At 40.1% G+C, this 144,179-nt stretch overlaps 1 protein-coding gene across 1 annotated transcript; it reads left to right on the top strand.

The window, feature by feature from the left end:
- Positions 1-26,903: 26,903 nt before the first annotated feature.
- On the top strand, positions 26,904-109,447 carry LOC149303330 (sodium/potassium/calcium exchanger 3-like). The gene is made up of 15 exons (XM_089481525.1): positions 26,904-26,975; positions 49,013-49,087; positions 56,101-56,185; positions 63,529-63,632; positions 85,770-85,844; positions 95,096-95,121; positions 95,543-95,596; positions 96,279-96,412; positions 96,627-96,787; positions 97,774-98,044; positions 99,292-99,458; positions 102,045-102,159; positions 102,750-102,862; positions 107,769-107,834; positions 109,295-109,447. The coding sequence occupies exons 2-15, from the start codon at positions 49,016-49,018 to the stop codon at positions 109,445-109,447; spliced, it is 1,596 nt and encodes a 531-aa protein (XP_089337651.1). The 5' UTR covers positions 26,904-26,975; positions 49,013-49,015.
- The last annotated feature ends 34,732 nt before the right edge of the window (positions 109,448-144,179 follow it).

Below are 144,179 nucleotides of genomic sequence, written 5' to 3'. Positions count from 1 at the left end.
TACCTACTTTTTTTGAGACCAAGTCAAGGAAGAAGACCTGCGCTTTGCCGGTCATCCAAGATGGAGAGGAGGACTCAGACGCCTCGCAAGGCTTGGATGTTGTTCCTCCTCGGCGATCTTCTTCACCCTTAGCGGAAGATTCAGACCATCAAGCCCTAACCATCTCCGCTATGAAATTGGTACTCGACGAGATGTGCCTAAAATTCAGACATTATATGACAGACGCTCTCTCTGAGATTCAGAAAGACATCCGTGAGCTTGGAGGCCGCACTGCGCATCTTGAAGACAAGATGGAGGAATTCACGTCGGCACACAACTCTGTGGTCGACACGTGTAATTCTTTACAGGATGAAGTGGACTCTCTGCGTCTGAAGCTTAGCGATTTAGAGGACCGCTCTCGTCGAAATAATTTGCGAATCCGCGGTATACCCGAAGATGTTGTCTCAGAGGATTTACTTACCTATGCCCCCACGTTGTTCCGCTCGGTGTTGAAGCTTCCCGCGTCTGAGGAGGTCAAAATCGACCGTATCCATATGTTGCCTCGTCCTAAAACGCTGCAAGGATCACCCCCATGAGATGTCATCCTTCGGATCCATTTCTACGAGCTCAAAGACAAATTTATGCAGAAGGCAAGACACAAGACTGCTCTCCCGGAGCAATATCGTGATCTGCAGTTTTTTCAGGACCTCTCCCAGTACACTCTGCAACAACGTAAGGCTTTTCTGGCTGTTACTGCTGCGCTCAGGGCTCACAAAATTCCCTACCGATGGGGGTATCCCACTCGTCTACTCATCAACAGAGATGGCACCACGCACCTGGTTAAAACACCGGCCGCAGGCTCTCAATTACTCTCTGATTGGGGCCTGCTTGAAGCTCCTTCGAAATTCTCCTCTGCACGGGATCCGCTCCCACCCACCAGGTCTCCCCCCAAACGGCTCGCCCGAGAATGGGATGTAGTGCACTCCAAACGCTCTCCTACGCACACGTGAACTGCTCGGATACATCTCATGCCTATATGCAGGCTATGGTCTAGAGTCGCCCGGGACGTTGTATTCACCATGTACCACCTTTTATTTTTATTTTCTTCGATATAGTTTTTTTTTCTCTCTTATTTTCAGCTTCTCTTGGTTTCGATATGCTTCCATCGTGACTTCAATGTCGACGCTTCATCCCACCTGGAGAGTTAGTTCCGCTGTTTCATCCCTTCTGCTCTACACCACACTTGTGGATGCTGTACCCTTGTGTTCTGGACGTTCCCCACCATCCGACGACATCTGTGGACTGTTCCAGGCCTCTACTGTTGGTCCTTTCATGTCATCGGACAGAATAGACTCTCGCTTACTCCTCTGCTTGGATTTTGTTTTTTGCGTGCGCTTCAATCGAGTCCTTCCACGGTTTTGGAGAACTATTCCTGGGCTGCAGTGGTGAGACCCGCTGCTTTCTATTATACTTTAACCCGATTTTTTTTTTTTTTGATTTTTTTTTATTATTTACTTTTGTTCTTTATTTTTCAATTGTTTCATAATCTGCTTTTTACACCACACTGGACACAACGTTACATAGGTTTTCCCGGAGGCCTGTGGCTCGGACCTTATGTAGCCCCATCGGGCTTACATACCACCCTGCACGACATCTTCACTTTTCCCTCATACATTTTGCGCTGTTTCGTTTACATGTGGCTTTACGTCTCTGTGTATTCGATTAAGTTTTGAGTTTCATACCAGTTTTGTGTTTTCTTTGATTTTTCTTTTTACTCTGCGAGCGTTCACATTATATTGCTACATCTTTGATGTTTGTTTCCATGTAATTGCTGACCTGTCAATTGTTTTATTTTCTTTTAAATGCACCACACATGTCAACATATTATTTTTTCTTTTGTTCTGGGCGTGGCTCGTCTCACTGTATACCTTGGGATTTTCTTCCTTGGGGGTCTCTGTTGAATTTCTTTTCCACTACCGTATTTGGTCCCTTATCTTTTAATTTTTACCACTATGGCGTCCCTTAACCTTTTGTCAGTAAATGTAAATGGCCTGAATACTCCACATAAGCAGAGACTGCTCCATTCTGAGGCCAAGAAACACCACGCTCACATTCTCTGTGTGCAGGAAACTCATTTTAAGCAACCTTCTCCTCCACATTTCTTTTTAAAGGATTTCCTGTGGCACTTTCATTCCATGGCAAAATCGTGTAAAGTGGGAGTCTCTATTTTTATTTCGAAACACCTTTTTTTCAGTTAATTAAAAAGACAGCAGACCCCCAGGGTAGATATCTGATCAATAATTGCGTCATAAATTCTATTGATTATACCCTGGTTTCCTTTTATGCACCTAACACCTCTCAAACACATTATTTTAAGAAATTGTTATCCAAAGTAGACTCCCTTAAAAAAGACCATCTCATTCTGTGCGGTGATCTCAATGCATTTTTTGACCCCCTCTTAGATACCTCCTCTGCCCTAACTGGCACATACGGCAGACAAACGAGATCTCTTGCTAACGCTCTATCCACCACTTTACATTTGTTTCAACTTTATGATGTTTGGCGCCTTCGTCACCCCTCTGAACGGGACTATTCTTTCTTTTCTGCACCACACAATTCTTACACTAGAATAGATTGCATTTTATTTGATAAAATTACACTTCAGGCAATCCGGGACTGCTCTATCGGCGTTATTAACTGGTCTGATCACGCTCCCTTACGCTTAAAGTTACGTGTCACACATCCTTTCCAAGGCAAAGGCTCCTGGCGCCTTAATGACTCTCTCCTTTCTGACGATTCCTTCACATCACAAATTCACTCGCACTTAGATATGTTTTTTCAGGAGAACATAGATTCTGTGGACTCGGTTGAAACCTTGTGGAATGCCCATAAGGCTGTGATTCGGGGTCGATTTATTAGTATGGCTTCATACCTTAAAAAACAAAGGGAGAAAGAAGATGATAAAGACTCTTTACTTCTCCAACTATATGACCTAGAGGCCTTGAATAAATGTTCTCTGTCTCCCCGGCATGCTGCTGAGATTCGACGCATTAGACTCAAATTAGATGAAATTCAATCTCTCCACACAGCTTTGATGATGTTGAATATCAGACAACGTTTTTATTCCAAAGGAAATAAGGCAGATACGATGCTAGCTCACAAACTTCGAAATTTTTCAGCCCTGGTGCCTCCCTCCTCTCTTCGCTCCTCGCAGGGAATGGTTTTACAAGATCTGTCCCATATTGCTAGCGAGTTTGCTAATTACTATTCCTCTCTCTATAATCTTTCTACTGATACTTCTACTCCTCAGCCTGCAGCCGACTCTATTGACGGTTATCTTAACTCTGTTTCCTTGCCCTCTCTCACGGATGATATGAGACTTAGTCTCGACGCTCCCATAGTTTTAGATGAAATACAAATCATCACATGCCAACTTAAAAACAATTCTGCCCCTGGCCCGGATGGATTGACAGGTCTATACTACAAAACTTTCTTCCCAATTCTTGGCCCTCACCTTCTTTCTCTCTTCCAATCTTTCATGTCCAAGGGGTGCATCCCAACTTAAAACCTTCGTGCACATATAGTTACCCTTCCTAAGCCAGGCAAAACCCCAGATAGATGTGAGAATTTTCGTCCTATCTCGTTGTTGAACAACGATATTAAGATATATGCCAAGCTATTAGCAAATAGGCTTTCCACGATTCTCCCTTTCCTTCTCAACTCTGACCAGGTAGGTTTGTTAGACACAGACAAACGAATGATAATACCCGCAAGTTTATTGACCTTTCCTGGGAGGCCTCACGACGCAAAACCCCATGTCTCTTCATCTCATTCGATGCGGAAAAGGCCTTTGACAGGCTGCATTGGCTTTTTTTTTCATCTGTCCTCAAGAAGTTTGCTTTTTCACCTTCCACGGTTCGCTCCATTATGGCCCTCCACTCTTCTCCTTCTGCGTCTGTCCTTTTCTCAGGATTTCTAATGGGACGCGTCAGGGTTGCCCACTATCCCCTCTGTTGTACACATTGGCCCTGGAACCACTGGCCCAGTCTATTCGCTCTGACCCGTTGATACAGGGTTTCACGCATGCTGGTGGACACAAATCTATTCTTGGTCTCTTTGCAGACGACATCTTAGCAGCTATCACGAATCTCTCGGTTTCCTTACCTGCTCTGACCCAATTCACACAATACTCAGCGGTGTTTTACTATAAACTAAACATACACAAGACACAGGCTATGCACATACACCTCCCGGCTCACTTATTCGCCCCGCTTCAGGCCACATATAATTTTGAGTGGCGGCGAGATTACCTCTCTTATTTAGGAATTAAGCTTCCTAAATCCCTGTCCAAATTGAATGATTTTAATATCATCTCTATGTGGAAACATATACTCAACAGAATACAAGGTTGGCGGTCGTTCGACTTTTCCTGGCTCAGGCGCATCGCGTCAGTCAAAATGATGGTCCTTCCAAAATTGTATGTTTTTAGAGCAGTCCCGGTTGCTATCCCTTCTCAGATTCTATCGCGCATACAAACCTCGCTTAATGACTTTATTGATCTGAGTGGCTGCTCAAGGATCTCCAAACAGTCCTTTTTCTCTCCTAGGTTCAAGGGGGGTATGGGTGCACCGGACATTGTGGCATACTACAAGGCCGCAATCCTCTCACAAGCGGCTGCTTTTCATTACCGCAATTACATCCCTCGTTGGGTGTTATTGGAGAATTCCTATTTGCACCCTTATTCAGCAGCGCAGCTCCTATGGCTCCCGCCACGCTATATTCCACCTCTCCCTCCTCTCCCACCCACTACACTTTGTACATTTCGGATATGGTCTCGGGTTGCTAAACGACTTCCTCCATTACAACACCTCACCAGGGCTACACAGCTATGCTCCTTGAAATTGTTAATCCCGCACTTACACATACATGCTTGGGAGTCTCACTCCCCCCTTCGTTTAGGTGACCTTTTCCACCGCCGTTTTCTGATTTGTGTGCCACATTTTTGTTTCCACCACGAGACTTTTACAAATATTTACAAATTAGACACTTACTTCAGTCTCGCAACCCTTTTCTGCCTATTAATATTTCCTCCTCGCACCCAATCGTTCTTTTATGTTTATCTTCTGCTCCCCGTAAAGGTGCAATTTCAGTGTGCTATGCCTCTCTCCTATCTGATCTCTGGGAGAATAAACTCCCTCATATGTTGGCGTGGGAAAAGGAGTTGGACACTACATTTCCGCTTGAGATGTGGCTCGAGTCCGAGGAGGCGATGAGAGGTGTGACGCATTGTACCAACCATGTTGAATTACAAAAAAAGCTAGCATGTAGATGGTATTTGACACCAAAACGTCTATCACACATGTTTCCCTCCTGTTCCTCCCTATGCTGGAAGGGCTGCCACTCTGAGGGTACGATGTTGCATGTCTGGTGGTTGTGCCCACCTATATTAGCAGTATGGCAGAAGTTGTTTCATTTTCTTGAGTCCTCCCTGGAGGTTCGCCTCCCTTTTTCACCACAGCTTGCGCTTCTACACATGTTTTCCGACCATCTCCCTCACCTAGTAGGAAATTGATTATACATTTTTTTCTGGCGGTTAAACTACTCATCGCCCGCCACTGGAAATCGATAGAGATACTCCGTATATCGTCTATACGACAACACTTAGATCGTATCCATGTATTGGAAAAACTTTCTTTCAGGAATGACCACCAAATGATTCAATACGAAAAAGTTTGGGCTCCTTGGCTTGTCATGCGTGAAGCCACGTTTTGGGAGGGTGACTAGTCCCAGGTGTTGACGAGCTGCGCCCAGGTGTTATTGTCGTTTCTTATCAGTTTTCTTTTTGTTAATGTTCTCTCCTGCCTAAGGCTGTGGTTTACAGGATGTCCTATTCCCCATCCAGGAGGGCCTGCTTATGTCATGTTATTTATAATTTTTTTGTACATGATAATAATCATTATTCCGTATAACCTCTACAGATCTACATTACCTCAGGTCAATACGTCTAAGGTGCTTCGCTCCCAGGGTCAAGTGTTGGTTTATGTTTTTGTTTATAAATCCTTCCAGGCGCCCCGTTGTCCTGGTTGGCTTCACAAAGGCACTTTTTTATGCGGCTTTCAGGCTGTTAGTGTAACGATCTTCATTTATAATTACTGTCACCGACTTAACATTGTCATGATGCTATGTGTTCTTTAACAACTCTCTTATATATATACTTTATATAATTGCTATTCTCGCCTTGGTGACTATGTATCATGATGGGGCTCTTGTTCGATGCTCCTTCTCCTGTTTATTTCCTCATCCTGTGGTGTGATGCTATGTATTCGCCATTGTACGTCCTGAGAGTCTGTTCATGTATCATTTGACTATTGTGCCTTTTTCAAAGAAACGAAAATAATAAAAAAATTTCAATTCAGAAAAAAAAAAAAGGCATATCATGGGGCACAGTGGCATATAGGGTTAAAAGGCATATCATGGGGCACAGTGGCATATAGGGGGTATAAGGCATTTCTGGGGCAGATGTGCATAACTGGGGGGCAGGTTGGAAAATAGAAGGAAATAAAACCAAAATATTTTTCTCAATCATAGCTTTTTAAAAAAAAATAGTTTAAATGAATTAACATTTACTGGTAAAACTTTTTTCCTATAGGATCGTCTTATATTCAGGCTTTTTCTTTTTTTCCTAAATTAATATTAAGATTTGGGGGGTCGTCTTTTAATCAGGGTCGTCTTATAATCGAGCAAATACAGTATTTCTAATGCAAAGGACAATTTCAGCTTTACACGAGATATATTCCGTTAAAAAAGAAGAAAATTGCACGTACAATAGCCAAATAAAAACAAGAATATATCCATCTGATGATTGGCTAACCTCTCACCATTAAAAAAGAATTAATGAAGAGAGTAAGCTGTGTAAAACTGTAAGAGCTAGAAATTTCTCGCCAATGTGTCCCCCACCTGGCAAAATTGACTGAAGGTGAAAGTGGGATGAGCATACCTATAGACCATGTAACTAAATATGTAGATAATAAAAATTATATAAAATGTAAAGGGGAATGTTTATATGTTATGGTAACCCTTGATGTAATTGTCATATAAAGGAATGTATTAATATACCACAATCGGAACTCAATACATGATGTCATAATATGGATACACCAAAAAATAATTAATTGTTATGTCCTGTCTACCCCTTCTACAGCACTGCAGAATCTGATGGCACTATAAAAACAATAAATAATAATAATAATAAAAGTATATCTGTTCCAACCAGAGTTAAATAGTAGTATCGCCAATATGGATAAACAAAAGATGGATCCAACTGTAAAGTCTAGTGAACTGTAGTCCACAATATTGATAAACTGGATATTCTTCCCGTGAAGATGTACTATTTAAGGATTCAAGATCCCGAGACCAAAAATTTCCATGTGTATCCGGCTTTATGATCTTAATCTTTGGTGGTATAGTGGAATTTCCCAGTTGAAAAACCTCCACAATAAAACCGATTTGGGCGTTTTGTAGGATAACCCCTTCAGAATGGCCTGTAGTGTGAATAAGACTGTAGAGATCTTTCGCGTAATAACGCCGCAAAACTTTATTGACAAAAAACATTCACCATTGTCAATTCTTTTTTTAACTTACCTGCTGATGCTTATTTCCTCCTGCACTTCTTCACATTACTGCTCACTGCAGAGCTGGACTTCGACACTGTAGGATTTGTCTTTGTTATGTTAAAGTTATGTTAAAATATATAATTGAAGCAGCCAATCAGTGTCAGGAAAGCTCTCCCAATAGAAACCAGTGGGAGATTTGCCTGTACATGCGCATGGGGGTCTAACACCTGCAGCGTCGTCTGACCAAGTGCTGGAGCTGAGCGTCAGTTTATATATCACATGCAATAAGAGGAGCGGGCAAAGGGAGCAAAACAAAAATTGGATGGAATCTCTCAGCTGCCATATTTATTAAAGGCCATATGAAGGCTGGAGTGACCTTTTAAAAACATTTAAATATTTGCATGCCCTACTTGTTCATTTAAGTTAAACTTGAAAATATAAAAAATATAAATACTCAGATTTATTGTGATCATTGGTTAATTTGTAGCCTTCCTGAAATGAATGTTCTTTTTCAACGAGAAAAGCCAGTAGGAGGTACAGGTTGAAGGATTAAACTCCCAAAATAGCTTGCCGTAGGTAGTGAGTTGCGTATAATTATGCTTATCATCATTTTTTTTCTTCCTACTTAACGATAAACACAGGTAATATATACAACACTCTGTTGTTGAGTAGCGATATCTGTATTACAACAGAAATGTTATATGCCGCAAAAAATACTTTTGAGTATTCGCCTTCAAATTAATTATGCAAATTTCAAACACTCCATGCAAAGGCCTCCTGTAGTGCACTCAAAGCACACATGCATAATTATATCAACCCATTTTAATTATTTTTCCGATCACTTCAAAATCTGCATAGTAATAAGGAAAAGCAGGAATAATAAAATGTTCAGATTTGTTAAAAAAAAAAAACCAGGCAAACTTGTAAACATGTCAACTAATCTGATCATTAATAATGCATGGTATGCATTTCTGTGCATATAAATGTATATTTAATAGTATTATATATTGCTCCCAAAGAGAGTGGCAACCGTTCTATTTTGTCAAAAGATCACATTGAATAAAAACAAAAGTCATTATTTCAAAAAATAGTCATTTTTATTCAAGCTTTACATAATAATAATAATAATTTTGGATTTGGCTTGTATCAGATCTAGACATCTGAGTTCAAATCGAGACATTGAATAACATACCTCTTACATAAACATTCCCAGTCCATTGTTGCCCTCAAATCAGGCCCGGACTAAACATTGTGCAAATGCAGCTGGATATACCGACTGCGCGCTACATGAGCATAAAAACATATTGTATGGCCACACATATCTAGCCATCTGTGGTCTTAAAGTGCCAGGGCCGCCTCACCAATGCCAATCCGGCACTGCTTCAAATGCTCTCGTATGACACGCCCCGCTCCCCGCCCATTCTTCCATTAAATAGGAGTGTTTCCTGCTGCCGTCAGCAGGGATGCCCCCGACGTCATGGGGAACGCCCATTAACGTCAGCAGGACCGCCCACCGACGTCAGTGTGCATTCCTTGCCGCGTCCCGCAAGGGAAGGCTCCGGGTAGCTGGAGCCCAGAGTTCCCAGGTATGCCTATATTTTGTTGGTAGAATAAAATAGTTCCTCTGTTTGCCTTGGCCCGCAGGAATAATTTATCAATAAAACTAAGGCAACAGGCAATAAACATGTATCCATCAAGCAATTTACTTTACGTACATCTTCAATGTCCTACATAATGGGATCACCTCCATGCAGTCCATGGCTTTCATTGACAATGCTTTTTAGATGACCAAGTATATGTTTCCTGGCACAGGTTCTATCAGTAAGTTATTTCCAGTCAAAAACCACACAGTGTAATTAATGGGGAATAAGTTGATGGAAATGACTCTGGTGACATTAAACAGCTTGTGTGTTGTGAGATGGTTTTATTTACAAGAATATCAGTGCTTCATTTAATAAATACTTGGTATCAGTTCATATAATTGATGTTGCATATACTTATGGAAAGGTTTTCAATAATGCAAGAAAATGTGCGTTTTCCATTCAAAAGATAGTGAATGACTAATGTGCATTTTTTCCCTTGAGATGAGTAGGGAATCCATGTGTAGAGAGCACGTTGAATCTCTGCACATCACACTTTATTAAAGTCAACGGGGTGCAAAAATAATTGGAATGGATGGAGCTGTCATCTCATGCATGTTCCCAGCTACTCAGAAACACTGGATGCAGCTGTCAGCACTTGTAGATGGCAGGACCCTCCTCTGCAAATTTTAAGGAACGGCACGGCAAAGCATACTGCTCCAACAGATTCATGCAGAAAATTGGAGTTTTGTTTCTAGTTTAGGCATGTATGGGTCTACAAAACAATATGTATATGTATCCATCTCTTCAGTCTTATGCATTGTGATTCATCTTCTCATGGATCAGTACAACTATATCCATTTTCCTTAGTACCAGACACATGTTGGAGCTGTGCATAAAAAGTGATTGTGGTCCAATGTGTTAAAAGCAGATTACCACCATAGCAGCCAATGGATTTTATTTTATATACATTTTAAAAAAAAATGAAATATACTATATGCTACACATTTCAACAGTTTTTTCCCCCTTCTTGAGTAGCAGACCGTACATTCAACTTACATTGATCATATTAATCAATTGTGTACATGGATCATCCCACCTAATAAAATAGAGCACTACAGTCCTTATATTAGTTAATACAATGAGCACATTGTCCACCTGGCTGCACTCCCTTTGCGTCGCGTAATGACAGTGACAGGCTAAAGAATCAGAGAGTCATGGCGAATGTTCCTCACGCTCCAAAATATACAAGCTATACCTGTTCATATATATGTTTCATTTACATTATTATTATAAAACATATACTAAACTAAATACTAATGTCATGTACTACAATCCTTTTTTTCTTTAAATTCCAAATTGTACTTCAAAAAATACCATTTTGAAACTGTCCCTCAAGGAAACGTTTGCTATTAGATTGTCATGTCAAAGATGCACTTGAGTGCAGTAGTTTACACAAAGACTGCCAAGGACTTGATTAATCAGAAGCATCCAATTTAGCTAACTTATGAGGTCCTAACATGATTTGCATGTTAATTTTCAAAAAATGTAGAGATGAGTTCTCCTCCGCTAGTTACACTCTGGTACTCTTAATGAGATAAGCAGTTAAGGTGATTGCATATAATGTCACAAGTTACTCATCTTGAAAAAACTACATTTTGCTTTTTTCCCAGTCCATTGCAGTGAACAGCGAAAGGCAGGAAATATTCAGCCTGCCAAAGAATAAAACATATTTGGCAGATATGTGCTACGCAATCCAGTATAAAAAAGTTTTATAGAAAAGAAATGTATATAAAATGCTGAATGGCTCGGTGAGATACTTCTCCTCTTTTAAACACCTTGCCTGTCATTGGTGGTAGGTCTAAACTGTGGTCTAGATAATATACAAACACACATTTTATCTATAAACAAGCAACTACAATAATTTGGAACCCAACGTTTTATAGTGACTTAATGCATCTCAACTGGACTACCTATGTAAGAAGTAGGCATATTCTAGCAATCTTGCCTCTGTTGATAACATTATCTATTACTTTAGAACAGTGGACCTTGTGGTACCCACACTGTCATGCATAACTTTCATTACTTCCACTAAGTTAAAAGAAACACCAGTGCTGTAATTGTAGTGGGGTGAAAAGGTAAAGTTGCCTGGCAATGCCATTTCTCATTACTATTTATTTTCATAATGTTGTGTAATAAAGTATTTAATTCTAACCATTGTACAGAAGTTCACCTTTTATAGATAGGGAGCAAATTAAAACTACAAACTGAGTAAGTATTTGTTATAGTAACTACTCTACTGCATGCAGCACCTATGCTTGATCCATGGAATAAATGGACTAGACTTCAAAATAAAAAATAAAATACAATGAAATTCAAAATTTAGTTAGGAATCCTCAGGGATCTCCAAAGGCAGAAGATGGAGAATAATGATAAGCTTAGGTTTGGCTTATCATTTTCCTCTCTGCTTGGTAATCATGGCCAGCTGCAAAAGTCCAATATACATAATAAATTACAGACACTCCAATCATAGTAACAGATTATGCATATTATTAATATTATGTCCCTGGATAATTTCATTACTAGCTAATATGATGACACTTTTGAAATGTGTAATGTCCAGCCTAACCCAACACACTTATGAGTTCAGTAGTGCAACTACAGTGGGACTACCTGATTTATTTCTAAAATAAATTATTATTTTTAGTATCTTGGTGATGGAGATAACCATGCCAGTCAGAATACCTTAATGATAGAGCTTTTCCTGTCAATGACTTTACCTCAGTGATGGAGTTAGCCCTGTCTGTGGGAATAGTTCAGTGATAGAACTAGTCTTGTCGGTGAGATTTCCTCCATGGCCTAGCTAGCCCTGCCAGTGGGAATACCTCTGTGATGGAACTAGCCCTGAAAGTGAGAATACCTCTATGGCAGAGCTGCCCTGCAAGTTGGAATACCCCTGTGGTGGTGCAAGCCCTGTCAGTGGGAATACCTCAGAGATGAAGCTAGTCCTGTCACTGAGAATACCTCTGTGATGGAGCTAGTCCTGTCAGTGGGAATACCTCAGAGATGAAGCTAGTCCTGTCACTGTGAATACCTCTGTGATGGAGCTAGTCCTGTCAGTGGGAATACCTCTGTGATGAAGCTAGTCCTGTCAGTGGGAATACCTCAGGGATGAAGCTAGTCCTGTCACTGAGAATACCTCTGTGATGGAGCTAGTCCTGCCAGTGGGAATACCTCTGTGATGGAGCTAGTCCTGCCAGTGGGAATACCTCTGTGATGGAGCTAGTCCTGCCAGTGGGAATACCTCTGTGATGGAGCTAGTCCTGCCAGTGGGAATACCTCTGTGATGGAGCTAGTCCTGCCAGTGGGAATACCTTTGTGATGGAGCTAGTCCTGTTGGTGGGAATACCTCAGTGATGGAACTAGCCCTGCCAGTGGGAATACCTCAGTGATGGAACTAGCCCTGCCAGTGGGAATACCTCAGTGATGGAACTAGCCCTGTTGGTGGGAATACCTTTGTGGTGGAGCTAGCACTGTTAGTGAGAATACCTCTGTAAAGGAGCTAGTCCTTTTTGTGGGAAGTGATGGAGGCAGACCTTCACCTATTTTCCTTACAACAAAGTTATCCTTCTTTATCCCAACAAAGCATGCATTTTGACTGCTGTAGTCCACTTTTTATGTTACAGGTGACCTTTGTGAAGAAACATGAAATCTTTTTTGGGTTACGTATTTAACTATAGGCATTTATTGAAAAACAATTAAACATAACAAAGCTTATCTTGAATTTTAAGTACCGAGAAATAGGGAGAGCTTAAAAAGGATCGAATTCTGACTGTTTGACAAAAAGCGTAATGAAACGAAGATAATGGTTCAGAAACTGCAAAAATTACCATGATTATCTCTCCATTGAATAAATGATTTACATGAAACATATTTTGTTTTCTTATGGGCTTCAAAGAAAATGAAAATTTCTGGCAGATTTTAATGTGCATACTTATTTTATTCCTAGAGGTATTGTTTATTCTCTGTTAAGCTGCTTAGCATTTAAATATGTGCTATAAATTATTTCCTTATTTTATATATCAAAATTCCAAATATGAGAATGATCAAATATGAATTGCAATGTAACTCCTAAGACAGAATTAGGCTGGGTCCCCAGCTGTTCTTCGATCCTTCTTGTAGCTACAATCATGCTGTCAGTTAATATATAAGAGTCCTGGTACATGGCATCCAATAATGGCGTCAAAACAAGGTTGGTCATAAAAGAAACGTAGTCTAGGTCTGCATTTGCCAAAGCATTATATATTTGAATAGTCATTGACATTGCATCGTATGAGTGGTCCAGCAGCTTTAAGGGTAACACATTCTTTCCTTATCTTCAACATCTTTAATTTAATGCTGGGTTGGAATGTGATTGAATTTTTAGTGCATAGTATTATTGTCTTAAATAACAGAAAATGACAGAAAAATCTGTGCATGATTTGAGCAGACTAAATTTGTCTTTTTGGGGGGGCCAGTTTAGCATTTTCAGAAATTGCAGAATTTTCTCTTTGGATCTGTCTACTATGGTATGGCTCTTCTTGGCGCAGATACAATATTGGATTCACTGTTCACTGTAATATATATATATATATATATATATGTAATTCTAATTGATAAAGTACATATGCTTCTAAGCCTGACTGTGTTCAAGGATGATATAGCAATGAGTATAATGTATATCTGCATCAGGCACAATCCTCTTTAGATATTATAAATTCAAGCTGGCAATACGGTTGTTATTTATGTTGCTATTTGCTGTGCCCTGTGGAGTCTGTTAGATCAGAGTTGTACTTATTAATAGCTAAAACTGACTGATAAAAAGTGAAAAAGGACACTGGAGGCAACTTGATAATTCCAGATTCTGGAAAGCAGAAAAAAATGCCATTGTTTAGAAGCTGAAATTCAAAGCAGCTGTTCTGCAAACATAGTCCTTAATGTTATCATTTATGTGTGGATTTTTAAATAGCCTTTCAATTACTTGATGATTTTTCTTGTTTGTTTTTGCTTCTGAAATTGAAAGAGCTTAATTTTCTAAACTCGTATTAAAAAAAAAAATACTTGTTATGCCAGTCTGATTCTGTAATGGCATACGTGTACATAATACAATTATTTTCAATTGTTAAGCCCTTTGGAAAGTAGCATGGGGAAAAAATCTCCAAGTTCCATTGTGCCGATTTATCAACCAGATATTAGGATGAACTGGTTAAAGAGAGAGTTGACATGATAATTCCAACATAAATCTGGCCATTGTTCAGCAGTAGGGTCTTTAGGTTATCAAAACCCCCGTCCTGAAGGGGTTAACTAAAAAAATTAAATTAATTGGAGTATTGATAAAGTTTAATGTAGCCATGATTTAATTGTACACTCCTATTTCATCCATTCCTATTTCCTTCATTCCATGCTGACACTACCCAAGTTTTCTTCATTCTCGCCTCATCCCATGCTTTTCCTTTGAAGGATCGGCAGCCCACTAGAGTATCCAGACTGGTTTATTAAATGATAGAAATAATCAGGGAATGAAAGGCAGCTCATCGGACAGACCCAACACACACCAAGCTGTTTGACCTGGAATCTGGAACAGCGCTTAAAATAATCTACCAATAACATAAAAGGTAGCTTCTTTTTGAAATGCTGATTCAATCAAGTATAATTGTTAATGGGATCCCTAATGTAAAATAACAAAGAGAGTTTAATAGCCTTAAGCTTTTGGATTTCTGTGTAGCTTAAAGGGTATTAGATTTTTCAATGTAAGTACACCGATAAGCTTGCCAGTTAAAATGTCTGCCGTCAATCTACATCACCGCAGCCTTGTGAAAAACAATGATGTTTGATTTTTTTTGGAAATCTGGTTTGTATAGTATTCTACCTGTAAAATCTTTAACGTGTAGGCTTATCGGATCAGAGTTGGTTAGAAGCAGGCTGCAAATAAATCAGTTTCCCTGTGATAACATAACTAATGACCTTTAATGTTGGAAGCTATGCCAGATGTTTAGTTTGTGTCATTTTAAACCCACAATAAGTATGTGCGAGCATTTCTTTAATAAGAAATTGACATCTCCATTAGATATATTAGTTTCTTTAAAAACACCCCCGGAAGAAATGACCTCTTGGGATTATGAGCAACTCTCATCAATTTCAAATGCAGAGCTGAATCTGCTGTTGTCCGACGCTCGCTAAGCTGCATCATATCACATCTACTATCAGAATATTCATATTCTGCAAGAGAAGACCTCAAAGACACACTGCATCGTCACATACTTGAGTCATTTACCAAAGAACCTAATTACTCAAACTACAAAAATTGCTAGAAACCTGATACTTTATGGAATCTGGAATCACCATATAAATGAAATGTAACTTGAACACAAGATAGACAGTATACTGTATTCCTCCTCAGAACTTGTCTGACAAATAGTGAAATAATTGAGTATAAAGCAATTGTAGTTACACCCCTACTTTACAGTACAGGGTAAGTCATAGGGCACATGAAATAATTACCAAAGGGCTTCCCTCTCAAGTGCACTCAGTGGTTAATGAAATAAGGTGAACGTGCGAGATAAGTGATATAGCGCTAACTGTGTACAGACTTGCAGGTGTCATTGCACACATACTTGTAGAGATAATAGTGCTAACACTAAGTAAATTAATAGGACATAATGTGTTAACACTGTACCGATTAACAGGTGAGGTATGCAGGCTGACAATATACAGTATATAGCGTTAACACAGTACAGGCTCACTGAGACGGTGTTAACATTGTACAGAAATACAGGTAACGTATAGGCAAAACCATGTTAACACTATACTGACAGGTGATACGTTAACACTGCACCACTACCAACTAACACGCAGCATAGTGTTACCATTGTACTAACTGACTGGTGATATAGTGTTAACATTCTGACAGCAATACCTTATGTTAACACTTTACTGACCATTGATATTGTGCTAACACTACTCATTGACTGACAGGAGATATGTTATGCTGACTGATAGGCAATATGGTGTTAACATTGTACTAACTGACAGGTGATATCATAAGTCTGTACTACAAGATTGATAGATTATATCATGTTAAAGAGCTGCAGGTGATACTTCATCATTTGTAGCCATTTAGCATTAACACTATACAGAGTGAAAGCTGATACAGTGTAATGTATATCGTGATTGACAGTTGAGATACAGTAATGGAGATATAATGTTAACACTGTAAACATTGGAGACAACCAGTGATTGTTTGCAAATAAAGCATTGTAAACAGGCAAAAAAAATGTTTAATTTAACTATATGGCTCATATTCCTGCAATCTGACCACCCCACCCAGATTGATGACACTCAAATGCCATCTGCTCGAAAAATAAATCCATAAAAAAATGGTTCCAGGTTCAATGTACCTGCGTAATGAGAGAAGCATCTATATTCCACAGACTCATTATGTACCAAATGAAACATGCCGGTACTTTATAAATTATTATTAATGGAGCATGTGCTGCTTATTGTAAGCATCATCTGTCTTAAAATGAATGTTGTGAATTACTAATGCTACAGTAATTAGCATCCTTAATATACTTGGCTACATCGTCCCCATACAACACAAATGGATTATATGAAAATGTGACCCTTGGTTAAAATTATACTGCTTGACAAATCTATGCCACTGATTCAGTGTGGCACAGAGATGCAAATTTATGTTGCTATGATGTTTCCCTTGGCATAATTAACATCAAACATAGTATTGTTAAAAACAAGAACCGTAATGAGTATACAACGAATAAGAAGACTGTTTTATCTGGTTTTATAACAACTATTAACATTACTGACCATTTACTTCGTTTTTTAGCAGCAGCTGTTTTCATGAAATAGGATATTTTTAACTCCTACAATTACCCTTTATTCTCTGTGCTTAAAAATGAGAATCTTGGCTTCTCTGCTGTTTTTAAGATTCTGGCAGCATACCCATTGTTCAGCGCTGTGGGATATGATGTCACTATACAAATCAATAAATAATTATTATTATTATTATTTGCAAACATGGTGTGAGGCACTGCATTTGTATGTCTGTTGTATACTAACTCTTTTCTACACCAAACCGATATGTTAAGCAGCCGCTTATGCAGCCTGTAGATGTAATGTGATTAGGCAGATGTCCATTGAGCTTTTGATCTTCTCTTCAGGTGTTCTTCCCATTAAAGGTAATAGTGAAAAATCAAAGCTTGATCACAAGTGACACAATCATCACTTTAATGTCCTAATTTGGAATGGAATATATTTACTTGAAAGTAATTGTTGTCCTGCTGTATGAGTTTTCATGAAGTTTGGGAACAGTGCATTTTGAAAATTCACAAATATTAATGACCAGGCTTACGTGGCACGAGTTAGATCAAATACACATGTATATATATACTGTATATACAGAGGGGAACCCACAACCTAAAAAAGCATAAAAAAGGCATATACATTCAGATTCCCGGGTTTCTGCAGGAATAATAATTCGAGAATACCATTCAAAAGACACCTATCTGAGGCATAAATATTGTCACACTAGATAACCACATATTGGGGTCAAATTACTCCAAGTTTGGCAAATCCAATCTAATTTTTCATGGCTATGAATCGGTGGGACTGCATTTTTAGCCCAAAGAAAGCAATCCAAAGCCTTCTCTGGACACCATGGATGAGGGATCTGTCTGGCAGGAGGGGCTGCTCAACCCTGAGGTTGGGTCAAAACCAGCAAATATGCACACATTTACTTAACGTTTAATATAAGTAAGGTTTGCATTATCTTTTTTTTTTTAAAGGTAAAAAAACCCATTAATGACACTTTAGGCTTATATTTTTAAACTGCACAGGAGTCTCATTGGGTTAAAACATAAAACATGGCCCAGGTGTTATTACCTACCAGATATTTACTTAATGTCATGACTGTCTAAGCACTGCCTGTACATCGTTCATTCCCAGCTATTGTGTTACATTATTGTACAGTCCTGTACAGTCCTGTGGAATACAACATCACAATATAAGTAAATTAATCCGAACACATAATACAGGAACACACAAGACATTAAATTTAGCTTCACAGCTGCAAAAAGCAACACATGTACCAATAATCTGTAACATCTTGTGTGGCGAGAGTACGGCGTTAAGGAATGTTTGCACTAACATAATTCTGTTTTTTTAGATTTGGATTTTAAGCGATTAGATGATTTTGATGCAGTCCGTTTTCTTCTCTTTATAGCAACTGTTTAATCCTAGTCTTCGATTTGTTTCCTAATGCCTGTATAAAAAGTATCACTGGCTTAATCTCCTAATCCTCATATAGACTCGAATAGAAGGTTTTGAAATAAAAAGCTTGTGGCCACTATCCTCTAAAAGAATAGAATTACACCCTATGATAATATACCCCTACAGATTATCTGCCCTAGTAAAATGCGTATTTATGATAGTCACAAGCACTTTTTGCCTACCCAGCTGTGTAATTGCTTTTAGGTTTCTTCAAGGAGACACCTATTGATATTCTATTCTCAACCTTCTGTTATTAAAAATGTTAGTAATTACTTCTAAGGAAAGCTGCATATAAACAAAAGATACAAAAAAGGGGGATGATTTTAATGAGATTTATTGCATGATTTATTTAATTGTTTAAGTGTGAAATCTGTCTAATCATTTGGAAATGAATGCCAATGACTGTTATGTTGATTTGTAATTTATTTTCATGTGCAGATGGGCAATTAGTGCTTTGGTATTTGAGTGGAGTATTACATTTGCTGGTTATCGTGTCTTTAAAATAGCTATAAGCTATATAATGCCACAGCATGTGAACGTCAATGCTCTGGGTACCCCTGCAACTGTTCCAGGAGTTACCTTGTTACCTAAAAGAAACCCCGTATGATATCATGGTAAAACCACTTGGGTTTTTATTGTTTTTATTTTTTTTCTATTTGTAATTTTTTTTTGTTTACAATTTTTGTTCTTCTTTTAAGAGAGTCAGTTGAAAACAGGGATCCACAATACTGATTGTTGTTACTATGATCAGCCTGCAGAGGGGTCATAGGTGATCACATTTGGAACTTGAGCAGGATGCTGGTACACTTCATCTGAAATGAAATAGTATATGTAGCACAAAACACATTCTAACCATCTTAAAATCATCAGTGCTGCGTATTCACATGTTAAGGAATATATTATGGTAATCAGAAAAAAAACATTATAATAGTATTTTGAGCCCTCATTAATTAGACTAGTATGATGTTGACAGTTTCAATCTAAATATAATTTCCATAGCATTTCTTTCTCGGAGAGCTCATTAAAATATTAGTGTACCAATACAAAATGCCTCATGAAAACTGCATATAAAGGTGAATTGTACTAGAATTTTCTGTGTGTATGTCAAAGTGATCTGTTTGGGCTGATTAAGAAAAGAACATTTGAGTATAAATTTGCCATACTAATCATACACTTCTTTTGCAGCCACACTAATGATGTATTTATAGGAACACGATGTATTTATAGGAACAACTTTAGTAAATGACTCATAGTTTTTTCCTTGGGTCAAAATGAAAATACTGATGGTTCTGAATCTGCAATGTTCTATCTTGTAAGGTCTTTACTTTCTGATCAATGCCTAAAATATTTTATAACATAAGTTATGGTGGGTAAAGGTGATGGAAAGCCCTTCCATTTAAATTTAAGGGGTAGTAGAAGTATTATTAAACCCTCATCTACAGACACCAGACAAGCAAGAAGGCTTGTTTTTCCCTCAGAAATCTCATGGTGCTGCCACAACCAGGGATTCTGGGTAGGCGCATGCAAATAAGGCTAACAATTATCACCTTTGCCTCTATATCCACTTTACACGTGGATCCCTTGAAAGTAATTGCCCGCTGTACAAGACAGCCTTTAGACAAAACTCGGGTAAGAGGTGCAATAGCCAGATCACTACTCATGGACAGCTGTTTCGTCCTTCATGGGACTCATCAGCATGAGGTTGTGATATATATATTGTAAAATATTTTAAGATTAATTTATATGATCACTTTTTCCTGACATATGAGCGATAAAATGTGAGATGGTGTTTGTTCTGCACATGAAGACAGGAAGAGCATGAGCTGGAGTTGAATGGTCTCAGCAGAATGTTGTGATGTCCTGACTCCTGTCGCTTAATGTGGGCTGCATCTAGTGTCCTTGCATGTTACATTGACATCTTTGTTAGTATGGTCTTTGGTTTAGCATATGCTCATAGCTGAGAATAGCAGGATCATATTGAGAGCTAAAAGTTCATACTTAAGCGGAGAAGAACTTTACTTTACAGATATAACAGCATGTTTATTGCACTTTATTGTCTAAAGTCTTTCTTATTAAGGTATGGGTTGTGAAAGTAGAAAAACATGATTTGGGGAAACTTGTTTATAGCTTCCAGTAGGACAATCCAAAAAACCCACCTTTGGGATTCCTGAAACATGGCCAACACATGGACATCAACTGGCAGAAAGAAGTGTTGGCCACCCAAAAAGCTTGTAGAATCTTGAAGAATTGGCTTGTCCTGTGGTGTTCTTTGTAGCAATCTGGGGAGGGGATTGCAGTGAATGGCCCCTATATCTTCTTTCCGGTTCTATTTAGTTCTTACTTCCTTGAAGGCCAAAAACATTAATGAACATGGTATTGGGTGAACTGGCTAGATCAAAATACGAATATTATATCATTTGAAATCACACAAAAATATATAAATTAGTTTCAGCAGAAAAAAATCAGTTTTTTTTTTTACTGTTTCTTGGTGTGTAGAAAGGCATTTTGGATTGTTCCTTTCTAAATCAGACGTGGGTTCAGCCCTTCTCAGCATCTACAATTGGGTTAATAAGACAGAAAATCTTGGCAGGTTAAATGGAAACATTACGATAGAACTGAATAAACTGGCAGAGCGTAACATGGTGACTAAGTTCACATAATGAACATCTGAGGAAAGTTTGTGATTACCACCAAGCTTATATAGCTGATCCTTTGGCTACAATTTATCATTCTACAGTGTTACAATTATAGAAAAATGTCTTAAGTTTTGGTCCATATTTAGTAAATAGTGTGAAGTTACAAGATGTCCTGTCATATTACTGTATTGTAAATAATATCTCTTTGAAGTCTGGGGAGAAGACAATGGATATAATAAATATGCCAAAATATTATTTACTTGCTTAATAATTCAATAGAGGATTTAGAGAACACAAAAGTGAAAATATAAATAATAGCATGTTGTTGAGTTAACCCTTTATGTACCAAAGGGATGTGTGTAAAAAAAAGTGTACTTGCAAGATGCATACAAAACATATGTGATATAAGGGAAAACAAAATGAATCACTAGAAAATATGGGTCGCAAATAATGGTAAGAAGTATATATAACCATCCATTAACAGAGTACAGGTGTATACTGTACTATATACGGAAACTATAATATTATGGGTAGCATAAACAGATTGATTTTGGCTCCATTTATCTCCTGTATTTTGATTAGATTTAAATAACTTATAGATATAGTACTACTCCCTTAGATTTTAAGCTCACTAGAAGGGCCCAGTGTTAAATGGTGGGCATAAGGCATTTCTGTAGGCAGAGTGCTGTATGATATGCCTTTTAACCCCCTTAAATGCCAGAGTGGCATATAGGGGTATAAGGCCTTTCAGGAGGCAGATTGGCACATAGGGGGTCAAAAGGCATATCATGGGGCACAGTGGCACATAAGGGGTCAAAAGGCATATCATGGGGCACAGTGGCATATAGAGGGTTAAAAGGCATATCATGGGGCACAGTAGCATTTAGAGGGTTAAAAGGCATATCATGGGGCACAGTGGCATATAGGGGGGTATCAGGCATTTCTGGGGCAGAGTAGCCTGGGGGCAGATGTGCATAACTGGGGGGCAGGTTGGAAAATAAAAGGAAATAAAAACAAAAAAAATATGTTTCTCAATCATAGCTTTTATTAAAAAAATAGTTTACATGAATTATCATTTACTGGTAAAACTTTTTTTCCTATAGGGTCGTCTTATATTCAGGCTTTTTCTTTTTTTCTTAAATTAATATTAAGATTTTTGGGGGTTGTCTTATAATCATATAATGTATATATATATATATATATATATATATATATATATCAACAGCATGTGTTCATGTTAATGAAAAAGGAAAATGCCCCATTCAGTGATACCGTATCAATTTAGTTTTTTATTCCACTGAAGGTGTTTCCATGGAAACAGTGATGTCATTGGCCGTCATCACCTAGGACAACGTAGGTAGCACCAGAAAAAAACATGTATGTGATGTCTAGCAGGGAGAATTGTTCATTTGCAGTGACTGATACAAAAACGAATGGACTAAGCATTTTGGAGAATCACCAGCTTGATATCAGAAAGCTAATCATAATATTATTGGGGCCTGTCACTATTTTACATGTGGTATAAAAGCCAACAACACAGCTGATTGGCACATGTAGCATAGTCTATATAATACATTTTCACTTTCCTGCTCGTAAGGTGCCATTAAACATTTTTTAACCTCCTTACTTATGGTAATTTAAGCTTTGCAAAATCATCCCCTTAAGAGTTTAAAGCCAATACCAACGTAATAAAATATATATTTGGATGAAATATGTGAAAATTATTAGGCAAAGTCTCTTTTAACAAGAAGTCTCCAGCTGGAGCTCTGTTTCTCTCGGCCTCCAGGTCAGTTTTTTACTTCTCTGGTTAGGTGAGCTGCTTGCGGCCACGCCCACTTTACACCCATGCCCCGCCCATTCCCTGTTCATTTTTCCCTATTCCTGGCCCAGTTCCCTGCCGCTAAAGGCTCTCCAGAGAAAGCCCTGTCCCTACACAGTCCCCCAGGAGCACAGCTCTGGGTAGCCTATCCTGGAAAGCTCCTAGGTATGCTTACTCGGCAGTTCTCATGCTTTCGTGTGCAGCTGACGGCTGGATACACACGGCCGCATGCACTGAACGTATAAAAGTGTAACATGCAGCCACACGTATCAAGCAGGTGGCCGCACGTGCCACGTTTTCTCTGCCTCTGTCCTTAAGGTGCCAATTACCAGTCTGTCACTGGCACTGCTCATGTACTTTCACAATCTGAAAGCATAAATAGATTTTAGCCAAGACGTTGCAGTATAAGCAGCTACAGTATGTTACTGTACAAATATTACACAGACTTTGAGAAACAGCTGTCTTTAATGTTACTCGGATGAGTCACTGCTGTTTGAAACTTTTGACAGACGGCAACAATGTTGTGTTGGAAGTATCCTAAAATGTTCAATTCATACGCAAAAGAGCTTTCCTTTTTAATTGGTTTTCCGCTCTCTGATTTAATTCTACATATTGATTATGTAAACAAACAAGCCATATCGGAATCACTGGCTAAGAAGTTATGCTCTTGCCCCTGCAAGCATTTTTTTTCAAAAGATTAACTCATATAAAATAGCAATAAGTAGGATGTTTAGTGCTGGGAATAGCCAAAGAGAAATGGCAAGATAGAGACAATATTTGTGAATAGAAAGAACTGCATATCATGTAAAAAATGTGATCATTCCAAATGAAAGCAAGGTATTGATCTACAGACGTGATGTTCTCTGTATACGCATTTATGAAATGGTATGGTCCATGTTTGTGCAATTCTGTAACAATATGTTCTATACATTAAGAATTTTTAAGGACCACTTTGGAGTTGGTGGGCTCATACAAGATCTGGTGATGAAGATCTTACTTGCGTAAACAGAAACATATTACCATACCTGGGAACTTCTACTCTCAGAGTGGCTTCACACGTGAAGAGAATAGGGCAGGGCGTTGCGTTGGCATGGCTAAAGAACGCTCCCATGGCCCAGAGATTTAGTGATGTGAGCCTGAAAACCCCAAGCTGATAATCAGAGCTGTAGAGAACTATGGAAGAAATGGCACATTTGAAATCAAAGCTTCATTCTGATCTGGATGAATAAAATCTTGCTCATTGATCAATGAATACCAAGATGATAATAAATCAAATGTAGCCCCCTGCCTGGTATGAAATGTAAAGTTACTGAAACAATATAAGTAAAGATAGGAAAGGTCCAGACCTGTACATTTTATTTTTCTTCACGTCCTTTAGTGTAAATTGCATTTGTCTCATAACACAATGATCAGTGTCAAAACAGAAACAGAAGCTCACAACAGGGTCTGCACCCATCACAAAAAAATCCCCTCCAATGACAAAGGAGAGTACGTCTCTAAAATGCATAGTGTCCCATACAGCCTTACCAACAAAGGCAAATTTGTGGGTATTTTATTATGCATTATTTAACCTGTTAAACATAAAGTAACTCACCTTTAAGAGAAGCTGTAGCTCCAGACCTCAATGCCGTCTCTGTAGTCTTGTTATGTGCAACTGAATAGATACAGGAGTGTATCATTAAGCTTTGTCCCATTTTAGTAGTGACAGACCATGTGGTTTTATGCTGCGAAAACCTATACATTTTGCCTGTTCCAGATTTGTGGAAGTCTTTAGATTTTTCAATTTAATTGGAGGGTCATTTGTCTGGTAATAAACTGGGGGCTACAATATTTTTCATATTTTTTTGTGCCTTTTCCAATATTATGTGGGCTTGTCTGGTACAAACTCTTCTAAAACATTACCATCGTTGTATTGATGACCTGTAGGTCAGCTTTACAGACACAAACATCCATATATTATTATTATTATTTATTGTTTTATATAGCACCATCAAATTCCGTAGCACTGTACAATGGGTGGACAGGACATAACAAGTAGTATGTAACATAACAATTTAACTTACAGAGACAACAGGTGAGGAGGGTACTGCTCAAACCAGTTTACAATCTAGAGGGAAATATATCATTTTCATCAATATTGCTTGTGTGTTATACTTTGTTAGAAAATCATAGTGGCATTCTGCAGAATAGTTTCCTTGTATAAATGAATCCTTTAAAATCTAGCATAATCCTTCTTTATGGTACAATTATGTCAGTCTTTCATATAGATTTTTTAAAACATCCTTTTAACCAATTTGTATAGCGACAATAAGAATACAGTATGTAGCTATTACCATCAGTTGGTTTAAAAAAGGCTTTAAAATAAATGGGATTGCCCCGTACAAATATAGATCTTAAAAGCTAATCCCACCTATACAAGGGACAAATTAAATTTTAAAGAATTTGTATTTATATATTAAATAAATGTATGTAAATGCATCTGCGTACCTTTTTTAAATTATAAGATCATCTAAATGTATCTAGAGGTCTTGCATTGAATGGATTTTTAGGTTAAATACATCTAGATTCCCATTCAGACATATATAGATTGTAAAAATTCAGCGTGAACTCGGTTCCCATTGCAGTGCCGTACATACCAAAAATGGAGAAAAAATTGTTCATTAAAGTTAAAAATTTGCTCTAGACCATTGGTGTTTTGTAACAATGGTATAAAGGGTCAAAACATCTACCACGGTCTATATACAATCTACATATCATTTTATCTCTTTTTTAATATTTCTAAAATATGTGCAGATTTTTTCTTTTAGTTGGCTAACATATATAAATATATGTACTCTTCTTCATAATATTTTCTAGACGCAATGACTATAGATGCCTCTTTTTTTTTTAACAATATCAGGTTTATCCTTCAGATTCTTTAATTATTTTGATGAAATAATATAATATGATTTTTTTAGGTGAATAGGAAACACAGCTTCCTATTAGCTTTTGGTCCATCAGTTCTCTCGTGCCAGCAAGTGTTCTGTTTCTGTAATACAGAGCTTACCATATGGAAACTTCGAGTATAATACCTGCTTACCCTTCGTGCTAGCTTGAGGGGGTGTCAGCGGGGTCGTGATTTGACCGAGTACTCTTGCATGAAGTAGTGGTTAGAATCTGCTTATGACTCATCATGTCATGTTAGATGACCCAAGCCAAGTGTTAAACACTAGTGACATTAGCAAGCTAAATCATAGGAATATCTTGTAGAGCAGAAGCCCAGAGCTACGAGAGTGAGTCATTGATTTACCTTTGTTCTATAAGGAGATATGCTAAAAGTCTAGCCTGTTAACAGTATTCAATGCATCTTTTTATGTGAACAAATAGAAGATGTTCCTTGTTAAATTGGTAAAAAAAAATAATTTGTAAATCAAACCATAGTATCTAGAACCAGGCCCTCATACACAGGACACAAGAACTTGTCACTCACACCTACACAATAAATGTACCTGAGGGCTTCCCGAGACTGTCCCGTGGAGTCCTCCCCCATCTTGCTCATTATAGGAGGAGGTATGGATAGATGCACACAGAGGTTTGCAACATAACAGAAATAGGGCTGAAAATAGGTGAATATGGGGATCAAGGGTGACAGCCACAAACCATACATGGTTGTTTAAGAATACAGGAGACAAATAATGCATGTTGTGTAGTGCTAAATACAGAACTTGACAGTGTGGGATCACAATAACTTCTGAAGGATAATCTGGAGGAAATGTACTGTGGTATTATAATATAACAGTGTTATAATTATAGGAGTTCTAAGATCACAATTGCTGAAGGTCCACTTCACGCTCGTTGGTGCAATAACATTGCAAGTAGAAGTGTCGTGTATTTTCGTACTTACTGAGTTTATTAACTATTGTTAAACTATTGTTTATTTAACTGTTGATTTTTTTTCTGACTTGCAGCCCTTCATGAATTCCCCAGTGATATCTTCTCAAATGAGGACAGAAAGCACGGGGCAATCTTTCTACATGTTTTCTGTGTAAGTGACCATTTTATTAAACTTTTCAAGGCATATCATCTAATCTTAACAAACCACAGGAACCAGGGATCCATTTCTACTAAACATTTTCTGGCCTGTGTCTGACTTTTCTGAGCTTTCTTACATAGACACTGCCTCGCTCACTTTATATGATGCCAAGGAACACTTATTGTGGTGTGGGAGGTGCTCTGTGCTGTGGGTGAGGTACAACTTCAAGAGGGGACATTTTAGGAAGGGACATGAGGGCCCCTGCAAAATGGTTTGCAACAGCGCCTCAATGTGTTTGATATGCCAGGGTAGAATGGTTTTACCACCAAGTAGTTAAGTGTTGTGTCTCTGTACATTATACTTTGTAATCAGAAAATGCCTTTGTTGTTTGTCCGTATGCAGTTTGAATTCTGCATTAAGCCCTTAATATGTGAGGGGTCTTAAAAAAAAATCAAAGCCACAGACAGATATCCAGATATTGATTATGGAATTTTACCCTTGAATAATTTTTCTGAAACAGACATATCCAAAACTCCAGGTCTATTTTTGAGACATGAAGTTACGGGCATCAGACATCTCAACATACTTCTGTCTTATTATGTACTTCGTCCTTGTGCCTCTGTTGTTCAATATACCCTTATCCTTGCCTATTTATACTTAGTTGCACATTGTTGCTCTTGTATTTCTCTTCAGCAGCTTTTTTACCCCATTCTCGTGTCTGCATTCTGCCTTTATACTTGTATGTGGGCCCTTTCTCTTATTTTCTTTCTGGTGTTTTTCTCTAGGCTAAGCCCAGCCCCAGCTGCCTCCTTTGCACCCAGAAGGGCGGTAGTCCTCTGGACCTTAACACATTTTATGATGTACTGGTACACAAAGAGCAGAGAGCCCCAGTCTTACAAGATGAGACAGAGAGGGACTGCTAGGGTGGGGATGATTTGATTGTAGTGAGGGTGATATGTAGACAGGCCCGGACTGGGACAAAAAATAGGCCCGGGCATTTAAGCCTGAGCAGCCCATATTTATTTATTTATTTATTGTTAAAGCCCACCCTTCATGTACCATCTTTGCATTTAATCATTCACACAAATCATTAACACATTCATTAATGCAGTCTCACAAATCATTCAAGCAATTCATCCACACATGAATTCATTAATTGTCATACGCATTCACACAATTCATCCACACATTTATTCATTCATTCTCATACGCATTCACACTACCCCCTCTCATCATCTTATCTGCCCCTTCTCACTATGTTCCCCCTTTTCACTATGTAACCCCCTTCCCCACTTCTCAATATGTACCGCCTCTATCTATCCCCTCTCCCCCTTTCTCACTACCTAACCCCCCTCTGCCCCTTCTCACTGCAGCCCCTTCCCTCACCCTACTTACCTTGTTGCCAGAGCAAGCAGCAACTGCGACCACGCCTGTGGCAGGGCAGGATTGACTTAGGGGCTGATGGAGCTGCAGCTCCAGGCTCCTACCTTAAAATAGGCCCAGTCAGGACCGGACTGACTGGGCCTATATGGCCGCATTAAGGCAGAGCCCCTTAAGCCCGCCGCAACTGCAACCGGGTCCGCCACTCTAAGGCAGAGCCGGCCTTAGGTGTTCTGGCGCCCTGTGCGGACTACTCCTCTGGTGCCCCCCCATCCCCAAAAACGAAAAGAAATAAAAACTTGTAACAAAACTCCCCTTTCTCACTATCTATCCCCCTGTATCACTATCTACCACCTCTGCCTCTTCTCACTGTTATCATTATATACTGAGGCAGACATTGACGGTGGTACAGCATAATACTTATCACTATATACTGAGGCAGAAATTGACGGTGGTACAGCATAACACCTACCACTATATACTGAGGCAGACAATGACGGTGGTACAGCATAACACCTATCACTATATACTGAGGCACACATTGACAGTGGTACAGCGTAATCCCTATCACTATACATTGAGCCAGACATTGACAATAGTGCAGCATAACCCCAATCACTATATACTACGCCAAACATTGTTGTGGTGTAGGCCTACCACTTCATTGTCTGGCTTAGTAGTAGGGATGCACCGAAACGAATTTTGGACTGAAACCGAAAATGCAGCATTTACCTGTCCGAAACCGAATATGACCTCCCCACACCATAAAAAAACCCTTTTATTTTAAGTAAGTAACACACCAAAATAGGACAAAACAATTAAAAAACAATATTATATGTATATATATATATGATTGTTAACAGCAATCACATTCCTATCATGCCCAGGCATACCCAGATTCCAGGATGTACTCGCAGACTTGGCATGATAGGAGTATGATTGCCCTATCTACCCCTTCTCACTCCCTTCTGCCCCATCTACCCCTTCTCACTCCCTTCTCCCCTATCTACCCCCTTTCCCCCTATCTACCCCCTTTCCCCCGTCTCACGCCCTTCTCCCTATCTACCCCCTCCTAACTATCTACCCTCTCCCTCTTTGAAGTTCACTTACCTTTCAGGAGTCCTGCGGTGAGGGTGCAAGGCCTCTGCCTCCCAGCTCTGCCACTGTATGGAACAGTATAGAGTGATGGGAGTTATGATGTACTTTTAGAGCATAATTAGATCATGAAAAAGACATTGGAAATGGTACAGCATAACACCCATCACTCTCACACACTTACCAATCCACACATATATACCAATCCACACATATATACCAATCCACACCTATACCAATCCACACCTATATACCAATCCACACGTATATACCAATCCACACGTATATACCAATCCACACGTATATACCAATCTACACATACACCAATCCACACATATATACCAATCCACACATATATACTAATCCACTCTCACTGAATATTTTCCTACCTTTCCTCTTTTCTCCTTACAGCTCCTTTTCCTCCTCTTCGCTCCTCTTCTTCAGTTCTTCTGTCTTCTCTGTCTTCTTCCGGTTCAGAGGGCACGGACAGCGGTGGGCGCGGCTTCAGTGTTGTGCGCCGGGATCTAACAACAAACCCCGGCGCACAGCAGCTGTTGCCGCGCGGATCACAAGGGAGCGGTATCGGAGGTCTTTAGCAGACCTCCGGCTCCCTTGAGTGATTTTAAGCCGGGTTGAACCCGGCTTAAAATCACTCAAGGGAACCGGAGGTCTGTTAAAGACCTCCGATACCGCTCCCTTGCGAGCCTGCTCCTCCAGCGGCGGACATTACTGTCCGTCTCTGGAGGGGTGCCGGGTGCCGCAAGTTGGCACCCCCTGATGAGCGGCACCCGGTGCGGACCGCCCCTAGAGTGTGACGCCCTGTGCGGTCGCACACCCCAAAGGCCGGTCCTGCTCTAAGGGGCCGGGAAGCCCCCACCAGTGCCGGCCTTAGGGGTTTGCGGCCGCACAGGGTTTAAATTAAAACATCGGGGTTTTTTTTCAACTTTATTTAACATCCTCCATGTTAAATAAAGTTAAAAAAAACTTTATTTAACATGGAGGATGTTAAATAAAGTTAAAAAAACCCCGATGTTTTTGACAGCCCTTAAGTCAATGCGGCCCTGCCGTGGCCCGGCCCACCGGGCAAACGCCCGGTGTGCCCGATGGCCAGTCCGGGCCTGTATGTAGAAGTCAATGTCATGAAAATCACAAATGTGGGAAGAACAGATGGTTTCTTGCAGGATGCAGATATTAGCTATTAAGCTTCTCATAATCATTTAAGGTTAGAAGGAAGCATGTGACAGAACAGGGTAGATAATTCCATAGAATAGGAATAGCATGGGTAAAACAATGGATATGCCAGTTGGAAGAAGTGATACTTGTTAAAAAGAGAGATTTTGTGAGTCATGGGAAGAGCAAAGAGGGTGGTTAGGAGATTAATTGGAGATCTATGGAGGGAGTGTTGTTAAGGTCACTGTAGGTAGTGGTCAGGAGTTTTTTATTTGGAAGGGTATGGAGAGCCATGACTAGTTGGACAGCTGATGAAGAATGATATAAGAAAAATGTGTTAGGAATGGAATCCTAAGCAGTGAACGGAGGGTAAGAGTGAAAGTTACTAAGACCAATTAAAAGTGAGGGTGAAAGATCAGGGGAGGAAAGCTAAATTAGCATGTCCGCACAAGGGTGGTACGGGAAAGGAGAAGAAAAGATAGATGGGGATAAGGCAGGGCTTGACAAATTTGTTATAAATCTAGGAGCCAGCTAAAAAAGTTAGGAGCCAGGACTTTTTTTGCCCCTGCACCCGCACTTTGCCCCAGCACTTTGCCCTGCACCCACACTTTGCCCCAGCACCCACACTTTTCCCCAGCACCCACACTTTGCCCAGCTCTCAGTCTCACACTTTGCCCCAGCACTCACACTTTGCCCCAGCACTTTGCACTGCACCCACACTTTGCCCTGCACCCACACTTTGCCCAGCACTCAGTCTCACACTTTGCCCCAGCACTAACACTTTGCCCCAGCACTCACTCTCACACTTTGCCCCAGCACTCAGTCTCACACTTTTCCCCAGCACTCAGTCTCACACTTTGCCCCAGCACTCAATCTCGAGTTATTGATTGTTAACACCAATCACAGTCCGGCCCAGACATACCCAGGTTCCAGCATGTACTGGCTGACTTGGCATGATAGGAGTACATGCTGAAACCTGGCTTGCTGCCTCCCTTGTGTATTGATGCTGCACATCACTTAAGTCCCATGTGCCATGTTCCTCCCCCCACTTACACAACCATGCTATCAAACACACACTCATTCATCCTCCTTCACCCCCTTACCTGCACTGCAGATCTCTCACACGCAGACTTCCATAGGGGCCCTGCTGCTTCTATCGCTGTCTCTCTGCACGAACTTCTCTTGTCCCGCCCACTGGGAGGAGGAACAGAGCAGTCATGTGACTCCTCTGGTTTCCTGCTTCCTGTGGCCACTCCAGCACAAGAGACGCTGCTTCCACATTAAGAGCAACGCACAGCTAAGCAGTGCGGCCCCTGCGGGGATTATTTTCAGCCGTTTTTTTTTTAATTTCGCCATTTTGCCGAATGTGTGTTTCGGCCACTGGTTTGGCTCACAAACACCTAGGCGCCAGGACAAAATTATCAGTCGCCATGGCGACCTGGCGCCTGGGATTTGTCGAGCCCTGGGATAAGGGATCGAAAGAAGGTTTATTTTAAATGTGAGAGATGAGAGTATGTTTAAAGAAGGATAGGAATACACCAGAGAGAGGAAATAAAATAGCACCAATCCCTCTCTCTCTTTCTCGTCTTTCGAAGTTCACTCTGTCCGCCTTTTCTCCCCGATTGCTCTTTGCGTTGCAGTGATCTTGTCAGGACTCGGGTGATCAGGTCAGGTAGGAGCCCATGCGCAGGGGATACTTGGGGTTCAGTATGTAACCCACGGTGCATGATTATGCAAACAAAGACACCACAAACAGAAATCCAGGTAATGCAGTGTATTTCATGTATATAACAGGACCAGCAAATAAGGGTAATATAGTCTAAGCAAGTAACCGGACGTATGGCAAAATAAAATACAGGTAATAAGTCTTTTGGCAGGGAGCCCGCTTGGAAGGGCGCGACAGACAGAGAGCCCGCTTGGAAGGGTACGAAAGGCACACAGCCCGCTTGGAAGGGTACGAAAGGCACACAGCCCGCTTGGAAGGGTACGAAAGGCACACAGCCCGCTTGGAAGGGTACGAAAGGCACACAGCCCGCTTGGAAGGGTACGAAAGGCACACAGCCCGCTTGGAAGGACACGAAAGGCACACAGCCCGCTTGGAAGGACACAAAGCAGGGAGTCCGCTTGGAAGGACACAAAGCAGGGAGTCCGCTTGGAAGGACACAAAGCAGGGAGTCCGCTTGGAAGGACACAAAGCAGGGAACCAGGAACAGTACAGGTGCAGAGCCACAGCAGGAAGGTCCATAGACTTCAATACAAAGGCCCTGACTGAAGCGCAGGGCAGGTTCATAAAGGCAGGGCAATCCAGGTAACAAGGCCCAGCTGGATGTAGACTAGGGCTCAACCCAGGTAACAAGGCACACCTGAGTTCCTAGTGCTCCAGAGGGCGGAGGGTGGCCACTAGTGGTCGCAGATGTAAACGCCACAGGTATAAAAAAGCCATGGTTCAGGTAGCGAAATATTGGTTCCTGACAGTACCCCCTCCCTAAGGAGCGGTCACAGAACGCAAACAGTCTGAACAAAATCTGTACACCTTTAAAAAACTGAGCAGGAGGGTGTACTTAAAGTGATTTCTTCTTCTTCTTCCTTTTTTTCGGTAAAGCTTGTTCGCAGATCTCTAGGTCTTCCTTTCTGATTATATTGCCATTAGAGGTAATAACACAATCAAAGGAAAGGTTATCTGTGGTGCAATCGTAGGTCAAATTAGGACTGGATGCTGAAGAAGTTGATGAGAAGGTATGATTCAGTGCTTTCTCTTTCCATGTACCAGGGGTCACATAGCTGCCCTGTACCCAGGGCACTACTGGGGGCAGGGGGGGTAGTACCAGAACTGCAATGGTTCAAAACGGGAGAAGCAGACTTGGTATGTGAAGCACTGATGGAAAGCCCCTTCTTCCTCAGAGATGGAATAGGGTCATGTATCTTTGCTATCAGTCCAGAGGAGATATTAGGGGCTATGGTAGTCTCTGGTGTATCACACTTTGCTGAGGTAGCAGTGATAGGAGTTGCAATCACAGCTGAACAGAAAGCAATAGGAAGTTCATCCATATGGGAGCAACCCACACTGCCACAGACTGTAGGATCACAGACGCTGCATTCCATCACAGAACAATCATCAGGCTTCAGCTGGACATCCACCGGAGTTTGAGAAGCACCAGGAATCACCAGGGTTGGTATATACTCCATGGGTTCACTATGCTGGGGAATAAAGCTACTTCCCCTTTTAGCAGAGCTCTGTGGTTGTGACGTAGACTGCTCAATCGGTACAGAGGGTTTAGGAGGTTTCAGAGGACATTGGGTGATCCAGTGTCCCTTTTTGCCACAGTAAAAGCAAGATTCCTCATCACGCCTTTGTTGTAATTCGGTTGTGGTAAGGGGTTCACGTTTCCTAGATTTCCTAGGAGATTCCTTTTTAATACTGGTAACAGGCTTGTTGGATTTCTCAGGTGATGTAGCAGGTGTAGGTGAATGGTCTTCATGAGAGTGATTGGAGTTGGAGTCCCAGATTTGCATTAATGATTTGCACAGTTCAAGCAAGCATTCTCCTATGACTTTGAAGACTGAAAGTAACCCCACAGACTCCTTGTAATGGCCTTTGTATTCTGTCAGGACTCGGGTGATCAGGTCAGGTAGGAGCCCATGCGCAGGGGATACTTGGGGTTCAGTATGTAACCCACGGTGCATGATTATGCAAACAAAGACACCACAAACAGAAATCCAGGTAATGCAGTGTATTTCATGTATATAACAGGACCAGCAAATAAGGGTAATATAGTCTAAGCAAGTAACCGGACGTATGGCAAAATAAAATACAGGTAATAAGTCTTTTGGCAGGGAGCCCGCTTGGAAGGGCGCGACAGACAGAGAGCCCGCTTGGAAGGGTACGAAAGGCACACAGCCCGCTTGGAAGGGTACGAAAGGCACACAGCCCGCTTGGAAGGGTACGAAAGGCACACAGCCCGCTTGGAAGGGTACGAAAGGCACACAGCCCGCTTGGAAGGACACAAAGCAGGGAGTCCGCTTGGAAGGACACAAAGCAGGGAGTCCGCTTGGAAGGACACAAAGCAGGGAACCAGGAACAGTACAGGTGCAGAGCCACAGCAGGAAGGTCCATAGACTTCAATACAAAGGTCCTGACTGAAGCGCAGGGCAGGTTCATAAAGGCAGGGCAATCCAGGTAACAAGGCCCAGCTGGATGTAGACTAGGGCTCAACCCAGGTAACAAGGCACACCTGAGTTCCTAGTGCTCCAGAGGGCGGAGGGTGGCCACTAGTGGTCGCAGATGTAAACGCCACAGGTATAAAAAAGCCATGGTTCAGGTAGCGAAATATTGGTTCCTGACAGATCTACTGGCCTCCTGACCCCACCTCACATTTCTTTGATCACTTTGCTGCTTGGCCTACCTCAGCCATGGCATTCCACACAGACACACCTCCTTCAAAGGTGTTCACGCACGCTAAGCGCCTGTGGAGGAAGTCTCGTTCACCTGAAGACTTCATTAACTACAAACTCATGCTCTGTTCCTACACATCGGCCCTCCATCTCTCTAAACAAACATATTTAATTTCATTAATCACCTCACTTTCCCATAATCCTAAATGTTTATTCTCCACTTTTAACACCCTTCTCAGGCCCACAGCACCTCCCTTGCCCTCCAACTTCTCTGCCCAAGAGCTTGCCACCTGCTTCAAAAGCAAAATTGACACCATCAGGGATAACATCTACCCACATAACGTCAATTATATGGTACCTCAACCTCCCTCCTCACCTCAATCTATCCTCACCTGCTTTAGCCCAGTTACACCCTCTGAGGTTTCCAAGGTCCCACATCTTTAATCTCTCCTTTTTTTCTGGTGTATTCCCATCCTGATTCAAACATGCCATCATCTCCCGCATCCTAACTTTCTCTCTTCAAACTCTGTACTTGACCCTCTACAATCCGGTTTCCGTCCACAGCATTCAACAGAGACTGCACTAAAATGAAAGGCCAATTCTCACTGGTTATTCTCTTGGACTTCTCAGCAGCCTTTGACACAGTCGACCACCCCCTCCTTCTACAAACCCTCTGTCACAGAGCTGGCTAGTCCGACCGACTACCTCCGCTGTCTTGTGCTCCCTTAGCCTGGGACAACACACTTTCCCCGGTTCCCCAGTCACTAGCCGAAACTCAGTGTAGGGTAAAACCAAACGAAGACTGATTTATTTTAGACACAAAGAGCTGGATATATCCAGCAAAACACACATTAACATAAAACAAGATATTGGGACACAAACCTCCCCCTTAATCTGCCTCTCAGAGACAACAGGGGCAGTAACGGGATTAACAATACAATAGGGGGGAGACTGATTTATACAACATTAAACATCAAAGAATGGTGGTCACTCCCTGGTGGCAGATCCTGGCTGTCTGCCGGAGATAATCCCCTCAACCAGTGATGAGATGATACTGCTGGGGGTAGCCACAGAAGTCTCTACAAACCCAGGGCCCATAGTCAATAGGGAGGAGGCTGGCAGTCAGGCTTCTCCAGTGGCCCCAGTGATGGAGGCTTCCGTCACAATTCTCCCCCCTTCGAATTGGACTGACATAGGATGAGACCCCAAACGGGTTGACTCCGTAGTCAGTCAGTTTATTTGGCCCATTAATTCTCTCCCAAAATTGGTGCTCCTGCTGCTGCTGGGGAGATGGGCCGGCTGCGCCATCTCCCGGGTACCGCTGGGGAGTGATGCCGCCTGCATCCCCTCCCTGGTGCTCCTGTTGCCGTTGAGGAGAGAGTTCCGGTTGATCCGGTCCTGGAATTAGGTTCTGCTGCTGGGGGGGCGGGTCGGCCGCTGTATCTCCCTGAACTCCTGCAGCTTTGGTAGGTGCTGGGCAGAGGCCAGCGATGCTCTGCCTGGTTGCCAGCACTTCAGCTGGGGTTAGGGAATCTTGTGGGTCGGCCTGCCGCTGGGGAGGGAGGGCCGGTTCCTCTGCTCCCGGACATGTGAGCTGCCGCTGGGAAGATGGACCTGCTGTCACATCTCTCGGTTCCTCCCACTGCCGCTGGGGAGGAAAAACAAGTTCCTCCGCTCCCGGACATGTGAGCTGCCGCTGGGGAGAAGGGCCGGCTGCCACATCTCCCTGGATCCCTGTAGTCATTGCAGATGTGGGGCAGAAGCCAGCAGCGCTCTGCCCTGTTGCCAGCTCTTCAGCTGGGACTAAGAGATCTGGGCAGACTGCCCAGCATTCTGAGGCCCCCGGTGTGGAGACCGCAGTGTTATCCACCCCTCTTGGGTTAACATCCTCAGATGTAAAATCAGTTAGATCCACAATCTCTGGATCTGGTTGTGGAGCACAGTCGCACAGCTCCAGTATCGGATCTGGATTAGCTGCCCAGTATCCCTCTGACTCAGGGGTGGAGACCGCAGTCCCATCCACCCCGCCTGGGTCAACACCCTCAGCTGACCACTCAATCACATCCACAAAATCCACACAATCCCTGGACACTGGGGCATTCTGTTGAACGCGGTCAAACAGTTTTTTATACGCCTTCTCCAGTTCCCACTCCTGCGTAATGAAAAAGTCTAAATCACCTTTAAGTCCTAGTGCATCTGGGAGGTCCCACTCCCTGAAATCCCGGATGTCCTCAATCCGCCACTCCGCTGTACTGCCGAAGTCCGGATCCTCCTGAAGACTATCCCATAATAATCCAGGGCCACCAAAGTCATAGCCCTCTGGAGAACAATCTTTCGCAGTTCCCCAATATGCTTGCTCTGTATACCACTGCAGAGCCCTATAGTGATCTTCCAGCTCTACCTCCTGTTGGACCAGCTTGTCCAATTCGGATACCCATTGCTCCTGGGGTTGCTGCCCCAGGAAAGACATCCGTAGTTCCCGCTGGTCTCTAATCTTTTGTTCGGAGCTTGGAAGACACCGACCCCGGCGTATAACAGCCCTCTGCCATACTGACCGTCGAACCACTTGCCTCAGGTTCTGGTATTGTTCTGTAGGCAAAGCAGTGGTGTAGCAGGAGAGGATGACCCGCAGCAGTCCCTGGAATTCGGATACCACATCCATGTCCTTGTCAAGGCGACCGAAGTCTGCCGTCCTGTCGGTCAATCCCGGTAGAAAGTAAGTGTCCCTCAGACTAAGAAGAAATCCCACCGCTTGCCACCAATGTCACGGAGCTGGCTAGTCCGACCGACTACCTCCGCTGTCTTGTGCTCCCTTAGCCTGGGACAACACACTTTCCCCGGTTCCCCAGTCACTAGCCGAAACTCAGTGTAGGGTAAAACCAAACGAAGACTGATTTATTTTAGACACACAGAGCTGGATATATCCAGCAAAACACACATTAACATAAAACAAGATATTGGGACACAAACCTCCCCCTTAATCTGCCTCTCAGAGACAACAGGGGCAGTAACGGGATTAACAATACAATAGGGGGGAGACTGATTTATACAACATTAAACATCAAAGAATGGTGGTCACTCCCTGGTGGCAGATCCTGGCTGTCTGCCGGAGATAATCCCCTCAGACAGTGATGAGATGATACTGCTGGGCGTAGCCACAGAAGTCTCTACAAACCCAGGGCCCATAGTCAATAGGGAGGAGGCTGGCAGTCAGGCTTCTCCAGTGGCCCCAGTAATGGAGGCTTCCGTCACACCCTCCATTCTCATGGCATCCGTGACACAGCTCTTTCATGGCTTAAACCCTACCTTTCTAACCGTACTTTTAGTGTCTCATATACTGGAGCTTGCTCCTCTCCCCTACTGCTATCTATTGGTGTTCTTCAAGGCTATTCTCCATCTACACTTTGTTAGAAAAATGCTTATGTTATCAACCAACACACTTCTTCCCTCGGACAACTTATTTCTTCCTTTTGTTTCAAGTACCACCTATATGCAGATAATTTATATTTCTGCTTCTGACCTTTCCCCCTCTCTTCTAATTCGCCTCACTGACTGTCTATCAGGAATTGCATTATGGATGGCATTCCGTTACCTAAAGCTCAACATCTCTAGGACCGAACTCATGGTAATCCCGCCATCTGCTCTGTCCAAGTTACCTGACATCTCTATTACCGTTGACAACTCCACTATCCAACCAACAGACCACGTTCGCTGCCTTGGTGTCACCCTTGACTCTGCTCTCTCCTTCATGCCTCACATCCAGTCCCTCACCAAATCCTGCCGCCTCCACCTGACATCTCCCGAATCCGCCCTTTCCTCACACAAGAAACCATCAAGTTACTAATCCTCTCCCTTGTGATATCCCGTCTGGATTATTGCAACTCGCTACTAACCGGTCTCCCCTTCTCCCATCTTTCAACTCTTCAATCCATCCTCAACTCTGCAGCCAGATTAATTTTTCTCTATTGCCGTAACTCATCAGCTGCTTCACTATGCCAATCACTTCATTGGCTCCCCATACCCTCCAGAATCAAATTTAAACTTCTGACCTATAGAGCCCTCAACAACTCTGCACCACCTTACATCTCTATCCTCCTATCCAAATACACCCCTACCCTCCCCATTCGCTCCTCTTCTACTGTTGTTACCTCTTTCCACTCCCGTATTCAGGATTTCACCCATCCCGGACCCCGACTGTGGAATTCCCTTCTCCGTTCCATTCAGACTTTCTCTGAAAACCCATCTGTTCAGGGAAGCGTACAACATTTCTTCCCATAACTCCCAACCATCATCATAATCAAGTCATCTGAACAATCAACAGCTTCAACACATCATCGGAACCTGATCAACTCATCCCCATCCAAGCAGTCCTCTCCTATTGTCTCACTTTCCCCTCAACCACCGACTAGATTGTAAACTCACAAGAGCAGGGCCCTCTTCTCCTTTGCACCAGTTTGTTATTGTATGTGTTATTGTATGCATCTCTAAATTGTTCTTCTGACTGTAACAGCACTGCGGAATCTGCCGGAACAATAAATGTAATGTAATTAAATAGATGGGTTAGTGAAGGTGTGAGGAAACCAAGTAAACTCCTGGAATGTTTACCATTTTAACGTCTTCTTAATGAAATCAGTATTGAACACTCTCTTCCCTCTTGCATGGCTATGCTCTGCTGTCTGTCTTCCCTTTCCCAGATGTCACTCTGGCCCCTGACCAAAAAATTATGAGAATATTATAACATAGGCTGTATGACATGGATTATAACTTCAACATAATAGCTCTGTCCCCTTTATTGACAATTTGTTGTACAGTTATCCAGCCTGTATACATATGAAAACCTTTAAAAAATTAAGACCACTTTCAAAATTTTTATACATAAACTCCATTGTTTTATCATACTTTCTCTTTCTAGTTACAAAAAGAACCACATCATTATTACAAATCAGAAATTGAAGTTTGTCCCAACTGATACTTTAGTTTTTCATTAAATATAAAACATTAAATGAACTGAACAGGTTCCTTTTGGGTCATAACAACCAATGCCCTGTGTCTGTAAACTTGCTGTGAATAGTATTGATCTTTGCAGCAGGCGTGTTGACACTTGAAGTAATTGTAATCATTTTGATTGAAGCTGAATGCTGCTCTGAAAGACAACCTGAAGTAGAAGTACTTGAACCATCATTTGTCCTGAAACTGTATTGATGACTAAATCCACAGTGAAGGTCTGGTGCGGCACTATGAGAAATAAATTAAATAGATTGTCAGCTTTCGGCACACAGCTTTCTGATAAAAAGAAAGTATGTTGGCCATTAAATAACATTTCCTTAATCAAACTATATGGAATTTGCACACTTAGACTCTGACTGATCAAAGTACATAAGCAAGTGTTACACGCTGACTGGTCATAATTTTTGGGTCTCTGGAAGGGTCAGAGGAAGGGTGAGGCGATATCCATACTCACCTCAGGTGCAGCCACGGGGGGCGCACAGCCTGCAGACTAGCTGAGAGATTGCGCTCTCCCTCAGATCAACATTAGGGAGCGCGAGGTCTGTCACTTCAATCCGCTGTACTGCTCCCTAATCACTACCCGCCGGGAAAAATAATGCCGAGCGTGGGGATATGACGTCATCCCTGAGCTCTGCATCAATAGTGACTGAAGTGACAGACCTCACCCTCCCACCACATGAAGCAGGATACAGGATGGAGGCTGGAGGAAGAAGGATGGTGGAAGATAGAGATAGGGAGAAAGGGGTGTAAGGGCAGTGTATGTGTATGTATGTGTTTGTAAGCTTGTGTGTGTGTGTGTGTGTATGGGCCGGTGTGTAAGGCCATTATAGGTATTTGTTAGCTGGTGTGTAAGGGCATTGTATGTGTATATATGTGTGTGAGGGCAGTGTATATGTGTGTGTTTAAGGGCAGTGTGCATGTATATGTGTGTGTAAGGCGAGTGTATGTCTATATATGTGTGTGTTTAAGGGCAGTGTACATGTATATGTGTGTGTAAGAGCAGTATACATGTATATGTGTGTGTGTGTAAGGACAGTGTACATGTATATGTATGAAAGGGCAGTGTATTTGTATATGTGTGTATAAGGGCAGTGTTTGTGTATATGTGTGTTCAAGGGCAGTGTACGTGTATATGTGTGTAAAAGTGATATAACTTTTTTATTCCTGCAAAAAAATAAGTGAGGGAGCCATTGTTTTAATGTTGGAAATAAATAGCTTGATTAGACGAAGCTCTTTTAAGGTTTTGTTGGAAGAAATAACGCTAAAGTTGAGATTTTAAAGAGATTTTACGTTATGTGTCAACATCTTCCTACTGCTTTTTACTGTGTTGTGAAAAAAATCTGTTCTTGTGGGGTTTTTTTTACTTTTAAAAGCTAAAGTGAGTAGCTTTATTGATGAAGTAACCGCGGGGCTTTTATGGCACTTTCTATCAATTATAACAATCCTTTCTTCCAAAATACCAACACCACAGGGATTTTCGCACAACTTTGTGTTGTGATTTCTCAGTAGGAAATCTATTTAAAAAGCAATGGACAAAAGATGTGTGATCCATTGTACGCAGAGTTGGTGGATTTGACTGCATATGAATCATACTTTGCAATACATTGCAATAGTGAAGTACACTGAGATCTTTCTTATTCTCACATTGAGGTAGCTATCAAGGGACTCTGGATACTGCAGGTTTGGGAGATGGAAAGAAGTAAAATATTGGGTGGAAAAGTAAAATATACAGTAAGCGTAGACGTAATGGCTTTGCTTTAAATGCAGATTGATAGGGCATGCGTGTAGCTGCACTAAACAAAGTTTTTGTTTAATTTATCATTTTGTCTTTCATAAATGGAAACACATTTTTTTTAACAATCTCAAAAATTGATTATTTTAATAATAAAAAAATGTATAATATTTTTAAAAATCTTTATTTTACTATTTAAGACCACCACAAAAAGCTGGGTAGCGTGCTGTATATGAATGAGACGAAAAGGTTCTATTCATTTAGTGTCAAGTTGTTTCAAGTACACTGGACTGCCGACTGAGTTGGCTGGAAAAAAAAATCAATTAACCCACTCCCAAAAGTCAACTCAACATCTAACTTAACTACAATTCAATTTACTTGAGTTTTCAGAAGGAGAGAGGAGACCTGTCCTTAAACTCTTTAAACTTCCTTACACTAACAGACTCAAACTTCACTTCCGGCTTGACTAACATACTTAACTTCTCTCTCCCAGCCAGAAATGATAGATCTCCCATGGCTGGGCTCTTGGCAATAAGCTGCTGTAGCCTAAACAACCACAGTAGATATAGAATGTCCCCTGCTGTGATGGGACTGGGCAGGCAAGCAAAACGTCAAGAACTGAGGTCTTCTTCAGGTGTCATACTATCTGAGCATTATGTGGAATGTAGTTTACAGAAACTCATAGAACTTTGCCCATCTTGGCAAAGGGAGGCAGCACAAAGTATTGACTAAAAGGTTGCCAATAATTATGCCACACATATATTTCACAATTGTGTTTTTTTTTTGTTGTGCTTGTAATTGTTTGAAAAGATCAAAAGGTTAAACAATAAAGACAAATTTTCACAGCGTTCTTTGTTCATATTTACCAAGGATGTCAATATTTGTGGAAGGCAATATATATATATATATATATATATATATATATAAAACATCCAAAAATAGTTACCGGCACTCCAGGGACTTCTTTAAATAATCACTCCAGAAACTGCAGTTTTCCAATCAACGTTTCAGTCTATTTATTAGACTTTCATCAGGACATAAGTCTAATAAATAGACTGAAACGTTGATTAGAAAACTGCAGTTTCTGGAGTGATTATTTAAAGAAGTCCCTGGAGTGCCGGTAACTATTTTTGGATGTTTTATGATTTGCTGTTGCAGCTACTTGGCACCGGGCTAAAAAGGTGGTGATTGGTGTGCAATTGTTAATTGTTGACATTGTATATATATATATATATATTAGCAAGCTTATACAGATTATATGCGTATGCCTCAGCACACAAAGCATATCCATTTGCGTTTGTATCACTAATGTCTTGAAATTCCCTAACCTTGTTTAAATGTGACCTAAATATAGCAAATCTATTTCTGCATGCTCCATTATATGATCCCCAGTGCCTTCCTCAGCAGTGCTTTGACAAACTAATCAATCATGAGCTTTTTCTTGCAAGGTGCCCTTATCAGAAAGGCAAAAAAAATGTATGCCACTTACCTTCTGAAACACAGAGCTGATTCTCCATGTATTACCTTTATTTGTGTATTTCCTACGAGCTGAGTTTAGTCGCTTTTGGAACACAGTTATATTCATTCATGTCACTGTTCCAAAGTTTATTCATGCTTGTCTTTCTATGAAAATGCTGAACTCTAATTGTCTGCCACATTAGAGCAAAATGTTTAGGTGTAGATAAAGTACAGTAAAACCAAGAGGATTTTAAGTCCAGAAAACAATACAATCCCATTTTGTTAATGGTAGCACCTTAGCTACAAGTATAACGTTGAAGTTTAGAGGGGCACTCCAGCCATCATATGGTCCATTTGCAGAATCCCTCCAAATGCATTTGTCCCTTTCCCCAACCTCTGGCTAAATGCACTGAAGGAGATGGGTTTGGATGAACACATCCCCACGCACATGAGATACTCACCCCCAATCACATAAAACACTGGCTCTATTGAATAGTGCATTCAGTGTGTGTGTGCAAAGTCCACCCATTGATTTCAGTGGGAGCAGTTTCCTGCTACTGATTGACAGCTTTGAGCAGCTTTTGCAGCAGAGGAAAGCTTTTGCAGCTGGATTTTTTTTTTATCTCCAGTGTCAGTTGAGTGTGGTAGTATGTGTTGTATTCTTTTTAAGCAATGTAAGCATTGGTCTTTGTTCATACAAATCACAAGAACAGTATTTGCTATTAATGATGGGAAATCACGGAGGGTCTGGGACGTCAGGTCTGTTTCAGCTCTAAATTTAGATAACGTTATGCAGACATCGCTCCTTAGACACAGGTTGTCCATATGGAAGTAACAGTAAATTGTCGAACGGACATGCAAGAGCACATTCTAATATGTTTATAGGAGGATTTTGTGTTCCTGTATTGTTATAACCTATATAGAGCATTTTCCCACTGTCAGGCTGATGGATCACAGTATGATTACAAAGTTAGGTTACATACTTTAAATGGTATATACAAAGATCCAGGCATATATGTAGTACACCTAACAGGGCCACTATTCACCCCAATCAATGAGGCTGAATTACCTAGACAATTGTTCTTTTTTTCTGCAGGTAACGTTTGATGTAAACCGTTTTAATTATTTAAAAAGTCTAATGGCCTTGATGCCCCTACCATAGTAGAATTTATGTTAAAGGACTCTGTAGGTAACTCTAATGCTCTGTGAGAGCTTTAATATACAGTCTTCCCCAATGAAAAATATAAAAAAACTAAACACATGCCAACACAGACATTATAGTAATGCTGCAAAATCATCTTTCTTCCACCATGATGCAAAATGATGATGTCCCCACGCAGCGCTGCAGGGGACCTGGATTCTCCTCTCTGGCAGCCAGTGAACGTCTGCATGATGCGCGTAGACAACCTTTGCTGCTGCCCACCACTTTCGCTGGAGCTTTTATGATGGAGCACCAGAAGGTAAGGTCATGCCGCCACTCCGTCATAGAAGCGCATCGCACAGACGTTCACTGGCTGCCAGAGAGGAGGATCCAGGTCCTCTGCAGCGCTGAGTGGGATCCTCCTCTCTGGCAGCCGGTGAACATCTGCGTGATGCGCGCAGACAACCTCAACTGCTGCTGGCCGGCATTTCCCCTGGAGATTCTATGATGGAGCACCGGAAGGTCATGTCACGCAAGTGCTCCATCATAGAAGTCCCAACAGAAGTGGCGGGCAGTAGTGGAGGTAGTCTGCGAGAATCGCCACCGGCTGCCAGAGATGATCCAGGTCCTCTTCAGCGCTGCGGGGGATCTGGATCTTAGTTTTATAATGTGACTTCTATTTGAGGTCGGATTATAAAATGAGGGGTATTTTTTAGAGCATTTACTCTGAAAATACCCTCATCTTATATTCAATAAAATCGATTCAACTAATCGATAATGCAAATCGTTGACAATTATCAGTTTTCATTATGGATTATTGTCAATTTTATCGATTAGTTGTTGCAGCCCTAAACTATGCTCAAGGGTCTTACTATCAGCTGAAGTAATAAATCATTTTTTTACTATCAAACAGATATGTATTTGTGGAAGTACATAGGCTTTTAAGTTATTACATTTTAACCCTATGAATGCCACATGGGTAAGCTACCTTGCACCTCTAGCTCTCAGAAGGTTAATGCACTGTCAATTTGATTTGTTCATCATTTTCCTAATATCCACATACTCTTCTCACATTGCTTAAATTATATTCCAAGTACGAAGAAATGAGCTATTTTGTCTCCTGTCAATGACATGATTTATTATGACAGGAAAAAAGCATGCAGACCTGAAAAGAGGTTGTTGGCAGTGATAGCAGGAGTGTGTGAATGCTGGAAATGGAATTTAATTGTGTGCTGTTAGATGATCCTAAATAGCAAAAATCAACCAGGGGCTGTGGTTTAGAAATGCTAACTGTGAGGCTAGAGACGTGCAGACATCTGTCTGTTCATCTGCAGCTGGTAGCACAGAATAACTAAGTGCCCCTAAGCTGCACTTATTCACTGCATCTGAATGCCGGGCGTCACTGGCAGCCAAGTTCTAGAGATAATTAAAATGTTCGTTTCGACTCAAGCATAAGGTTTCTTATTGGGATGTTAAACATACCTTTTAATTATAACACTTTCCAAAAATGTTAAGCATGTTTCATTGCTATTTGTTCATAAGGCCCTGTATGATGGAATTTTTTTATATTTATTTTAGTTCCTGTGATGTGATTGATTTACATGCATCGTGGACACTGCCTATCCATACTAATAACATACTTCCCAATCATCCTAGACTATCATACCTCCCAGGACATTCCAGTTTTTGGACCTACAACTTATATATATATATACACACGCACACACACACACACACGGTTCCCATTTTTAGGGGGATGCCAACCGCCCACACCACTACAGATTAAATGTAAACACATTTAAATTAAAGGAGGGTTGCACATGAATATCAATGAATTACTTTTGAGTAATAATATGAATTATTTTTGTGTAGGATTGGCACTTTGTATTTATTAGCTGAATTATTTTTATTTATTTTATAAATTATTAACTTTATTTGATGGGATAGTTTTAACATAAAACAACAACCTACCTTGGTACCCATCTCTAAGCATCAGTATTTTTAAAGGGACATTTTACAATCCCTGACACCATATATTAATGGAATCTCTGTGTATATTAATATGCATCCTTCCAAAATGGAACAAAAATGTAAAATTAAAGTACATGCAGGAAAATATGTTTGGCAGAACACATCTAAAAAGAGTAGTGGGTAAAGGCAAATGCATATGGTGGACTATACAGCTATCATTTGCAGTCAAGTGCATGTGATGGCTGGAATGTCCCCTTAAAAAACAACATATAAAACTGAGTCTTAAATATAAAAAGAAAAAATCTATTTCATTGATAGATGGACACATTCCTCACTTAATAGACTTTCTAGAGGCAACAAACACTTTTATTTAGTACAAAGTGAAGCAATGGATCATCTCTTCCTTTTCTCTCTATCAATTGTACATGCTGGACACAAAATATAAAAAATACCAAAAAAATGAAAATCATCTGAAAGGAGGGATTTTCATTGTCCATTTGCTTTTCTGTAATCTTTTCTGTGACTTTAAAGAACAAGGACATTTATCAGTTTCTAGCAATACAGAACTCACATAACACAATATGAAACAATTGAAAAATGTACCGTAACATTATAAGATTAATACAGATATTCTATAGTTGATAATAGAAAATGACAAAGCATGAGAGTAGCTGTGTAGTGTAATTCATTTGACGCCACAGTATGGGTTAACTACAAAGAATGGGCTTCATAAAAAATTTGAAGTTGAGTCCAGCTGTAGTGTACTAACGGTATATGCTTACATTTGCTGTACTAAATATTATTTTCCTGTTAAGTTACTAGATATTTTTCTACACAAAGACATTCTACTCCAAAAAAAATGTACTAATGTCCTGCTCATGTGATCTGGTGGAGCAGGTACCGCCTATCTGCAACTTTTGATTTAGATGGAGTTTTTTTACGCTTTTTAGTTCTACGACCCATTGCATTTTTGTCCCTTGTAAAGGTCCTGTATGTTCAGACACAATCGAAACACTAAACCTATAAGGGAACCTAAAACAGAGTATGAACCATAAATGGCAGAGGAGGATGACTTGTGTACCTACCATACAAGTTGCGTACATTGGAAATCTGCAGAGCCCATTACCCTTTTGTGTTCCATTCAGTACTGTTTCCATGTGCACTAATGACAGCAGCATTTCAAATGGCAAATTGGAACATTTTTGTGTTACGATGTGTGGCTTGGGCCTTTTCCAAGACTTTTTATGTGACCATTTGGCCAGGGGCGAGCTGAAACCACCCAGGGCCCCAGTCAACAAAAAGTCATGGCCCCTCTGTGGTGGTGCCCCTTCCTTAGCCATGCCCCTGTCATGACCATACCTCTTTCTGGTTAAGCCCTCCCTAAACTAATTTTGAGGTAGAGGAAGAGTACTTATAGCTGCACATTAGAGTTTCAGCTGTCCTGTGAATCGGAGACTCTTGGAAACCTGTTTAATTGGTGGAGGGACATTTAATAAAAGTATACTGTAGGAGTGGTGTAATGGTGTTCGGACAGCTCCCCAGCCCGGGGGAACCGCATTTTAAGGAAACAAAATCAGCTTGGTGCAGGGACGAACCTGGAGTACTTGGCACTTGGGGCAGATCCTATATGTGGCACCTCCCCACACTTTAACATTAAAAATGTGTTTAATAAATAAATTGAAATAAATAGCCTCCCACTCCCTTGATTTTGGTCTGGTTAGAGGGAGATCCATGCTCCTCCAGCAGCGGACTGTATAGCGGGCCATCAGTCCTTGCACGATGGGTCAGTCTCCCCTGCATTTGACCTATTGATATCTGTTTATGTAGCTGAGTAAGCCAGTTAAAAGAATTATTAAATTGCATTTTGTTCATTAACATGTCAAATATACTCTTGAGAGCTTACAACCTGTTAGAAGGTTGAGGTGGAATGAGAATGGAGGTGAGGGAATGGAGGTGAGGGATTGTGCAACAGATATTATCTGGTGCTAGGGATATTGTGTTGAAGCAACCTAATTGATAAACGTTTTCCACTCATACTCATTTGCAAACATTTGCAACACCTAGAATAGAGGTACTTCAGAGGAGTCTTCTAAAGACAGAGGCGAATATTACACATTGATCTGGCCCTAATTCACTCATTTGGGAACTTGGTCAGGGCCGCCTAGGTCTCAGCAGAATATTTACTGCGTTCCTGATAGTGATAGTGAGGACTCAACTCAAGACAAATCTATTTATTTGTTCAGTGCTCTTGGTCAGATTGCCCCATGTTTGTAGCAATGACCCACCAAGTTTTAGCTACCTTGATGAGTACAATATATACATTTTTTTTAGTTCACTTTTTTTAATGTCAGTAACATGAGGGGAAACATGAGATACAGGTGATATTCTTTCAAGGTACATCAGGGACAACCTTAGTTATCTTTGCTATTTATGTATGTTACGGGTATATATGGACACCCATATTTTTTATTTACTTTTCTAGTTATAGCACAATGTTCTGTTAATATGTGAATTCTTTTTCCTACAGAATGTGAAAAGACGTCCAACAACATTTAAGTAGTTATCTTCTAATCCACTACAATAAATCAGCATTTTCATATATCGGAAATATGTGGAATTATATAAGCTTTGGTAGATCAGTGTTGACTGATTACAGCTAACTCTACTATCTTTTAATTTATGTCTGTTTATTTATTCCCACAGGCAATGTATATGTTCTACGCTCTTGCTATTGTCTGTGATGACTTCTTTGTTCCGTCCTTGGAAAAAATTTCTGAAGTAAGTATAAATTGGGAAATAATACTTTTAGAGCAGATAGAGCATTATGCAAGTGGCACGTTGACAATATTTTTGTGTAAATAGAATGGGTTATTCTGTAGGATAGGCTTGTTCATAATAAACTCCTTAATTGTGTCTACTCTTGTTGTAGAAAGGTGTACTCTCAAATGACCTAAATGATTTTTTCCCTTCTAGAGCTTCTTGTTGGAATAATCTTTGCTCCTGAAAGTTTAGAAATGCCATACTATGTTAGGAGGATACATAATAATACTTTTATTTTCCTTCTTGTGTAAGGATACAAGAGTTCATGAAGCATATGTTATTACTGTAGTTTGCTACACAATAGGATGGGACGAGCCAGACTCACCTGACGGATACAGAAGAAGCAGAACACAGTAGAGTAGTAGGAGTTGTCATGGCCTAATAAATATATATTATGAAGAGGATGAAATATATTGCCCAGTGCACATTTTATTTTAGTAACATTTGACTCCTTTGTACAGAACTCTGTGTTTTCTTCCACGATTAAAAATTGCATCTGTATTTTCTGTCTTCTGATGAACAGCATTAATATCCCCTTCCCTGTTTGATAAAGCTGGATATTTGGTTTTGTTTACATGCTCTTAACACTATAGGGGTTCACACTCTCTTATTTGCATATATATACTGTATATGTTCATTATGATTACATTTGCTTTATCATCAAAAAAAAAATCTTAATTAAAACTGTGTAAAAAAAACTATATATAATGTGTTTTAACACTCCATATGGTAGTGAAAAAATATTCCAACTTTCTTTTTAAACATCTATGGTTTTGAGGATGCTGGGTGCTCCCCTACAAAGATTCTTGAATGCTTTATTTGGGAGAAGTGACATACAATGACAATAATGTTTTAACAGCATGTAATTACCCTACCTGGGAACTTCCCATAGTAGCAGTGTCGACTCTAGAAACAATATATAGGGGGGGCACACAAGATACCACAGTCAAACTGGGGGGCATTAATAATTTCCAAAAGTAATGTGCTATGGAATTATACTTTTGTTATTGGGCTAAAATAATACTTGATCATTCAACATGGGAAGCCTGAAGCCACAACTGAGTGCGACTAATCCTTGAAATAAATATTATAACACAATAAATAACTTTTCCACTAAATGAACGTTTTGTCCCCTGAAGTCACTACAATTTCAGGAGGGCATTTTATCTCTGGATAAATATAAATGAAATAATTCCTACTGTAAATTAAGTGCCAGGAAATAGATGACCAAACACACACCAACACAGGCTCTGTCACACCGACACCCAGACACACACACCAGGACAGGCTCTGCCACACCGACAACCAAACACACACACCAGGACAGGCTCTGACTCACTGACACCCAAACACACACACCAGGACAGGCTCTGCCACACTGACAACTGAACACACACACCAGGACAGGCTCTGCCACACAGACACACACACACCAGGACAGGCTCTGTCACACCGACACCCAGACACACACACCAGGACAGGCTCTGTGACACAGACACACACACCAGGACAGGCTCTGCCACACCGACAACCAAACACACACACACACACCAGGACAGGCTCTGCCACACAGACACACACACAACAGGACAGGCTCTGTCACACCGACACCCAGACACACACACCAGGACAGGCTCTGCCACACTGACAACTGAACACACACACCAGGACAGGCTCTGTCACACCGACACCCAGACACACACACCAGGATAGGCTCTGTCACACCAACACCCAGACACACACACCAGGACAGGCTTTGTCACACCGACACCCAGACACACACACACCAGGACAGGCTCTGTCACACCGACACCCAGACACACACACCAGGACAGGCTCTGTCACACCGACACCCAGACACACACACCAGGACAGGCTCTGCCACACCAACAACCAAACACACACACACCACCACAGGCTCTGCCACACAGACACCCACACACACCAGGACAGGCTCTGTCACACCAACACCCAGACACACACACCAGGACAGGCTTTGTCACACCGACACCCAGACACACACACACCAGGACAGGCTCTGTCAAGCCGACACCCAGACACACACACCAGGACAGGCTCTGTCACACCGACACCCAGACACACACACCAGGACAGGCTCTGCCACACCAACAACCAAACACACACACACACCAGGACAGGCTCTGCCACACAGACACCCACACACATCAGGACAGGCTCTGCCACACCCACATCCAAACACACACACACACCAGGACAGGCTCTGACACACTGACAACCGAACACACACACCAGGACAGGCTCTGCCACACCAACGCCCAAACACACACCAGGACAGGCTCTGCCACACCAACACCTATACACACACACCGAGGACAGGCTCTGCTACACTGATAACCAAAAACACACAAACAGCAGGACACAATCTACGTCACAGACGTCTACATCAGGATGGATTTTTCACACTGCATTGTCGTTTATACCCCCTTAGTGTTTTTGCCCCTTGTGTATTGATGCCCCTGCTGCCCATATATATTAACATTAGCCCCAGTTGCCGATAGCAGGTATAGATCAACACATTAACACACAAACCAAGCTTTGCATGTATAGATCAACTGAAATTCACTTGTGATCTCAAATAAACAGAATCAGACATACAAATCCTGTATTTGCAGGTATACAATAGTATATGAAACGTAGCATTGCAGGTATAGATCAAATAAATACATGGAAACAGCATTGCAGGTATTAATCAACTGAATAAGACATATTAACCCTGTATTTGCAGGTATACATAAATAATGTATGGAAACATAGCATAGCAGATATGGATCAACAGAAAACCACACAACCCCAGCTTTGCAGGTATAGATCAATTGGAATTCACAAAAAACCACAGTATTAAAAGGTGTATTTAAAACCCCCTAAATTACACGCATAGATCACAGGTTGCATACCCCAAAGCCAGCCCTGGCGTCCACACTGCAATCACACTCCTATCATACCCAGGCAACCAGTAAATGCTGGTACCTAGGCATGATGGGACTGTGCTTGCTGTTAGCAATCACACTCCTATCATGCCAAGTCAGCCAGTACATGCTGGTACAGGGTGGCTGTAAGTGATGTGTAGACCCCATACTGCTGGCAGCATCAATACACAAGGGGGGCAGCTAGCTAGGTTTCAGCATGTACTGGCTGACTTGGCATGATAGGAGTGTGATTGCTAACAGCAATCAAAGTCCCATCATGCCTAGGTTCCAGCATTTACTGGTCGGATGTGTAAGTGCTGGAACCTAGGCATGATGGGACTTTGATTGCTGTTAGCAATCACACTCCTATCATGCCAAGTCAGCCAGTACATGCTCGAGGTGCGGCCCACGTAAGATCGATTGCACTGGCTGGCGATCTTACGCGGGCCGCACCTCGAGGTCTCGCGGGCCGCATGTTGGACGCCCCTGCCTTATTACTTTCTAACCCCCTCTCCCTCCCTTATCACTTTCTAACCCCCTCTCCCTCCCTTATCACTTTCTAACCCCCTCTCCCTCCCTTATCACTTTCAAACCCCTCTCCCTACTCACTATCTACCCTCCCCCTTTGTAGTTCTCTCACCTTTAGGTCCAGCGACGGGAGCACGAGGCTTCTGTCTTCGTTCTCTGCTGCAGTGGCCGCTGCTTCACTGCTGAGCGCCGAAATATGACGTCATATTTCGGCGATCAGGATGAAATGCCGGCACCGCGACGGGGGTAGAGGCCTCATGGAGGAGAATGGGGGCGCCGAGCGGTTGCTAGGCGCCCCTCTCTCTCCTCCGCATTAAAAAAATGTAAAAAAAAAAAGACGGGATTTAAAGTCGCATTGCGACTTTTTTCCAAATTCGGCAGGGGGGCAAAAGGGGGGGCAAGGATTAATCTAGGGGGGGCAATTGCCCCCCCTTGCCCTCCTGTAGCGACGCCACTGCATAGTAGGCTACCTGGTGCTCTCCCTCTTTTGGCGGAGTGAGAGGAGCCGGGCTAGACCAAGACAGTCTTAAGGGGCTAGGGAGCAAGATGGGAAAATAGGAAGGAGTGGGTTTGGTCATCAGCACCAGAAAGTGACCAGGAGAACAGGGACTTCATCCGGAGACTCTGGGTTTAACCCAAAGAGTTCCGATATATGGTAATCAGGTATTCTTAAAACCAAAACTATTGGTGTTACCACAGGGAGAGAAATAATAATGAGTTATGGACAATAGTCTTCATGCAGCTAACAATACACAGAGGTACAAATGATCCAAAGATTCAGAAAGAAGCATTGTCAAGGGGTCTAGTTGAAGTAACCAAAATTAGAGAAACCCACTTGAGACTAGCTTTTAAAAATGCTGTTAAATAAGCAGCCCATCAGGAAAGGAATGTCAGTAACATGCTGAGACAAAGCATCTCCGCAGACAGGAAATGAAAGTGGAAATCCTTTATTACATATACTTTTAAAAAAAAGTCCTTGTGGTGCTTACACAACAAACAGCCAGTTGTTATTATTTTTCGATTAAGTCTGTATCGTTTTATAAAGCTACTTAAGTTTTCTTTTTAATAAAATATTTAGTATAATTTCAGTAATTTATTAACCCTATCTATGGCTTTAACTTTTTAAGTGTGTTTTTTTAAATGCTCCTATAATATGCTCTGCATGTGGTACTTGCTATTTTAACCTGTTTTAGAGAATTCTATTGCCCCCAAACTTCAACTGCTGGCCTCCCCTTTCAATATACACTCTGGCACACATATGTAAACATACTTATACAAATTATACACATTTACTCCTACTCACTAATACACATGTACACATTCATTCTAACACACACTCCATCTCACCCCACTTATACATCCATGCTCACACCCACACACACACAATTACACATCCGTGCTCACACACACAATTACACATCCGTGCTCACACACACAATTGCACATCCGTGCTCACACACACAATTGCACATCTGTGCTCACACACGCAATTGCACATCTGTGCTCACAAACACACAATATTACACATCCATGCTCACACACACTTATACATACACATCCATTCTCACACACACACACAATTACACATCCACGCTCACATACATATGTACAAACACATATACATACATCCCACCTCCCTCCCATCCCGGCTTACTGAGCAGCCTCAGTTGCACTGCATAGTCACGCGACTTCACATGACCCGGAAAAGTTGCTGTCTTCCATGCCAGTTCAAAATAGTTTCTGATCTGGACCGGCTGCGACCCCTGTAGTTACGCCACTGCCTGGAGTGTGCCTTCGTTCAATGATTTAAAGGGACTTCAGTGCTTTTACATATAGTAGAATACAGACTTCTTTGGCTAAACTTGCATTCCTGAACACCTTTTAATAGACAGTTTGTATTAATTTATCTTCTTATAGATCGTATTCTGCTTGCCTTCTTTCAAAAGACACATATTACCAGTATTTCAAACAGTATGTAGAATATTGCACAGTATATTTATATTTTGGGGACTTATATATAAAAGGGGAAGGATAAGAAGTTATTCAGTCTTTTTCTGAATATGGACAGAATTAGGATATATGAGATATATAAATATCGACTCCACAACATAAAACATATACAGCATGTTTTATAGTATTCTTGTTCAGGATTCTCACCAGAGAGTTCTCGACCATGTATCATATTTTGAAGCAGATTCTTTTTCATAAGATATAATTACAGTTTCGTCCAAGGCAATTTCATTTTCTACTGTACCATTACCAGCTACAAAACACAAGACCAATTTTCTCTAGAGGGCTACATCCTGGTCTTCCCCACTGTGTGTTACATTTGTTATTACTTAGGAAGTCCCAGGGTTTGACACTTATTCTTGGGATATTGAAGAAGATCCCCTAGTATAGGATTCCTGGACCCCATTACTTCATGTACTGATTTGATGAAATTTGAGGCTACCAAGCAGTCTGGCGTTTAGATTAAAATCCCACACACCTTTAATTAGTTATTTTTATCTGGGATAAATAACCTCAACAGACTTACATTTCTTACGCTTTCAGTTATTATTAGACCACTGATGTGTTTATTGCACATGGATTCAGCAGTATAGGAGACATCTTCAGAAGAGGGTTCAATGATTAAGAAAGTGGGCCAGCTAAATTAACGACAACTAGTTTTAAAAAACACATTTCATTCTATTATTAAAGTATGAAAAACTCTATTCAGCTCATTCACAGTTTAAACCCAGTAAGTGTACTATGCAGGTATGCAAGTTTATGAGTAAGGACCAGCACAGGTATGAAAGACGTTAAGCTGTATTCGACCTGTAGCCATTTGTTCCTGTAAGCACGACTTTACTTTATTAAATATTAAGCCAAGCGAGGGCAGAGTTTTCCATTTATTTTTTTATTTGCATATACCCAGTTTGTGTAATGTTTGAAATGACATTACAAATACATTTAAAATACAGCTAAAGTATTTAACACCAAATGTTTAAGTATCTGTTTAGCATGTTTGTTTGAAATATATTATGGTCAAAGTTACGCTTTAAAAGTGTTGTTCTACTTAGAAAATACATTAACTGAGTTCTCTAACATGTTAAGCAAAGAAACCTTAGAAAATCTGTAATTTTCTGCTTTGCACTAAAGGTTTGATCACAAAAACCAACAATATTAAGAAATCAGTGCATACTTTTGGATCACATGTTCCTGGCAAAAAGTATCAATAAGAATTTTGATATACCGGTAATTAATTAATTAATTTCAAATACAAATTACACATATTTGAGCTAATTCTCATAAGAGAAGGATTTATGTTTCCGATGTTATAACAAAAAATTGTTATTTACAATCGACAGGTTGTAAATGTCGATTATAGACAACATAGTTGGGTAATAGATGCTATATTAAACTAATAATAATGCTTTATTTTGTTCTTAATAAAATGACATGCAAGTTTTGATGTGTAATAACAAAGGTTTGGTGTAACTTTTGTATTTACAGAGGCTGCAGCTCAGTGAAGATGTGGCTGGTGCTACTTTTATGGCTGCTGGAAGTTCAGCTCCAGAGCTGTTTACATCCATCATAGGTACGGTATTATTTATTCAATAAGTAACATTGTCAGAGAGTAGCATGTTTGGATTTGATTACATCTGTTATCTTCATCTTTAAGAAAATTAAAAGAATGGATCCTACAATTATGTATAAAATCTCCCCACAATGGTTTTCACCATGTAGTTTTTACTTTTTTTGCTAATCTTATTAGTACTGGTGCTGCAGCTCTATAGTTTGTGCTTTGTTTTAGCAACAGCAAGAGACCAAGTCAATTTTTCTTAATTAATAATCTTTCATTTTATTTCATTTGTTTTGCTCACCTCAGTCCATCAGTGAAGTGAACTTGTTGGGCTAGTGAGTGCAGCCGCATAAGTGCTGTGTTCTTTTTTGATCAGCAAGCAGTGACGTTAACTGTTTTGCAAAGATTTTCTCATTTATTTTACATTTTATTTCAATTTTATTAAAAGTACCCTTAGTGTTTTGCTCACCTCAGTCCATCAGTGAAGTGAACTTGTTGGGCTAGTGAGTGCAGCCGCATAAGTGCTGTGTGTTTTTGTTCAGCAAGCAGTGAAGCTAACTGTTTTGCTGTGACATTTTATTTTATTTCTAATTCTTTTCAAGAAAAATTGACTGTGACGAGCTGTACTAAGCAAAGCTTCAAGCTACTAGCTGTAGTACTAAAATAATTCTAATCTTCTTTAATCTTAATCTATAATATATTATAAATAATATATAACAATATAAATTCTAATTCATAATCTATAATATAAGTAATTCTAATTCTAAATTCTAATTCATAATCTATATTCTTCTATCTATAATACATAATATATAAGTAAATTATTTCTAATCTATTAATATTATATAACTTAATATTAATTAATAAATCATACTGAATCTGATTTAACCTCACTTTAGCTTAGTGGGTTTGAGAGGTAGACTTATAGTAAGGAAATATAGCTTTAGGCTAGCATAGTAGTAGGCTAAGCTCTTAGGCCCGTGTAAATTCAAATTAAAAATAAAATACTGCTAGTTATTAAATAGTTAATCTTGAGTTAATAATTTAAATAACTTTAGCACTTTGCCAGATTGCACACAACAGCACAGTGCAGTAGTGCATAGTTTTACTTTTTAAGCAGTAGCACTGAAGAGAACTTCCTCTAATTTTTTTGTCTTTAATTCATTTTTCCTTTTTTTTATTTTTTTATAGTTTTTTAAACACTACACTACACTACACACACAACACAAAATGTGAAATGGATCCTCCTTTTGGGACTAAGGAGGGACAAGCTCCATCTACCACCACCACCACCACCAGCACCACCACCAGTTCTAAGATGCAGCCTTTGCGTCAGTCTAGTCGGCCAGGTAGGCCAAGCTCTCGCTTATCATTTGGGGAAGCATTGCTTGAAGGATCATCAAGTAAAGGAAAGGCACCAAAAGCAGGCAGTAGTAGTGCGGCTAGGCCCACAAGCTCTATGGTTTTTTACGGAAAGCCTAAAGCACCAGAAGCACGTTCAAAGTTAAAGGGTAGCACAAGTAGTACCAGCCCAGTGACTAAAAAGAAGTGCCTTTTGCCCCAAGCAGCATCTTCCCCATCCACAAGCAGCATGCAAGGTACCAAGCAGAGCCAAATTAGCAGCAAGACTCAGAGGGGTCCCAAACAAAAGCGATCTAATTCCTTTGTAGGGAAAACCACCACCACCACCCCCACCGCCTCTACCACCACTAGTGCTGCGCCTACTGTTCCCACTGGTACCGCCACGCCAAGTCCTCCTAGTACCTCTAGCAAGCCACCAAGTCCTTACAAAATTTTTGTAAAGACAGTTAGAGAGAGGGCTACACATAGTGGGACTCCACCTAGCGAGGTAGCAGAGGAGCCTGAGACTTAGAGGCCAAGTGCAGAGTCTATTCTTCCTGCTCGCACTACTACTAGTCACGAGTCTCACGACGATATCAGTCTTAGCTCCAGCCTAGCAGGAATTCCATTCGATCTGGCTAATGAAGAGCTAGACTATGAGCCAGAGGAAGTAGAGGAGATGAGTGGTCAGGAATCAGATTCCTCAGGGAGCAGTGTCCAAATGACTAGTGCACAATTTTCCCCTGAGCCTCCACCTTCTCCGCTACGATCATCACCATCACCACCACCACCAGCAGCAGCAGCAGCAAAACCTAGCAAATCTAAAGCATTTAGCAGTCCCACTATGGCCAGTACTGTTACCACCAGTCCCACCACCACTAGTTCTGCCTCTGTTCATCCACCCCGAGCAGTAGGAGCAGCACCCAAGGCACACTCCAAGGCTATGCGTACCCCAATTTGGGAGCACTTTGAAAATGTTGAAGAAGGGCGCTATGGAAAGTGCAAACATTGTGGGAAGCTAATAAGCAGAGGGAAAGTGTCTGGCCATTTTACCAGTGCTAGCATGAAGCATCACCTCAGCACTCAACACAACGCTGTGCTATTGGGGAAAGATGCAGAAGTAAAACTTAGTGCAGGCAGCATAGCTGGTGGCCGTGGAAAAACCCCAACAGCTTCTTCTTCTGAGCCAATAGCAGCAGCAGCAGCAGCAGCAGCAGCAGCAGCAGCTAGTGCTGGCAGCCAGAGACCAAGGCAGGTTGGAGCACTGCATGTCCAGCCCACCCTGGAACAATTTGTGGAATTCCAATCCAAAAGGTCAATGCCCAAACAGCAGGCCAATAAAGTAACGCGACTGATTGGTCAGTTCATTGCTGTTGGAGGGGCATCCTTCTCTATGATCGAAGGGGAGCCTTTCAAACAATTGATGGCGGCTGTGGCTCCACAATATACAGTTCCGTCACGTTCCACTTTCAGCAGGAACATTGTCCCCTCATTGTATCGGTCCTGTGTTGCAGCAGTGAAAGAGGAGCTTTCCAAGGCTGCTGGTCAGTGTGTTCATTTCACTACAGATTTGTGGAGTGCACCTAGCGGCCAGCATGCCTTTCTTTCTTTGACAGCACACTGGTGGCAGCCCGGTGTGTCTAAGGAAGCTGCTGCAGCAGGCTACCGATCTTTCCTTCTCCATGCAGAAGTGATGGATGAAAAGCACACTTCCCAAAATATTCTGCATGCAATGAGGAAAATGTTTAGCCTTTGGGTGGGAGCAGAGGCGGGCACCAATGTTGAAGTTGGTTTTGTGGTAACTGACGGAGGTGCCAATATGGTGAAAGCGCTACGAGATGGTCATATTGTTGGTGTGCGCTGTGCAGCCCACATCATCCATCTTGTAGTGAAGGCAGCAATGTCAGAAGGAACTAATGTGGCAGCAGTAGTTCTGTCCCGCTGCAGAAAGATCGCTGGGCACTTTCATCATAGTGTTAAGGCTAGCCAACTTTTGAGGGAAGAGCAAGAGAGGTCAGGTCTTCCCGTACACTGCCTACGCCAGGATGTCAGTACACGGTGGAACTCCACGTTAGACATGCTGGAGAGGATTTTGGAGCAGCAGAGGGCAATCCATAACCTTGCCTCAGAGCACAATATTGGGATTACCTCTCCATTGAATAGGGAGGATTGGACAGTGATCGCCCAGCTAGTGGCAGTCCTTAAACCATTCAGGGATGCCACAGAAAATTTAAGCTCAAACACTGCCAGTCTGGCCCAGGTAATCCCAGTGTTCTCCCATCTAGGCAGCAAGATGGATGTGTTCCTTGGAAACCGTGAGGCTGTTCAAGGTGGCACTCTACATCCTGACGTAGCAGCCATAGCCAGGAAGCTGAAGGATCTGCTAAAAGTACACCTTCGCAAACGCATGGAAGAGAGTCCCGAAATGATGCTAGCGTGCCTTTGCGATCCAAGAATTAAGGGAAAGCTAGCTTTGAAATTTAATGTTCTCAGTAGCTACCGGGAGCAATTGGTCAACAAGGTGCGTGACTGGCAGCGTAAAATGGGAATGCTGTCCGAGGAGGGAGAGGTGCAGGAGGAGGAAGAGATGATGTGGTCTGCTACTCCTAGCAGCAGCATCAGCAGCAGTGCCACAAGCAGCACAACACAGCTGAGTGGAGCAGCTGCGTTTTGGGAAGAGGCACTTGGGAGTATAGTTGGACCATCTGACAGAGCTAGCAGCAGAAAGGAGAGTAGTGCTGCTGAAATGGTCAAACTTTACCTCTGTGAAGTTCCTTCTGCGCCTAATGTTGATCCTCTTAGCTACTGGGATGAAAAGAAGAGTGTGTGGCCTGCACTCTCATGGGTTGCGCAGCAGCTACTATCATGTCCGCCAACCACTGTTCAAAGTGAGCGCGTGTTTTCTATGACTGGAAACATACTGAGTCCACAGCGCTCACGCATGGCACCTCATCTGATGGAGCAGATTGCCTTTCTTAAATTCAATCTGCCCAGCTCTTAGCTTGGAAAGTTAATTTTTTTTCTCTGTAATGTTTAAGGTAGTTTCTCCCCCTGGTTGCACGTGTTTGTGGTGTGGCAACGCCTGCTACCTCCGCCGGAGTGGCCAGCTTACGCTAGGGCCTAGTGTCTGAGCTCTGGAAGTCTGCTGCCAAACGTCTAAGACTGACAGTGTTTGGGTGCTTTGCCCTGGGGTGAAACAGGTGAGTGGGTCGCCAATTGCCCACTCATTCGCCTTTCCCATTTTTCAATGCTGCTGCTGGTGGTGGTTGTGGTGGTGCCAGCATCTCTTCTGTGCCAGTTCGCTTCCTGGCTAGAGTCATGCCCAAAATGTCCCTAATGGTAAGGGCAGTTTCTCCCCCCTGGCTGCGTCTGTTTGCGGTGTGGCAACGCCTGCTACCTCCGCCGGAGTGGCCAGCTTACGCTAGGGCCTAGTGTCTGAGCTCTGGAAGTCTGCTGCCAAACGTCTAAGACTAACAGTGTTTGGGTGCTTTGCCCTGGGGTGAAACAGGTGAGTGGGTCGCCAATTGCCCACTCATTCGCCTTTCCCATTTTTCAATGCTGCTGCTGGTGGTGGTGGTGGTGGTTGTGGTGGTGCCAGCATCTCTTCTGTGCCAGTTTGCTTCCTGGCTAGAGTCATGCCCAAAATGTCCCTAATGGTAAGGGCAGTTTCTCCCCCCTGGCTGCGTCTGTTTGCGGTGTGGCAACGCCTGCTACCTCCGCCGGAGTGGCCAGCTTACGCTAGGGCCTTGTGTCTGAGCTCTGGAAGTCCGCTGCAAAACGTCTAGGACTGACAGTGTTTGGATGCTTTGCTCTGGGGTGAAACAGGTGAGTGGGTCGCCAATTGCCCACTCATTCGCCTTTTCCATTTCCTTTTCCATTTCCATTTCATTATTTTCCTTCTGATACACAACCAACCAACCAAACATAACACACACAATAACACAAATAACACAGTGACATAATACATAACACATATAACACACAGTGACAACACACATAACACACGTAACACATACACGTACAATGCACAAATCACAAGGACCTTTCCTCTTGTTATTTGTCCTGGCCTTCACTTCTACACTCACTAGCATTAACGCTATAACTCACACTTCATACTATAACATTTTTCCATCCACATACCTGCCAACAGACCCAACTTTTTCAGGGACAGTCCTGCTTTTTTCCAGTCCTGTCCCATCTAATTTAGCTATCTAGGTATGCAAATACACGTTGGTAGTTATAGCTCGGTAGGTAGCACTAGTATAAACATTAAATAAATATAATAAAGTACTAAATAATAAATCTAACTTTAAAATACATTTAAATAAACCCCTTAATTTTTTAAAACCCATTAAAATTAAAATGAAATTATTATTTAGACATAATACATCTTTAACCAAACCAGTGCACTGCTACTAATCTTAAACATAACCGTACATTAACCCTAAGCTATTTTTTAGTTCTTGTCCAACATTTTTCCATCCGCATACCTGCCAACACACGTAAGATTTTGGTGGACAGTCCTGCCTTTTTCCAGTCCTGTCCAGTAAAAGTTGGGTTGTTGCAAAGTATGCCATTGTGAATAGGTAGCAAATGTTAGGCATGTATTACAAGTGGTCCAAAATCAATTTAAAAATGTAAAATAATCCCTATTCTTTTATTAAACATCTATGGATGTGTGACTGTGTATGATAAACGGAGGCCAAGTTCCTTGGAGCATTTGTTTCTAGGTCATTTTGTGTTCAGTACACCTCGGTACGTGTGTGCAACTCTATTGGTCGTTTCGGCAGGGGGCTGGCCTGCCATCAACGAATGAAGTGCGTTCTGCAATTCACTTGTTGATGCCAGACCAGCCCCCTGCCGAAACGACCAATAGAGTTGCACACACGTTCCTTCACGGCAGCTGCTGCTGCTCTGATGTGTTGTTAACCCCGTATTAACCCCTGCTAGGCAACCGGGAAGGAAACGAAGATTAAACGAGCACGAAGAATGTCCGTGAATATTCGCCCGAAGAGAAGACAGGAACGGGCGAATATTCGCGGAATACGAAGGTTTTTTTCCCCCCGAAGACGAGCACGAAGACGAACACGAAGAGCCCCCTGGAGCCCAAGTCTAGATAAAACCAATGTGCAAAAGATATATAGGCCATGCACTCACAAAGAAACTGCTCAAATCAGACTCCTCTCAATTCCAAGGGTTCTAAAAAAGGCAACAAAAGGGAAAAAACAATGGCACAGTATCGAAAGTGAAATAATAAAATCCAATGCATTTACAGATAGTTGAGCACATTGTCCAAAATGTGCCAGTGAGCTAAAGAGAAGCGTTGTCTCCTGATGTGTTAGTTGTTCAGCTCTGGAGATTTCCTGAAGTGCTGTGTTGCTCATAAAGTGCTTTATTTCATTATTTTCATTAAGTGTCTTCTGTGTAAAGTGCTGGTGCCAAATTTCATGAAGAGGAATCCAAAAAATCCCAATGTGTAACCTCTATGCTCCTCCTAAAGAAGCATTTTTTTTACTTGCCAAAACGTGTTGAGGACTGAGGACTTGGGAAAAGCATTCTGGGACTATTTTATTTTTGAACTGTTTCTTAAATTTGTTATAATTTTTTTTTATTTAATTTGATGTATTTATTGTATATTATACATATATTTTTTTATTTCTGTTGTCTTTTTTAGAACCAAGGGGAGTCTGATTTGAACAGTTTCTTTGTGAGTGCATGACCTATATATATTTATAAGAATGGGTTTATAAAAATGATTAAAACAGGTGTTTTTCTTTCTGTGTACTTTTACAAGACTAATTTCCTGGTACTATGGAATTGTCTGTTATTAAAGATGACGTACTACCTTACACAATCTTGGTGTTGTATAGTCTTCTTTTAGTAATCATATGTGTATATCAAGCATTGGAAAACAGGCACTGGTACGGAAGGTTACTTTGATTATTTTTAGAAAAATTAAATGCATTTTACTTAAAATTTAAAAAAAAATCATAATTTCTTTTTACCTTCTCTTGCAGGAGTATTTATTACAAAAGGAGATGTGGGAGTTGGAACCATTGTTGGCTCTGCTGTGTTCAATATTCTCTGTATAATTGGAGTCTGCGGACTGTTTGCAGGACACGTAAGATCAATTATTACAAAATGCTACTGTACATCATAATTTAAAACTTAAGAGATAACAGCAGTAGGTTAAAGGGAAGCTCCCACCATTTTTACCCATATTCGGCATATTTGTATTTTCAGTAAAGTACCTAGCAATGTGTGTTAAATTGGTTTATGTTACTTGAAGCAGAATAGCAGGAAAACTCGCATAAAGAGATTTTTTCAGTGCGCTTTGCATGCAGTAAATCCATTCTTTGCTACAGTTGTGTGTCGCCTTTTCTAGCTGGACTTTGGACACTAACTGGCCCAGGCTAGCACAATCTCCCCCATATGCATTTGACCTTTTGCCCGCTCCCCAGTTGTTTTCTGTGTCGAAGATGCGTTTTGCCAAACACATCTACATGCACTTGGTATAGTTACTAATAATTGAATGGATTATACTCAAAAAAGGAAACAAAGCCAAAAGTATATGCAAAAAGTACTTACATTTTTTGAGTGCAACTCTATTCAATTATTTGTCTTTATTCTATATACCTGGTGGATACAGGTGGAGTATTTGCAACTATACTTACATAATTATTTGTATTTCATTAAAATACTCTTAGTGTGCTATTCTTCCCTTGTTACCTTGGAATAGTTACTGACAGTAAGCTCCAGAACTTGGTTGGCGAATGCTGGAGATGGGAGTCTTTTTAGACACCTATGCACGGAAAGCTCTCCCATTTTACTTCAATTGAGGAGGAGGGCATCTGCAGCTGCAGAGATACAGTTTCACAAGTGAGTGCTTTTGAAGACTCCACATTAAAGTACTCAGTAGTAGGGCTGTCAAGGACAGTAAGAGTTCTGGACACAGCTATATGAACTTGTTGGGCATCCCATTCCAAAACCATGGGCATTAATATGGAGTTACCCCCCACCCCTTGTGGCTATAATAGCCTGCATTCTTCTGGGAAGGGTTTCCACGGTTTTGTGTTCCATCTTTGGGAATTTCTACCGATTCAGCCAAAAGAGAATGTGTGAGGTCAGGCACTGAGAACTTTTGGAGACCTTTAAACTTGCATGTTGTTTGAACGTGGAATATACTGTAAGTAAGCACAAATTGGCAAGCTGTCTTTCGTGTCTTTGCTATAATACACATGAATCTGCTACTTTTTTCTTTTTGTCTCCCTTTAATGTTCTTTCATTTCCATTTTCACTTGCAGAGATGAGACGTAGCAATTTCTGTTTTATTATTTTTATGGTATAGTTTTCCATATCTCATCTGCTAATATTTGAAAGTAAACATATGTCCATTGTTATTAAGTACAGCTGTGAAATAAGCATTCTTTATTATTATTAATCATCAACTTCATGTTACTTTTCTTATATAAAATCACCTACATAATCTGTTCAATTGTACAGTAGACAATAATACTTTAAACAATTGAGTTGCTTAAAAATATGACAAACTCATGTGTAAGGTGGATAATTATAACACAACAGATGATAACTATTTTAACCTATCACAGCTGTAACCCAAACTATGACTTGGCAGGTGTGATTCTTCAGAGGCTGTACAATTCTTCTTTTATCTGAATTGGGAAGGGCAGATCTGGCTGCATCAAGGTGCGTGTTGACAGTCAGTCAGCAGTGAGTCATTTAACTGTGTTATTCTGTGCTACTGTGTGCGTCCCCTCATAAGTAACAGATAATCAACAGCTAGTCTTCCCAGGTAGCTGAAATTCAACCCCTGGCCTTAGGAGGGGCTGTCCTTCTTTTTAACTCAAAACCCTCTGCTTCTGCCCTGATACACCCGTTGTTTCTAGGTGCTCAGAATGTTTGCGGGGAATGATTGTGTCACAGGGTCCTACAAACCTAAAATTGACAATAATGGTATATAAGCAACAGGAAATGTTTCTATATTAAACTGTGTACATAAAATACATAGTTGTTCTTAGAAACATGTTAAAAACAACAATCATTATGTCACGACGAAAATATTGCTAAATGCTTGCCCCATTTCTGTGATTTCTAATCACACCTAATCAGGACATTACTTGGTCTGAAGCTCAGGGATAGGAACCCTATGTGGAAGTGACCACAAACTGTGGTCACACACCGATAGTGACCTAGATAGTTAGGCCATTACGGCAAGCAAGAGCAGGATTCAGATTACAGGAATCCAGTCACTGGGTACACCTAGTTGGGAGACAGCTTAAATGTGCAAAGGCTGCAGGCAGAACGCAGCGTCGGAGCCAGAGGAATAATTCAGGAGTGTTGTCTAACAGGCTGAGGGCCAAAAGAACCAGGTCACAGGAGTACCAAGGCATCCCAGAAAGCATGGCCAAGTCAGGTCAAGAGGTCAAACAGCAAAGGGGCAAACCAGAAGTGAAAGTCGAGTAAACAGGCCAAGGTCGTAGTAGTGGAAATGAAGTACAGGACACAGGTGGGTAAACAGGTAATGGAGACAGGTAACAGGAACAGGTAATCGGGAGGTAGGGTCACAGGTCAGGAAAAAACAGGTTCAGACAGTGCAGAATACTAAGTTACACTGGTGTAGGGACACAGTACATCTAAGCAAGGGTGGCACTTGCCTCTGGACATGCTCCTTCCAAAATTGGGTCATGGTGCCTCTTAGAAACAGAAGAGCAATGAGACCCCATAGTAACATAGTAACATAGTTCATAAGGTTGAAAAAAGACCAAAGTCCATCAAGTTCAACCTATATACATATTGTGTCCCTACTGTGTTGATCCAGAGGAAGGCAAAAAACCCTTATGAAGCAGATGCCAATTGCCCCATACCAGGGGGAAAATTCCTTCCCGACTCCAAATATGGCAATCAGAATAAATCCCTGGATCAACGTTCTGTCCCTATTAATCTAATATCCATAACTTGTAATATTATTGCTTTCAAGAAACACGTCCAGGCTCCTTTTGAACTCTTTTATTGAGTTTACCATCACCACTTCCTCTGGCAGAGAGTTCCATAATCTCACCGCTCTTACTGTAAAGAACCCCCGTCTGTGCTGGTGTAGAAACCTTCTTTCCTCCAGCCGTAGAGGATGTCCCCTTGTTATAGATACAGTCCTGGGTATAAATAGGTCCTGGGAGTGATCTCTGTACTGTCCCCTTATATATTTATACATAGTTATTAAGTCCCCCCTAAGCCGTCTTTTTTCCAAACTAAATAACCCCAATTCTGATAATCTTTCTGGGTACTGTAGTCCTCCCATTCCCCTTATTACTCTGGTTGCCCGTCTTTGAACCCTCTCCAGCTCCACTATATCTTTCTTGTACACTGGTGCCCAGTACTGTACACAGTATTCCATGTGTGGTCTGACTAGTGACTTGTACAGGGGTAGAATTATTTCCTTGTCGTGGGCATCTATGCCCCTTTTGATGCACCCCATGATTTTATTTGCCTTAGCAGCAGCTGCCTGACACTGGTCGCTACAGGTAAATTTACTGTTAACTAAAACTCCTAAGTCCTTTTCCATGTCAGTCGTCCCCAGTGTTTTCCCATTTAATACATATTCCCAGCCTGGATTTTTCTTCCCCATGTGCATAACCTTACATTTATCTGTGTTGAACCTCATCTGCCACATCCCAGCCCAAGCCTCCAACCTATGCAGATCCATTTGTAATCGTGCGCTGTCCTCTATTGTGTTAACCACGTTACAGAGCTTAGTATCGTCTGCAAAGATTGATACTTTACTATGCAATCCCTCTACAAGGTCATTAATAAATATATTAAAAAGAATAGGACCCAAAACTGACCCCTGTGGTACCCCACTAGCAACAGTCACCCACTCAGAGTATGTACCATTAATAACCACCCTCTGTTTCCTATCACTGAGCCAGTTACTTACCCACATACACACATTCTCCCCCAGCCCAAGCATTCTCATTTTATGTACGAGCCTTTTATGTGGCACCGTATCAAATGCTTTGGAAAAATCAAGATATACGACATCCAGCGATTCACCCCGATCCAGTCTTGAGCTCACCTCCTCATAAAAGCTGATCAGGTTAGTTTGACAGGACCGATCCCTTGTAAACCCATGCTGATATGGAGTCATACACTTATTTTCATTGAGATACTCCAAAATAGCATCTCTTAGGAAACCCTCAAACAGTTTACACACAACAGAAGTTAAACTAACAGGCCTATAATTCCCCGGGTCACTTTTTGTCCCCTTTTTGAATATTGGCACAACATTTGCTATGCGCCAGTCCTGGGGAACAGACCCTGTCACTATAGAGTCCTTGAATATTAGAAATAGGGGTCTGTCTATTACATTACTTAACTCCCTTAGAACGCGGGGGTGAATGCCATCTGGACCTGGTGATTTGTCTATTTTGATTTTTTTTAGGCGGCACTGCACTTCTTCCTGGGTTAGACAGGCGACATGTACTGGGGCATTTATCTCATCCTGCTGTATATTACCTGGCATTTCATTTTCCTCTGTGAATACAGCAGAGAAGAATATATTTAATAGATTAGCTTTTTCCTGATCCCCGTCTATAACTTCTCCCTCATTACTTTTTAAGGGGCCAACGCTTTCATTGTTAACCTTTTTACTATTTATATAGTTAAAGAACATTTTGGGGTTTGTTTTACTCTCTTTGGCAATGAGTCTTTCTGTCTCCAATTTTGCTGCTTTTATCTGATTTTTACATATTTTATTTTTTTCCCGATAGCTTTTTAGTGCTTCCTCACTGCCTTCCTGTTTTAGTAGCTTAAATGCCTTTTTTTTTGCCATTTATTGCCCCCTTTACATTTTTATTTATCCACATTGGTTTTCTCTTGTTCCTGACTCTTTTATTCCCATACGGTATGTACCTTTCACAGTGAGAATTTAAGATATTCTTAAAAATCTCCCATTGAGCGTCTGTACTCTTGTTTTTGAGGACATTTTCCCAATTTACAGTGTTAAGGGCTTCTCTTAGTTGATCAAACTTTGCCCTCCTAAAGTGCATAGTTCTTGTGGCTCCTCTAAGAGTTCCCTTATTGAAGGACAAATTATAATGCATCATATTGTGATCACTATTTCCTAGATGTCCCCTGACCTGCACATTAGTTACTCTGTCAGGTCTGTTGGTTAATATTAAGTCCAGTAGGGCGCCCCCTCTGGTCGGGTCCTGTACCATTTGGGACAGATAATTATCCTTACTTATAGTCAGAAACCGGTTTCCTTTATGAGATTCACAGGTCTCGGTTTCCCAGTTTATGTCGGGATAGTTAAAGTCCCCCATAATAACCACCTCATTGTGATTAGCTGCCTTGTTTATTTGCTTTAATAATTGATCTTCTGCTGCTTCCATTATATTTGGTGGCTTATAGCAAACCCCGATCAGTATTTTATTATTTTTCTTTCCATATATTTCTACCCATAATGACTCCACATTATCATTTCCCTCACATATATTCTCCCGCAGTGTGGCCTTTAGGCTGGACTTTACATAAAGGCAAACTCCTCCCCCTTTTCGTTTTTTCCGATCCTTCCTGAATAGACTATACCCCTGTATGTTAACCGCCCAGTCATAGCTATCATCCAACCATGTCTCTGTTATACCCACTATGTCATAATTTTCTTCAGACATTATTAACTCCAGTTCGTCAGTTTTATTGGTCAGACTTCTGGCATTAGTAAGCATACAATTTAGAGGTGTATGGTTTTTTTCCCTATGAAGCCTATCCCTATTAACTATTCTAACCCCTCCCTCTGCTCCACCCCCAGGTACATTTATAAGCCCCAGCTCTCTATCTACACTATCTTCCCCTTCTATATTGTAGTTTCCCTCCCCCCCTTTCCCTAGTTTAAACACTCCTCCACCCTTCTGACCATCTTCTCCCCAAGCACAGCTGCACCCTCCCCATTGAGGTGCAGCCCGTCCCTACCGTAGAGCCGGTGAAGCCGAGGGCTGCAAAACACAGGCCGTTGTAGGGAGGACCTGGAGTCCCAGCCCTGAGGTCTTCCTCCACACTGCAGCTTAGTGCGACGGAGGGGAGAGACCTGCCAAGAAGGGGGTATCAGAGCACCTGCTGGTGAGGATGGTGACACCTCCTAAAACAAAAGTGTCACACTTTGGACTTTTGAAATTTGGGGGTATGAGCAAAACCATTGTGTTTGCAGAAGGTCAACTTCAAACCTTGTAAATCAACTTGCATGTGCTGCAGCGGCCTTGTCTTGACTTAAGTCGTATCATGTCACTTGAGTTAACCCTAAACTTGTGTCAAGAAATACCTGAATAACCCAAAATGTTACAAAATTATTAAAACATACTGGCATTTTTTAATCATGTGTATTTTAACTTTTTTTTTTTTTTAAAAAGAAGAAAAGAACATATACCGTTTTAGCTATATTTCATTTCAGTTTAAACTTCAGAACAAGTATATATAGGTCCTATGTAACAATCAACATTATTCATTAGAATTCCATGAAAAATGAATTTAATACCTCAATAGAATTGTTTATTGGAGAGATTAAGGCTTATTTTTTGCTTTTTAGTGCTTCCATAAGGCTATCTTGCATGAGCTCTAATCTTTTAAGCTTTAATTTCACTGACAGAAAGTAATTCAGACTAGTACAGTCACTCTCCGGTGATTACATTTGTGTGGAGTTTTTTTCCCCATTATTTTTACTGGTTTAACCTGTTTATTTATTCCACTGGAAACCAGTGTTTATATTTTGTTTGGGAAGACAACGGAAAGACACTGCTTATATTTTAAATCTAGGGTGCCCTTAATGCAAGTGTTAAGCAGAGTTGAAAAGCATATTCCTCTTAAAAGTTGTCTTAGAAATATTATTAGAGAAACAATATTTAGATTGAGGTGCTTCACTAAAGGAAGAGTTCATGGGAGAGTTGTGGTTTCAGCTCATTGAAGGCCCAAGCTCTTTCAGTTTCTACTGTAGGAAGATTCTTGCTGGCCTTGTATATTGCATAGTTAAACTAGTAAGGTTTCGTCAAAGCCCCCTCACCCATTTAATTATACATTATGCAGCCCAGCTCAGACTCTCTCGCTGGAGAAACTACCCAATGTCGGCCCTTCATAATGAATAGTGAAGTTAGGGAGTTGAAAGCACAATCTTCCCACCAAGTCTTCCTTTAGTGAATAGGTGATAATTATTTGTCAATTTTCCATTAGTAGCCATATTTGCTTCAATAGTGCCATTGTGTGCTATAAAGTAAGGCTATCTGATCAGACCTGACACTTGGTATAAAGGCCAGCATATCTGAGAACTCTCTAAATTTCACCTGGAGACTCTGGGAGAAGAGCCGCTTCTCCGGGTCTCCAACCTCCCCACTTGCCGCCCATTTTCCAGTTAAGAAACTGTGTGTCCCTGGAATTTGGCAGAACCACCCATTGACATCAGCTGGAATGTCCACGACGTTAGCAAGACTGATGTCAGCAAGACTGCCTACTCACATCCCACGGGGTAGCCGGAGCCATAGAGTCCCCACGTATGGTTGCCAGCCAATGATTATAATATAAGATTAAATTCAATTATGCCAAGCTGTACTATATATTTGGACTGTTTCATCAGACTAGCCCGTATGCCAGTTTTGTACAAATATAAATAAATTATATGATAGCAAACATCTTGAGCATTTTATTAGCAGCTAATCTCATTAGTGCCAACTTCCTGTTTGTGTTCCAAACTCTGTAAGACCTGATGGGAGCGGTCTGTTTATCACGATTAAATGGTGCCTGCGCATCCACACTCGCAAGCGCTCTTCCACCGTCACTAGGAGATGATGTTCACAAGTACACCCACATTGCACTCAGTGCTTTTCCTATCGTGTAAATGCTACAAAAGCAATTATTCAACGTAAATTGCAGTTTACTATTCTTTTAAGATGCATTTGGTAAATGGACATGTTTTCTAAGTAGGACATTGAAAATAGTATGCCATATTTTGGTCTATAATTACTTCCACAACATCTTGAGTCTTAAACAAGCATAGTCAGGTCAGCAGTTGAACAGCTTAACAGACTGAAATATGACATAAATTCGGAAAGAGCTGTAATTCTTTATGGCACATAGTTGATTTGTAATGAAAAAGCTTGTTTCATTTAGATTGCATTTTATTACATCTTTGTAGTTTGTCTCCTGGATTTTACATAAGCAATTTTATCATGTTATTGAAGTATTATGTACAAGGCGACGCTGTAATCAAAATAGGCTTTAAGTGAGAACAAAAATAAATAGCATTTCTCCTGCCAAAGTAAAGTAAGCCTTTGATGACTGATGTATGTGAGATGTATATATATATATATATATATATATATATATATATATATAAACAAATGCAAAAAGGAAGCACTCACCTGAACTAGCATTAATTATAAGGGGGTGCTGCTGAAGACCAAAATCATACACAATTTCTAAATCAGCGCACACACATCAAATAGATTATAAACTCTCATGACTGTAGTTAAAACTACTTAAAAACACCTTTCTAAGATGAAAAAATTGGAGTTTTTAGTCACATTTTATGGCCATATTATGCTAAGCCCACCACTACGCCAAAGTACTCCAATGTAGGTGGGTCCTAACCTAAATACTGTTGCTTATATGGAGCTAAATCTTTGCAAGTATATTGCTTACCAGGAGCCAAAAGGCCTTCCTAAATACAGACACTCCTGCAATTTATAGGTTTCCAAGGATCTCACAAATGGAGCACCTGTGGTGGGGAGGGGTGCTGAACCAAAAGCCTGGTCGGAGCTTCAAATACAAACAAATTTGTTAAGCAATGTACTTGCAAAGATTTAGCTCCATATAAGCAACAGTATTTAGGTTAGGACCCACCTACATTGGAGTACTTTGGCGTAGTGGTGGGCTTAGCATAATATGGCCATATAATGTGACTAAAAACTCCAATTTTGTCATCTTAGAAAGGTGTTTTTAAGTAGTTTTAACTACAGTCATGAGAGTTTATAATCTATTTGATGTGTGTGCGCTGATTTAGAGATTGTGTATATATATATATATATATATATATATATACACAGTATCTCACAAAAGTGAGTACACTCCTCACATTTTTGTAAATATTTTATTATATCTTTTCATGTGACAACACTGAAGAAATGACACTCTGCTACAATGTAAAGTAGTGAGTGTACAGCCTGTATAGCAGCGTAACTTTGCTTTTCCATTAAAAATAACTCAACACACAGCCATTAATGTCTAAACCTTGGCAACAAAAGTAAGTACACCTCTAAGTGAAAATGTCCAAATTGGGCCCAAAGTGTCAATATTTCGTGTGGTCACCATTATTTTCCAGGACTGCCTTAACGCTCTTGGACATAGAGTTCACCAGAGCTTCACAGGTTGCCACTGGAGTCCTCTTCCACTCCTCCATGACGACATCATGGAGCTGGTGGATGTTAGAGACTTTGCGCTCCCCCACCTTCCGTTTGAGGATGCCCCACAGATGCTCAATAGGGTTTAGGTCTGGAGACATGCCGCACTCATTTTTCACTGAGAGAACATATGGCCTTTTAGCTTTATAATGCATAGTAATACAGGGTTTATTTGGCGATAATGAAAAAAGCAGTGGATGTTTTTTTTTATCAACTTTTATATGTCATTCTATCAATAATAAATTACTTAAACAGCAAAACAAAGTCAGTCCACAAACCATTTAAAACAAGTTTAGCCAAATACAACTGCACAAGGCTGGAGCACACTGCGGGTACAAGCTGGATTTAAGATGGCTGACGCACTGGAGGCAGGGCCGGATTAAGAGGATCACGGGCCTGGTGCTGAGGATCTTGATGGCAATTTTATGGAAATAAATAAAATAGAATCTTAACTCTTCGGCATCGATGTGTACTGGAGAAAGATGACATCAGTGCTCAGCAGATAATACAAGATCGAATCTTATGTGATGGGATTGGGAGTAATCAGTACACTAAAAAAGTAATCATACACGGGACGCCTGAAGCCACACTTTCGTGCCACTAATCCTTTGTTTAATAAAATATGCAAACTGAAATAGAGTAAATAACACAAAACCATTACTTTTGCTCTCACTGATTTCTGTGCCAAGAAAGCTTTGTCCTCTGAAGTGACTACAAATTCAAGAGGGCGTTTTATCTCTGGCTAAGTAAAAATTAAATAGTTGTTTAATTCCTGCAGTAAGTAAAGTGCCAGGAAACAGACAACCAAATACACACCAGGACAGGCTTTGCCACACAGGGCCCCAAACACACACAGCAGGACAGGCTGTAGCTACACAGACGCCCAAACGCGCACACACCAGGACAGGCTCTGCCACACCACGACACCCCAACACACACACCAGGACAGGCTCTGCCACACTGAAGCATAAAACATTTATTTTCTACACTGCTTTGTCATTAACTGCCCCTTTTGTTTTTTTGCCCTTTGCCCCCTTTACTATTGATTAATGTTTCCCCCCACAACCTTGTGTATTGGCCCTCTTTGTGCATGCATGCCCCCAAACCAATGTGTATTGATTAAGTGATGCCCCAGCCAACCCCCTCCCTTGTGTATTGATGCCCCCACCCCTTTTGTATTGGTTAATGTGATGCCCAACCACCTTCTTCCATTGCTCCGTGGTTCAGTTCTTATGCTCATGTGCCCATTGTACTGTGTGTTCTGACACCTTTCTATCAGAACCAGCATTAACTTTTTCAGCAATTTTTTAACAACAGTAGCTCATCTGTTGGATTTGACCACACGGGCCAGCCTTTGCCCCCACACATCCTTCAATGAGCCTTGGTCACCCATCTCCCTGTCACCAGTTAACTGCTTTTCCTTCCTTTGACCACTTTTGATAGGTACTGACCAGTCGCAGACCAGGAACAGCCAACAAGAGCTGCAGTTTTGGAGATGCTCTGACCCAGTCCCTTGTATAAGTCGCTCAGATCCTTATGCTTGCCCAATTTTCCTGCTTCTAACACATCAACTTTGAGGAAAAAATGTTCACTTGCTGTCTAATATATCCCACAAATTTACAGGTGCCATGATAACAAGATTATCAGTGTTATTCACTTCACCTGTCAGTGGTCATAATATTATGGCTGATCACTATATATATATCATTTTATTCATACCTCCCAACAGTCTTTGGGCAGTTGTGGGCAGTCTCTGATCTACTGTGACTGGCCTAGGGAGCTATACAATAAATGGAGGTATGTGCTGTTACAGATAAGACCTCATTCTCAGTTTCCATGTGGCCACCTCGTAACTGTGTGCAGCTAAGTGCCGTCAGGTGGCTCTTCAGGTAAGAGTCTACCTTACACTGCCCACTTCTGGTGCTAGTCCTGCCACTCCCCACCTCTTGCCACACACCCCAAAACAGATGTCACAATATTGACACTTATATTGTTGGAAGGAATGACCTTATGTGTCATTCTTGTGAAATCTTTTCATAACAGTTTTACAGAGCCGTGAAAATGGGAAATAAGAGATTAATAAAAATGTGCATGAAATGAAATTACTTTTTTCTGTTATCTCTTTGAAACAACATTGTTACACTGTTGGACAGCTGGGTAGTTCACCTTTATGGTGGGTGTGACGGAAGCCTCCATCACTGGGACCACTGGAGAGGCCTGACTGCCAGCCTCCTCCCTATTGACTATGGGCCCTGGGTTTGTAAAGGCTTCTGTGGCTACCCCCAGCAGTATCATCTCATCACTGGCTGAGGGGATTATCTCCAGCAGACAGCCAGGATCTGCCACCAGGGAGAGGCTGCCATTGTTTCAGTTTAATGTTATATAAATCAGTCCCCCCCCCCCATTGTATTGTTAATCCCGTTACTGCCCCTGTTGTCTCTGGGAGGCAGATTAAGGGGCGGTTTGTGTCCCAATATCTTGTTTTATGTTAATGTGTGTTTTGCTGGATATATCCAGTCCTGTGTGTGAGAAATAATCAGTCTTCGTTTGGTTTTACCCTACACTGAGTCTCGGCTAGTGACTGGGGAACCGGGGAAAGTGTGGTGTCCCAGGCTAAGGGAGCACAAGACAGCGGAGGTAGTCGGTCGGACTAGCCAGCTCCGTGACATTGGTGGCAAGCGGTGGGATTGCTTCTTAGTCCGAGGGACACTTACTTTCTACCGGGATTAACCGACAGGACGGCAGACTTCGGTCGCCTTGACGAGGACATGGATGTGGTATCAGAATTCCAGGGGCTGCTGCGGGTCATCCTCTCCTGCTACACCACTGCCCTGCCTACAGAACAATACCAGAACCTGAGGCAAGTGGTTCGACGGTCAGTATGGCAGAGGGCTGTTATATGCCGGGGTCAGTGTCTTCCAAGCTCCGAACAAAAGATTAGAGACCAGCGGGAACTACGGATGTCATTCCTGGGACAGCAACCCCAGGAGCAATGGGTATCCGAATTGGACAAGCTGGTCCAACAGGAGGTGGAGCTGGAAGATCACTATAGGGCTCTGCAGTGGTATACAGAGCAAGCATATTGGGGAACTGCGAAAGATTGTTCTCCAGAGGGCTATGACTTTGGTGGCCTGGGATTATTATGGGATAGTCTTCAGGAGGATCCGGACTTCGGAAGTACAGCGGAGTGGCGGATTGAGGACATCCGGGATTTCAGGGAGTGGGACCTCCCAGATGCACTAGGATTTAAAGGTGATTTAGACTTTTTAATTATACAGGAGTGGGAACTGGAAAAGGCGTATAAAAAACTGTTTGACCACGTTCAACAGAATGCCCCAGTGTCCAGGGATTTTGTGGATGTTATTGAGTGGTCATCTGAAGATGTTGACCCCGGCGGGGTGGATGGGACTGCGGTCTCCACCCCTGAGTCACAGGGATACTGGGCAGCTAATCCAGATCCGATACCGGAGCTATGTGACTGTACACCACAACCGGATCCAAAGATTGTGGATCTAATTGGTTTTACATCTGAGGATGTTGGTCAGGGACGGCTTGCAATTGGCTTTCCTTCCCAGGGAAAGGAAGAAAGTTTTCTGGGGGTAGTGGATGGGACTGCGGTCTCCACTAGCACCCACCCAGCTGAAGAGCTGGCAACAGGGCAGAGTGCTGCTGGCTTCTGCCCCACACCTTCAATGGCTATAGGGATCCAGGGAGATGCGGCAGCCGGCCCATCTCCCCAGCGGCAGCTCACATGTCCGGGAGCGGAGGAACCGGTCCTCCCTCCCCAGCGGCAGGCCGACCCACAAGATTCCCTAACCCCAGCTGAAGTGCTGGCAACCGGACAGAGCATCGCTGGCCTCTGCCCAGCACCTACCAAAGCTGCAGGAATTCAGGGAGATACAGCGGCTGCCCCGCCCCCCCAGCAGAAGCAGGGAGGTGGAACAGCCGGTCCATCTCCCCAGCGGCAGAACCTAATTCCGGGACTGGATCAACCTGACCTCCCTCCTCAACGGCAGCAGGAGCACCAGGGAGGGGATGCAGGAGGCATCCCTCCCCAGCGGTACCGAGGAGATGGCGCAGCCGGCCCATCTCCCCAGCAGCAGCAGGAGCACCAATTTTGGGAGGGCATTGATGGGCCAAATAAACTGACTGACTACGGAGTCAACCCGTTTGGGGTCTCATCCTGTGTCAGTCCAATTCGGAGGAGGGAGAATTGTGACGGAAGCCTCCATCACTGGGACCACTGGAGAGGCCTGACTGCCAGCCTCCTCCCTATTGACTATGGGCCCTGGGTTTGTAAAGGCTTCTGTGGCTACCCCCAGCAGTATCATCTCATCACTGGTTGAGGGGATTATCTCCAGCAGACAGCCAGGATCTGCCACCAGGGAGAGGCCGCCATTGTTTCAGTTTAATGTTATATAAATCAGTCTCCCCCCCCATTGTATTGTTAATCCCGTTACTGCCCCTGTTGTCTCTGGGAGGCAGATTAAGGGGCGGTTTGTGTCCCAATATCTTGTTTTATGTTAATGTGTGTTTTGCTGGATATATCCAGTCCTGTGTGTGAGAAATAAATCAGTCTTCGTTTGGTTTTACCCTACACTGAGTCTCGGCTAGTGACTGGGGAACCGGGGAAAGTGTGGTGTCCCAGGTTAAGGGAGCACAAGACAGCGGAGGTAGTCGGTCGGACTAGCCAGCTCCGTGACAGTGGGTTTCCAAGGACCTTTACAAGAGAAAAATAACATTAAAAATGTGGCTGGGGAACCGTGTCTTTTTGTACCTGAATATTGCTCTGCAGTTGACCACTAAGCAGTGGAAATGACTAAAATTCATATATTTATTTACATTTTAAAGCATTATCCACTGTGATCAAACCAGTACTGGGCACAGCACTCAAAACCAGTTGTGTCTGAGGAGAAAGCTAATGGACAAATTGCTGTTTGGAGAAAATTGGGCACTGCTTAAAATCTGTTAACAACACACAAGACTTATATTTATGCAGGCAAAAGACCACCTCTTCTGTGATTCCTTCAAATTAGTTAAGTTATGCAACAATAAACAGCAAAGGACAGTTTCTGGTGTTTTATTACCAATCTAGGAGCAGATTTACTTAAGAAATATCACCTGCCATCACAAGATAACCTTACACTAGAAATATCATGAATAAACTAATGTGTACAAGTACATTTAAAAAAAGACGAGGATATCCCTTTAAAATACATATTTCAAAATAAATATTCCCTATCTTAACCCCTTAAGGACCGGGCTCATTTTTCGTTTTGTACCCTGTGGGACCGAGGCTGTTTTGACACTTTTGTGGTGCTTGTGTTCAGCTGTAATTTTCTCCTCACCCATTTACTGTACCCACATAAGTTATATATTGTTTTTTTCAGGACAAGATGGGCTTTCTTCATTATTTCTTCAGATACCATTATTTTGATCATATCATCTTATTTACTATAAAAAAAATTAAAAAAACATGGTGAAAAATTGAAAAAAAAACACATTTTATGACTTTTATTTGAAAAATCTTTTACTCACCTAAAAAAGCAAGTAAAAAAACTAGCTAAATAGATTCTACTACTTGTCCTGAGTTTAGAAATACCCAATGTTTTTATGTTTTTTTGATGTTTTTTGTAAGTTATAGGGCAATAAGTACAAGCAGCGTTTTATGATTTCCAAATCTTTTTTAACAAATCTGGTCAGTCTGCCTCCATCTCCTCTTTGGAATATCTTTGAAGCCGGTTAACTCAATTTAACCCATTCAAACCATATATTTTTGAAAACTAGACACCCCAGGGTATTCCAAATGCGGTTATTTTAACCCTTTCCATGCACCAATTATAGAACTACACTTTGTCAAACTTTGTAATAGTAATTTTTTTTATTTTTTTTTTCACACAAATTGTACTTTAGTTATAGATATACAGGTCCTGGTATATGTCACTGTCAAACAACCCCCCAATATGTGTTCAGGAACATCTCCTGAGTACAGCGATACCCCACATGCAGGGGTTTGTCAGATTGTTTGGCTGGTAAAATGCTACTTTTGGGGCATGCGTAATCCAGGTGGTCATTTGGTCATTCTGCCTCCATCTCCTCTTTGGAATATCTTTGAAGCGGGTTAACTCAATTTAACCCATTCAAACCCTATATTTTTGAAAACTAGACACCCCAGGGTATTCCAAATGCTGTTATTTTAACCCTTTCCATGCACCAATTATAGAACTACACTTTGTCAAACTTTGTAATAGTAATTTTTTTTATTTTTTCTTTCACACAAATTGTACTTTAGTTATAGATATACAGGTTCTGGTTTATGGCACTGTCAAACAACCCCCCAATGTGTGTTCAGGAACATCTCCTGAGTGCAGTGATACCCGACATGCATGGGTTTGTCGGGTTGTTTGAGATTTAAAATGCCACATTTGGGAAGTGCGCTTTTTTTCTCCATTTTGGTCAGTCTGTACCTATACCCTATCTTTGAGCTCGGCCACTCCAATTTACCCCATCAGCCATTTTTTTTATATATTAGACACCCCTTGGGTATTTGAAGTGCTTTTATTTTAACTCTTTGTTGAGATTTTTGAAATTTTAGCACTTGCTCAAAATAATAAACTTTATTTATTTTATTTTATTTTATTTTTTTAATACTTTTTTTATATTTTTTTTTACACATTTTGCTGGTACTGGATGGTTCATCAAGTGACATCACTGCATAATTATTTTTAAATGTTAGCACATTTTTTTTTTTCCATTTTTTATTATTTTTTTTTATTTTTTAATATTTTGCTAATCACAAAAATATTGGGTTCCATTGACTTGCTTGGTTGAATGCAGTACCTGTATTCAACCTGCAAGTGGAGCCAGAGTTCTCTAGAGGGTCAGGAGACCGTCTAGCGAACTCTTTCTTCTTTATTGTTTTTTTTCCCGGGCCGCCGCCATCTTGCTGATGGCGAAGATCACCGGCAGCTGCGGCTGTGACCGCTCTCCGGAGCGGTCACAGCCCATCCAAAGGTAAGTGTTTGGTGTCACTGGATGCCTCCTGATCGAGGCATTCCAGCGACACCATTTAAGTTTAGGAGGCGATCATTGATCGCCTCCTAAACGCTTTTAAAACGGGCATACAATGTATGGCGGCTGTTGACGCCCCGGGGAGGGGCCAGACATGGCCCCCGATGCCGATCTTGGCGTTACTGAATGCCTCGACATCGAGGCATTACAGTAACGCCGTCTAAGCTTATTTAATTTTTTGACGGTTCAGGACCGTCAAAGGTCATTTAGTGACCTTCTTGTCATGACGGTCCTGAACCGGCAAAGGTCGTGAAGGGGATAAATAATTAATACCATTTTTATTCTCATCTTTTGTTATTGTTATATTCATTTTAATGGTTTACATTTTATTATAATTGTTTACTTTTTATGAATGTATTACTTAAAGATTATTTATTGGTATAATTCAACGATTCACACTTTTATATAGCCAGGTGAAAATTCTCTGCTAAACTTCTTGCTGTTAAAGTATGCGATATATAAGATAATTACATAGCAATAGCGTAACTACTATTATTCATCCCACATTTTAATGCATTCGTATTTTCTCTTAAATTATGATCAGTTTGGAATCGTGTTGTTTTATTTGACCTGGTAGCATGATTGTGTTCTTAATGTAAGAAAGAAAAAAAAAGGTTCAGCTGTGTTTCTGCTGGCTTTTAAAAGCTAGAAATTGAAAGCCACTGGTTTCTAGGAGAAACTGGATTTTTTTTTTCTGAAGAAACATCTAAGGTATCTTTGTTCCTCAAAAGCATAGTGTGAGATCTAAAGGCAGATAATGAAGCCTGGATCAATTCACAGCTGGAAACCACGAGCACTTTTAAAAAGTGTACAATTTGTGCTGCCATCCCCAAATCCTTTTTTTTACTATTATTCAGAGAATTCAACCTATTAATGACAATACTTCATGTACTCATAACTGGCAGTGGAGAACGTTGGTCTGGAAAGTTTTGATGTGTACATACATTATATCTTTGGTATGAAAAATACGTTTCTCATATTACTGGGTCTGTTTTAGATTAATATTTTCAGCAATGTTATGCATTTTTTTTTGTGCAAACTCATGTGTTTTTTTTTCTAAACTTGTGGGACAAGATCATGTTGCATGCTTTTGCTAAAAGTCACAGTAAGGTTAAAACCTTTGTTGTTACTATCCACTCTATCTTGTCGTGACCCAAATAAGTCAATAAATACATTTACTATTTTTTACTCTTATATTTTGTACCGACAGCCTCGGTACAACATGGATGAACCAGCATGCATTCATTCTTTATAATTTTTATACTTTTTAAACATATACAGTTTTAACTTAATATTTTTGGTCCATCAAAAACCAAAACAGAAGATATGTAATATGTTCAAATGAATCTATAATCAGAATATTCAAACCACCGCTGTCTACACTGGCTTTTCTGATTCAGCGGCATTGCTATAAGCCTTGGGAAAATCAGTGTGTGAATTAGAATTAACAGGTGAACTTAATCCCTGCTACATTGACTACTACGTTTTGTCCCACTCATGTTTTGGGGAAATGGTAGACGCTCAGTTACAGCTGTTCTTAAAACGGCATCCTCTCTTTAAATGCAAGTGCAGTGTCATTGCTTGATTTTTTACTAAACGACCTTATTTCAGTAGACTATCAAGCAGCTTAAGATCTCTGCAATGTAACTTAATTGCTTTAAGCCCTTTCTGGCAAAATGCAAATAATGACCTAGCAAACGAGTCAGATTAAAGGGCACTTGATATCAGTCTGCCTTTAATGCTCCCCCTAAGTACTTATGTCATTTCTCCTTGATTACTCTTCCCTTTAGCTTTTATTATGAACTGCTATTTATTTTAACTGTGCCCCCACCAAGAACTGTTAAAAAAAACCCCAGAAGTGTTATGAGGCAAATAAATATACACATATGTCTATGAGTGTATGTTTATATACTGTAGGTAGACAGAGACTAAAAGAAAATCCTTGTATCTCACAATATGTACTAATATGTTTCATAATTATCAGTGATATATGTATTTTATCAGTGATTTATTTATCACTAGCCACTATCCCCTTGGCCTCCACATCCATACTGCTAAGAGGCAGGATATGATTTTGTGTCACTGTTAATGACACGCTGTAACGTATGCTAGCACCAAAAGCACTCACCACAGGAGATCTTCAGAAGGGAATCACCAGGAACTCAGGATGATCCCAACAGTGAGGAAGCCGTCGTGATAGCTGAAAATGGTAAATACTGAGCTGAAGCAGCGAGGTGCAGAAGCAGTAGATATATGAACAACCCGGAATCAGATACGCAATGCTGGAAGTCAGACGAGCCAGGGATCGGATACACGATGCGAATAGTCAGCCAAGCCAGGGGTCGGTAACGATAGTCTCAGGCAGAGGTACAAAATCAGCAAGCAAGAGGGTAGTCAGGAAATCCAATGGTCAACCAAATAGTAACACAGCAAAACTCAAACTTCAATACAGAGAAGACCACAACAGGGTGCCTGTGGACAGATCTGCAGGGTTTTTGAATCTGGCGCCACTTAAAGCCACGCCCCCAACAGAGCATCAGGGGCGTGCCCTAAGACGTCCCTCTGACTCACGGCTCCAGCCGTAAGAATTAGCTGCGCCCCCAGTGGAGACCGGCGAACCGGTAAGTAAACCTCTCTGGGGATTCCTAAGGCAGCGAGCGGTTTTCTTTCCGATCGCTGCCGAATCCCCAGACCTGCCTTCCTGCTTCCTGCACCGGCGATCGGGTGGTGGATCGTCAGTGCAGGGGGATCGGGATCGGGCCTCACTGCACTTACGTGCGGACGTCCGCCCGCCGGGGACGGAGCCCGAGCTCTCCAGCTCGGGTCTCCGTGACCCGCGAGCGGATCGCTGCACACAAGACCCCGGGACCGCGACCGGACCCGGGACCGCGACCGGACCCGGGACCGCGACATTACCCCCTCCTCGAGGGCCGGCCGATGGCCGCAACGTCCCAGGCTTGGTGGGATATTTGAGGTGAAATGACCGGAGTAACGCAGGGGCATATACATCTTTAGATTTAACCCAGGACCTCTCTGGGGATTCCTAAGGCAGCGAGCGGTTTTCTTTCCGATCGCTGCCGAATCCCCAGACCTGCCTTCCTGCTTCCTGCACCGGCGATCGGGTGGTGGATCGTCAGTGCAGGGGGATCGGGAACTCCGGGCCTCACTGCACTTACGTGCGGACTTCCGCCCGCCGGGGACGGAGCCCGAGCTCTCCAGCTCGGGTCTCCGTGACCCGCGAGCGGATCGCTGCACACAAGACCCCGGGACCGCGACCGCGACACACGCGGTTGGGAACAACTTGCTTTGGAAACTTTTCCAATTCGGTCCAATCACAGTAAATGGATCTGTTGGGAACATCGGAGATCTCCCATGTAACCGGTCCATTGAGCAGTGGCTCCACAGGAAGCACAATCTGCCAAAAGAGCGATCTACACCAACTTGGTTACTTTGTTACAAAACCATTTAAACATTGCCATAATAATCTTAAATTCTTCAAAATTCTCCATCCACAAATTATAATTCAGCTTTATAATTATGGTACCTTCCTTTAATCATTGATTGATTGGACCACATGGTATTTGTGCTTTCCACTCCTAATGCTGACAAAGTTTACATATGATCGGTTATCATGCACCCCTATCTAGTAGTTAGTTTTATGAAATATTGTGCAGGCTTATACAGGGTTTAGTCTAAGGGTGTTATGTCAGTTATCATGTGTAACCGCGGGCGATGCCAGTTGCCACAGTTCTGTACCATTCCTAGATATATTTATGATCTTGCATCTTGGGGTTTATAAGATCACTTATAATGAATCCCAGATGACTAACTAGTCCTGTCCCCTGACTATAGAGTTGACGTCTTAACACTTATAGTAGTTACCGGGCCAGCAATTTGCAGAATACCAGCTATAAATAGAACTTTTTCCTTATCATTTTAAAACTCCTTTAGGAATTAAGATGTCTTATTTGATATATTAAATAGAGGAACAGTAGGAACACCATGTGTTGCATGGTGGCAACACATAGATATCTATGTAGGGTTACATTTTGAAGGAAGCGAGGAGATTTCTGTGCTGTATAATGAGAACAGACTATGATTGTAAAAGCGTATTCTAATATTATATTATCCACTTCTTGTATTCAATACATTACAGTGTGGGAAGAAAAAGGAAGATTGAAATGTTCTATTATTACTATGTTACTGTTTTGTTCTACTCGGAATTTGAATTTACTACTTTCCTATGTGATACTATTCATATATACCAGTAATGTGTACATTTATATAATGTGTAGTTGATGAATGAAATATATTACAAGACTGTATATAAAACTCACTTTATATGTATACCTAGGGGCCATATTAGCTTACTTCCATTTCCATGATTATTCCTTCTTGTTAAATTATTCTTCAACTTTTATTGAATTGGATTGATTCAGGCAGCTTTGGCTGCTTGAGAGAGGTGACTACCGGGCTATGAAATTAATGTAGTTGTAAACGTTTGCTACAAGATGCCACTGAGCTCGCAATTGTGAGCAGGCAAGAGACCAACTTTATGGTTTAAGCTAAACCGATATCGCCGTATTAGCCTAGGAGAAAATGGTGTCTTTGGTTGAAGGTTAGACTTTTTATTGGGCCAATAAAAAAAATAACGTTACGTAAGGGCTCTTCTTCTGATGGAACTCTGGTGATTCAAATATTGGTTCTGGAGCAGTTTAGGTAGAGATCTATACTACTGTCCTGACTTTTATTGATTTGGTTTATTGTCTTTGTTCATTAAAAATTACCATAAAAACTTACCATACATAACATACCATACATAGAACCCAGGAACTCTTCTGTTTCATGCCCTACTGAAAACCAACCTACCAGCAATTTGTGTCCAAAAAAAACAGACCTTTTTTGTAAAACATCTGCATTATACTGTTAAATATAAATCATTATATTTTTCATAATAACATTTGGAATAAAAGAAAAAACAGTAAGAAACAGAGAACCAAATGTCTTACCTCCTACACTTTTCAGAAGGAACATTTACCCACTGTGATTACAAATTAAGTGGAGGGCTGCAGGGTGCTCATACTCATTTGAAATGTGAGGTGCAATAAATTATTATATCAATTAAATCAGTTCTTGCCATCACACATTTTTTTATTTTTGTCCACGCCGCTTTTGCTGGATTACAAGTATTTTTTTTTATTAAAACCCCAATGAAACATTTCTACGTTAGAAATCTATTATTAGCAGGTCAGGTAGAACTTTCTATAAAGTAGCCATATTAAAAGGGCCAACAAGCCTATAACATGCTGACCTCTTTTAGTTTTGCCCTATTACAGAGTTTATGACATATAACATTCTTGAACATAGAGTGTAATAACCAGAGTGGTTCACATTGCACAAAGCACGCTTTATGGTCTGAAAGCCCTGGTACCTGGTACCGTGATCAGCAATGCAGGGCAATGGAGTCTTTTAAAAATAAAATATAAAAAGCAAAAAATTTTTAGCAAATATTAAACATTTAAAAATAGTTGAGAAAAAAATGAAATTTTGTAATAAAATGTAAAAATAATAAGTGATGTCACCATGACATTAAAGGGGGAGCCATCCAGTGTCAAAAAATGTATAATAATAAAAAATAAAATACAAAATAATAATAATATATATGATATCAAAGGCATTCTGATGTTTCTGAACATATTACTGAAAGTTATTTTTCTTGCTTTTCTCAACAGGTGGTTGTTTTGTCATCCTGGTGTCTTTTAAGGGATGCCTTATACTATACTCTGTCGGTTATTGCCCTAATTGTGGTAAGTGCTTTTAAACATTAAATAAGTCATTATTGTATTTGATTTATATAGTGCCAACAATTCATGCAGCACTTCTTCCAGTGCATACATTCAAAAACGAGATCTGGCAGACTAAGGCAAGCTGATAAATTAGGTAAAGGGGGCCCCTGTGCAGGAGCTTACAATCTGGAAGCCATCTAATATGTCCAGTCATATATGTTGTTTGACAGTGTCCAGCTGTGACTTTTTAGAAAATGCCATCCTGTTATGGTGACGTGCAAATGAGGGTCACTAGTGACTTATTATACTAAACTAATCTTTAAAATAGCCACTAGCCTCAGAGGGCTAGTTAACATTGTTGATGGCTACCATATTAATAACTATAAAATTAAACAACAATGATCAATCTTTACCATGAAATAAATAATTCAGACACAAAGAGATCTACTCAATATTCAGTAAATGACATCATACCACAGGACATGTACCGTGAGTCCTAGCTAACTTGAGGTCATGCTGTATTGCCACCCCAGTTACCTGAGGAACTGTGACTTCCCTCTCATTGCATAGTGCCTGTTTGATAAGGAAATGGACATTGAATGATACAAGTGAGGGAATTTTAAGTTTAAGATGAGACTAAGGGCTGATTAAGGCTGAGTTTCACCATCTGTGAAAACAGGCAGACTAGATGGGCCGAATGGTTCTTATCTGCCATCAAGTTCTATCTGTCTACCATCAGTACTAGAAAACTTGGATATTACTCGGGGGATAAAAAAAGACCAAATATGGCCTTTTGTCAACTCTACAAACCATCTGAATGTCTTCTAGCATGTGTGGGGCCCATGTTGTCCATGTATCCACTCCTATAACCCTGTATTATTCCAATATCAAATAAAACTCATGCATCACAGGAGCTGTTACTAAATATCACTTGCATTTACATTTAAAGCAAGAAAACCAATTAACATTTGCTTACATTAGCTGCTATTAAAAATCAAATGTGATGTGTATTTAGAGGTATTTCCCGTAGGGCTTCATGCAGTTTCGACCTTTATATGTTATTTAATTTTTTGTTGTTTTTATGCTCCCAAGTGTGTGCGTCAAATAGTGTAACAGGCAGTCTTTTTATGCTTATTTAAATAATACCAAATTATGCCAGGCTGTCCGACATGTCTGTTTCGTGACAGTACTCTCTGTCACCGTGCCACCTTAACCTGCTTAGCTGATTGAAATTTAAGTGCAGTTTGGGTTATCATAATTAACATAATCTCAAACTCATTATGAAGTCAACCCAACAGCTGCATGGAACAGAGGCAGTTGACTTTTTTACAGTCTGTCTGTTAGATAAGGAAACTGTTGACTGAAGAAAATCGTTATCAAGCAGTTGCAGCTGAAACGATTTGGCAAACGACCAACAACGTTGTATCAGTTCGGCTTTGGAGGACAATACCGTATGGCCGAAGCATAATGGGTTTGCATTGCATATGGGAAGCTAATGTGAAGATAATTGATTGTCAGCAATACAGATACAAAACTGAGTCAAATCCTTTTGTTACAGTCTGGGCTAGGACTGCGGCATTTAGCTAGCATTCATTTTTTCATTTTATAATTATGGATTATGAGGGTTATACATCATCTTTCAATGTGACACGTCTGGTGACTTCACTTTTTTGTGAGCTATTTTGTTAATGTTTGGTTTATGTGGTTCCGATTGCATCACTTACAGTCACATGTATGAGCAGGGTTGCTTTTAGGCAAGAGTGGGCAAAGTGACAATAGTGGGACCCCTTGTCTAATCACTTGTCTAATCCTTAATTTTTGGTGGCATAACATAAAATGTTTTATGTGCCTCTTCATTTCCATCCTCGTTTCAGAAGATTCTGGTTGTAAAATATGGGAACAACGTCTTTGGAAACTGTGGTTGGTTCTGCTGGCATATTATTGGCCATAAACTCTTTTTTACATGTTGTTCATTAGATAAAGAAGCCATGAACAGGTGGGAAGATGATTTCAAAGGAGGAGAAATGTTAGAACAAGCAATCATGACCTAAAAATAAAGGTTTAGGTGCTTACTGAAGTTTTACTTTACAGAGGATGGTAGATAAGTGTAACAGCCTCCCAGCAACATTGGTAGATGTTAATACAGAAGAAGAATGCATTGGACAGGCATACAGTTACCATGAATCTAAGACAAGACCAAGGATTGATTAAGGTTTACATCCCAGCTAGATGAGAATTGATCATATAAACTTTCATATTCTATATTTATTTTTCCATTAAATGTTCCAAATCCCTTTTGGTTTCTAGAGCTACTCCAGAAAATAATGCCTGTCCCTGTATATTCATATTGCTCTCCTACCCCCTTAATTATGCATAATAGTACAAGAATGCCATCGGACTAAATACTAACATAACTCCCCATATGCATCAGCAAATGTTGTTTTCCCTGAAAGTTTTTTTTATCGCCTTTCTTACTTTATTTCTTTCTGTGGATTATATGTCTTTGAGATCCACAAGTTGTTTGTCTCAATTAAAGGTCACCCGTCACTGTAAAAATAATAAAGTGCTGCCTACACAATGTGCCAGACTATGTGACATCTTACCTCGAGTATTTGAGACATACCGAGATTTAAGAACAGTAAGAATGGCCTCAGCTTACAGCGGCGATAGCTACATTTTGAAGTGGGTATTTGGGTACAAATGCTTTATATTATTGGCTACATCTTATGTGAAACATGGAAACAGTGGTAAAAAATATGATATTGGCGGCACTTGGTTATAACCCCCACTCCCAGATATTAGAGAACGTTCAGTTGAACAGCATATACGTGGTTTCCATATTGTTTGCTGAAGACAATTCATATACTCATTCATTCACAGATTCATTCCCTCAATCACGCATACTCATTCAAACACCCTCCCCACCCCCTTACCTGCACTGCAGCTCCTCGATGCCGCCTCCCTCTGCGTTCTCTGGTACTGCACAGAGGAAGCAGGATGTGATGTAATGTCATGTGAACTCTGCTGGGTTCCGGTTCCTCTGTGCAGTACAGAAGACCCTCCCACAGGTAAGTAGCAGGGCTCGAGGTGCGGACCGCGTAAGATCGGTTGCCCTGGCTTTTGCGGCGTTACTATTGGGGGGTTCCTACGGCCTTGGGGGGGATTTCTTAATTATCGTCCCCCCCCGCATCAGTTACTGGGGGGGATCTTTCCCCCCCGTCCCCCCCGGTTCCTACGCCCATGGTTACGATTACAAGAATGAAGATATGTCTGCTAATAAAAGCTCAATTATAGGAACTAAAAAAAGTGTATTTGTAGAATTATTTTTCTCCGTATGACTAAAAGGATGATTTGTGAGAATATTTTTTTCTTTTATTGTCCCTGCTTTGTGTTAAGTTATATTCTAGCACTACATTCTTTTTCAAATCCATTACTAGTACAATTTATCTGGCTGCAATTGCCTTAAACCTCTATTGGAATGAGAAATTGTTAAGGCTGCGGCAATTGTACTCCTGGCAGTCGGAGGGGAAATCTCTAAAGAGGCCCAGTGTTCTCATCAACTACTTTATACCTAAATATGATTGGATTCATCCTTCGTATTCATGAGGATGTATACAGTAATTTAAGGCAATCAGAAAGTACGTTTAGCTTAAATGTAGCTGAGAATCTTGGCCAGCTATTATAAAATACGTTTTCCAATTTAAGGTGGCTTTGCAACAAAAAAAGGCTATTCTGGGTTACCACATGCATTGACCTAACATGTACTTAACATTTTCAACGACACTTCAATCTTAAAGCGAATCTGACATAAGTAAAACCCAAATTTTGGTTGAGAAAGACAATGAATTGAAGGGTCATTTATGTGGAATGTACTTCTACTGAGGAATTAATCAAAATAATGTTTTTTTTTATATTTGTAAATGTATATTTGTGTTTTGTTGGATACATTGTTTTGTTTTACTAGTAGGGAAGATAATGTATGGATGCTTGTTCTCTAATGCATCCTTCTAGGAAAAAGCTTTGATTTAATGTTTGTTTGCCACATTAATTAGTGTAAAGTGAAGATAACAGATAAAAGAATTCTAGAAGTAAAAGCAAATACAGCATATTGGTGTCCTCTAGTGGGGACCTGTATAACTTGTTACAGCAAACGGTTTAGAGCCCCAAAAGAATTTCAAACATTTAATTTAAGGCGGAAATATATAGAATGCACAAAAGAGCTGATTTCCTTAGCCCCGACCTTATACTTGCACCAATAAAGATCCAAAAATTGTTTCTTTGCACACAAAGAAGTCAATCATTCAAAAACAAGAAGAAATAATGTGCTACAATTCTACAAATGTCTCAAATGATGAGACTTCGATAGAGTTGGTAAATGAAAGGAAAAAAAAGATTAAAAAAACATAGTGTAATACTGTCTTCATTATATAAAATTCATTCATTTAGTACTCTTATTTACAGAAGCAACAGAAGGCACTTCAGAAAGCTACAGCGTATAGTAAGATTACTCCATAGCTGAAGACAGTATTACACTATATATTTTTTGTCATTTTTTTCTTTTTTATATACCACTCTATCAAACTCTCATCATTTTGAAGACATCAGGTTGTTATCTTGTCTATTTGTAAATTTGTACCAGTAAATAGATAATAACAATTCTCAAGTATCCTAATCCGTGAGTATGAAACAGCAAATATATTGAAACCAAAAGTGTTACATTAATGGCCAAGAAACAAATGTCAGAACTGATGAACAGAAATAACACGAACAATCAAAAATGGTACGGCTTCACATATTTAAGGTATACTTACAGAGTTCCCTATATAGATCAAACAGTTAATAGAGTAAATTGTTTAATTAATTCTAATTTCCATGTATATTCCCTTCAAAATGGGAGTTGATGAGCCCCTGGATTATGTTAAATCACACTGCCGACAGAACTTCAAAAATCCAGGAAGATCAAAAGAGGGTTTTTGACTTTCACACCGCATCACCAGAGACCACAGAATGCTCCAGCAATTTAGCCAAATTACTCTATTACTAAAGTAGCATTTTATTCTTATGATAAAGATGAGAGCAGCACGTGTCTTATTAAAGGCCTTACTTTCTTGAAATACCAATCAGTATTGTAACAGATAAGTTAACATTAATTAAATAGAACCTGTCTTGCAAAATGAAGAAAGGTGTCAAAAACCAGCACATGATCTAAAAGAATTCAATGACTGTTTAGAAACAAAGTAATGGACATCTATCAGTCTGGAAAGGGCTACAAAGCCATTGCTAAGGCTTTGGGATGTCCGTGAACCACAGTGAAAGCCATAATCTTCAAATGGAGAGAACTTGGAACAGTCGGGAACCTTCCCAGGAGTGGTCGCTTACCAAAATGTCTCCAATATTGCATCGTTGACTCATCCAGGAGGTCAGTGGTCACGATTCCACAATAAGAAAGAGGCTGCAGAAATAGCATCCATGGAAGAGTTGCAAGGTGAAAACCATTGTTGATCACAAAAAAACCCACAAAAGCTCATCTCAACAATGCCAAAAAACATCTTGGGATAATATTCTGTGGACTGGTGAGTCAAAAGTAGAACTTTTTTGGAAGACATAGGTCCCCTTACATCTGGCATAAAGCCAATACAGAATTCCACAATAAGAGCATCATACCAACACACTGGTGGTAGTGTGATGGTCTGGGGCAGCTCTGTGCTTCAGGACCTGAGCATTAATTATTATTAATTAATAGAACCATGAATTCTGCTGTCTGCAATAAAATCCTGATGGAGACTGACGGCCATTAGTTTGCTCAAGCACAGTTGGTTTGTGCAGCAGGACAATGACCTGAAGCACACAAGCAAGTCGACCTCTAAATGACTAAAAACAAATTAAGGTTTTGGAGTGCCCTAGTCAAAGTCCTACCTTAAATCTGATTGAGGTGCTGTGACATGACCTTAAAAAGACCAAAATTGCTCTCCAGTGGTGTTGAAGACTTGTTGCCAGTTATCGCAAATGGTGGCACAACCAGTTATTAGGTTTAGTGGGGCAATTACTTTTTCATACGGGTGATAGTGGTTTTGATTAACTCTTTACCTTCAACAAATGAAATAGTGATTTAAAAGCTGCACTTTGTGTTTACTCACATTGCCTTTGTCTTATGGTAAAACTAGTTTGATAGGATAGGGGAAAATCCGTACAGCATTTGGAAGCAACCAACTCCATCAGCATCTCAGTTCTTTTATTTCTCATAGTGACCAGAGACTGTGAATTTTTATTTAAGATAAAGAAAATACATGAGGCTTAACCCTACACTAGCCACAAATCAATCAGTGTGACTTCCTCTTCACACAAAATTATCAAAGGAAAGTCAAAGGAAAGTGATTCATGTGGTTAGTGAAAACCTCTAAAAATAGAATAAAGTCTTTATAGAATAACTTTTGTTAATTCAGTATGAAGTGGAGATCAGAGTCCCAATCAAAGGCTGGAACTTTTATGTCTCAATAATGATATCATAAAAAAAAAGACATATAGATATATAGTGTATTTTATGGTAAAGGTTGTACTCGCATATGTAAGATAAAAGCAATCCATTTAAGATAAGTGGTAGGAAGCTGTCAGAATTCTTCTGCCAACTTCAAAGTAGTTTAAACATAAAAAGCAAAATTCATATATATATAGTGTAATAGCGCAATATTTAAGTGTTAAAATATTGCACTCACATATATTTATGTTCAAAGAGCTCCTTCATAAATCAATAGTGTGGATCTTCTTTGTATGTAGTGATGATGTGTTCCAACATAAAAAATACAAAAATAATATAGTGCAGGCAGGCCCGGACTGGGACAAAAAATAGGCCCAGGCATTTCAGACTGAGCAGCCCATTTTTATGAAAAAACATATATGTACATACATACATACATATCCATAATACTTGGTCATTCAACATGGGAAGCCTGAAGCCACTTGAAATCAATATTATAGAGTAAATAACACAATACCTTATCTTTTCCACTAAATGATTTCAGGGCCTTGAATGGTTTGTCCCCTGAAGTCACTACAAATTCAAGAGGGCATTTTATCTCTGGATAAGTAAAAATGAAATAGTTCCTACTGTAAATGAAGGAAACAGATAACCAAACACACACACCAGGACAGGCTTTTCCACACCGTCACCCAGACACACACACCAGTACAGGCTCTGCCACACCGACACCCAAACACCCACCAGCACAGGCTCTGCCACACCGACATCCAAACACACACACCAGGACAGGCTCTGCCACACTGACATCCAAACACACACACACCAGGACAGTTAAAAAAGAAATGGTTCAGCACTCAACTCCCAGGAAGCTGGGAACTAGCAGGAAAAAAGGGCAAAACAAAAACAGAAAGCATAACAGGGCCTTTTGAACGTTGCTTTTTTGTTTTGCTTTCTTTGAATAAAGTAACCTAAGGATTGGAAGCTGATTGGAGTGCTGGGGTTCTTTTCTGTGTTCGCACACACCCCAGGACAGGCTCTGCCACACTGACACCCAGACACACACACACTAGGACAGGCTCTGACACACTGACACCCAGACACACACATCAGGACATGCTCTGCCACACTGACACCCAGACACACACACCAGGACAGGCTCTGTCACACCAACACCCATACACAAACACACACCAGGACAGGCTCTGCTACACTGACACCCACACACACACACCAGGACAGGCTCTGTCACACCAACACCCACCAACACACACACACGCACACACACACCAGGACAGACTCTGCCACACCGACACCCAAACACACACACAGCAGGACAGGCTCTGCTGCACTGACACCCAATCACAAACACCAGGACAGGCTTTTCCACACTGACACCCGCATCCGGAGGGTTTCCACGGACGGTTTCACTCAGCCTGCCTGTGGCATCTTTGCCACCAAAACTGCCTGCCTGTGGCATCTTTGCCACCAAAACAGCCTGTCTGTGGCATATTTGCCACCAAAACAGCCTGCCTGTTCCATCTTTGCCCCCCCCTTACACATCCATGCTATCACACACACATATTCATTCACTCGTTCACAAATATTTATTCACTAATTCACAATCAATCACTCATTCAGATATTCATTCATACATTCCCTCATTCAGATACTCATTTACATATACTCATTCACAAACATTCATTCACTCACAGATACTCATTAATTCACTCTTTCATTCAATCTCACATACTCCATACAGCCTACCTCACCCCCTTACCTGAACTGATGATGTACACGCCGCCCGCAGACTTCCGCGGATCTGCACAGGGGAAGCAGATGTGCAGCAGGGTCATCTGACGCGCGTCTGCCAGGTAAGTAGCGGGCCCGCTGCTAGAGTTGCGGGCCCGGTCGCAGTTGCTGCGGGCTTAAGGGGAAGGTGCCCCTTTTGCCCTGCATTAAGGACGGCCGCATAGGTCCAGTCAGTCCTGTCCTAACTGGACCTATTTTAAGGTAGGGGCCTGGAGCTGCAGCTCCATTAGCCCCTAAATCAATCCGGCCCTGCCACGGCCCATGGCCAGTCCAGGCCTGAGTGCAGGAGTTCAATACACAGATTATATATATATAAAATATTGCACTCACATGCAGTGTAGCAGACAAAAGACTCTTTAAGAACCATTACTGGAAATCTTCTTCCTTTGTGTGCTTAGGGTTATAAGGAGCAAAGCCAAAATATAATATATTTCAATTTATTATAAAAGGCAATATCCAAAATATTCCCAAGCAGATAATAGAGGTTAGAGATTCATGGAATCAAATAAAAAATACACAAAAAATATAAAAGCTACAAAATCAAAATAACAAAACAGCTCAGAAATGGCACGTACCACATTTTACCACAACAAGGCTTCTACTAGGAGTGCAGAAGCCTTTTTGTGGCGAAACGCGTTGTGGTTGCTGAGCTGTACAGAGGCACAGGCTGCACAGAGACCTTCCTGACTTTCTGGCTAGCTTCAATGAGCAGGTCTCTGGTGTGTGACACTAAAGGTAACAGACTAAGACAAATCAATATATTATTAGGTAGAGAGGGCTGGCATGCTTACAATCTAGTGTACATGAAGAAGACCAGATTCAAAGAAACATAATATTTCTGGGTTTTAGAATACCCAATCTGAGTAATGTTATATGGACCTTTACAGATTTAATTTGAATGCTTACACATTATTGTAGAAGATGCCTTAATTCTAATATTATGTGTATCCTATGTAGAATTATTATTTTTTTTTTCCCTTTACAGTTCATTTATGATGAAAAAGTTGCATGGTAAGTAAAGCTATGCTATTACTTTTAGTACACTGATCCATTTAAATGGTTTGATTATTGCTTTTCTGCAATTACCAATGTTTTTCTTGGCGGAACTGAGAATGACATGGACACAACACATCTTTAATGGCAGTAGGTTACAAATCAAAAATGCAGATCTGTTCAAGAGATGAAATTATATTTTGGACATGACTTCTGTACCAGCCTTTTAATTGTAAACTGCATTTACCTTCATTTACAGAATTGGCAGCTATCTTAATTTGGTTGGAGGTTATCTTTCCAGTGTTATGTGATTGAGTATAATGACCTGCAATTTAGTTTGTAGTAGACATTCGAGTCTAAGTATTTGTTTATTTTGCTAGCAATAGATAGCACAAGATCTTCACAAACTGCTCTGACCAGCTGGTATACCTCTTTCCAGGTGGGAGTCCTTGATTCTAGTCCTGATGTATGCTGTTTACATTATTATTATGAAGTAAGTATGTAATAGTGATTTATTCTGTTCTGTAAGTTTTATTTTGAGCTTTTATTAGACCTTTTACCAAACCTCACATCATGAATATGTAGCTATTGATTGTCCAAGTCAGCCAAAAAGTGGAATCTTACATACTGCAGTTCACTGAAGGAATCTTACAATGGCACCTGCTTAAGTAGCCAAGGACATCAGTAGCATTTTCATGAATGAGTCCACATCATAGGTGGTCATCATTGCTAGAAAACCTTGAATCGCCTCAATTTTCACCAATCTAACTAGAAAGAGGCACAACTGACTTTGCTTTTTGGAGAATTCACACCTTGTTCTCCAAAATTTTAACCAATTGTGTAAAGAGGTTCAAAATAATAATCCTACTTAGGTAAATACCCAAGAACCAGTGTAACTAAATTGGTTACTAAAACCTTAAAAGATACGTTAAAATATATTTGTTTAGCCTCAAATTACAAACTCGTAGTGGATTTTGGCGAAACATTGGTTAATCTTCCAAATTGCACTAAAACCCGTGTGAGGAGCCTTGGCAACTGTCTTTGGAGAAGACAGACCAAAAAAATCTTCAATGGTGATTTTTTATTGCTTGCTTTATCCTGTCTTCAATGATGTTTGAAAAGATGTCAGGAAATACAATGTAGTCATGTCTCATTGTGACTGTTATTTAACTCAGGTTTAATTCAAACATACACAATTGCTTTGAAAAGAGTTGTAAGGGAAGAGCAAACCTGGCCAATGGATTAGCGAGTAATGTGGAAATAGATGACAACGTCAACTGTGATGCCACCGTGGTTTTACTTAAAAAGGGTATGTCTTTTATAAATATCTTATTAACTTATTATAAATATATAAGAAAGCAACATATGGAAGACTATCATTACAAACAATAACAGATAGCAACAATAACATAATTGAGTAAAACCCTACTTGCACAGTCTTAATACGATTATATGATAATGTGGCTGTGGGGTTTTCACCACTGATGTTGTACTGTTAATAGAATGTTTTGGTTTTCTCACAGGAAACTTCCATCGCAAAACCTCAGTGATCATGGTAGACGAGTTACTGTCTGCATACCCACACCAGCTCTCGTTCTCTGAGGCCGGACTCAGGATCATGATAACTAGTCACTTTCCCCCCAAAACCCGACTCTCAATGGCCAGTCGAATGTTAATAAACGAGGTCAGTCATTTTAGTTGCTATGACTAATGATATGGAGTAATGCTGCACAGGATAGCCAACTAAATTGATTACACATTTTATGATAACATTTTAATACATGGTCAACTGATCAACTGATATGTAAATATTTTTTATCCAGTATGATATATGTAATATTCTGTAAAATGTCTCATGCCTCAGCCATGTCTCAGTATTTCATATCTCTCTATGACCTGTCAGCCAGACTGCACTTGTGGAAGAATTGGCTTCAATTTGTAAAATTTCCAAGCAGGGGCATAACTAAAAACCACTTGGCCCTGGTGCGACAATTGCCTTGCCCCCCCAACTTCAACAGCTAGTCTGTGCCATTATTGCACCCACACAGCTGGTCTGCGCCTTCTTTGCCCCTTACAACATATGTAAACACACTTACACAAATTACACACATTACACACACTCCATCTCACTACACTTACACATCCATGCTCACACACACACAATTACACATCTGTGCTCACACACACAAGTACACATCCATGCTCAAACACAAGTACACATCCATGCTCGCATCCATAATACATACATATATACAAACACATATACATATATCCCCCTCTCTCACCGCTACTGCAACTTTCTCTCTGGCTGCTCACGCACAGGGGTCTCGTAACATAACGTGGCCCCGATATGTGCCTATCTCTCGGTGCCGGTTCAAAAAGATAATAATAATATATCAACAGTTAGAGTAGCTGTTTTGGCTTAATCTTTGGGCACGTAGCAACCTTTTTAGGTTCAGTAGAAGATTCCTTGCTGGATCCTGAGTGCAGCTGAACCCAGTAATGTATTTACTTTGTTCAGTGACTTAGGGCTGACTCAGGGTGATACCATGGCTGACACCCAGAAAATACCTCCAAAGCTGATAATATGCATATTATATTTTTGTATGTATGCAGCTACGACATGTGTTCAGTTATGATACGCATGTACTGATATGGTGTTTTTTGCAGAGGCAGAGACTAATAAACAGCAGAGGGTACTCAAATGGCGAGTCAGAGGTGTCCATAAAAATCCCCATCAAACATGCAGTAGAGAATGGAACAGGCCCCACAAACTCAGCAGAGAGGAATGGCAACGGCACCAGGAGGGATGAAGATGTTCGTGAGGCCGGGAATGAAACAGAAAATGAGAATGAAGACAATGAGAATAATGAGAATGATGAAGAGGAGGAGGAGGAAGATGATGATAATGATGGGCCCTTTACTCCGTTTGAGATTCCCGGTAGCTATCTGTTTTCTAATTTGCCTTTACAAAGTTGTGTGCAGTTTTAACAAAACACCAGCAGATGTCCCTAGATATCCAGTATACAAAACCCTTGGGTTAGGACTGGAAACTATTTATAGGGGGAAAATGATTAAAAGGCAACGAGCTAAGGAATGACAAGTTAGAGGGTTTTTTTATCTCTAGTAGGTTAAACATCTCAATTTCTAAGCTATTCGCAAAGCAAAAATGAAACATTTATGACGTCTTAACATTACCTATAAGCCGGTTATTAAATTATGTGTTTATTTACAAGTAACATTTTGTGTATTGACTGATTGCTCATTTCAAATATTTGTAACTGATTTAAGTAACTAGCCAAAACCACACAGCAGAAACGTTAAGTTAAAAAGCTTTATCTTCAGTGACATGTCCGCTATAAGTATTGATGTTTAGTTCTAAAATGCTTTGCATCCTCTTATAAAGACATCTGTAGGGCAAGATATTAAAGTCTGCAAGCTGCGCAGATTTTTGGGGGATATTTAAACTGCATTGCATTGTTCGTATGAAGCATGTTAACGCGTATGTCTGTCTAGCGCTTTTTTCTTTCATAACCAAATTTCCACAGATGGTTTACAACAGAAAAACATCCCACTCAGTTTTCACAGCTTTCTTGGACTCTTTTCAGATATTTGTGTGCTGTGTTAAATCACGCTTCCCTAAAATGTTCAAAACACCACCCGTTGTTTCCTGTCTATTTTAAGAATTGCTTCCAAGTCAGCGGCGAGCTTAGGGTAACTGGCACTTTGTTGCGGAATTTTGGTCATGCCCCTATTGGCGAGTGTGGCTATATTATTGAGCCCAACCCCTTCCTGTGTATGCTCCACCCCTTTCTTGCATATGTTCCATGCACATGCATGTACGGGCTCAAAATGCATTGTTTTTAATGGGTTTTGGGACCGCTCATTGTCCTTAAGGGGTTAATGAAGTATTAAACTTAGGTTATACTGGACTGGACTGGACACGGAACAACAGCGAGCAAGCAGAAAATCTAAATACACTCCAACGTAAATTATTGTAAATTACAAATATTCCACAAATTCTTAAGGTGTTAAATAGCAAGTAAAGAGCTTGTTCACACATTTTGTTCCAGATTCTTAGAATTTTTAATAAATAAATAAAAACTATGATAGTACAACTTTTACAGGGAAAAATGTCTTGTATTTTAATGCCTTTTTTTTTTTTTACTTGTCTTATTTTGGAAACAGCTGGAAATGCCAATAGACTGAAATGGGTGCTAACTTGGCCCCTGTGTTTCCTCATGTACTTTACCGTGCCCAACTGTTCTAAGCCACGCTGGGAGAAATGGTTTATGGTCACATTTGTCGCCTCCTCCATCTGGATTGCTGCCTTTTCTTATGTGATGGTGTGGATGGTAAGCAATTTATATTTTTAACCTTAAATCTGGTTAGCAGGTATAGAAAATCATACAGTAAAAACATTTTTCTAGATCGACATGTTCCAACTTTTTGTTGTATAGAGCCTCACATCACTGAGAATCGTATTTTGGTACCTGGATTTTAGTAAAGGTACATACCAGTGCCACCATACAGTCCCACCAAGGAAGTTTCGGCACCTGTGTGTTGGGGGTCTCATCAGACCCCTATAATTCTCACATGAGCAAGCACTGGTGATAAGTATAGTGAGCATGTGCACTGGTAAGCAGGAGATGTGTTGGAGTAAGAGGGCAGATCCATAGGAGGGATTATGCTGAACCTACCAATGCATTGGGGGGGTAATTAAAAGGGGGCGCTTAGCTCTCAATTAAATTGACATACAGGTCACTATATCCACTTTAATGCTCATAATGAGTGGTATTTTTTAGACTTGTGCATTCGTCTTCGGGCGAACATGAAAACGAACACGAAGAGTGCGTTTTTCGTGTTCGTTCCGAAGACACGCCGAAGAGAAGACAGCGGCGGTAAAACGTAGACGAAGACACACACCACGAAGATCTTCGTGATCGTCTTCGTCTTCGTCTACCACTCTCCCCGGTCCCTTCCCCTTCTAACTTACCTTGGCATCGCGGCAGTTCACGGAAGTGGAAATCTGCAGGTTAGCCGTCACGGGTTACAGGGCAGTCCGAATGAGCCTATTGGTCGCCTACAGGGACCTCCTCTGGCATCAACCAATTGACCCTGCAGGTGACCAATAGGCTCACTCGCACGGCCTTTGTAACCCCTGACAGCGAACCTATGGATCCATAGGTTAAAGGGCCGTGCAAGCGACCAATAGGCTCACTCGCACGGCCCCTTAACTCCTTTAGGTGCAACAAGTGCACCAGGAGCCTAAAAGTCTGTACGAGCGACCAACAGAGTCGCTCGTACAGACTTTAAAAAGTTAACCCCTAATGAAGCAACTTGTCCGGCAGATCCCACTGGTCTCCCTGTTCTATCAGTTAATAAATGATAGAACAGGGAGACCAATGGTATCTGCCGGACAAGTTACGGCACCAGGAGTTTAACAGTCTGTACGAGCGACCCTATTGGTCGCCAGCCCCCTGCTGACGACCAATAGAGTTGCTCATACAGACATTTAAACTCCTGGCGCCAGAGCTGCTGCGGTACCCGTTAACCCCGTATTAACCCCTTAACCGGAAAAAACGAAGAAAAACCGAACACGAAGAATGTCCACGAATATTCGCCTGAAGAGAAGACAGGAACAGGCGAATATTCGAGGAATACGAAGATTTTTTTTTTCCCGAAGACGAACAAGAAGAGCCCCCTGGTGCCCAAGTCTAGTATTTATCAGGTAGTGGGGTCCTTGGGAAGTCCACGTGCATGGTGCAGCCACCAGACCATCATTTGGAATCACGCTGGATAACAATGATCTAGGTGACAGTCATGGAAAATATGACACTAAACGCAGTAGAACAATCACTTCTGACCTTGAATTTGATTATTCAGACAGCAAAAATTAAAGGAATTTGAAGTATTATTTATAAAATCAGCTGAGCTTCTTTTACAGAATGGCTGCAAATAGTTTTAGTTTTCAGCTCAGCTGAGCAGACTTTCCACAGAGGTAATATGTCTGTGATTAACGAAGAAATGCAGTCTCTGTTATGTCATACACACCTACCTCTCACCAAAAGAAGTGTCTCCGAGCCCACATTTCCTAAAATGCCACGCTAAAAAGAAGAAATAAAGAAGAAACCCTCATGTTTTTCTAGCCTGGAAGGCTACTGGAAATGGGTAGCTTATGTCTTACACAGCTGAATGTTTATAAAACATAATTATGTTTCAGTGAACTGATCCAATTTTGTTGAATTCCCTTATGTAAAAATATTACATTTTTTACAATGTTTGCCAATCTCTAGTTTACAGCAAGATGTCTGCATATCCATACGTGTCTATAGCACATAGCATGGTGGTTTAAAAAGCAAAGAAACATAAAAAAGGAAATTCCTCCGAGCCACACCTATTGCATAAGGCATTATAATTACATTTTTAGAGTTTTAATTATCCATACTTACTGGCTTTTTTTCCACAAACAAGACCAGCAGCACAATTTCCTCTTCTCTTATTATTGGTCTCTGAGCCAGAATGTAAATACCACTGGGTACTTCCAGTAAGGACTCCCTCACTTCTTAAGTGCTCTTTTCAGATTACACATTGTGCCTTTCTGTGTTAAAGATAAATACGACTTTACCCAAAATAGATTACATTACTCTTTTCATACAACTTTGGAGTTTCATACAACTTTGGAACTTTGGAGTATTGATCCCTAATACTACACAAAACCACTCTGTTGTAAATATTGCAGTGTAGTACTAGTGTAACATGCAATTTTAAAATATCCCCAAAATAAAGAAATGTACCTGAAATAAATGAAATCAAATATAACTGATGACACGGGAGATTTTGTTAGAATTAATTTCTCGTGCACAGGCTGGACCCTACAGTAAATATGTAGGTAAATATGTTTATTGTGCTGATGTTTCTTTCATGATACGTGTTCACAGGTCACTATAATCGGATTTACATTGGGAATACCAGATGTAATTATGGGTATCACCTTCTTGGCTGCAGGGACCAGTGTACCAGACTGCATGGCTAGTCTGATAGTAGCACGACAAGGTACGTATAGCCCATATATCGTTTTAAGTACTTGTATAACTTATTGGAACATATCTTATATATAGCTATTGTAGTGTTTTGATCAAAATAAAAAAGTATTGTTTTATTATGTTATGGCATTCTCTTCTTGGCACCTAAAATAAATTAGAATGGGTATGTATAGCAGTCTATAATGTCCATGGTGTCATCACCTGCCCTCATATGCAAACATCCATTGTACTGCTCACATTGCTTTAGAAGAAGATTTTTTTGAAATAGCCTATGATCTCCTATTTACTTTGTATTAAAAGCTATTTAACAATCATTTACTGTCCATATGTCATAAGATAACTGAATCTAGAAAACACAGTAGGATTTATATCACGGGTGCACACCTCGGCCCACCCTACATCCCAAAATACATAGTAAAATTAAAGTTATTGTGGATATAATAAAGATGGAATGGAAATGGCGACCAAGGTCTCTTTAAGTCATCCACACTTAACTTACACCACATACCCGAGGAAGAAGCTTTCCAGGCAGGTGAAAAGTACATGTGAAGATGGAAAAATAGCCCGTTCTGTCTTCTTTTGTATTTCACTTGCGTGTAGGTATGGGCGATATGGCTGTATCGAATTCCATCGGGAGCAATGTATTTGACATCCTTATCGGACTCGGCCTCCCTTGGGCATTACAGACCCTGGCGGTGGACTATGGATCATATGTAAGTTGTCATTAACCATGCATTTTTCAGTGATCACCTAAATACTGTCGTTTTGATCTAATATTGAAAAGCAAGTGATACAACCCTTTGAGATACAGAAAAGTGAGCAAGTGTTCCTAATCCGATTAACCTTCAGGATGATTACAAGAGGCAAAACATGTCAGAATGTGTCATAGTACTTTAACTATTCTGAAACTAGCGTAATGTTTAATTTTTGGAGATTCATTTTCATACCCTATTTGGTATGGAAAAAATGTGCATTGCTCATTGAGTCATAAATGCAATAAAGCTTGTTGGTGGAGATTGGGTAAGCATGTTTCTACAGATTATATGGATGTCTCCCGATACAGCTTGTGTACACTGACAGACGCATGTATTAGAGTTACTGTTACTGGAACTTTTGGGGGCACACTGCAGTTTTAACTCTCAGACAAATACTTCTCCCTCGCTTATACCGTTCTTCATGGGAAGGGCTTAAAAGGCAACCCTGGTGATCTCATAATAGGGAGTAGGGATGTCCCTGCCAGGGCTATTGCTAGGCTCATAAAAATTATTCGGACAATTGTTTTTCGGATGAAAATCAGAGGTCATTTTACATTCGGAAATGAAATTCATGTCACTCACCCTTACAATTACATCAACAATTCTTACCATGCATTTGCGGCCTATGGAGACACTGCATGAACAAACTCTATACAGTAATCATTTTATGTACTATTTTTCATTTCTGATCAGACTCATGTCTTGCCCATAAAACTTTGGCCTCAAACAATGTCTCTGCTGGTTATTCAACTAATTTAAACGTAACTCTCTTTTTTTGGTTATCAATGCACACTGCACGGTTTGTATAATGTCTTGTGGACAAGGGCTGAGAGATTAGGAAAACTCCACAGAAGGTGCATAGGCACCTACAAAGTCTTTATGGAAGACACTAACACCTTTGTCCTGCGATGGTGATGTATATGGGTTAAATCAGGTAGTAGAGTATAAAATAATTTTATCTGTAAGGCGCGTTCCCCGGGCTTTGTTAATCCAGTCATTCAGAGATGCGAGGGAAGTACGTTTTCCATTGAACACTTTGCTGCGTAACACATCCTTCCTTTAATTCTTTAGCCTGTATAGCACACATGTTTTATAACGTTTGCATTACCATTCAGTGAATCGGCATTCTGTAAGGTGCAGCTTCACATAAGCTTACAAGACGTCACAAGCAACGCCTGCAGAATATCTTACTCTGTGAACAGCGGTCCTCTAAAAGATATCACAAATTCCTTTTCTACTCTAAAGATGAAAAAAGCTGAAACATTCTTATGAAGTATCAGCCCTTTGTCTACTTGGTATATCATTTTGCTATATTTAATACTTTATTTTTAAACATCAAATAATACTTACGCATTATTATTTGATGGGCGTCCCATATTATTTGTTTATTTGGGGTCCCTTCTGAAGGCATTTTTCAATTTATCACAAATGTGTTTACTGTCGTCTTCAGGACTAAAACAGCAGTATCCATTTTTGTGTTAAACCATGTAAGGCCCCATGTAACTGCCGTGCATAAACATTTCACAATGTGTATCATGCATCTAGCTTAAGGTATTATATGAACCCTTCGTGTGCAGTATCTAAATAAATGCCGCTACTTTTAGACTAATAGAACTAATTTGTATAAACGTGCTTGACCCACTACACATAAAATATTTACATTGAATTCTGCACACGTTATTTTTCTGGGACTAGAAAAAATGGAATTGGCATACGGCCACCGGCATTACTGAAGATTAATATTGATATTGCACTAATCTTAGCACAAACTGAAGTATGAAGAAACAGGCTGTTTGTAAGAATTGCTGGAATACGTCCATCACTGTAACATCCATCTCTAAACTTTTTTCTCCTCTTGGTTCCGACAGACTTCATATAATTATGATTTGGAAAAACAAAGGGTTTTGTCAATAGTAAATGCTATCCTATTTTATTTTCTTCCAGCTTTCTATTGGCTTTACATTAAAATAGCCTCCTGCCTAAGTATCTATCTATATATCTATATATGTATTGGTTATTTTAATATATAAACAACATTACACAGATTTATTTCACTGATATGCCCCTTTTAATAGCGTTGAAGTTGAAGAGTCATTGTGGTGGTCAAAATACTAGTAAATAGACATTCCACTAACTATAAAAAGAAATATAGTAACCCATAAAAAAGAACTGAAACTCTTCCTACTAGTCAGGAGTTTGGACCTACTAAGCATCTGTAAGGACAGAAAGTTTTGTAAAGTTATGCTTGCAAGGAAGTTTCTTCTGTTATGGGTCCAGATTAGCAAGATGTGCACAAGCTTGATGTTGGGTTGGCCCTGGCATTATTCATGACGTTCTGGAGAGTTACATGGGTGGAACAAACAGCAAACACCGAATCCCATGCTGTAAGAAATTGAGGTCATTTCCATTTAGCAATGGACTGGGAATCAAAATCCACCCTGGCACTTTAATGCAACTAGTGTGCCCAATGACCAGTCTAGCCCTGTGCCCATTCAACCATATTATAATTATAATTGTATCCTTCACTGCCTGATTCCAGTAAAAAATAAATACACTATGTAACAAACAATTCATGTCAATTTTTCATGAAGTCATTTCTGTTTTCAGTTCTGTTTTCTTGTACAGTCAAGTATTATTTCCCCAGGGTAGCCACACAGTCTTCATGCACGAAAAGAAACTTGACATCACACGCTACCTTCAGGAAAACATAGTTGAGAGATTAAAGAAGGTGACACCTTTGCAATTTTCCAGCTGGTTTTCTGCATAAACTAGTATCCCACTAGATACAGGTGATGGGGCTTGATGTCAAACTTTAAGAATGACAAATTGGTTACAAAAAATAGAAATGAAGAAAATATACAGATGGCTTATTCGATGAGTACTCCAAGTGGAAAAGAAACATAATTAGTTTAGTCTGGCTAATAACAGCAAGGAATTGAGGCATGGCTACTGCATAGGTTTTTATGACCCATTGATTTTGAAAACACATTGTTATCTATAACATGTCATGCCAACTTGTAGTGGACCTTGTCAACTGCATTCACTAGTCAACTGGCTAGGGTTGCAAGTCATTTTACTTACGCATGCATCTGTAACTCTTTTATTGGGTTACCCTGATTTTTTCAATGTAGTTGCTCCAGCCAGCTTTCTTGCTGCTGTTGGCCCTTCATAATATATAGTCAAAGTTGGTGAGTTGAAATATCTTGTTAGGTGTACTTCATGACTGGTTAACTGATCCGTTTCATAAAAGGACAGATACTTTTCCATTGAACAGATTTTTCCTTGCAATCATTTCACAAATTTACAAGTTCCTGAAATCATGGGTAACTTACATACACACTGGCACACATATTTACATATAAACATATTAACACACATTCCCTCCTACACAGATACGTGTAACACATACTTAAACATTCACATTCATCCTTACACATACACATACACATTCATGCTAACGCACACACACTTAAACATACACTCTAACATACATACATACATACTCACTCCCTCCCTTACCCACTCCAAAAAATGGCCTTAGATTTTATGTAAAAAGTCTGTCCATCATACCGAATAGTGCTCTTAATGTTTGTTCTGTGTTGCACAGCTTTGAAAGAATAGCAGTAAAACTACAAGACAGGGCAGGTCACAGGCCATTATTAGCATGTATGAGACTATTTATACTAACACTAGTATGAATAGCATCACTTCAAATTCCCCATTAGATATGACAGTGCGGTTAAATCCAGCTGTTAAAGAAGACAAAAGGAAAACATTTGCTACAAGTCATGAACTTTCATTAAAGAACTGGATTATTGAGTTAGGTTGTTTTCCAGCTGTTGGTTATCTACCAATCCCACGAAGCACAGCTAAAACCCTAACAGAAATGTAAATATGGTTTGCTACTCATCACAAGAGTCAGGTGAATGGCTAGAAACATATGATCTAGGGATTAAGCCCTTATAAACTTTAACAAAACCATGACAACAATGATCATGTTCACACATACCCTATAGTCTCTATACCCTCCCACAAAATACATTACACACACACTCCATACACATTTTGTATCCCATACATACCTTGTAAGCTTTCCTCTCTGCTCTCAGTATTCTCCTGCTTTTCAGCTTTTTGGCTTAGATCGCCAAAAAGAGAGAGACGCAAAGACTGGTCCTCTGGCCTTGCAGTTGAGTAAGTCAAGGGAGCCCAAGGTATGCATTGGTGTCCCCTGGTTTGATGGACACGTGGCTATTTGTGCGGGGGCACACTGCACACCACTGTTTTGAGTGAGCGAGAACTTTTTTGCACCTTCGGACCCTTTGCTACACTTATATTAATGTGCCTCTGGCCTATGGTAATGGGGGAATTTTTTGCATGTAAGCAACCTGCTAGGACCTCTTACCTAATGCTGAACTTTATTTACTTAATTATTGCATTTGTGTGCTTTTTATTATAAAGTCCTCTTACAAAAATCCTGAGTGCAGTGAGGTATGCAGTTGTCTGACAGATAAACATTTAGCTGTAACATCCCGCTAAGATTTACTAATACCATTGGTATGCTCTTGTTACGGAGGACTTGAATCATCCTGTTAGCGATGCTTGAGAGACAATGGCAAATATTTAATTCCTCTGATTATCAATGCATGATTCCTGTGGCATAACTCTTGTAGTGTTCTATTTTCCACTTAAGCCATCTTCTGCCAACTTTTTTGGCATATTTTTCATTTATTTTTCATCTGCATTCTATGGTAGAATAGGTTCCCACTGACTGTCTGAAATATTACTAGGTGTAAGCTACACCATAGCAATCTAATTTCATTTGCAGCAATCCAATATAATGTATATTTTAATGTCTTGTTTTTAGATCCAGCTGAACAGTCGGGGACTCATCTATTCTGTTGCATTACTACTGGCTTCCTTGTTTGTTACGGTATGTTTTAAATGTTCAGTTTGAGCACATTTTACCAGCCAAAGGTTAATATAAGAAAAAAGGAGAACAAAAAAGGATTTGTAATGGTTAATGAAATAAATGAAATTTTACGTTAAACAGTAAAATGTCTTTAGTGATACATTTAGAATTATAATTACTTATAAATTCTGAATAATTAACACAGTGGGGGCATTAAAACAAAAACATAGGATTGATGAGTTAAGGATTAGTTAGTTTAAGGAGTTCTGAGTACAGTAGATTTTTTATGTATTTAAAAAAAACAATGTTTATATTAATCAAAACTGAAAGATCTAATTTTTTTTTTTATTTCCTTGTTTTTGAATAATAAGCAAATTTTGTCTATTAAAGCAACATGAAATGGATCTGAAACAGCTGATTTTTAATGGAATATCTTCATAGACGTACAGAGGTCCTTTATCAGCAGCCATCACTCCTGTGTTCCAATGGCACGTTGTGTTCACTAATCCAAGTTTACATTTAAAACGCTAATTGATCGTTAGAAAACCCTTTTGAAATGATGTTTGAACTGCTAGAAATGTCCTTGTTTCTCATGAAAACAGCTAATTCACCCCAAACTTGTGAACAGTAGTGTCTACTAAAAAACTTCCAAAACATAGGGAATATTAATGATTATAGTTGATTCATTTAAGTTTTTGATCTTGATTATTATTTTGTTTTATTAGTAAATAACAAAAAATGCACCAATGTGTACCATAATAATATACAATACAAGGTTTATTTGTAATGTGATAATCATAATCAAAACTCTTTCTTCTGTGCCTTATGACTCTTTTTCTAAGCCAACTATTAATTGCTCAAAATCAAAAACTATTTTGTGTTCTACGCTCCCTTTAATTAAGAAAGAAATCAGTAATTATGGCGACATAAACATTCACACAGAAATAAAATGTATGAAGAAAATCAAATGAATACATTGAATGTATGTTAATATTATTTTCTTTAGATGGTACTGTCCCTTTAATATGTGTTCTCTATTTGTTTTATCTTGTTAGGTAAACTATTTTTGTTAGCCATTGCCCTTTCCTGAAAATAATTGCTATATTGAGATATTGTTGCGAATCTTTTACACAGAGAGGACAATTTTTCAAATTAACTATTATCAATTCAAATGTATGTTCCCATAAGTTCACAGACTGCAGTATGAGTTGCTTTGTAGTATTAGCATACCTGGGAATTCTGCTTCTCCGGTTCTCCATGTAAACACCCAAATCCTCCAGGTTTAAATGGGGGTGTTTCCCGTGATGTCAGCGATAACCCCCACCAGTCAGCGGGACTGTAGGTCGTCCTGGCCACGCCCCACAATGGTAGGCTCCGGATTGCCGGTGCCCAAAGGTTCCCAGTTATGAGTATTGGCCTACCTTATGTTTTAGCGAATAGACAGAAATGTTGACTGATCATCTTGTATCTTATCCTTCTAGGTGTGGGGAGTCCACCTGAACAAGTGGAAACTTGATAAGAAGTTGGGAGTAGCATGCCTTCTCCTGTATGGCATGTTCCTCTGTCTCTCCATCCTTACAGAGTTCAATGTCTTCACCTTTGTGAACTTGCCCATGTGCAGGGGAGGAATCTGATCTTTACATCAGACATGTGGAAGCGCTCATCTTTCCTTTCTGTGCAATACACACACACAGCCCTCAGCAAGAAACAACGGTGTACCCAGAATCTCCTGGTTATTGTTCATGCAACTTGTTTTTTTTCCTCCTTTTTCCCTATTGCTGTTTTGAAGAGGAAAAACTCATTTCTTTGAATTGTGTTTTTGATGCGCCAGAGTCCTATACTCATCTTAGAATTTGTCCTTTTAAACAGTGACCAGGGTAATAGGTTGTAAGGCTGCTAACTGGCCCGGAGCCAGCCCTAAACCATGTCTGCTACAATTCCTTCTTTTAACTTATTTGGTGGAAGACTAATCTAATTTATGACTTCAGATTGCTCAAATATTAAGGAACAATGGGAAGGATTCATTGCCAGCGTTTAATTATAAGGAGTAACAAGGGATCAGAAGCTAAATTATTTTGCTTGTTGACATAAAAAAAACTCTTGAACGATCCGCTGGACTACAATTTCTATGTGAAAAAATCCAAAACCCGCTGAGTGTCCTGTGAACTTACATATAATGGTATATATAATGTGTTGATCTTTTTTTGCTCGTAGTATCAAGAGAGAAGGCGGAAAGAATTTATTTTCATTATGAACAAACCTCTCTTTATGAAAAATCTTAGCTAAAAGGTAGATTGTTAGAGGCAGCATTATGCTGTTGTAATTTTTAAGACAGGTATTGACACGGTCAAACCAGATGACATGGGTTATAATGCCAAGGAGATATTACTGTAGTGCCCACAACACACTGCAGTTGCCCCTTGGAGTGCAGAAGGCTGTTTGAAACCACATGTTAATATATGACAATGGAAGCTCCTTTATATCTGCTCTAGATTATTGAAAATCGTCTGGTACAGTATTTTTGTATGCATAGGTTCTTAGCAGGCTTTGGCCGCTATATAAACACAAAAAAAAAGTCATATGATTTTAGTCATACAGTTATGGACACTGGTCTCATAAAAATAGGCATATTTTGCACAGATGCTTTTCAATGACGTTACAAAACACCACTTTTCTTTGAGTGTACACTGGATCTGACCATATTGTATTTATAATATAATAACCTACTCACGTAATGTTGATATATACGTATATATAAAAAAAAATCTGACTTTTTTTTTTTTGTCTCACCAATTATTCCCAGTTTATCCACTGTTTGAAAATGTACATTTCATTTAATATGAAAATTTATGAACGGAAATATATGGGATATTTAGCAGTGTCAGTCTCTGTAAGTCATGGAAGCTCAAGTTAATTCAGGGATTTAGCAGAGGACATATGCACAGCAATGCTTATTTTTCTATACATATATATATTAAATGGTGTTATATTGAGGTGCACTGTCCAACATAGGTGTTACAGCTTAAATATAGTTTATTGATTTTAAAAAAAATGTTGGTCTTAGGAAAAACAAAACTCTTCCAATATCCATTTCATTCCTTCCAGATATCGAAAATGAATATGATTTGTCTATGGCTCATGGACACATTCTGCATTAATCCTATGCTTTGTTAGTTTTCACTGACCTATAAACCAGTGAATGAAGGTCGAGAGGGACAACATATAGGCCAAATACTTCACGTAATACAATTCTGGGAATATACAATGGAAAGGGTGACTACTATATATACATAGAATGTAACGACTGATGATCTTGACAGCGTGTCCTGAGTTGTGTATATTTACATGGCGTTTAAGTATCTAATGCTCATTGCAGAAGACATTTTTGTATACAATAGGCTGGGATACATCACTGGATATACTAGTTTTATTGAGCAGACTAAGAAAGAAGATGGAACAGCTATATAAAATTTTATGAGAGTTAGAACTGAAAATCTGAACATCTGCTCTTTAACAGTACCTGTGTGCATCCAGTGTAAACATTTGAAAAGTAAGCATATAATGTAATGCTATTACAATAGGGGAAAAAATAAAATTAACAGTAGCACTAAAATTGGTGATATACCTTTTGACAATAAGATTAACACGTTAAGATATACTGGTACAGAAGGAGAATAGGTCCTTGCTCTTGGGATGAGACAGAAGAAGAGTGACTGTATACGTGAAGGTGAAAATATGATAGACTTATATTTAATATGTAGATTGAGGCTCCTCTTATCTTATCTTATCTTATCTTATCTCTCACTTATCTGAGTGAGAGATTGATTTCATATCCATTGACATAAGCACAAGTCTAAGCATAAGTCGAGCGTTTTTGTAGACCTGACTTCCTGTATCAATATGTAAATTTAGAATAAAATGAATATTTAAATTATTTTCTTCCCTATCCTAATGGTTTACACAAGACTAGAAAGCTGAAAAAATAATGATATCTTGTAATGGTTGTCCATGATTTATGATTAGTGTTGTATTAAAAAACATACCCTAGGAGCTCAGCAGCATGGAGATGTGGTGTTTTGCCTTCCCTATTCTCTATCTCTATCTAATTTCCCTACTGCCTGTCCTAGCTGGTTCCACTTTCTCCAAACCAGAGCTGATAACCAGGTCTCTGTGTCAACGTAGTTTATATCTGATTGGGGCTGTAGTGTTTAGCCTCGCTCAATTTCTAATTTAACTGGGGGCTAGCCCTGCTTCTTTAACTTTTCCAAGTACCGATTTGATGGAGAGAGGGGGGCTTGACCATGTATAGCAATGGCAATGGGAGATCACTAGGGCACCATATGTAATAAGTTTCAAGGTATGAGGTCTATAGTTGAAGGTGAGATATAAATCTGGCCCTTTTCCAGTTATGTATTATGATCCCTGAACAACCTTGAACATAAATATGTATTATATAAACTATAAAGAGGAACTCAGCAACACCACAATATTACACATGAAACATATGAAACATGCTTTGTTTCAAAACGCAAGACAAACATCTGCTTGAATGCTAGTGGGTGATGGGCAGCCATGAGGAAGTGTAAGTGGAAAGGTCTGTGCAGACAGTTGTGTAGACTTTCATCTCCAAGCTGTAGTGGTTGTTGAGGCTATTTTCAGCAGGTTGACAAATAAGGTTAAAATCTATTGCCTGTGATTTATCCAACATAAAATCTATGAGTAACCTCATTTTCACATCATCTTTTTATTTTCTGGGAAACCCATTATCGTACCTTGGTGCCACAGTACATTAGGAACCTCTCTGGTGAAATCAGAGTTGTTAAACAGTATTAGTAATGCATCTACAGGCAAGGCCATTGTCTATGAATTCAGGATCTATAGCATTATATCTTATGCTGATCCTCAGGGAAGCTACAGGACAGTGCTGACATACCTCACATTTCATCATGTCCATATATACAGTTTTTGTGTATCATGTCCATATATATACCGATTTTGTGTAGTGAGTGTGTGTGATTCATGTAGCTTAGAAGGAGTTTTGCCTATGGATTAGATGGTATATATTTAATTCAGTGGTATCTAGCCCCATATACACATTTCTGCTGTATTATATAAGGACCCCATTAGATATCACTGCTGCATATAATAGTGATTAACATGAGAGATAGCTGTAGATTACTTTATACTAGACACCATTGGCATGAGCACAAATTTATCATTGGAGCTTCCCTATCACATGGGAGAATTGTATTAACAGATGGTTTGATTATGTTCTTGAGAACCAATGTTCTGAGTTCTCAGTCCATAAACTGGTTGGTAGCCACTAAGCTCCAACCAATATAACACATGTTTTGCGTTAAACACATGTTTAAAGGCTAAGCTGTTGGTTTATCAACAGAGAGCTAGCTGCCTTTTGGCTATGTTAATGCATTGTAAGTTCCCAGTGATGACGCTGCTCTGGTGATCTCCCATCCTCTCAATATTGATATTGGGAAGGAGCAGAGCTTGCCATGAGAGGTGGGGTGTAACAAGGAAATAAGTGGCTGGTCTTGGTTTGGTTGGGGAAATGGTAGAGATGTGGCTAGTAATGGAAGTGAGGGGGCAGATCTTTACACCACCCCCACTCTCTCCTCACCACTCTAGGGTGTTTGAGCCTAGTCCATTGCTGCAGGTTGTCTCCTGCGTTAATAAGCACATACAACATGGGGGGTGCATCTGGGAAAGAGATTATTAAGGGAATAAAAACTAAGGTGTAAGGTGGCTGAAAAAGTAATATGATCCTACATGAATCATTTAATACTGGCATTGAGTTTTAATGTATATCTTAATGATGCATGCCATACAATAAGGCAAAATACTATTTTTAGATTCCAGAACCAGTTCCCCGTTCGTTCTGACAGCATTTCTGTTTTTCTTAATGTGCTTTTCTTTAATGGAAAATAAAGAAATTCTCATGATTGTGAGTGATGTTACCATTCGGCAATGTGTAATTTCCCATGTCATAAGTGTGTAGTTAATAGTCGGTACAGGCTGAATGTGCGCCTCAAATCATGGTGCTTGATTGAATATAGATCAAATGAGCAAGTCGCTTTGTGATTATCGCACTGAATTCAAAATGTCAGTTCCACTTCCACCCCACCACCTGGAGTAATCTTTATTAACATATCTGTCTAGATACCCCCAGGAATCCCAGGAGAGGTACTTTTCACGATCACATGGCACCAGTCTTTTTTTTTAATTAAGTTATTAAGTACAACCATGGTGAGATATCCTCTTACACATCAGACAATGTATAACCCAAATTAGGGCATTCACTCAAGAAAATTTAAAAACATCAAATGAAGTCATTAATGTTTAGAGAATAAATATAAATATAATTTTTAAATAAGTTATCATAGATTATTTAGCAGATATTATTCATCAAGCAGAGGGATAACTGCAGGAGTTGAAAGTTTTCTCTTTGTTTATTTGATGAGTGGTTTTTGATAACCACTTGTGGCACAAATATTGGATGTAATTCTCCAATTACAGCTGCCTAACACTTTATCATGGTTTGAGACGCCTCATGTCCATCTGCTGATGCTGGGTCTGATAGTAGTTCTTATCAAGGTTGTATGTTACTGATGTGTTAACCTGGCACTGATCATCTGCATGGTGAAAGTATTTACCTGCATGTTGGTGGTAATGCATTTGGTCCAGTAATGGGGAACAGCTGTACCTCAATTGGCATAGCTCTCTTTGTTCCTGCTCCTTTCAGGTCCATCAGAGACTCATGGGTTTATTTAGTAGTCGAGTAGAAACTTTTCAAACTTTTTTGAGTTTTTCCATTGATGTATCTATGCTTTATGAAGGGCTAGCTCTTCCTTCTAGAAAGTAAACTGTCCAAAATGCAAAGTGAAGTTGGTGAGTTGATTTTGGGAATAACCCTTCTGTGACTGCATAATCCTATACACTGTGTCTCTCCCTAAATGCCGGACATCAGAGATCCATCGAGAAGAATTCCCTGCTGTGTTCCCTGCTCCCTCACTAGTCCAGTGGGAGTTTGGTGATCATGCAGCAGGGCGAGTTTTAACGCCATTTGGCAATAGAGTGAACCAAGATATACAGTATCAGCTGGCCAATGGCAAGTTGCCGCATCCTTCTTTCTTAGCCCAGTGGATGTAGCCACATTGACATTTGCACCATGTTTGCTGACACCTATGTTTTAAGTTGTTTTTTTATTTGTTGGTATATATTTAGAGATTTTTCCCTGTGTAACTTATGGATCAAGATTCTGTTTTACAAATTATTTAAAATATTGTAATTGTATGTAAATAAGTGCTGAATTGGAGAAAAAAGGGATGTGCTGAAAGCTTATATAGTGATATTGTAAAATATGAATTTGCAATTTGTTAGCATGTAATATTTTTCTATTTGTTTTCATTAACCTGCATGACATGAAATTACATAAAGATATTTTTAAATGTTTATTTTTTCGGAACTCAATCCTCCCTTATAGTAAATGACTAAAAAAAACTAGTAGACTGTGTTCTAACCCATTCACCATAAGCAGGGGTGAGCAGTCCATTGGACTAACCATATGTCGCTGACAGGATTAAGGTGCAGTCTAATCTTCCATCCAGGATATCCAAAAAAATTAAAGCTCTTTGTAATAGAACATATTTTTTATTTTCTTTAAGATCTATGTTGTGATTGATGGTGTATAATAGTTTTTTTTAGATAATTAGTCAATTTAGATATTTTAGAATTGAGTACACAATTATTTTTAATGACTGAATTGCAGAAATCATCCTGCAGAAATAAATAAAAGATTGTGACTGAAATAAAAAAAAATCGGGATAAACCATTATTCGTTGTGACACTTTTACCTTTCAAGGTCATTACCTATTACTATATAGTGACATAAATGCTCAGCAGTGGGGAGGCAAGTAGGAAATGACAGAAATGGAAACTCTAAATTGTAATAAAATTTTTAACATTTCTTCCCACCTACCCCAAATCTCCCAATTCAAATATGTCCTTACTCTCTTGCGTCATCATTGTCATTTGATTCTTAACAATAAAAAGTCAGCCATGTTGATTAGAATAAATTAAGTTTATTCTAAAGTTGAAGATGTCCATTCACCTCCCTCAACATTAAATGAAATGGCTGGAACTCAACTCGGACAGTAGAAATAACCCACAACTATTAAAAACCCAAACAAGTATCAATTTGAATAAAATGAATGTGGGTTCCCTGTGTTTGGTAGAATGTTAACCCAGAATGCTTGGTGGTGTTGACACTGGTTCCACTGGTTATTTCCAAGTCTCACTTTCTTACTGAATTCCAAAGACTTTACGACCAAAGGGACTGATAGGTGTTGGCATCTAACTCTCTTTGTTGAGCTTTTCACCCCTTTGATCAGTGTCTTTCTATCCTATGTATAAGAGGTTTGTCAGGGAAACTTTCAAATGCGACCCAATCAAGAAGCACACGCACTAAGGGAACAGATACATCTTTTCTGGAATTTTCCCAAACTTAGGTCTTTTCTGTAATGTACCCTTTTTTCAGAATTGAAATTTGAAACATTTTTAAAACATTGAAGGACTTGTAAGTCTGAAGCCCCATGAGTTGTTGCACAAACATATCTTGAACAACACATAGACACAAACTAATAACTTTAACATGCAATCAATATGCCCTATCATAGAATAAACGTCCTCAAATATGGAAGACTGATATGGAATCAAACCTATAACAACAGTATACCTATACTGTACCCTTACATGTTTGTAGATACTTCTACAATCTCTACAATCTCTAGCTGTTATATGATTTGTACACCATTTTATTCCTCAAAATAATTAACATGAAGCATCAGGCTCTGGTTATACATTACTATGGTCGCTGTCCTGTCTCACCCAAAGCAAGCCATTTCATGCCACTTACCATTCGTTAATAATCTTTTGTACCACTACTTGTGTGTATCCTGATGCGATAAAGGACTCAAGACACACCATAATGGAATTTGCAAAACGATTTTATTTTCAATCTTCCCCTTAGCAAAGCAATTATACATGTAGAGGGGAAAAAAACATTGTCGGGTGATTCACTGGAAATTGTAATGCCATTTTTTTTTGTATTGAATTAGAACACTTGCCTGATAAAAAAAAACTAAATTATCTCAGGTAACATGGAATGCCAAAGGTCTAATAACAAAGTAATATCTCTAAATGACCCACACACCTTTATTTATTTAATTGTATATTTGGAACATGAACTACTGGAAATGGCAATTAATTTTTATTTTTTTTTGCGAGACTGAGGATAATATGATTTAAGCTATGAGTGTTAAATAAAATGTAAAATGCATTAGAAGTAACCTCTGTGACAATATTTAAGAAACAAATAGTTTTTGATACCTGTAATAGAATGTACAGTAATGCAGTGTCCATCTTTCTCTATAACGTGTGCTTCTACCCTGTGTGCTTATTTTTCAAAAAGACTCTATATATTATTATATACATTTATAAATAAATATGCGGTGTATGTAAATAGTGCAATAAATTTTAGAGACACATATTCCTGTTGTGCAAACGGCCTTTGTGGACACTTTCTATTCTGTTATAAATGTATGGATCTCATCTATTCGTGTAGAATATCCCGTAATAAATCTCATATAGAGTTATATGTGGTATTTATCCCAGAGAGCAAAATGTTCATTTCAAATGGACTGGGATTTATATTACTGTGTTACGAGTTTCCATTAATGTGGGTGGTCGTTGTGGATGTCAACTTTATATTTGCCAAGGCAATTTGCACTGGGTTTGGTAAATATTTGTTTACTTTTTAAGATCTCAGTGCCAGCTGTGATACTAATTTACCCAAAGGGAAAGGGTTAAGAAGCTAAACCTAACATAAGACAAGTTTAGATATTATAGATAGAATGCGCTCCTCAAGAAAAAGGGTAAGGGTTAAGAAACTAAACCACATAAGACAGGTTTAGATATTATAGATAGAATGTACTCCTCAACAAAAACACCATCTTGTTGTTAATTATGACATCCCATGTTAAATTTGGGCAGAATTTAGAGAGTTGAATGCAACTGTAATTTTCTTTCATTGTGTTCTGTGCAGTAGCGTACCTAGCGGGGGGGCGGTCCGCACCGGGTGCCGCTCATCAGGAGGGTGCCAACTTGCCGGCACCCCTCCAGAGACGGACAGTAATGTCCCCCGCTGGAGGAGCAGGCTCGCAAGGGAGCGGTATCTGAGGTTTTTAACAGACCCCTGGCTCCCTTGAGTCATTTTAAGCCGGTTCAAGGATCTCCCTTGAACCCGGCTTAAAATCACTCAAGGGAGCCGGAGGTCTGTTAAAGACCTCCGATACCGCTCCCTTGCGATCCGCGTGGCAACAGCTGCTGTGCGCCGGGGTTTGTTGTCAGATCCCGGCGCACAACACTGAAGCCGCGCCCACCGCTGTCCGTGCCCTCTGAACTGGAAGAAGACAGAAGAACTGAAGAAGAGGAGCGAAGAGGAGGAAAAGGAGCTGTAAGGAGAAAAGAGGAAAGGTAGGAAAGCATGACAGTGAGAGTGACAGTGAGAGTGACAGTGAGAGTGGATTAGTGTATGTGTGGATTAGTGTATGTGTGGATTGGTATATGTGTGGATTGGTATATGTGTGGATTGGTATGTGTGTGGATTGGTGTGTGTGTGGATTGGTATATGTGTGGATTGGTGTATGTGTGGATTGGTGTATGTGTGGATTGGTAAGTGTGTGAGAGTGATGGGTGTTATGCTGTACCATTTCCAATGTATTTTTGATTATATAATTATGCTCTAAAGTACATCATAACTCCCATCACTCTATACTGTTCCATACAGTGGCAGAGCTGGGAGACAGAGGCCTTGCACCCCCACCGCAGGACTCGTGAAAGTTAAGTGAACTTCAAAGAGGGAGAGGATAGATAGGAGGGTGTAGATAGGGAGAAGGGAGTGAGACGGGGGATAGGGGGTAGATAAGGAGAAGGTAGTGAGAAGGGGTAGATAGGGCAATCATACTTCTATCATGCCAAGTCTGCGAGTACATCCTGGAATCTGGGTATGCCTGGGCATGATAGGAATGTGATTGCTGTTAACAATTATATATATATATTGTTATTTAATTGTTTTGTCCTATTTTGGTGTGTTACTTACTTTAAATGAAAGTGTTAGATTTTTTTTATGGTGTGGGGGGGTCATATTCGGTTTCGGCCAGGTAAATGATGCATTTTCGGTTTCAGTCCAGAATTCGTTTCGGTCCATCCCTAAGCCAGACAATGAAGTGGTAGGCCTACACCACATCAATGTTTGGCTTAGTATATAGTGATAGGAGTTATGCTGCACTATTATCAATGTCTGGCTCAATGTATAGTGATAGGGATTACGCTGTACCACCGTCAATGTGTGCCTCAGTATATAGTGATAGGTGTTATGCTGTACAACCGTCAATGTCTGCCTCAGTATATAGTGATAGGTGTTATGTTGTACCACTGTCAATTTCTGCCTCAGTATATAGTGATAAGTGTTATGCTGTACCACTGTCAATGTCTGCCTCAGTATATAACGGTAGAATCTATGCAGTTTTAAAGTGTGTCTGTGGGGGGGGGTGCCACATATAGGATCCGCCCCAGATGCCAAATACTCTAGGTACGCCCCTGGTTCTGTGACATGAGATCAAACCAACTCAATGTTCATAATTATATATTGTTTGTAAATAGTTTATGCTCCTGGTGAAGCTAGCCTGGATTTTTTTCATCTTCCTTTCACCCCCTGGTGCAAATGGTGATGTCTTCGCATGACAGATCACAGAAGAACTGTCTGATGATCACAGAAGAACTGTCTTTTTCGCCTTGATTTGCTGAATCAGATGGCTTCATATGTTCTTTATTATTTAAAAAAATAAATAGATCCCTTCAATCACATATGGTTTTGGTGCGGGGATAAAGTATACCTTCATGGTGTATAGAGTCACACCTCATGTCCCCATCCTCTGCTCATTGGGGTGAGAGATTAAAACATCATCAATGAAGTAACAGGAAGAAAAGGGCCCAACCCTTCCTCCTGCCCCGTCTTATGCCTGGTGGGATGGAGCCATTAAAATCTAATAAAATGCCCTTACTATAGGTGTCCCTCATCCAAGGGGTAGTAAGAGTAACTTAACATCCTCCACCCCACAGAACAGGAAAGGGCAGGCAGAAAAGAAGCATATGAGCTCCTTACCTTTATTCCCTGAATAATAAAACATACTTTAATCTCCATTATGTAGGATGTAGGAGATGGGCTTTGTGTCTACCATAGGGTTTTTGGTGAGCATGTGATGTGGGTGAGGGAGGGCATAGCTTGCAGGGCAAAAGTTTTCACCCCTTATATATAGGGTGCAGGATTGGCTCTATCAAACCAGCGATGCAATTCTAAAGTATTTTTAGCTAGGCAAGAGGCTGTTAAAAAAACATTTGAAAGCTGAGAGGCCTCCAGTTGGATTAAAATGCTTAGGACAGCATGAATAATCGTTACATGACTATGTGAATTAACATAAACTTTGCTTTACTCTAAAATTACATTACTGACACTAGTAAAAGTTGAATATTCCCTGTTAGCCATCAGTACATTTGAAAAGATTTCCATGGAGAACACCCGAGCAATGATCATCATCAGGACTTCAGAAAAAAGAAGTGCACTACCAGAGAGGGCCATATTAATAAACACGTTTCAAAAAGTCTCTTGTTATATTGTTAATTGGAACCAAAAATCAGTTTGCACACATAAATATATATATATGTCTCCTCTGTCTGTTGACAAACCTGATAAAACGTACAGGATAAAAATCAGGAAACTACTAAACTGCTAGCCACAGGAGATTACAAGATGCCTTTTGTTTGACTGTATAATCAAATGGATTTCAATTTATACACTGTATCTAAAACCTTGGGAATCAGATAAAAGAATTTCTGTTCCCAATATCTGAATAGACCGAGAATGAAGAGACATATTTATAGGATTGTAATAGACAATACCTGGCTTTATTGTACTTCCAATGACAATACCGAAGCTTCATTTCTTCTTAATGGGATTAATGGGATTAACAGGAAAAGCTAGCGTATAACAGGATGCTTGTCTCGGAGAGATAATGACTACTATGATATAAAAGTCTACAAACTACATGCTTGTGCGGCCACATACCAGGACCCCGACATAGCGGATGTTGTCCAGAACAAAACAAAGCGATATCCTGCAAGCACCCAGGAGCAGGCATGAGGCATAGCTCAACAGAGAAATGTGCAGGCTGGTAGTAGGCGAAGCTAAGCAGAGTAACAGCAGAAACATAGCAAACAAGGGGGACAGAGCGAGCAAGGGGGACAGAGCGAGCAAGGGGGGACAGAGCGATGAACATGGAGACCAAGCAAGTAACATAGCCAGACAAGACATACATGTACAGGACACAACAAAGGACAGGGAACAAGGCAAGGAACGCAGTGCATGGAGTGAGGATCCGAGATCCTCAGACGCTTAGTCTTTAAGCAAGGATAGGATATCTCAACTGGGACCTGGGGAGAGGAGAGAGGAATCGAGATCCTCAGATTTACAAGGAAAGGAGGGCAAAGGCACATAAAATACAGACACACAAGTTAACAAAACAGCAAACAGCAGGCAGACCTCTTAAAGCGGTGGCCACGCCTGGCAGTTTGCAGGGATGGGGCCAAATCCACACACTACATTTACAAATAATATTGGATATACTAAGATATATATATATATATATATATATATTGTATTATTAATATCTAATATATTACTATTAAGATATATTATTATATTATATATATATAATATTATTACATTAGAGACCCAAACATTCTGTTTTTTTTATAAAGCACACCATTTATAGCACCTTCACAAATGCGTACAGCCTCTTAAAAAGTTCAATGTTTTATGAGTGTAAATGTACTGAACTACAGATCTGCTTAAAAACATATAACTTGACTGCAGATAAGAATCATTAAGTCTCCTGGGAAAGACTCAAACTTTAACTGATGCTTGGTCTTATATTGAGGATAGCCATATGCCTATCACAAACATGTTTAAATTCCCTCATTGTATTAACCTTTACCACTTCTAATAGGAGACTGTTCCACTTATCAACAACCCCGTTAGTAAGGTACAAGGTACACATTTACATCAGCTACATTAACTAGATTTGAAGTATAGTATGCCGCTTTGTGTATCCAGCAGGTAGCTTCACACCATACTAATTGCCGTGCAGGGCTCAAAAGTATTTAACCATGGCTACGTGGGTATATCGGGTAATGGTCCACCAGTCCAGGCTTCTTCTGAACTTAATCCACCTTGAATTTTACAGTCACACTTGACATCAGGTGTATGGAGTCACCATCAGATAATGTTCTCTACCCTGCTTGTTTGCAACGTGCACCAGCAAGAGTGCCCCTGTACACCAAGGCAGAATAAGGAAATGGCAGGGAACCCAGCCAATGATGAGGTCTACAGTATATGTATATGGCTGGGAGGGTTAGCAACCCAAAGTGAACAGAATCAGTTTCATGCTCAAACAGGAGAAGTCAGCAGGGGCCAAACAGGTCTATAACAAGATGAGTAAGGAGGAAGCAAGGGTAGGATAAGTAGCAGGACACACATGAGCACATACATAGACTGATTGGTTGTAAGCATTAGACTTGGGCACCAGGGGGCTCTTCGTGTTCGTCTTCGTGCTCGTCTTCGGGGAAAAAAAATCTTCGTATTCCGCGAATATTCGCCCGTTCCTGTCTTCTCTTCGGGCGAATATTCGTTTTTTCTTCGTTTTTTCCGGTTAAGGGGTTAATACGGGGTTAACGCAGCTCTGGCGCCAGTACTTTAAATGTGTGTATCAGCAACTCCATTGGTCGCCAGCAGGGGGCCTCCTGCTGTCGACCAATGATCACAGTACCATATATAGCTAATATATTCTGGGGCAGAATATTCTGCTACTCAGTGTAAAACCAACAGAGGGCAGCATTCTGTCCGATGATATATTAGCCATATGTGGCAGTGTGTTAATTTTCATTTATTAATTATTTAAATAAAATATATTTCCATGATCCGCTGGTCTCCCCACTGCAACAGTTAAATGTCCGCACTCACGGACATTAATTTTGTCGAATTTACAAACTCTTTTTTTCTATTTATTTTGGGTTTTTTTGTATTAAACTGTTAGACGAAAGGATCATGGGAATAAATGCAAATGAGCACACGGCCCCATATGGCTTATATATCTTTGGACAGAATGCTGCCCTCTGTTGGTTTTACATTAAGTAGCATATGTTTGAAATCCAAAGTTATTCTGCTACTCAACGTAAAACCAACAGAGGGCAGCATTCTGTCCGAAGATATATTAGCCATATGTGGCAATGTGTTCATTTTCATTTATTAATTATTTAAATAAAATATATTTCCATGATCCGCTGGTCTCCCCGCTGCAACAGTTAAATGTCCGCACTCGCGGACATTAATTTTGTCGAACTTCCAAACTCTTTTTTTCTATTTATTTAGGGGTTTTTTTGTATTAAACTGTTAGACTATGGCTAATATATCTTTGGACAGAATGCTGCCCTCTGTTGGTTTTACGTCGAGTAGCAGAATAACTTTGGATTTCAAACATATGCTACTTAATGTAAAACCAACAGAGGGCAGCATTCTGTCCAAAGATATATAAGCCATATGGGGCCGTGAGCTCATTTGCATTTATTCCCATGATCCTTTCGTCTAACAGTTTAATACAAAAAAACCCCAAAATAAATAGAAAAAAAGAGTTTGGAAGTTCGACAAAATTAATGTCCGCGAGTGCGGACATTTAACTGTTGCAGCGGGGAGACCAGCGGATCATGGAAATATATTTTATTTAAATAATTAATAAATGAAAATGAACACACTGCCACATATGGCTAATATATCTTCGGACAGAATGCTGCCCTCTGTTGGTTTTACACCGAGTAGCAGAATAACTTTGGATTTCAAGCATATGCTACTTAATTTAAAACCAACAGAGGGCAGCATTGTGTCCGAAGTTATAGTAAGTTATTTATGCTAAGTTAAATGTCCGTACCGGCGACTTTGTTGGTCGCTGGCACTGACATTTAACTGACACAGCGGGGAGACCACTGGTGTCTCTGCTGTGTCAGTTAAATGTCCGTACCGGCGACTTTGTTGGTCGCTGGCACGGACTTTTAACTGTTGCAGCAGGGTCCCAGGTTATTTTTTTTTTTCTGCCTAGCAACTAGTGGTAAGGGGCCGTGCGAGTGAGCCTATTGGTCGCTTGCACAGCCCTTTACCCTACGGATTTCTGCTCCCGTTATCCAACGCAGCATCGCAGGGGTTAACGGGAGCGGAAATCCCGCGATGCTGTGAAGATAAGGTAAGTTAGATGGGGAAGGGACCGGGGAGAATAGTAGACGAAGGCGAAGATTCTTCGTGTGTGAGTCTTCGTCTTCGCCTACGTTTTACCGGCACTGTCTTCTCTTCTTCATGTCTTCGGAACGAACACGAAAACGCACTCTTCGTGTTCGTTTTCATGTTCGCCCGAAGACGAATGCACAAGTCTAGTAAGCATAAGCACAAACACAACTGGGCATCTAGCACCAAATGTCAGGAGTTTTAATAAGCTGTTAATTGGTTGGATAATGAATTAACAGGTTCCCGGTGTGGGCTACATGATGATGATGCTGCAGCCCAAAACTTCAACCAAGGCCAATAGGCAAAAGATGCAGCAGTCAGTCTCTGAACAAGGATGGACCAATGTTTGAATCCTAGGTGAACATGGTTTTAACACCAAAATTGATATTGTCATAAACAAAAACATTTGTAAAGTAAGATGTTAAGCCATAAACATTTTAAACCCCAGCTTCCAGAGATGGGACTTTTGGGTCTTGAACTTTGTAGCTTATTCTGTAAATGGTGTTCTACTACAAGGGATCACAGACTCAGCTGACTATGAGGGAGACTGAACTGAGGAACTCAATTATGACTGGATAACTCTTGAGGTGTGCAAATAATGCAGATTTAGTCTTAGAACAAAAACAAATAATTTTAGAAAGTAACAGTCGAGTTACTGTTGATTACCAAATCATAAAAGGTGTCATCTCTTTGGACCCATCTCTGTTCAAGGATAGTGTGATTAGCTGGGCGTACACCTGAATTTGGACTTGGACTTGTTTTTGCCAATCTAAAACAAACATTTGTGTCTCAGCATGTGGTTTTAGATGGTTCATTATAACGTATACAACTACAGGCTAAAGTCCAATCCTAGAACTCTATCAGAGTTAACCATTACTGTGATGGTGGCCCCAAAATGTATATATATGTAAGTATATCAAGGGATAGGTCAGAAAGGCTTTATGATTTCCTAGCAGTTCACCCATTTGAAGCATTTTTAGAACAGAGAGATTTATGTAGAAAATTATTTGCTAGGAGTGATATAACAGAAACATTAAAATGACCCCCGAACTTCAAATACCCTCCACTAGTAAAAATACCCTAAAGAAAAGAAAAAAGTCCCACATTCTGAATTAAGAACATGAGTGTCTGAACATTGCTAAACATCAGCTAAATTAACAAGTCTATACAATGCAGACCCGGATGTAGTAAAATAGTAAAATCTGTATAAATAAACAAAAAAACTGTTATTACGGGGAAAAAGAATTTGAGAATGTTGCTTTGTTTGGCCACAGGAAGGTATGAGGAACCAAATACGTCTGACTAGTTGTAAGCATGTGGGAAATACTATCCATTGAGACAGATTTATACTTATTAGGCGATAAATCCCTTTGAATCATGACGTTAATGTCGATTGATTTACCATCATCATCGTTATTCATGGTTTGGTGGAAATACTAGTAGATAAACATGATGGGTTAGTTTATGCGGGATAGAAAATATGCTTTAGTAAATGAAGCTCGAATATTGGATTTCAGTTTTCAAGAGAAGTGCATAGCAGTAAATGTATCTACAATGGGGATTGATAAAGGTGGAAAAGATTTATCTCATTTAATAAACCTACAGCTATTACACTCTTTTCTAATGCAAAACCCCTACCAATATGTAATAGTCCTGTCCCCATGGCGTGACTATTCACCATTTACATTAACTCTTATGAACACCATCCCCAAATTAAATGAAGGGTCTGTCATTTTCATGGTTCATGGGTCATTATAAAGCCATCAGAGTGGCATGGTGACTACCATAAGTTTCTAGTAGTCACACCGTTAACAAATAAAGGGGCAACCTAAAATTATTTTTTTTTTAGAAAATGAATTTCTTTTTGAGGATGGGATGCATTGTGTTAAAATGTGGTACATGTTTTGAGCAGTTTAAAACTTGGACATAAAAAGCTATCAAGGTCACAAAAAAGTCTTGGTAGTAAAGTCCTCCATCTTTCCCACATCATCTAATAGTAAAAAGAACATTTTTGGCCATCCAAAACGTTGGGAACATTTAAAAAGTTGGCTTATCACTTATCACCATAGCAACTGACGGAATGGTCAAATTAGAATGAGCATCCAACTGGTTTATATGGTAAGAAGACCATTTTCAAAATGTGCACCAAATCTCTTTTTATACGTAACCTTTGATGTTTTCGGCTGTACTTCAGGAGGGTAAAGTATGGAGGTCTAACAGAAGTCCTATCCATTCATGCATTGCTGCCAACAGTCCCGAAATTTGCCAGAATAACCAGACTTATGTCTCAACTATCGGCTGTCCTGGCAAATGTTCTGCTTACTGGACCTGCTGACATCATTTACATGCCAAGTGCCTAAATCAGACACAATGTGTGTGGAAAGACACATCGTGATGTCATGGCTCTTTTAACAGAATAACATCATTTCTATACGGTCATACATTTCCTTTTAGCAGAGTTTGCGACTCTGGCGCAAGTCACTGGTGTGTATGGGGGTTTAAAGAATGTCCTTAAGCCTTGAGCTGTCAACCCATTATTTTCTCACTTAATAATCATTGTATTCATCATTTAATAATTCAAGATAAGATAAAGTGAGTCCAGCCAGCCTGTTATTTTGAAACTATTAAGCCCCTCAGCTTTACTTTGCTTGTGACTGCTGTCTTTTCTTATAGACTTTTCCGACATTGCCCTGTTCTCTATTTACACCAAGGTAGTGGAATATTTTCCTTGTTCACCGAAGAAAGGGAATTTCCCATATAATTTTCAGAGAACTCTTTGAACCTAGTACTATTGCATCTGTCAGCTCACCTTAAGAAAATTGAATGCATTTACACCATATGTTTTTAAATATTAATAATCAGAAGAAACCGCTTTGGAAAATGAATAGCTCATGCATCACCAACAACTAAGTATACTCTAAATAAGCCAATGATCCATATATTGTTCATAACCAAATATCATTCATTTTACATATATATATATATATATATATATATATACACATTAGAATTCTATAGCAACTGAATTCTATAGGAACATTTGGAATTTTTTTTTTATTATTTAATTGCATATTTCTATGTTGTTTGTTCCTATGAGGATGTGTAAGTAACAGCTAGGACTGAATTTTGAAACTTCTTTTAAAATAATAATAATAATAATAATAATAATAATAATAATAATAATAAAAAATAACATATATTATAATATATATAAACTAAAAATAATAATAAAAAGTAATAATAGTAATAATAAAATAGCAGATCAGAGACATCAGTGAATCTTATTACCACTTCATCTACCGGTACAGATAATTCTGAAAAATAATAATAAAAAAATCCAAATGTTCGTATAGAATTCAGTTGAATACTTTTAATAGTAAGAGTAAAAAAAATTAGCAGATCAGGGACGTCAGTGAATCTTAATACTGCGTCATATACCTGTACAGATCATTCTGACTATAAACCAGAAGACTTGAGACATTTTACCCACGTCTTTAGAGTGGGATGTGCACGAGTGGACACACTGCTACCAGGGAGAAAAGAGACACTTAAAGAGCCTGGGACACGTGACGGGGAAACTGAAGAAAGGGCAAAGTTTGCCTTAGACCAGCAAACTGTAACCTCCTCCTTATTATCGGTATTGTCTTGCCTGGGGTGAAAGGAGTCAGCGATGCAGCAGGGGGAGGGCAGGAGAATGCACATGCGCCTTGTGATGTCTGAAAAGGGTAGCCTTCTGTCTTTAGAGGAAAGGCTTCGGTCTGCGGGGACACGGAAAGTCCAGTGTGTGGACACGCAGACATAGAAGAGAAAAGGGAAAGGGACACGGATCAGCCGTAGCCACCGGAGTCAGGACTCTCCATACAGCGCAAGGTAGGAGCCAGTGCAGTGTTGGAGTGAAGCCAGCAGCGGTTGGTGGGGTGTGCGGGTGCGGGTGTGTGTGTGTGCGCTGTATTGTGTGGCTGGCAAGCTGGAGATGGCTCAGGAGCCAAGTAAATTGCCCTTGTTCCATTGTCAACACAGACCATCCCCGCTCAGCGATTTCATATTCTACCTGCTGAATACTGGAGGAGATCGTGTAATCACGGAATAAGGAATGTGTGTATAACCGTGTGCTGGGAATTTCAGAAAAGCACCGCAGGGGTTAGGTTACTGAATGGCTTCGGGCTTTAAACACAGCCTCTTAAGAATTGTGTGTTTGATGTTTTATTACCCAGTTTGTAAAAACTTTCACACGGTATCAGATCTGCTTTGGTAACCACACAGGGATCCATGAGATCGAGAGTGCAGTATTGCAGCGATCTACTTAAATTGACTCTATATGGACTGTGCGACTGTTCTGTAAAGGGAGTAAGACTGGCTTGCTAATGGTTAAAACAGCATTAAATACGTTATAAACTCGCTTTAGGTTCAGGGAATCTGTTGGAGCAATTGCATAGTGAAGCTGAATGGAGGTGATGATATAATGTATCTTTTAGGTACTCCTGTATTATGCAGGTCTCCATAGGGAAACATTGTCTCTGTAACACTGATTGTTTTACAATGCCTTCTTTTTGACCATTATGTGCAGGTGGGATTTCAATGAGGCTTTGAGATGAAAGAGAATATTTTTTTTCAGATGTGTAAAGTCTGGCAAAAGTGTATTTCAACATCTAAAGGAAATCTCATGTCTGGTCTTGCTATATCCTGCACTTCCCATATAATTTTAGCACAATAAGTGCCTCTGACGTATTTTAATTGTGTAGAAATCAGACAGGGATGGGTATATTTCGCTCGCAGCTCTTATGATAGCGATCAGCACAGGGCTTAACCTTTTACGTGTCATAATAGTTATCTTGAATATCAAAATTAAGCATTCTGTTACCAAAATTAAGCAGCTGACTTCCACAATATCACAGTGAAACATCTTTGCTATTCTTGCCACGACACCTTTTTTTTCCAGAAGTGTTTGATCTGCAGCACAGTTACTCAATGAGCTCATATGACTCTATGAATTCCGTAGATCTGTCATCTTCCGGGAGAAATGTTTCCTATATGTTGACCTATAAGCTAGACAAAATGAGGAGCAACGATTGCTTTCATCTATGACAGGACTGTCAATATTAGATCATGTTATAGGCCACCAAAGTTGGCCAGAACCCACTAAATGCTATAAAGAAAGAGAGCTAGATCCACGGCAAGCTGTTTACAATAGTGGACAATTCTCTAACCTGTGAAAAGGGAGAACATCAAGCAGACAGCAACATCAAAATCCAGGTATAAATAACACTGCTATTAATACAGTCTTTTCATATAGAAAGTCACTCACTGGAGTTTCCCCTTAGTGAAAGCAGCACTTCCTCTGGAGTTTCCAGGTATGCTCATCATAACTGAGTCTGCATATCTTACCGTAACCTTCCCATGACAGCTATGAAGCTATGAAGTAGGTAATACTTCTTCATGGTTGTTGATGTTTCTTTTATGCTGTATGTGCTGTATGGTGTGCTGTATGGGCAAGCATTATGCTTCCATGTGCATGGTTTCAATTGTAGCTTCACCCAAAATATCTCAGATTGTATTAAATTAATGCATGCACACAGGCCCAGATTTGCCATCTGGCTGATTGGGCAAAACGCACTTACCTTTACTGCCACCTGTGCAAATGAATGCAAGAACATGGCGTCATCATAGCATCATAGCATATATAATTTATCGACCACAGGGTTAATTTGAATCCTCAGTCCAGCCCTACAGGTGGAGTAGAGCTGTCAAAGGCATTCTATCTGTTCCTCATGCACCCACCTAGCATCGGGTGCTCCAGTGTTGGTTTTCTCCAGCAGCAGATAGTGGAGCCTCCTTGGCTGTACTTCTGGGTCGGAATGAGATCCTTGGCAGTAGGGAGAGGAAATGATTCCGCAATGAGTAGAAACATTCCAGACAGTCCCTCCGTCCTCAACACCCTACTCTAAGTGCTTAGATGGCAAGTTGGAGTTGCATGACTTCTTATTTCCTGCGCATTGGTTGCTCACTATCATTTCCTTGGCTAACTAATTGCCTATTATGACTGCTGCAATGTTTCTGGCCTATCCAATGTGCTCTGGAATAGTGGTTTTACTCTTGAAAGTCCACACAGACTAATCTACAAAAACTCTTTACAGTCTCACCAACTTTTCACGTTGATATGACTGATAGTAACCTATCAAAATTTACGAAAGGTAAACATAGAATACAAAACACCTTTAATAATACATGTATTAATAGTGAACCATGTATGACTGGCTTAAAGAAGAATTATCTTTTCAAGGAGCAGTGTTATCATTTTTAACATAACTATGCCTTTAATATAAATGTAAATATAAAACTTCTCGCTATGTGAAACTGCAAAACTTTTTTTTAAATTCCAGAATCATAAAGATTTTTATCGATTATGATTCCCTTCTTGTGTGAATGTGCTCACTGTCAGTACCATGTTGTTCAATATTGCCCTGGGCTCCATGAGTTCTTTTTGGAACCTGCTTGAAACCCTCTTGCGGCCTTCAGCCACCTGTTGTCTTACACAAACCTCATACTCTGGCCCTAGAAATATCAAATTACATCATTTGTGTTTAGCCATTGCTGTTTGTTATACAAGCTTGCCCCTTGTAATCCGACAACCCAACAGTCACAAATTTTTGTAAGAACTTCCAGTTTGGCTAACATTCCTGGGGGAAAACCCTCACTCTAGCTTTTTTCTTAAACTACATATACATCCTTCCCTTCTTTAGCTCTGCTTTCTTTGTATCAAATTGTACCAGTTCCTCATTCCTAACTTTAACTGTCTTTGATTCATTTCTTTGACCTGTATCTGCCATATCGTCTCTGACACCTCCAGACCGCTTACAAAACCTGCTACCACTGCTTACTAGTCTTTCAACTCTTGAGACTGTTTGCAGCGGAGAAAGTAGCATGCATTCGTCCCAGCTCCACCTTTTTGCCTTTGATCTTAGACATTTCACCATTCTAAGTAACTAGCAAGCAAACATGCATTTGTCTGACCACATCATATAACCTGGTTTAGTGCATATATATTTTATTTAGTGCTAGCTGATACACTCAACACTTTACAGTTTACAGTATAATAAAGGGAAGATAAGTTGAGTCTTATACGTATTCATGAAAACATTATGATTGAAACTTTTATTTGTACTCTACCACTCTCCTGTTCATTCGCTTGGTTGTCCTAGAATGCCTAAAACCAATATTTTTATTTGGTTAACTAAGAGCCCAAAACTGGGCTCCTGTACTGTTGAAGTAAACAGTTAGATACACCTAGATGATCAACCTGCCTTATTATTATTATTTATTGTTTATATAGCGCCATCAAATTCCGTAGCACTGTACAATGAGTAGACAGGACATAACAAGTACCGTATTTGCTCGATTATAAGACGACCCTGATTATAAGACGACCCCCCAAATCTGAATATTAATTTAGGAAAAAAAGAAAAAGCCTGAATATAAGACGAGCCTATAGGAAAAAAGTTTTACCAGTAAATGTTAATTCATCTAAACTATTTTTTTTTAATAAAAGCTATGATTGTAAAAAAAAATTTTGGTTTTAATTCCTTCTATTTTCCAACCTGCCCCGAGTTATGCACATCTGCCCGAGAAATGCCTTATACCCCCTATATGCCACTGTGCCCCATGATATGCCTTTTAATCCTCTAAATGCCACTGTGCCCCATGATATGCCTTTTAATCCTCTAAATGCCACTGTGCCCCATGATATGCCTTTTGACCCCCTATGTGCCACTCTGCCTCCAGAAATGTCTTATACCCCTATATGCCACTCTGGCATTTAGAGGGTTAAAAGGCATATTATGGGGAAGAGTGGCATATAGGGAGGTTTAAGGCATTCAGGAGGCAGAGTGGCGTATAGAGGGTTAAAAAGGCATTTCTGGAGGCAGAGTGGCATTAAGGTGGTTAAAAGGCATTTCAGAAATGCCTTATGCCCCCCATTTAACACTCCCTCCCCTGCCCCCCCAAACTTACCAGTGCTTCTGACTTCCCTGTCATGTAGCCGCTGCTAGCCACACCTCCTTCCTGCTGCAGCGGAAGTTGTCTACGCGAATCGCATAGACATCTACACGCTGCCCCAGCTACACACCGAGGACTCAGAAGTACCGGTAAGTGGGGCGGCGGGGGGGACAGGAGGATCCAGGTCCCCTGCAGCTGCGGGGGATCTGGATCTTAGTCGTCTCATAGTCAGACCTATTTGAGGTCTGATTATAAGACGACCCCGATTATAAGACGGGTATTTTTCAGAGCATAGCAAATACGGTAGTATGTAACATAACAGCTTGACTTACAGAGACAACAGGTGAGGAGGGCCCTGCTCAAACTTTATCAACAGATAACTAATCAACATGAGCACACCAACGAACTCTGGGCCAAGTTCTTAATTCCTCAGACAAGGGAACATGTTTGGTCGTTTCCAGTCGTTCCCCAACCAGGTTCTGCACACGCTAGCCATACCTGGTAGCTTACCCTGGGAAGTTCTCAGACATGATGAGGGGAGCTGAGTATTGGACTGATACCCCGAGGTATAAATAGAATAGTCATCCAAAATTCATTCAACCGCATTTGTTGCTTAGCACCTAAAATAAAGAGAATCTGCTCTCCTAAATTATTTGACAAATTTAAGTTCATTTTGTGTCTGCTTATCTGCCAATCATTTAGATTGTAAGCTTTTCGTAAGTGAGGGTTGCACTTTGTATAGTTTAAGAAGTCTGTACTTGCATTTTTATTAACTGGTACTTTAAATGCTTTACATAAATACAATGATTTATTCATGAATTGTGTTCTAGAATGGCATAAAAATCTCTTAATGTTCTTGTGTTATAAAAAAGCTACATAGTAAAATCTATATTTGTCGGAAGGCATTTCACTATTACAGATAATCATTTCTCACCCAGGTTACAGGCGTATCCAATTTTCCAGCTCTCTTGTGTGAATTTTTCACAGAATACATTATTCAACAAATCCTTTTTAAAGAATTGTAGGTTGTAAATCATAACCAGTGTGCTGTAATTTCCTCATCCCAGCAGAAATTGCTAAAATGTCACATTACAGAAGTCTTCTTAAAGTGCAATCCTTGTAATGGGGTTAGTTATAGCCCTTGGGTATAAATTACTTTTACATTCTGAGCATGTTTAATGCTGTTTGCTCTATGTTTATTTTGTTTAAATAAAGTAACCGTTATTGTTTTTATTATTGATTTTATACTTAGGCTGTGATCGTAAAAGTTAATCATTCACCAATGACTTGTCACCCTTTATTAAGTCAATGATCAATCAGGGCCGTTCTTAGCACCATTATTGTAGGCAGGCAGTGGCAAACTCTTTCCAATGAGAAAGGTCCAAGGTGGCGGTAGCCCCTGGGCTGCTCTTCCAATTGGGACCGAATTCCTCCTCTGATGTTCTTCCTTACGATTCAGAATGCTAGGTATGAATGTATCAGAGTGTTTTACAGCCAATTGGGACCGAAATCCTCCACTGATGTCCTTCTTTTCGATTCAGAATGCTAGGTATGAATGTATCACAGTGTTTTACAGCCCATTGGGACCGGAATCCTTCTCTGATGTCCTTCTTTAAGGTTCAGAATGCAGATTTGTGTCACAACTGAAACTGCTCTTTTACGAAAAGACTTGAATCAGTAAAGCAATAACATACATCCCAAATCTTCCTTCTGTTGATGTAGAGCAGTCCGGATTTGGGGTTATAGAATCCTGCAATGAGGCAGGTCCTCCCCATCCACAGCCTTCTGGGCACCAGAGTGTGCTGGGGGCTGCTGGGAGACTGTGCATGTGGGGCGGGGGCGGTTTTTGGAGAGAATATGCCTGCATTGGGGGTAGGAGAGGAGTGTGTACAGAGAAAGCGTGCCAGCAGCAGGTGGTTGGGGGTGGTGTGCAGGGAGGATGGTGTCTGGTTGTGTGGTGGGATATCCTGCTTTCCCTATCTGTAATGTTAGGCTGTATAGCAATAACAAATATAGACATTACTACCGCTTTAAGTATAAGAGCATATATATATATATATTTATATATATATCACACACAGTGTCTGGCTAAATTGTATGTCTGTCTGTTGAGTAATGATTGTGTATGTAGTGTATGTTTATTTCTGAGGTAATAAGACATGACCCAGAATGACATTACCACCACGTTACTAGATTTCCTTTCTTTGGGCTGTCTTATCCTAAACCCGTGTACAAATTTCTAACGGCAGATATTGTATATCATATTTCTGCTGTGTAGTTATTTCTGGCCCCAAGTTAAATGTTTATGGACCTGGTGGGTAAGAAGTCTGTTTTTGTGAGATAATATTCCTCTAATAAGTGTAATTCAGGATTCAGAGATACCTAGGAATAGTTAAAGGTCTAGGACCATGAGTGATAAAATGAAATACACAAAGTCTAATGTATGTTGAAAATGCAGGTGTAGAATTAATACTTATTGTACTAAATATAATAAGTAACATTAATGTAATGTAATTCTTTTTTGTTGTGATAATCAATCAATAATCAATCTGTGTACATTTTTACTTCCCGTGATAACTATTGAATCAATTGTTCCATATTTTTTATCAATGGAGAAGCATAAAAATTTGTAGCGCTACCTTTAATAGGTCAAAATGGGGAAAAAATATTGCAGAGCACTGGAATCTACTGGGTTAATATTTATAAAATGAATTGGATTTGAAATTAACCCCTTCCACTCTTTCATCACATACCCTGAATAAACAGCTCCAGCTGACCCGTGTCAGTGTTTTGTCAGGGGAGAGCTCTTTGATATCACTGGTGAGCGTGTTCTTCAGATTTCTTTGATTGAAGGCCAGTAAAAATAAACACTTGTTGGACTGTGCTTTGATAGACTGAAAATCATTCTCACAGGGTAAGGTTAGGGGTTGGCTAAAGGGAAGGATCACCATAACTTTGTGACGTAATTTAAAAGAAAATAATACTTTGTATCAACACAATTTGATTTCTGAACTTACATCTGCAGTTTTTATATACATTGTAGCTATATTGTTATATTTAGGGCTGCAGAACACTGTGATACTTTCTTACCTTGTAAACATTCTGAGCGCCTAGAAAAATGAGGCCATTTTATTCAAGTCAATTAATACTCGTGCTGGTCAGCAACCTGTGTAAGCTTGCGAGCGGCGCTCTCTCCACTTAATGCATCGGTTTGTCTTAGTCTGTCAATTCTCGTCTTGTCATACCCCTTGAATGTAGGTATTGTATTAAGCGCTGCGTAAATTGTTGGCGCTACATAAATAAAAGATAATAATAATAAGGACAATATAAAAGGACAAATGGAAAATATTCAAATATTTGAATATTGGTAAATGTATTAATGTTATAAATTGTTCAAAATAAATTTCCAAAACACTGTTAAGTCTAATGGGCCGTATCGCAGGCAACAGCCTATGTTTTATGTATACATGCATGCATACATAGAGGAACCAAGTATCATTCCACTTTGAAGTATGGTTTGCATTACTGAAAAAACTGCAAATGTATTAATCAATGATTCTTTCTGGTTTCCTTTCATGCACACCATGAATAGTAAGCAATCATACAGGCTGCTTCCAACAGAACAATATGATAATACAATTTATTTAAGCAACAGGTTGAAAACAGAAATAGAAAGCAGGAAGCTGAGTAAAAATCAGTTTCCAGATTCATTTCTTTTTACCGCTTTGGAATCCTTTGTGTATTTAAAGGGACAGTCATTCTCATTTCTGTTCAGGAATGAAGCTGTGTTTGCTTGACTTCTTCTGTCTGTGAAATCTGAGCAGTCTTTCACTCAGAAGCTGTGCTCCGTTAGATAACAAAGTGTCTGGAGAGCCTCATCTCTGATCTTTGCTTTTCACACTAGTGAGCCTACCGCTACCCCACGTTACTTGAGGGTTGTTAGCCACCTACACAGGCTTGAGGCTTAAAAAAAAGTTAAAAAAAATAACAACTGTTTCCTTAAGAGCCAACTTTCAACCCTTCGCCTTCTAGTCATGAACTCATATCACCTGATGCTGCCTTTTGCTATTCCCAGTCTGTCAAATAATGGTGAATGTAAAGGAGAACTTATTACACTTTCAACAGTTACAAATTAATTTTAAAACACTGTCGAATAGTGCTTGATTATTGTTAAAGTGATTATGATGGCAGGAGTGTCCCTTTCACTTAATCTATATGATTGCTCAGAGGTTTCTTTAAATTTCCAGTGTGGCCTCTTCCCCAATCCCCTACTTTTTTCAGTGCGGGAGATGTATTCTACCAAACACATGCCTGTGATTTACTTGCCACCAGTCAGTTCCAGTGCTGGCTTTATGGTCTGTACAGACCCTGTGCACATGCAGGGAAAGTCCTCTCATTGATTTAAATGGAAGCACTTTGCAGCTTCTGATTGGATGCTTCAAGCAGCCAATCAGTGACAAGAATCATTTTCTTGAAGATTACACACTAAATTACTTACAGAGTACTTTCATAGGCATTCTTTTGTAATGTGGCTGTTGGGGGCTGTATAGTGTCCTTTTATTCTTTTTATATATATATATATATATATATATATATATATATATATATATATATATATATATATATATATATTGTAATGTATTTTCTTATTTTTTAAGTTTTGTCTTTTGGAGATTGAGTAATTTCATAATACGTGACATCCTGTGCCTGTCATTTCCCTAAATATTCTTACATACTGTTATGTTTCTTTTTCTCTGGTTTTATTGCACGGAAACCAACCCCATAATTATGTGATTTAGGTCTCTGCAAACTATAGCCAGGATTATGTTTTCCAGGCAAAGTAATACCTAAAATACACATAATATCTATAAAGATTGTGTAACTGGTCAAAGACAGATTTTGCTTTTGTTGCAGTCCTATAATCTAAATTAAATTTGCTTTTGCTGTACGGGTTTGGACAGATATTGCCTGAGCAGGGATTTTTTGTTTTGTTTTGCGTGTATTTTATGGACATTTGTACCTAGAGGAAATAAATATTATTAGATACAGTACTGAGTCCTTTTTCCTTTGACAAATTCCCTTTAATGTAGGCCAACGAAGGGAAAGCGGGTTTTTACAAGGATTTGCCATTTTTCTTTTACTAGTCGTACATGCGTTGCATGCTTTGCTGAGCACCACGTGTAAAATGCTACTTAATAACAATGTGGCATCCACATTGGAGTCCATTAATTATGGCATAGATCTCATGAGAACCATCATGACTAATGAATTAATTGCGTCCCTTCAATTGATTCAATAACTCGTGTAAACCTTAATTAGTGTAGACAAAGGTTGAAAGTGCAAGGTTTGTGATTGAAATCAACAGGAAATCATTTCTATGACACAATTTTACCATATTAATAGCAACATATAGACTTTAGCATAAAAAAGCGGCTTTAGCGTAAAAAAGTGTCTTACACTACTCCTAATTATATATGCCACTGAATCATGGGCAATGTAGACTTAATTATAACTTCACAACCATTGTCACTTCCATGGGGAGAGCCTCTTATCAAGGCATATTTTTTTTTCCCATTCATACCACTAGTGAAACATCGACAAACATAAGAGAACACACACTACCATTGGCTGCAATGAGCTTCCTCTGAGGCAACAATGTTTCCTAAACAGGATTTCTTTGTTCTTATTTGTGCAGTGGTTTAGAATATAGTCACATTCTGTGATGTGACTATAACATACTGATTATAACATATTTTCACTAAATGTGTAGGCGCATTTAAGAAGTTGGCAACGTATTGTGTTATGGATTGTAGATGGTTCCTTAAATCAAGCTCATGGATACTACAGAGTGCCTTTCTGCACCATTGGAGATTGATGTCCTTTAAAAAGTGGTATACTGTTCAATCTTGGCTTTCTTTTTAATAAAGCTATATATAAAAGTTTGAAAAGTAGTTTAACAAAAAAACAGTTGATCTAACCTGATCTAACAAAGATCTAACAAATAGAATGATCCCCTTATTATAGATGGTGGAGATCTCCCATGTAGTTCGTTTTCCCGGACTGTTAACTTTGAGAATAGGACGACGTGTTTGGGAACTTTCATGTAGAGTGATCACAGCTTCCTTTTGAATGAAATATTTCCTTTTGATATTTCATTCAAAAGGACGGCGTTTCAATTCCAGGACAATGGGACTTATTCCCATTGCGGGACTGTCCCGGGCAATCCGGGACATGTGGTCACCCTACCCATGACATGCCTGGTTTAAATAAGCTTAGAAAGCAGGCCTCAGGCCTTCTCGTCCAACATCAGTGCCTGACCTTATATATATATATATATATATATATATATATATATATATATACCCACAAGTCCAACAGGGAAGCACTCACCTGAACTAGCATTAATTGTAAGGGAGTGCTGCTGATATATACAGTCCAAATGGATCAGCGCACTCACATCAAACATGAGAGAGACAGTACTATTTCCCGTTTTTACATTTCCTGATGACATCTGGTTTTGTACATGATGTTGCAATGGTACTTTATAGAAATATTTACATTAACTACACAGAACATAGCAATGTCCTTAATTTCAACTCCACAGAACCAAATATACTGTATATTCTATTGTTAACACCATAAGTGTTACTTACTACATATATTATGATGTTCCTATTTGGATACCTGGAATGTTGAAGATATCATTGCTTCCAGTAAAAGTATAATGGTAAAAGTATATATATATATATATATATATATATATATATATATATATATATTCTGCAAAATTATTCCCCTCTTGGCACTAATATTATTTATCATTTTATATAGCGCCGTGCTGTACATAGTGTAGACAGGACATAACAGTTAGTATATAACATAACGAGATGACGTACAGAAACTTGATTACACCCTATAAAGACAGTTCTTTTGTTGAACACAGGAGAGCTTTGGAGATCTTTCTTTTGTCATCTCATCAAAAGACCCCAATAAAAAATATATAAATAAAGGAATATAAGAAAATAGTGACGGGTTGCCAGGATTTGATAAATGCAGCAGCTGAAGTGTGGCTTTGTGTTAGTGCAGCTGTACCCACAAGAAATCTCTCCTCTCTGAATCCGTACTTCCGGAAGGACTTCTATTCAGCGTTGTTCTTCATTAAACTATTTAAAATGTGTCCTGTACAGAGACAGTCTTTTCTTTATTTATTTTGTGTTGTGTGCAATAAAATCCTTAACCTTTATGGAAATGCAAGCTATTCTGTAATTTTTACATATTTTTTTAAATACATTTCCTTAGTTAAATGCTGTTTTTCATGGAAAACAAGTGGCTTTAGTATGTGTGCAGGGCATTTGCTCCAAATAAAAACGTAGAAACATAGAATTAGATATCAGAACCATTTGGCCCATTTAGTCTCATCTTACTTACTATCCCATGCATGTTTCCTTCACTGTATCAGACACTACAACTTCTAACGGGAGGACAGCTGAGTTAAGAATTGACAATCCCAACAACCTGCCCATTTCATTTGGACCCTTTCACGTGCTGCTCAGGTTATGGTAATGAACTAAGAAATTCTTCACATGGTAAATTAGGAAACATCGCCTTTAACCCCTTTGATGACAATTGACAGTCCATCATGACCAGGGCCGGCCCAAGGCATAATGCCGCCTGGGGCGAACTTTAAAATGCCACCCCCCCCATTATCTACCCTTCCTCTGCCGCCCCCCCATTATCTACCCTTCCTCTCCCTCCTTCCCTATCATCTACCCTGCCCCCCCCCTTTGTACTTACCTTTCAGCAGTCCTACGGCGAGTCTCCCTGCTCGGTCTCGGTGCCGGCTTGTAATGCTGAGCGCCGGAAATGAGCTAGAGGGCTCGCAGAGGAGAGAGAGGGGTACTGACAACTTGGTAAGCGAAAAACCACTCTCTACTCCGCTTGAAAAAAAAAATAAATAGAAAAAAAAAGGGCTTGGGGCGGCAAAGTGCCACCCCTTCAAAAGTGCCGCCTGGAGCAATTGCCCCACTCTGCTCCATGGTAGGGCCGGCCCTGATCATGACTTTAAACGGGTGTAAAAGGCGAACTATGGTCGCTTTCTTCACCCAAGCGCTGTTGCTGTAATGCCCCTTTAAAGTGATGGTATAAGTGTGGCAATTGTAATCACTGTTCTGTGTGTCTGAGAAAAGTAGTAGAATATAGAAGTTTTATAAATAATCATTCTTTTCGAATCCAGAGACACCTCACATGTAGTTCCACATTTGTTGTATATCTTTTAGAGTGTCCGTGTGGCCTCCAATATGTGGCAAGGACTTGTAGAATGTTTAAGAAACGTATATATGAACACAGATATAATATTAGACGTTGATATGATCAACAAACAGTTTCTAAACATTTTAAAGAATATCACCATCGAGATGACTCAAAACTAAAAGCTTTTGCAAATGAACAAATAATTTTGGGTCCTAGGAAGAGTGATAGATTTATTATGTAACAAAAACGTGAAACATTCTGGATCCTATATATAAAATTCAAAATGACATATAAAGAAAGCCCTTCTTCTCCTGAAAAAAAACAATGTATAACTTGTGTGGGTTCAGTAAATGGGAAAGAACAAAATTACAGCTAAGCATGCACCAAGGGTACAAAAAGTAAAATAATGTGTAGTAGGGCGCTTAGGTTTAAAAGTCTGTTTATCCCAGAATTCAACTCATTTTACTAAAGTAAAGTGTTATACTCCATTAAGTGGATTAGGTATGTGGAAGGTGGCAGCACATTAACATTCTAAATTGGGCGGCACAAAACCGCCTCATAAATACCAAGCCCTAATGATACAGTAAGTAAAAGACGGAAATGAGTAATTATCACGATTATCACATGGAAACAAGCCCAGGGAATGACAGTTTATTTTCTAAGTTTGATAAATTGTCCCTAACAGAAAAACAAGCTAAATAAAGCCCGTCTGATTAACCCTTTGAATGAAAGACCAAGTCTCATTTACACGTAGCTGGTTCAGACTAGCATTGCCGACATTCCTCCAGTTTCCCAGAATGAAAACATTGTTTGGAGATGGTTACCGCATTACATAACAAAAACGATGACTCAACAAAACTTGGCTAAGTTCCCTAATGAGTTAACTTCTGTACAAGCATCATAATTTCTCACCCTGCATAAGAGTTAACCCAACATGAAAACCAAGGGTATGAAGGAGGGATGCAGCAGCTGTGGCATTTTACCTAAAGAAAACTATTGGAGTGTATTCAACACTAACTCTGCAGTTTGCAGCAGAGTTTAGCATTTGAATTGATATTAATATTTATTATACAAGTTAAGCTCAGCCCTTCTTGCAGAAGAAGCTCACTGTGACCGGTGCTTCATAATTAATAATAATGTTTAAATGTTTAAGGTTAGTAAATACAACAATGCATGAGTGCTGGCTACGTTCAGCCCAGAGGACAAATCCATTCAAGTGTGCCAATACTCTAGAAGTCAAACACATTTGGAATACAATACATTCCCTGAGTACCATCCAGGACTACACACCACAGATTCCCCAAGAGGAACTTCAAAAGAGGCTGAAAGAGTTGCGAGTCCTTGTTTGCTCCAGGAACCCCGGTGGCTATATGTGGAAGTGCAAGTGAAACTCACAAACAGGCATTGGCCCAAAAAATCTGAGTAGCCCGGTCGCATAATTAAATTTACTGTCATTAGTAGTAATGTTACTGTAGGTCTTATTTGTTCAAAGCTCCGAGGTCAATGCGGTGTCCTCTTTCACCGAGTTATTCAAATATTCCTCCTTTTTTCGTAAGAAGAACAGTATTAATGTTGGTCATCATATTTTATTTTTAAAAATAATTAGCAGGGTGTCATCGCAAAGGAGTAAGCAGCCTTGAGAAAGCAACTGGTTTTTATATGTGTACAGGATTTTCCACTAGGATGACTATTGATGTGCCTATGGCCCCATGTCAGGCACCATGGGAGGCAATATGCATTTAACTTAACAGTATCTCGCCTACTCCCGTTACACTCCTTTTTTACCAGCTTCCCCCAGTTTGTTGTCTATGTTTTTCTATTTTCTGCCTGTGCTCCTCCTACAAAGTGACACCTGTTGCATCTGTTCCTTAGGGTGACAAGGATGTAAATTTAGCCCACGAATAGAGGTTGATGTTACAATGTAAAATCCATTAAAAAATGTAGCTCCGCAATGCATTTTTCCATTGTAGCCTGGCAGAATAAAGCATGCTGAATAGTGCTTTTTAATACTTAACATTCCAAATCATTTGCAATCCCCCCACTGCTGTTCGGGTCAGTTGCATGGTCTAGAGAGTCTGACACAAAGCAGTTGTGTCTCTTTAATAGGGAAGCAGATAGAAAAATATCCTTGAGAAAATAAACAGACTTCCCACGCCATACTGTGTTGTCATCGACCATCCAGTGGTTTGGGTATAAAGCTCTTTCTGCGCACCTCACAAATAAGATGAGAAATTAGACGTTCAGAGGCTCTGGTTGGAAACAAATGGCCGGGCACTGTTGACGGAAAAGATCTTGGCTTGGTATGTGTTGTAACTGTTTTTGTAGCTTCCAGAGGAATTTCCTTACAGACTGGACTAACCATTAAATGTATTTTTTTTTCAGAAGCACTGGAAAAATAGTACAACCTTCAGTCAGAAGACCTCTCAGATGATAATGGAAGTGACACAGCTGGAGGACCGAGGGAGCTACTTTAAGGTAAGAGAAACTTTTTTAATGAGTTTTTTTTAGGAACATGATTAAAACAGGCAATTGATACTGAGACTCCCGCGAGCTGCTGCAACGATCTCGTGCACAAGATCCGTGTGTCATATAATGTGGTCGTTGAGCTTTCTTGGATTAAGGGTTTGTGCTGCCTGCAGATTGATGTGATCCTGCATAGCTTGCATATTTGGCTATGAATGGTGTTTAATAATCAGGCTACTTCCAGAATGCAAGGGATGTCTTAACTCCTTGAGGAACAATGATGTGTCATGTCTGCTCAGCTCTCCAGCAGCCAATGGGTCAAGCGAGAAGCTGAATCATAGGTAAAGAATCATAAGTAAAATGCCCATTTTTACCTGTTGAGTGTCAGAGTGCTTAATGGATTGCTAGGCATTATAGTGTCCTCTACACTGCACTTCTTCTGGTTACCCTTGACCTAATTTGCACAATCCAAAGCATTGCCCTGCTATAAATTCTCCTCTACATACTTCATGAAGACACGGGTACGTTTCTAATGCTTCATCTAGATACAAAATTGTTAAGTTCAACAGAGTAGGTAGAACAGCATAGAAACATAGTTCATAGGACTGTTGAATGCCAAGACCTTTTTATAAATATAATTCTTTGTTTGCCAAAAACACTTAATTGTCACGTGACGCTGAAGGAGGCTCTAAAAAATATTTACTTAACATACTATTGGTGCAGTTAATGTTTTGCCTAAGTAGAACCTTTAACTGTGTCTTAGGTAAGCATCCCAGGTGCTCTGACGCCATTATTTATTTAAAAAAAATTCTAATGATCATTTGGAGGTTGTTCTTATAGTGAAATATTAAACATTTATATATATATATATATATATATATATATATATATATGCTGCTTTACACGGGTAAAGTCTTCTAAAACATTCTGTCATCCTTCATAGCACTTACAGTTTTTTTCTCTCTCTCAGCCATATCTGAGGCTTATGTAGCACCTGCTATTTTTGCAACATGCTTAGAATTTTCCTCTTGCCTTTCCAACAAAATCTACAATTTCTACAAGCTTTTTATTTTGTGGCTACACTGTACAAAAATACAGCCTGAATTTTCGGTGGAACGTTTCCCCCTGTAAAATATTGTATGTCGCTTTTACTACCTCGCCAGAAATAAATATTTCACATTATTTGCACTTTTTAGGAATAT

The sequence above is a fragment of the Sceloporus occidentalis genome, unplaced genomic scaffold (assembly GCF_023333645.1).
Source record: "Sceloporus occidentalis isolate IW3139 unplaced genomic scaffold, rSceOcc1.0.p SCAF_15, whole genome shotgun sequence".
Lineage (NCBI taxonomy): Eukaryota > Metazoa > Chordata > Lepidosauria > Squamata > Phrynosomatidae > Sceloporus > Sceloporus occidentalis.
This window is presented reverse-complemented; position numbering and strand designations above follow the sequence as displayed.

Excerpts from the sequence above, each read along its gene's own strand:
- LOC149303330 (XM_089481525.1), top strand. The coding sequence starts at position 49,016 with ATGTATATGTTCTACGCTCTTGCTATTGTCTGTGATGACTTCTTTGTT. Across the intron at positions 56,186-63,528 it reads GCTGTTTACATCCATCATAG|GAGTATTTATTACAAAAGGA; the intron begins GTACGGTATTAT and ends CTTCTCTTGCAG. Across the intron at positions 95,597-96,278 it reads GTTTACATTATTATTATGAA|GTTTAATTCAAACATACACA; the intron begins GTAAGTATGTAA and ends TATTTAACTCAG.